General features: G+C 46.9%; 1 long non-coding RNA gene across 1 annotated transcript; it reads right to left on the reverse strand.

The window, feature by feature from the left end:
* Positions 1–27,939: 27,939 nt before the first annotated feature.
* LOC149437900 (uncharacterized) lies at positions 27,940–95,098 on the reverse strand. The gene is made up of 3 exons (XR_016307987.1): positions 94,963–95,098; positions 37,581–37,697; positions 27,940–32,300 (listed from the first exon to the last, which is right to left on the reverse strand). It is a non-coding gene; the product is annotated as an uncharacterized LOC149437900 (long non-coding RNA).
* Positions 95,099–104,871: the final 9,773 nt, after the last annotated feature.

Genomic DNA, 104,871 nt, shown 5'->3' on the forward strand with positions numbered 1-104,871 from the left:
CACAGTTGGATGTCATGGTATCACACGTACTGGTAGATGGATGTATGAACACAGATACGTCTTGTATATTATAATTCTCTGTAATAAATAATAGAATAGAGAGTTGTACCCTATTTCCAGCCTCCTACAATCCATCCATTACCGAGACAGCGCTGGAGTTTGACGTTGTACCTCAAGGCAGCCTGCAGGCTTTAAGTACCCCCGGGGTGGCGGCTCCCCGAGGAAAAACATCTCTCCAGATGTATGGGGAGAAAATTTGCTGCAGAGGCAAATTTTTTGTCCAATAAATGATATATCTCCGCCTCACTCTTCGCTCTAGGGAAAAAAACCCTGAATGATTTATAGAGGTCTTGTTTTCTTTAAATTATGATCCAGTCCTATATTAATATATTGCTTCCAGTCTTATCTGGGTCACAGTTTAAGGGCTGATTTGCGCCCCCAACCAGCCCCGCGGTGAGACAAGCCTGGAGGTGTCACCATGGCCTCGTGTTTATTAATGAACTGCAATGACATCATCGCAGGAGCGTTCACCTGTGGCCCCATGTCAGGCTGGTTGTATCAATAAAACGTTTTTACATAGAAGCTGGTTTGGGGACCCGGGAACAATGACACCATCACAAATGCGTGCAAAAACGGTCAGGGTGACCAATTCTCCGAGTTGTATGCAAAAATATACTGTCGGTTCCCATGGGATTTTAAAGGCAATGTGAACAATAATCAACCACAGGATAATAAAAACAAGAGATCACTTTATTACTATGGTCTGTATAAAAAGCACGTGGACGGCTATAAATCATAAAATGACATCGTTTTCTCTGGTAAGCTACAAATATACAGGACGCTCATATGACAGTCCATAGCTGGGGAACTTATCGAAATCCAAAGCATAGCAGTTGTCATGATCATCCTCAAGCGCTGGACCTATCCGACGCATTTCGGCTGAATTCCTTCTAAGATGGGTATGGATGTATTATATGTAATATGACCTGCAACCCACCGGAGTATACACCGCCGTCTGCCACAGACCACCCAGGCCCAACCCAAAGGAAGCCACGTGAACCCACTGAGGCCAGGGGATCCTCTAATGGTGCATCAATGTGTCCAAAGGAGCGCCATGTCAGAACTCCATAGTGCCCATAACAGCACCCTAAGGCATGTACACAGGCAGAGAGGGGAGAGAATTCTGAGAGTTGAGTCACTACACCATTCTTCTTTGTGCAAAATTGCAAATACTATATAATACTTAGGGCTCATGTACACTGCGGCTGATAAACTCACGTTTAGGAGCTGTTCAGTGTTTTTTCAGCAGCCCCTGAACTCCCCCTAATGTTCTCCTATGTGTCCGTGTACACATCGTCGTTTACAGGCATTTACAGGCAGTTGAGTTTACAGTCGTTTTTATGAATGCAGAAAACTTGCGTTCAGCAGTTGATTTTATCAGCGTTTCAAACTCAAAACACTTGTAAACGCTGCAAAACGCATTTATAAGCGTTTGCACATTTTTTGTAACTCTTCCAGTTCCCGAGACAGGGACCTGGTGAGGAGGCTACACGCTGCTAGAGGGTGCAGGGATGGCCGACCGCTTCTTGTGTAGGTTAGTTCCTTTAACTAGTTTCCGACCGCAGATAGCCGAATGACGGCTGCACTGCGGCCGGCCAGTTCTGGGTGGACGTCATATGACGTCCTCCCAGAACGCGCTCTCTGGGGCGCGCGCACCCGGCGATCTCCGTGATCGCTGTGTCCTACGGACACAGCTGATCACGTGATGTGGTAAAAGGCCAAACACAGCGGCCTTTTACCACGTGATCAGCGGTGTCCAATGACACACTGATCACAGGGAATGCAAGTGCCGGTTCTCGGCTGCACTTTCCTCACGCTGTCAGATCGTGAGGAAAGTACTGCCCGAGAACCGGCAGTTGTCAGAGCGAGGATCGGCACCGATCGTCAGTGCCCTGATGATCAGTGCCCTGATGATCGGTGCCCTGATGATCGGTGCCCAGCAGTGCCACCCACAAGTTCCGCCCACCTGTGCCCAGCAGTGCGCCCACTAGCTCCGCCCACCTGTGCCCAGCAGATCACCCACCTGTGCCCAGCAATGCACCCACCTGTGCCACTCTGCAGTGCCACCTACCTGTGCCCAGAAGTGCCACCCACCTGTGCCCACCCACCTGTGCCCACCAGTGCCACCCATCTGTGCCCACCCACCAGTGCAGCCCAGCAGTGCTGCCAGTCAGTGCCACCAGTCAGTGCCCAGCGGTTGTGCCAGTCAGTGCCGCCAGTCAGTGCCCAGCAGTGATGCCAGTCAGTGCCGTCTATCAGTACCCATCATCAGTGTCACCTATCAGTGCCGCCTACCAGTGCTGCATATTAGTGCCGCCTATCCGTGACACCTCATTAGTACTGCCTATCAGTGCCCATCAGTGCTGCCTATCAGTGCCCATCAGTGCTGCCTCATCAACGCACATCAGTGAAGGAGAAAAATTACCTGTTTGAAAAATTTTATAATAGAAACAAAGAAACTTTTTTTTTTTTCAAATTTTTTGCACTTTTTTTATTTATAGCGCAAAAAGTAAAGTGCCCAGTGACGATTAAATACCACCAAAAGAAAGCTCTATTTGTGAGAAAAAAATGATCAAAATTTCATATGGGTACAATGTTGCATGACCGCGCAATTGTCAAAGTGCGGCAGCGCTGAAAGCTGAAAATTGGCCTGGAAAATAAGGGGGTGTAAGTGCCTGGTAGGCAAGTGGTTAATCGGGTGATTAGGTGTTGGCGGTGTTGGCAGTGGTGGCGGCGATGGGGTGGGAGTGGCGGGTGATCAGGTATGGTGATGGGGGAGGAGGTGGTGTTGGTGGCAACAGGGGGCGCTGCTGGTGGGGTTGCCTAGGGAAGCACAAGAGATGAATCTACCACTGCATGTAAGGACGGGTATGCTGCAATATATTATATTTTTGAAGGGTTTTGGTGTATTTTATTCGCATCCGTGTTTTGTTTTTTGCGTGAAATGCCTAGAATGGTAAATGCGAGAAGCCTGAGTTGCAGCAAACAGGGAAATATATAGGTCAGAGAAATATTATGTTATAGCGGGTGAAATGGGGATATGAGAGCCGACACACAGATGAACAGTTACTGTGTTAGGAGGAGAGGAAGCATTTCATCTTCCCTTCAGCAAGTCATCAACCTTGTCAATCTGTGTTCTGTAGCCCATCAGAGAGCTGCCTGGGGAACCTCGCTAATGGGCTTGGCAGCTGTTGGCTGGGGATCAATAATTCTGATAAATGCGGCATGTGCGGCGCGCCGGTCAATGCCAAGTATTGGTCACACCGCCACAGTATAGTTCATCCTGCAGACTTCAAGAGAACGGAGGCCAGCAGGGCTCACTCTTTGTAACTTGACATTGCCAAACAACAAAAAGATTCAATCCAGATCACAAGATTACTAAACCAATTCAGGAACCATCTAGGGGGAAGAGTCAGAGGTGTAGCCAAGGCTGGCTATGGGGAGCCCAATAAAAGCCAACGACGCTGTAGGATTCGGCATCTCTTACCCAAGTTGTGCTGTGTAAGACCATAATGTGTCAACTAGACTCCCTCAAGAGTTGGGTGTGGCCAGCTCAGTGGATTGCTGTAGGAAAGTCCTGGATTCTTTCTTGGATACACAGAATATAACTGGATACTAACCAGGGGTGGACTGGTAACTCATGGGGCCCCCGGGCAATAGGGGATCATGGGGCCCCTGTGTGCTTGCCCACACTCAAAGCACACCCAAAAAAGCCTATAAAAAGGTACCAGGGGCATTTCATGGGGCCCCCTACTGACCCCGGGCCCTTGGGCAGTGCCCCAGTGCTCGAATGGTCAGCCCGCCCCTGGTGTCAAGTCAACTAGACTCCCTCAAGAGTTGGTTGTGGCCAGCTCAGTGGATTGCTGTAGGAAAGTCCTGGATTCTTTCTTGGATACACAGAATATAACTGGATACTAACCAGGGGTTGACTGGCAACTCATGGGGCCCCTGGGCAATAGGGGATCATGGGGCCCCTGTGTCCTTGCCCACACTCAAAGCACACCCAAAAAAGCCTATAAAAGGTACCAGGGGCATTTCATGGGGCATCCTACTGACCCCGGGCCCTTGGGCAGGGCCCGAGTGCTCGAATGGTCAGTCTGCCCCTGGTGTCAACTCAACTAGACTCCCTCAAGAGTTGGTTGTGGCCAGCTCAGTGGATTGCTGTAGGAAAGTCCTGGATTCTTTCTTGGATACACAGAATATAACTGGATATAACATTTATAGGGAAAGTTGATCCAAGGAACAGGGGCAGGCTGACCATTTGGAAACTCAGGCACTGTCCGAGGGCCCAGGGTCAGTAGGGGGCCCCATGAGATGCACTTAGTACCTTTTTCATAGGCTTTTTTGAGTTTGGGCAAGGATACAGGGGCCCCATGAACCCCTACTGCCAGGGGGCCCCATGAGTTGTCAGTCCGCCCCTGCCAGGGAATATCCGATTGCCTCTCGGGGGATCAGGAAGGAATTTTTTTCCCTGCAGGAGCAGATTGGATCGTGCTTTGCTGGGTTTTTTTTGCCTTCCTCTGGATCAACTGTGGGTGTAGGAGTATAACTATTTTTTAATGGTTGAAATGGATGGATTTTTGTCTTTTTTCAGCCAGACTTATACCCGAACACACGATAAGAAAATCGTCTGAAAACCGGAAACCACTGATCAAACGATTTTCTCTTTGTTGATGAGCGGGATGTTTTAACCGATAACGATATTGAGACTGAAAAATTCCTGTTGAACAACAGTGAAAAATGTTGTCGTTTCTCATTCAAACGACCGATTTTCTATGCGGCGGTATGACGGTCGTACGAAAAAAAAAATCTGTCAAGCGCTGTCACGCATGAGCAGGGGCGGAGTGACCAGTTGGAAACTCGGGCACTGCCTGAGGGCCCGGGGTCAATAGGGGGCCCCATGAGATGCCCCTGGTACCTTGTATAGGTTTTTTTGGGTGTGCTCAAATGGTCAGTCCGCCCCTGATTGGGATTTAAGGCATTAACATCAGAGGTAGTCTTGGATTTGTGTTGAACTTTGGTAAGGTGTATGAGATGATGAGGGGGTAATGAACAGGGGGGGACAGGGAGGAGGGTAGGGAGGGGGAGGGGTAAGTGTAACGGGGGGGCAAAAGGAGTACCAGTCTAAAGAGACCCGGAGGTTTATGTCCAAGGAATCTTCGGAAACACGAACGAAAAATCCAAATGTTAAAAGTAAATTGGCCTAATGAGATCATGAAGCCAGAATTCTGCAGATTATATTTTTATGTATCACTATTTATGTATATAGTTCATGTAATAAACAATATTATATTCATTGCTGGTAATTGTTGTGTAGATCGCTTGTTCTGGCCGGAAGGGCGTGGCTACAAGGTCACACGCACACCGCATCACTTCCACTTGTACGGAAGACATCAACACTACGTATTGCCCAATAAATGATTTTTTTTAGATTGGTTAATGTGGGCCACGATTTCGACCAACGAACGAACGCCTCTCGGTCTTCAGATGACCAATCGGTCGATTTGCTAATCGTTTATTCCCACCGTAACCCCCCTAGCGGTCTGATTATGTCAGTATTTCTGTGCTCAAAGCGGTACATTTTTTTGCATGGACATATGTCGTTTTTTTATTGTAGGCCTGTAATTTTTAGGAATAACTCACTGCAATCTGTCCGAACAAGAGTCTAGTAAACATCCCGGGGAGGATAAAATTTGAAACCCGAAATCATAAATTATAATATAATAAATAATCATAAAAAATAATAATATAATAATAATAAATGTAATTCAATAATATAATCAAACCAAAAACACTGAAATGTGAAATAGAGCGCCAAGTTCGCACATCGCTGAGCTCAGTCGCAGAATCGTTTTCAGTGTCTGATGAGGAATTTCCCCCACCAATCATTATCACTCAATTCTGCAAGTGGTTCTGATTTACTATCGCTGTTCTCTAGCCGGTCTAAAACCGCGTCTGACCTAAAGGGACGCTTTTTGGACGCCATGGACGTTTCTCAGTTTCCAGGCAGAAAGAACAGTAAAAATGCAGGCAGGGCGCCGGACAAAGCACTCGGGACACAATGTATGTGAAATGGTTTGATACAGGAATGTTATACTATGTGATTTTAGTGGATTTAGTGAATGTCACTTTTAAAATTTCCCGCCAGTTCCGTCCCCGTATGTCCCAACGTCGCAGGGAACGCAACCCGGAAGACAGATGCCGGCATCCGCTGGAGGACATTACAGGGGACACTGCAGGAGGGACATCGCGGGAGCGCAGGACAAGGTAAGTGCTGGAGGGATCCCGGAGCAACGCTGCAGTGTATTCCCGAGTGTAGCTCGGGAGGGGTTACGGCTTGTGGTGCTGAAACTTTACCCCGAACTACACTCAGGAATACCGCCAGGGGGGTTACCTGTGTAACTATGTAACACACACTCACCGGTCACTTTATTAGGTACATCTGTTCAATTGCTTGAAAACACAAACTGCTAATCAGCCAATCACATGGCAGCAATTCAATGCATTTAGGCATCTAGACGTGGAGAAGACGACTTGCTGGAGTTCAAACTGAGCATCAGAATGGGGAAGAAAGGTGACTTAAGTGACTTTGAACGTGGCATGGTTGTTGGTGCCAGACGGGCTGGTCTGAGTATTTCAAAACCTGCTGATCTACTGAGATTTTCACGCACAACCATCTCTAGGATTTACAGAGAATGGTCCGAAAAAGAGAAAATATCCAGTTGTGTGGAGGAAAATGTCTTGTTGATGTCAGAGGAGAATGGGCAGACTGGTTGCTGCGACAGTCAGATGGTGGGGTCAGAATTTGGCGTAAACAACATGAAAGCATGGATCCATCATGCCTTGCATCAACGGTTTGGTGTGGGGGAGATTTTCTTGGCACTAGCAAGATGTACCTAATAAAGTGACCAGTGAGTGTCCTTTTAAAACACAGTCATGGTGGTTGACCAGGATCATTTGGATAACAGAAATGGGAAGAGAAATCTACGACTAAAGCCAGCCATAGAGTCCAAAACTGAAGGAAAATCCGTGTTGGTTGTGGAATTGTTCATTTTTCACATCATCAGTGTGCCAGCTGCGACACGTCATTTTCATGCCAGAATCGAAAGTGCCCGATCCAACATGCTGTTTTTTTGTTTTTTTTTCAAAAATCAAACAAATGATGGCACAATCATATGACTTAATTTTGTTTTTTCAACAGGACTTTCAGTTTTCCATTCATCTATGGTCGGCTTAAGGCAGTCTCCAGAAACAATTGCGGACCAGACTGTGACGGGAGTCACTTTGGGTGGGGGGCCTATGGAACCCAGCTCACTGTAGAGAGGTGGGGAGACCCCTGTCTCAGCTCCCCATATCCCTCTTATGTGTAAGTCACCCTGTGCCTGTTAGGGTAAAGGCTGATCTGTCCTAATATTGGGGTGGGGGGTTGTGGATTGTTTAATGCCATGTGGCTACATCCCATTGTTCTATTGTGTGTCTTGCTTGGGAGCAAACTATTATGGGATGTACAGTTAGATTCATATGTATTTGGACACAGACACAATTTTAGGTTTTTTTTCAGGTATTTTTTTCAGGTTATATAATGTATATGGGTGGACAGTGCGCGCTCTCAGGTGTAATTTGAGGTTATGTACATCCAAATTGGAGGAAGGGTTTAGGAATTACAGCTCTTAAGAGTAGCCACCCCCCTTTTTCAAAGGACCAAAAGTAATTGGACAAATCCTTTACTGGCAATGACTGCCTGAAGTCTGGAACCCATGGACAGTACCAAAGACTGGGTTTCCTCCTTTCTGATGCTTTACCTGAAGTCTAGAACCCATGGACATGACCAAAGATTGGGTTTCCTCCTGTCTGATACTTTGCCAGGCTCTAACTGCAGCAATCTTCAGTTGTTCTTTGTTTGTGGGTTTTTCTGCCTTTAGTTTTGCCTTCAGCAAGTGAAATGCATGCTCAATTGGGTTGAGATCAGGTGATTGACTCGGCCATCGCAGAATATTCCACTTCTTTTCCTTCAAAAGCTCCTGGGTTGCGTTTGCAGTGTGTTTTGGATCATTGTCCATCTATGCTGTGAAGCGCCGTCCAATCAACTTTGCTGCATTTGGCTGAATCTGGGCTGACAGTATATCTGTAAACACGGCAGAATTCATCCGGCTGCTTCTGTCTTCTGTCACATCAATAAACACCAATGACCCAGTGCCACTGGAAGCCATACATGCCCATGTCATCACATTGCCTCCGCCCATGCCATCACACCACCTCCACCCATGCCATCACACTGCCTCCACCATGTTTTACAGATGACGTTGTGTGCTTTGGATCATGAGCTGTTCCAAGCCTACTCCACACTTTTCTCTTCCCGTCATTCTGGCACAGATTCATCTTAGTTTCTTCCGTCCAAAGAATGCTTTTCCAGAACTGGTCCGACTTTTTAGATGTTTTTTGGCAAAGTCTTATCTGGCTTTTCTATTCTTCAGACTTATGAATGGTTTGCACCTTGTGGTGAACCCTCTGTATTTGCTCTCGTGAAGTCTTCTCTTGATTGTAGACTTTGACAATGATACGCCCACCTCCTGGAGAGTGTCCTTCACTTGTCTGGATGTTGTGAATGGGTTGTTCTTTACCATAGAGAGGATCCTGCGATCATCCACCACTGTTGTCTTCCATGGACGTCCATGCCTTTTTATGTTGCTGAGCTCACCAGTGCGTTCTTCTTTTCTCAGAATGTGCCAAACTGTTGATTAGGCCGTATGAGCCCAGATAAAAGGACAGACTGGTACGGTTCACGGCTGAGGACCATGAAGTAGTATGAGTCCAGATAAAAGGACAGACTGGTACAGTTCACAGCTGAGGACCGTGAAGTAGTATGAGTCCAGATAAAAGGGCAGACTGGTACAGTTCACGGCTGAGGACCATGAGCCCAGATAAAAGGGCAGACTGGTACAGTTCACGGCTGAGGACCATGAGCCCAGATAAAAGGGCAGACTGGTACAGTTCACGGTTGAGGACCATGAAGTAGTATGAGCCCATATACAGGGGTAGACCGGTACAGTACACAAAAATTGGCAACTGTCCCAACCTATAACCAGCCTTAGCAGTAAGGTGCTTTGTTTGTTTGCGATAGACTGGTACAGTCCATGGTTCACGGCTGAGGACCATAAGGCAGCTTTTGCACATCACAAACAAAGGATTTCCCAGCAACACTTACCAGCCAGCCTGCAAAACAACCAATTTGGCCCGGTCTAACAGTTTGCATTAAAAACAGAGGGTTTTGTTTGCACACATTTGCAAATACATGCGTAAGCCGCAGTCCTACGTCAAGGATCCTCTATATACTGTGGACCTAACTAAAATTTCCAAAGCCTCCATAGTGGGAGCACATGTATCAATGGATAGATTAAGGGCAGGTGTGCCTGGAGGAGCCCATCCCTCCTTAAAGGTACAGAGACGCACATGACGCCCAGCTATACCAAAATGACAGCAAAGACGTCCAGTGTGTCCCTGCGTCCACATTAGCCAACTACACAAAAAATGCCAACCGTCCCAACCTATACCCAGCCTTGGCAGTAAGGTGCTTTGCTTGCTTGCGATAGACTGGTACAGTCCATGGTTCACGGCTGAGGACCACAAAGCAGCTTTAGCACAGGTAAAGAGGCTCTACTCACAGCATCTGGCACTCAATCAATCTATAGGTGTAGCCTCCAAAAAAGTAGTCAAGCCTCCAGTCCAGAAGTGTTCCAGGGGCAAGGAACCCCCTAAAGCTCACAGATCCATTCCCACAGAGAGAAAGATCATCTCCACAGGGCTCTAGACTATTTACCAGCAGCCCAGCCACCATCTGGGCACACCATTCCAGAGATTGCCAAGGGCCTGCTGAATATTCAAGCTGGATATCTGAATTCTCCCTCCCTAAACTCTGGAAGCTTCTTCTAGAAACAGAGGGAAGCAATCAAACTGTCAGCCTGTGAAGCTCTGAGCAGACCAAACCAAACCATCATTGCTGCCCTGATTACAGAAGAAGCCAAAAACAAAGTTTACCTCGCAAGCTACCTAGGAGGGCACCACCCTACGTTACCTCAGGCTTTATGTGCACCTTTTTGAATAAACAGCAGTTCCAGGAACCCAGTGAAAATATTCCGTGAGCTGTCCAGCAGATCTTGTAGCTTTACTAAAACTTGAAAATTCGCTGACCAAACCACCTAGTCAGAATCCTCAGGCTTAGACCACAGGACAAGCAACGTTGCTGGGACCCAAGGAGGGCTGAAACAAGGAGGCAGATTTTCCTTGTAACATATTGGTTTCTAAAGCGAGCAAAATCCTCTCTTGTATTAGGAGAGGTATAGACTCCAGAGAGAGAGATATCATCCCCCCCTCCTCCCCCCCGGGTACAAATCATTAGTAATACCTCATCTGGAATATGCAGTTCAGTTTTTGGCACCAATTCACAAAAAGAACATTGGGGAACTGGAGGAAGTACAGAGAAGGGAAACCAAACTGATACGAGGCATGGAGGAGATCAGCTATGAGGAAAGATTAGAGGAACTGAATGTATTCTCTACTGAGAAGAGGAGATTAAGGGGGGATATGATCTCCATGTATAATACATAAGGGGGGGATATGATCTCCATGTATAATACATAAGGGGGGATATGATCTCCATGTATAATACATAAGGGGGGATATGATCTCCATGTATAATACATAAGGGGGGATATGATCACCATGTATAATACATAAGGGGGGATATGATCACCATGTATAATACATAAGGGGGGATATGATCTCCATGTATAATACATAAGGGGGGATATGATCTCCATGTATAATACATAAGGGGGGATATGATCTTTATGTATAATACATAAGGGGGGATACGATCACCATGTATAATACGTAAGGGGGGGATACGATCTCCATGTATAATACATAAGGGGGATAAGATCTCTATGTATAATACATAAGGGGGGATATGATCTCCATGTATAATACATAAGGGGGGATATGATCTCCATGTATAATACATAAGGGGGGATATGATCTCCATGTATAATACATAAGGGGGGATATGCTCTCCATGTATAATACATAAGGGGGGGATATGATCACCATGTATAATACATAAGGGGGGGATACGATCTCCATGTATAATACATAAGGGGGGATACGATCTCCATCTATAATACATAAGGGGGGGATACGATCTCCATGTATAATACATAAGGGGGGGATATGATCACCATGTATAATACATAAGGGGGATATGATCTCCATGTATAATACATAAGGGGGGATATGATCTCCATCTATAATACATAAGGGGGGGATATGATCTCCATGTATAATACATAAGGGGGGATATGATCTCCATGTATATTATATAAGGGGGGATATGATCTCCATGTATAATACATAAGGGGGGATATGATCTCCATGTATAATACATAAGGGGGGATATGATCTCCATGTATAATACATAAGGGGGGATATGATCTCCATGTATAATACATAAGGGGGGGGATATGATCTCCATGTATAATACATAAGGGGGATATGATCTCCATGTATAATACATAAGGGGGATATGATCTCCATGTATAATACATAAGGGGGGGATATGATCTCCATGTATAATACATAAGGGGGGATATGATCTCCATGTATAATACATAAGGAGGGTATGATCTCCATGTATAATACATAAGGGGGGGGGATATAATCTCCATGTATAATACATAAGGGGGATATGATCTCCATGTATAATACATAAGGGGGATATGATCTCCATGTATAATACATAAGGGGGATATGATCTCCATGTATAATACATAAGGGGGATATGATCTCCATGTATAATACATAAGGGGGATATGATCTCCATGTATAATACATAAGGGGGGATATGATCTCCATGTATAATACATAAGGGGGGGGATATGATCTCCATGTATAATACATAAGGGGGATATGATCTCCATGTATAATACATAAGGGGGGGATATGATCTCCATGTATAATACATAAGGAGGATATGATCTCCATGTATAATACATAAGGGGGGATATGATCTCCATGTATAATACATAAGGGGGGATATGATCACCATGTATAATACATAAGGGGGGATATGATCACCATGTATAATACATAAGGGGGGATATGATCTCCATGTATAATACATAAGGGGGGATATGATCTCCATGTATAATACATAAGGGGGGATATGATCTTTATGTATAATACATAAGGGGGGATACGATCACCATGTATAATACATAAGGGGGGGGATACGATCTCCATGTATAATACATAAGGGGGGGATATGATCACCATGTATAATACATAAGGGGGATATGATCACCATGTATAATACATAAGGGGGGGATATGATCACCATGTATAATACATAAGGGGGGATATGATCTCCATGTATAATACATAAGGGGGATATGATCTCCATGTATAATACATAAGGGGGGATATGATCTCCATCTATAATACATAAGGGGGGGATATGATCTCCATGTATAATACATAAGGGGGGATATGATCTCCATGTATAATATATAAGGGGGGATATGATCTCCATGTATAATACATAAGGGGGGATATGATCTCCATGTATAATACATAAGGGGGGATATGATCTCCATGTATAATACATAAGGGGGGATATGATCTCCATGTATAATACATAAGGGGGGGGATATGATCTCCATGTATAATACATAAGGGGGGATATGATCTCCATGTATAATACATAAGGGGGATATGATCTCCATGTATAATACATAAGGGGGATATGATCTCCATGTATAATACATAAGGGGGGGATATGATCTCCATGTATAATACATAAGGGGGGATATGATCTCCATGTATAATACATAAGGGGGGTATGATCTCCATGTATAATACATAAGGGGGGGGATATGATCTCCATGTATAATACATAAGGGGGATATGATCTCCATGTATAATACATAAGGGGGATATGATCTCCATGTATAATACATAAGGGGGATATGATCTCCATGTATAATACATAAGGGGGGATATGATCTCCATGTATAATACATAAGGGGGGATATGATCTCCATGTATAATACATAAGGGGGATATGATCTCCATCTATAATACATAAGGGGGGATATGATCTCCATGTATAATACATAAGGGGGGATATGATCTCCATGTATAATACATAAGGGGGGATATGATCTCCATGTATAATACATAAGGGGGATATAATCTCCATGTATAATACATAAGGGGGATATGATCTCCATGTATAATACATAAGGGGGGGATATGATCTCCATGTATAATACATAAGGGGGACATGATCTCCATGTATAATACATAAGGGGGGGATATGATCTCCATGTATAATACATAAGGGGGGGATATGATCTCCATGTATAATACATAAGGGGGGGATATGATCTCCATGTATAATACATAAGGGGGGGGGGATATGATCTCCATGTATAAATACATTAGTGGTTCATATAGTGAACTCGGTGTAGTTATTCCCCCTGAGGTCATCACAGAGGACAAGGGGGCGCTCTATACATCTGGGAGGAAAATAAATGTAATCTCTAAACACGGAAAGGTTTCTTCACAGTAAGAGCTGTGAGAATGTGGAATAGACTCCCTCAAGAGTTGGTTGTGGCCAGCTCAGTGGATTGCTGTAGGAAAGTCCTGGATTCTTTCTTGGATACACAGAATATAACTGGATATAACATTTATAGGGAAAGTTGATCCAGGGAATATCCGATTGCCTCTCGGGGGATCAGGAAGGAATCTTTTTCCTGCAGGAGCAAATTGGATAGTGCTTTGCTGGGTTTTTTGCCTTCCTCTGAATTAACTGTGGGTGTCGGATTATAACATTTTGTTTTTTTTACTGGTTACACTGGATGGACTTTTGTTTTTTTTTCAGCCAGACTAACTATGTAGCTATACATTATTTAAGGGAGAAAATTATTAAATGAACATATGAAAAATATAATAAAAATGTGAGCACTCGTGGAATTTACTATACATATTGGACATGTAGGCCATTGTATGGCTGCAAAGATCTGTGGTCAGTGGGTAGCATCGTATACGTGGATTGGGAGGCACATAATTGACAGCCAGCTCTGCATGACACTGAAAAATGAACATCGAGTGAATATGAAGACTAATGCACCTCACACCTCTGTCTTCGCCTTACAGAATAAACCCGAATGAGTAATGAATGACATTAAGCCAGGGGGACAAAGAAAAAGGAATATTTAGGCAAAGCAGACAAGATCAGGACTCGGTGACAGAAAATCATTATCATCTTCCAGCAGTGCAATGACAGAGGATATTCTGTCCTCACACCTGCATTCCAATTACGTTTAGTGACCTCTGCCGTGTCAGCCGCAGCCGAAACCGTTTTTGGGAGAACAAAATATTCCACGTCTTTGGCTGTGTATCTTCTGTCTCCCTGATAGGAGTAGAAAGTTGTGCTGATGGAGCATTCTTCTTTCTGGAGAATATGGTTTCCTGTAGCAGACAATCCATTTGTACCGGGGCCTGAGGTAGACAGGGAACGCAGCAGCTTGCCTTGGGTGAAATGCAATGTACGGCCTCGTTCCAGCTGTCATATTTGCAGCGAATTGGAATCATGTTAAATAAACCTGATTGGTTCCTTGTAGACGTGACTCCTTATTTCTTGCAGTTCCCCAGAGGAGGAGGCTTCGAGTTGGAGTTATCACGTCGCTTCAAGTTGGGAGTTATCACGTTGCTTCGAGTTGGGAGTTATCACGTTGCTTCAAGTTGGAGTTATCAGGTCACTTCCAGTTGGAGTTATCACGTCGCTTCCAGTTGGAGTTATCACATTGCTTCGAGTTGGACTTATCACGTTGCTTCGAGTTGGAGTTATCACGTTGCTTCGAGTTGGAGTTATCACGTTGCTTCGAGTTGGAGTTATCACGTTGCTTCGAGTTGGACTTATCACGTTGCTTCGAGTTGGACTTATCACGTTGCTTCGAGTTGGAGTTATCACGTTGCTTCGAGTTGGACTTATCACGTTGCTTCGAGTTGGACTTATCACGTTGCTTCGAGTTGGAGTTATCACGTCGCTTCGAGTTGGGAGTTATTATGTTGCTTCGAGTTGGAGTTATCACGTGTGTCAGAGGATCTAAGTGTCACAGCCTGAGGTTTTTGTCCCTTACTTCGAGCTGTATACCCTTCACCTTGTTTCAGCTTCATTCCCTGATGGTTGGAGCACAAGGGAGAGCTAGGGACCCCCTCTTGTGTCTGCAAACTACCTGAAGGCCAGCCAACCAGGGGTGTATTTACCACAAGGCATTTGCCTAAGGCGGCATTTTTTAGAGGGGCAGCGCTGCCCCCTGGAAGAAGGGACATATGTGGCATGGGGACTAGGTAGGATCTAAGAGAGGCTGTGGGCTGCTTGATGGTGTATGCAGAGCCCATCCATCATTCCCAGGGATGTACAGAGCTGTAAAGGCGAATGTCTCTCTCTCTTTCACAAGGGGGTGTTAGTGGAAGGTTCAATCGAGTGAGGGGGGGATGGGGCAGGGGTGTTGTAGGTCACTGTCAGACTGTTGGGGGGGGGGGCAGTCTGGTGTTGGCATCAGGCTCTCTCTCTGCCGGGGAGAGGGAGGCGTCCAATTTTTGTGTTGCCTAGGGCAGCACGCAGGGGCGGACTGACCATTTGGAAACTCAGGCACTCCCCGAGGGCCCGGGGTCAGTAGGGGGCCCCATGAGATGCCCCTGGTACCTTTTTCATAGGCTTTTTTGTTTGGGCAAGGACACAGGGGCCCCATGAGTTGTCAGTCCGCCCCTGGCAGCACGAGCCCTAAAAACACCACTGCAGCCAACAGGTTCTTACAGACACAGAGATGGACTGGTGCTTGGTGAGCAGAACTGTCTGAATGCTGATATTAGGACTGGAAGCAGAACAGTACTGGAAACTGGACTAGCAGCATGCTGTACTGGTGGTAGTGCGCTGAACACAGAGCTGTAGCTAGACTGGACTGGTGGAAGACCATACTGGTGGAAGACTTGAATGATGGTAGACTAGGCTGGAGCAGCCTGTACTGTAATAGACTAGACTGGTGGGGTTTTTTTGGAAGTTAATTTGCTATTAGAACCTTGCGAGGGGATTTGGAGTGATGTGGGGTACTTCTAAATGGAATTGTTTTGCTAACAGTTCTTCCTTAGCAGTAGTAGCACTAATGCAGATAGACTAGAATAGTACACAGCCCACAGCTGAGGTTCATGTAGTAGTATGAGCCCAGATAACAGGGCAGACTGGTACAATTCATATCTGAGGACCATGCAGTAGTATGAGCCCAGATAAAAGGGCAGACTGGTACGGTTCACGGCTGAGGACCATGAAGTAGTATGATCCCAGATAAAAGGGCAGACTGGTACGGTTCACGGCTGAGGACCATGAAGTAATATGAGCCCAGATAAAAGGGCAGACTGGTACAGTTCACGGCTGAGGACCATGAAGTAATATGAGCCCAGATAAAAGGGTAGACCGGTACAGTCTATGGTTCACGCCTGAGGACCATAAGGCAGTTTTAGCAAAGGTAAAGAGGCTCTACTCACAGTATCTGACAAGCAATCAGTCTATAGGTGTAGTCTCCAACAAAGTAGTCAAGCCTCCAGTCCAGAAGTACTCCAGGGGCAAGGAACCCCCTAAAGTTCACAGATCCACTCCCACACAGAGAAAGATCATCTCCACAGGGCTCCATACTCTTTACCAACAGCCAAGCCACCGTAAGGGAGAGCTAGGGACCCTCTCCCGTGTTTGCAAATTACCTCAAGGCCAGCCAACAGGTTCTTACAGACACAGTGGTGGACTGGTGTTTGGTGAGCAGAAGAGCTGGCTGAAAGCTGATATCAGAACTAGCAGCAGAACAGAACTGGAAACTGGACTAGCAGCATGCTGTACTGGTGGTAGTGTACTGAACACAGATCTGTAGCTAGACTGGACTGGTGGAAGACCATACTGGTAGAAGACTTGAATGATGGTAGACTAGGCTGGAGCAGCTTGTACTGTAACAGACAAGACTGGTGTTGGGCTAGACCGTGGTAGACTGAACTATAGCAGTGTGGACTGTAGGAGACTGGACATGTAGAAGATTGGACTATTTCAGACAAGTGCTAAGAAACAGAAGGCTTGGTAGCACAGGTAGTAGATAGTACCGAGGCAGACTGAAATGATGGCGAACTAGAGTGGAGCAGACTATACTGTAATGGACTGGAAGCCGGCTGAACTGTAGTGTTGTGAGCTGTAGCAGGCTTTACAGTAATGGACTAGGCCGGGGTGTTAAACTCAGTTTTATTGCAGGCCACATCAGCATTATGGTTGCCCTCAAAGGGCCGGTTTTATGTGTAAGACTAAATGTCCAGAGCACCCACCCCTCCCTTACATCAGATGTCAAGAGCCCCCACCCTCCCTTGGATCAGAGTGCACCCCCCTTTACCTTGTGCTGCTCCCAGGAAGAAGCAGGGGGTGAAGTTGGGATATAGAAAGTGCAGGATCTGGAAGAGGATCAGAGGAGAGCTGGAATCAGCTTCCAGAGCCTGTTGAATGCTAAGACCAGGGGAGGTGAAGAAGGTGCACAGAGAGGTGCAGGATCTGTAGGAGGAGTTCTGTCTTCATCTCTGCTGCCGACTCCTGAGAACGGGGTGAAGAGTTATTCAGAGTTGCACAGAGAAGTACAGGATCTGTAGGAGGAGTTCTGTCCTCCTTTCTGCTGCCGACTCCTGAGACAGGATGAGGGCAAAGATGAAGGGGATTCCGCAGCTGCAGGAGAGATGCATGGGCTACATGAAATGGCCTGGAAGGTTGGATCAGGCCTGCAGGCTTTGTGTTTAGCACATATGGACTTGACTGATGACTGACTAGACTGTAGCAGACTGGAGGTGCAGTAGACTTGACCGTTTCAGAGAAATACCAAGAAATAGGGAGCGTGTTAGCACTGGTTGCAGACGCTAGGGTCATTTGATGCAGCTGGGACATTGCAGGTAAAACCTCTAAGTGCCCACAGCCACTAGAGAAGGACTTGGTGCCCGAATGAGGCAGATAAGTGACTAACACTGAGGATTTCTCAATGGCTTTTTAATTAATGAGATCTCACATAGAAGATCCATGTCAGGACCAGGCTTTGAACCTGCAACCTGTGTGTCTGGTGATGTCTTTCTTGCTGACCCAGGAGGGATGCTGGACAGCTCCTTGGACAATTCCTTGAATGATCCTGCCTTGAACTTTGTCTTGAACCCTTTTGATCCTCCAGTGAACTTCCTATTAAAGCAATGCCTTTGCACTTCCTGTTTGCAAGATTATTGTACTCTCTCCAGCCAATATCTCTCTCTTGTCTCTCCTGCCGCAATCGATATCCTATCTATCACTCATTACCGACCTTTGGCTTGTTCCTTGACTACGCTTCTGCTTAATCCCGACCTACAACCGCTTGTTACGGACTTGTTCACTAAATACGCTTCTGCTCGATCCCCACCTACAACCGCTTGTTACGGACTTGTTCACTAAATACGCTTCTGCTTGATCCCGACCGACAACCGCTTGTTACGGACTTGTTCACTAAATACGCTTCTGCTTGATCCCGACCTACAACCGCTTGTTACGGACTTGTTCACTAAATACGCTTCTGCTTGATCCTGACCGACAACCGCTTGTTACGGACTTGTTCACTAAATACGCTTCTGCTTGATCCCTACCTACAACCGCTTGTTACGGACTTGTTCACTAAATACGCTTCTGCTTGATCCCGACCGACAACCGCTTGATACGGACTTGTTCACTAAATACGCTTCTGCTTGATCCCGACCGACAACCGCTTGTTACGGACTTGTTCACTAAATACGCTTCTGCTTGATCCCGACCTACAACCGCTTGTTACGGACTTGTTCACTAAATACGCTTCTGCTTGATCCCTAATGCTACATCTGCTACTGGGCCCCAACTTGCTCACCACCTGGTGGGGCAATCCAGGGCCACGACCTGGTAGTCACACGCAGCAAAACCCATCTTGACCAACAGAAGCTCTGGTGAATACCGGTTATTTCTTAAATCCGCACCTTGGGCCGCAATCGATATCCTATCACTCATTACCGACCTTTGGCTTGTTCCTTGACTACGCTTCTGCTTGATCCCGACCTACAACCGCTTGTTACGGACCTGTTCACTAAATACGCTTCTGCTTGATCCCGACCTACAACCGCTTGTTACGGACCTGTTCACTAAATACGCTTCTGCTTGATCCCGACCTACAACCGCTTGTTACGGACTTGTTCACTAAGTACGCTTCTGCTTGATCCCGACCTACAACCGCTTGTTACGGACTTGTTCACTAAATACGCTTCTGCTTGATCCCGACCGACAACCGCTTGTTACGGACTTGTTCACTAAATACGCTTCTGCTTGATCCCGACCGACAACCGCTTGTTACGGACTTGTTCACTAAATACGCTTCTGCTTGATCCCGACCTACAACCGCTTGTTACGGACTTGTTCACTAAATACGCTTCTGCTTGATCCCGACCGACAACCGCTTGTTACGGACTTGTTCACTAAATACGCTTCTGCTTGATCCCGACCGACAACCGCTTGTTACGGACTTGTTCACTAAATACGCTTTTGCTTGATTGCTTGATCCCGACCTACAACCGCTTGTTACGGACTTGTTCACTAAATACGCTTCTGCTTGATCCCGACCTACAACCGCTTGTTACGGACTTGTTCACTAAATACGCTTCTGCTTGATCCCTACCTACAACCGCTTGTTACGGACTTGTTCACTAAATACGCTTCTGCTTGATCCCGACCGACAACCGCTTGTTACGGACTTGTTCACTAAATACGCTTCTGCTTGATCCCGACCGACAACCGCTTGATACGGACTTGTTCACTAAATACGCTTCTGCTTGATCCCGACCGACAACCGCTTGTTACGGACTTGTTCACTAAATACGCTTCTGCTTGATCCCCACCTACAACCGCTTGTTACGGACTTGTTCACTAAATACGCTTCTGCTTGATCCCGACCTGCAACCGCTTGTTACGGACTTGTTCACTAAATACGCTTCTGCTTGATCCCTAATGCTACATCTGCTACTGGGCCCCAACTTGCTCACCACCTGGTGGGGCAATCCAGGGCCACGACCTGGTAGTCACACGCAGCAAAACCCATCTTGACCAACAGAAGCTCTGGTGAATACCGGTTATTTCTTAAATCCGCACCTTGGGCCGCAATCGATATCCTATCACTCATTACCGACCTTAGGCTTGTTCCTTGACTACGCTTATGCTTGATCCCGACCTACAACCGCTTGTTACGGACCTGTTCACTAAATACGCTTCTGCTTGATCCCGACCTACAACCGCTTGTTACGGACTTGTTCACTAAGTACGCTTCTGCTTGATCCCGACCTACAACCGCTTGTTACGGACCTGTTCACTAAGTACGCTTCTGCTTGATCCCGACCGACAACCGCTTGTTACGGACTTGTTCACTAAGTACGCTTCTGCTTGATCCCGACCTACAACCGCTTGTTACGGACTTGTTCACTAAATACGCTTCTGCTTGATCCCGACCGACAACCGCTTGTTACGGACTTGTTCACTAAATACGCTTCTGCTTGATCCCGACCTACAACCGCTTGTTACGGACTTGTTCACTAAATACGCTTCTGCTTGATCCCGACCTACAACCGCTTGTTACGGACTTGTTCACTAAATACGCTTCTGCTTGATCCCGATCGACAACCGCTTGTTACGGACTTGTTCACTAAATACGCTTCTGCTTGATCCCGACCTACAACCGCTTGTTACGGACTTGTTCACTAAATACGCTTCTGCTTGATCCCGACCTACAACCACTTGTTACGGACTTGTTCACTAAATACGCTTCTGCTTGATCCCTACCTACAACCGCTTGTTACGGACTTGTTCACTAAATACGCTTCTGCTTGATCCCGACCTACAACCGCTTGTTACGGACTTGTTCACTAAATACGCTTCTGCTTGATCCCGATCCTACAACCGCTTGTTACGGACTTGTTCACTAAATACGCTTCTGCTTGATCCCGACCGACAACCGCTTGTTACGGACTTGTTCACTAAATACGCTTCTGCTTGATCCCGACCAACAACCGCTTGATACGGACTTGTTCACTAAATATGCTTCTGCTTGATCCCGACCTACAACCGCTTGTTACGGACTTGTTCACTAAATACGCTTCTGCTTGATCCCCACCTACAACCGCTTGTTAAGGACTTGTTCACTAAATACGCTTCTGCTTGATCCCGACCTGCAACCGCTTGTTACGGACTTGTTCACTAAATACGCTTCTGCTTCATCCCTAATGCTACATCTGCTACTGGGCCCCAACTTGCTCACCACCTGGTGGGGCAATCCAGGGCCACGACCTGGTACTCACACGCAGCAAAACCCATCTTGACCAACAGAAGCCCTGGTGAATACCGGTTATTTCTTAAATCCGCACCTTGGGTGAGCCCGTGACCTGCTTGTATATCTATCTTGCTGGTTGGTGGGGGTCACTCTACTGCTATAGCTACTGGCCTTCAAGCCTGACCCCAAGCCATCTAGGGATCTTTCAGGGGTTTATGACTCCATGGAATCTGACAATGGCAAAGAAAATACAGTACAATTTTTGGACAAGACTCCGGATGTGCTTCTGGATCACACATTTTACTAGTTCCAGATGAATTCTTACCTTATAGGAGATCCAAATGTGGCAAAATTCTGATGACCTTCCAGCGACCCACCTTTGCAGCCCCTTAATAAGCTTCCTGGCTGGAAGGATAATTCATTTTGCATTTAAATTTCTGTTTTGCAAGTAGTATGAACAGAATATTCTCTGACCTCCAAACCTCCTGATGAAGTAGACCTTTGGTCCAAGGACGCGAAGAGGACTGGACACCCCATCAGTTGTACTGTGGATGGATTGTGTGCGGCATTATGTATCTTGGAGTCGAGATCAAAAAAAATCTTAACACATTTTCTGATCTTTAATTGGGTCCATTGGGAAGATTTTTCCAATAGTATGGAGTACATAACTTTCTTATTTTTTTTAATGAAAATATGAAATAAAATGTATCGATTTTTTGTTATTGAAAAACTAGTTGACTGAATCAAAACCCATAAATACCTGAAGAGTCCAACTTTTTTTCATATATAGCAAGACATGTAACTCTGTAAGTTCCATATCGACAATTTACTAGTTTTTATTGATGGGGTCTTCAGTAGCTCCATCTTCGGTTTCATTTCCTTCATTTTGTGTTAAAGCTCAATGTCAGTTGAACGAAAAACAGCACAACATACTTCAAAATAATTAAAAAAGCAGTTTTCACCGCAGTATTCCCCTTTGCACCCGTTGCTATCCTCTGCAGACTCACCAGCTCCATGGTTTAGGGCTGTTCCTCTACCGGGATGAAAGACTACCAAAGTCTTTCAACTCACTTCCTTTGATCCCAGGTCATCATCATGTTGCCCCAGGGTACAACGCTGCAAGAGAAGGGTGCTGATGTGGTTTACATCAATGCTGCTCTCTAAATCCCTGAGGAGATCCTCTCGCTGAAGAAGAGGGATGTGACATGACCAGACGGGACAGCTGGTGTATATTTACAACATCTTTAAATATTACATACAGGAGGGGGGCAAGGGGAACTGGGAGCTCGGGGGTGGGGAGAGCTGGGGTTGGGCTTTAAAGGGGAACTTGCAGACTAGCTATACATCAATAGCATACTTAAAGTGGAGTTCCAACCAAAAATGGAAGCTCTGCTTATCTGCCTCCTCCCCCTCCCTGCTGCCACATTCGGCACCTTTTGGGGGGGGGGGGGGGGAGTGGGTTTGCTGGAATTGATTATTGAGGGAGGGGACTATTGCTGTTGGCTGCTGGGAGATCTACTGTTACTGCTGGGAGATTATTGTTGCTGAGGTAGTATTTTATTAAGGGATCCATTGTTGCTGGCGGATTTATTGTTGCAGAGGAATCCATTGTTGTTGGGGGGTCTATTGCTGCTGGCTTCAGGGAATTTATTTTACTGCTTTTCTTGTTATGAACAAATTCCATATCCAAATGATTTGGCACCACAAAATGATACTTGGCTCTGTATTCTCTAAGAGGAGAGATACTGGGGGGCAGGTAGGGGATGGAACCAAGTGACGGTGCTCGAAGGTGGGTGGAGAGGGGGGGGGTGAGGACAAGGGGTGACTTAGAAGAAGGGAACTATTGCCGCTGGCTTCAGGGGATTTATTTTATGGCTTTTTTTTGTTATTAACAAATTCTATACAAATTACTGAGCACCACAGAATGATACTTGGCTCTGTATTCTCTAAAGGAGCGGTAGTTGGAGGTGGGTAGGGGCTGGAACCAAGGGACGGTGCTCAGAGGTGGGTAGGGGGTGGAACCAAGGGACGGTGCTCGGAGGTGGGTAGGGGGTGGAACCAAGGGACGTTGCTCGGAGGTGGGTAGGGATTGGAAGCAAGGGACGGTGCTCGGAGGTGGGTAGGGGGTGGAACCAAGGGACGGTGCTCGAAGGTGGGTAGGAGTTGGAACCAAGGGACAGTGCTCAGAGATGGGTGGACAAGGGATGGTGCTCAGAGGTGGAACCAAGGGACGGTGCTCGGAGGTGGGTAGGGGGTGGAACCAAGGGACGTTGCTCGGAGGTGGGTAGGGATTGGAAGCAAGGGACGGTGCTCGGAGGTGGGTAGGGGGTGGAACCAAGGGACGGTGCTCGAAGGTGGGTAGGAGTTGGAACCAAGGGACAGTGCTCAGAGATGGGTGGACAAGGGATGGTGCTCAGAGGTGGAACCAAGGGACGGTGCTCGGAGGTGGGTAGGGGGTGGAACCAAGGGACGGTGCTCGGAGATGGGTGGACAAGGGACGGTGCTCAGAGGTGGAACCAAGGGACGGTGCTCGGAGGTGGGTAGGGGTGGAACCAAGGGATGGTGCTCAGAGGTGGGTAGGGGGTGGAACCAAGGGACGGTGCTGAGAGGTGGGTAGGGGGTGGAACCAAGGGACGGTGCTCGGAGGTGAGTAGGGGGTGGAACCAAGGGACGGTGCTTGGAGGTGGGCAGAAACAAGGGGTGACTTAGAAGAGGAGAGTTCCTGCACCCATTCTATGAGGGGAAAAAAAAGCCCTGGACTTTTTTATTGCGGTCTCTGCTTTCTGAAGAAAACAAACTGTGAAAATGTACACACCTTTTGCTTTGATGTACCTGACATGTATTAAGTCGATTTAAACCGACAGGTCAGTTGGCCTTACAAACAAGTTAGCGACAGCAGCTTCCGGATTTCTGTCCTGAGCAGGTGCCCTTAAAGAAACCAAATATACCAAAAATGTTTTGATTGCTCTGGTGTACATACATTGACAATATATGCTTTGATTGTTTACAGATAACGTGTTCTTTCCAGATTGGATTTCCCAGTATTTAAACCAGTTTGTGATACAGAGCAGATCCTGAGGAAGTCTTATGAAATGCGTCGATCCTATGCGCCAATTTCAACCATCTGGATTTTCACTGTATTTGTGATATTTTTTATTTTTATTTTTTTTAAGATGGAACATGTTTTTTGTTCTATCTAGTGCATTTAAAGTCCCATTGGATCGTGCTTTGCTGGGTTTTTTTTTCCTTCCTCTGGATCAACTGTGGGTGTAGAATAACTTTTTTTTTTTTTTTTGTAATGGTTGAACTGGATGGACTTTTGTCTTTTTTCAGCCAGACTAACTAAATTATTAAATAAATTATTGTAAATTATTTTTTTCATAATCCATTGAGACATAAAAAAAGATCCATCCAGTGAGATTCACGCATTTCAGCCCCACGATCTTTGGGCCTTAGTCATAATCGGAATACAATAATTGGATTATGACTAAGGTCCAAAGGTTGTGGGGCTGAAACGCGTAAAGCATCTCACTGGATGGATCTTTATGTCTCGATGGATGAATAAAGAACTGTCACTTTATTTCTCACCACGTCGGTGCTGGATATTCACTTGTTATGGTTTTCTATGGTATGTACAACGTTGTCCTGGCATAGACTCCTCACTTATCTCTTCATCCCGTAGCTAACAAAATTTAGGGTTTGCAGCACCGTAACTTTTTCTAATGGGATGGGGGTCCTCTGTTTGCTGGGGCCATGGGAGGCAATGACTCATCTTTGGGGCCCTAGTAAAAACCGCAGATTTACATTCCGCTTGGAAATGATCATTTACTGGACATCTGTGTCGGGAAATATGTAGGTTACCACTTCTGACTGCTGACCTAAAAATGTGAAACGCCTGGCTATCTTTACCTTCAATACTCTTTGAATACAAGGCATTCTCTGAATGGATGAGGTGAAGATTGCGATGTCACCACTTCGCCTCTTCACCTCGTCCAGTCATAGAACGCTTCGTATTCATTGAAGAAAAAAAATACAAGGGGTTCTTTGAATGGCAACAGTGCTGAGCAAGCAGTGTGGTTACTACACAGAAGGGCAGCTGCTCGGCACTGGACCCAGAAGATTGCTGTTCTCAGTGTAGTAGCGATGACTACTACAGTGAATTTCAGCTCCAACAGCAGTCGGTCAGGTATATTCACATTGGCCCAAGCAGTAGGAGGGGTCAGCCAACCAATTCGCTACTAAGTCATTAACTTAGAAATAGGCAGTAAAGTCTACTTCTGATTTGCATGTTTGTCTCAAGACTTTTACTCAGCACAGAGGTCCCCAACTCGTGGGGGCACAGACCGGTGCCAGTCTGTGGCCTGCTGGGGGCCGGGCCTTGCGGTGGAGAATGGGTGGTGGGCGAGCAAACCAGCACTGTCATCCTCCAACCACCAGAGGGCGCCCACTCTCCTTCTCCTGACACCGCTACCCTCTTCTCTCTCTGTGGTCACGTTGGCGACACAACGTGGAGAAGAACGCTGGAGAAGAAGGGGTGGGAGAAGAGCCAGGCCGGAGATATCTCTACAGTCTATAGGACAGATAGATCAACATGTCCTGGGTGGGGTCTTCATACTGAGCTGACTTCGGTGGACAGGCTGCATCCCCCCTCCCTGAAAGTGACAGGCTGCACCCCCAACACCCCACTCCCAGTACATGGAGGGGTTGACTTCTGGGAGCCCGGTAGCTGGTGCTGGCGAGGTTGGGGACAGGTTAAAGCAGAACCAGCAGGCTCCACCCACTACAGAAAAGTACCGGAGGGGTGGAGACAAGACCAGTCACCCAGCACAAGAAGACAGAGCAGAACTGTGGGAGGGAATCAGCAGCCACACCCAGTGCCTGCAGAAAACGACAGGAAGGGGCAGAGACAAGACCAGCCACCATGTAGAAGGAGAGAGCAGAGCTGTGGGAGGGAACACAGCAGGCCCCACCCACCACAGGCTGCCTGCAGAAAACTACAGGAGTGGGCGGAGCCAAGACCAGTCCCCCTGCACCAGGAGAGAGAGCAGCAGTGAGAGGTCTTTAGTACAGGAAGTTCCACCCTTGGATACTGCATAGATCTGGGAGAAATACACCAAGGTCCAAGAAGAAGACACGCGATGAATGGATTTAGACAAGATCTACTTCAGCTTTAACATGATAGCCAGGCAACTTGTATGTTCAGAAAAGAGAACCTCCATATTTCTCTCAGCACTGGCTTCCATTAAACCCAAGATTCTTGCAACGGGACAAGGAAACTGTGGTGGGGCCAACGACTAACGCAAAGCCCAGGAAAAGCAGTGGAGACAACAGTGCCAGAAGCCGATCTCCAGATTGGAAGCCCTTTGATCTATCAGGGGTCTCCAAACTATGGCCCTCCAGGTGTTGAGGAACAGCAAGTCCCATGAGGCCTTGCAAGACTCTGACAGCCACAGGCAAGACTCCCAGAGGCATGATGGGACTTGTACTTCAACAGCCGGAGGGCCATAGTTCGGAGACCCCGATCTAGATAACTCACTTACATCTTCCCAACACACCATCTATAGGCCTACATGTCCTCCGTCTTGCAACGTTGGGCAGCGAGTGTTATCCAGAATATAGATAAGTCAATCATAATCAGCATGTTGCCGTAGGGGCACTAAAGAGCCATGATCCCGAGGGCCCATAAAAGATGACTGGCGTCCTTGGAATGCTGACGGTAGTGGCTGCCTTCCTATAGAGTGTTACCAACTCTAAACAGTAGAAAAGAGAAGGGGCGCTGACTAAGTGCAGTAGATAAGTATGTGATTTAATGACCCAGGATAAAAAAACACTCACAAGAGTAAATATAAAACAGGGCTCATCTGTAAATCCATTGGTCGCTCTTTTCCATCCTGCAGGAGGAAACGCCAGCAAGGATCCTAGGGGGTCCTTGCGGTGGATATGGGCACAGGAATGCTGGCAGGTCCAGGAAACTCCACGCCAACCAGCATGGAACGAAGTGACGTCACTGGAAATGTGGGAGGACCGGATCACAGAGACCACACAAGCTAGGCGCTTGGAGCCTCTAGCCAACCAGCACAGCCTGTAGAAGGAACTAGGGGTTCCGAGCGTGTAGCCTGCGTGTCTCTGTGATCCGGTCCTCCCACATTTCGGTGACGCCACTTCCGCCAGCGCGGAGTTTCCTGGACCTGCCAGCATTCCTGTGCCCATATCCACCTCCACCCCCCCCCCCCCCCCTAAGATCGTGGCTGGAGTTCCTCCTGCGGGACAAAAAGGAGCGACCCATGGATTCACAGATGAGCCCTGTTTTATATTTACTCTTGTGAGCGTTTTTTTATCCTGGGTCATTAAATCGCATACTTATCTACTACACTTAGTCGGCGCCTCCTTCTTCTCTTTGGCACTCTATGGCATTATTCACAGGAAAAAAACAAAATCATTCAGTAGGTAGACCTACTCAAAAAATAATAATTTATTATCTGTAAAGTGACAATCGGGATTACATGTCATTTATCACAATACAAGGAGAAAAAAACAAAACAAAACAAAAAAAAAAAAAAAACAACTCCAACAGCTATTTAAAAATTTTCACGGATTTGCCGAACCTGCTGGAAAACATCGCCCGCCGGCTCCGGAGACGGGCACTTCAGGCGGCGGCCGGCAGCCGTTTTCATCTTTCACGCGTAAACAGAAAACTAGACGGCCTCCGTCTAAATATTCAACAGTCTTAGAGTCGTCTGATTGAGAATATAGCGTGGAATCACGGCTCGGGGGTTGTGCTTTAATGGCAGGTAAGCTTTAAAGTGGTTGTAAACCTGTGAAAGGAAAAATGAACAAAGCATTTCCCTCTATAGTGTGATCTTCAATCCAATTAAAAGCACAGAGTGTGGTTCCCCTCTGATCTCTCCTCCCCCTGTTATCTGTAGGAGCCACGTCTGACAGTCTATGCTGACATCAAGCAATCCCGGGAGCCCACCTCCTCTCCAGCACACAGAAGGGGATTGACAGCCTCGGCTGTGCATATTTCCCTACAAGATTGTGTGTGGGTGGGGGATGTCCTTTCCTTCCACTCAGGTCTCAGACTACACTCAGCTCCCTGCCCTATGCTCTGCAGTGTGACATCAGATCACCACCCCGACTTCTGGAGCTGAGAAACGCTGTATAAAATCTGGAATTTGAACGGCTGTAGAGGATAGGGGGCTGAAAGTCTATGCCAACATCAAGCAATCCTGGGAGCCCCCTTCCCCTCCACTCAGGTCTCAGACTACACTCAGCTCCCTGCCCTATGCTCTGCAGAGTGACATCAGATCACCACCCCGACTTCTGGAGCTGAAAAAATGCTGTATAAAATCTGAGATTTGAACAGCTGTAGAGGAGAGAGGGCTAAAAGTCTATGCAGACATCAAGCCCACCTCCTCTCCAGCACACAGAAGGGGATTGACAGCCTCAGCTGTGCATGTTTTCCTACAAGACTGTGTGTGGGTAGGGGATGTCCTTTCCTTCCACTCAGGTCTCAGACTACACTCCGCTCTCTGCCCTATGCTCTGTAGTGTGACATCAGATCACCACCCCCTGACTTCTGGAGCTGAGAAACGCTGTATAAAATATGGGATTTGAACGGCTGTAGAGGAGAGGGGGCTGAAAGTCTATGCCGACATCAAGCAATCCTGGGAGCCCCCTTCCCCTCCAGCACGCAGAACGTGATTGACAGCCTCAGCTATGCATGTTTCCCTATGAGATTATGTAGAGGTGGGTGTGTCCTTTCCCTCCACTCAGGTCTCATATTACACTCAGCTCCCTGCTCTGTGCTTTGTAGTGTGTGACATCAGATCACCACCCCCTGCCTTCTGGAGAAAAGAAATGCTGTGTAAATTCTGGACTTTGAACAGCTGTAGAGAATAGAGGTCTACAGATAAACAGGTACAACTGGTGGAGGATTTGTATCATCTCACCTGAGGCCAGTCACTTCACTGGGTATATGTGAGGGTTTACAACCACTTTAGAAAACAAGTTAGATATATAAAGATAAATTATATGTTCAGTCATAACCCACATTTACCCCTATACCCCCCGCCCCCCTCCCCCCCAGACCATATCCCATCATTATATTATTCTTTTACCTTGATCATGTAGCAATAGAAGGCTTTCATTACTCAGGGTTACTTCCTATAGACATGCCACCATAACTACATCTCCCAAGAGCCCTTTACCAATACACAGTGTGGGGTGCAGGCTCTTGGAAGTTAAAGAATCATCAGGTTTGTAAACTTCCTTGCAGGGGCAGCTGCTGCAGGGTCATTTCACAATGACATAGATCTGCCCCCATAACTACATCTCCAAAGAGCCTTTTACTAATTCATAGTGCGAGCGGAAGAGTCTTGGAAGTCAGGGCATCATCAGGTTTATAAAATTCTTTACAGGGTCAGCTACTGCAGGGTCAGTACCAATTGACATAGACATCCCCCACATACATTATCACCAGGTTTGCAAAACCCCTTGCAGAAGCAGCTACTGCAGGGTCAGTTCCCATTGACAAAGACACGCCCCAATAACTACATCTCCCAAGAGCCCTTTACTAATACACAGTGTGAGGTTCAGGCTCTTGGAAGTCAGGACATCATCAGGTTTGCAAACATCTTTGCAGAGGCAACCACTTCAGGGTCAGTTCTTATTGATATAGACATGCCCCCATAACTACATCTCCCAAGAGCCTTTTACCAATACACAGTATGAGAGGCAGGCTCTTGGAAGTCAAGGCGTCATCAGGTTTGTAAAATTCCTTATAGGAACAGCTTCTGCAGGTTCAGTTCCTACCGACATAGGCATACCCCCCATAGACATTATCACCAGGTTTGCAAACACCCTTGCAGGAACAATTGCTGTAGGTTCAGTTCCTATGGACAAAGACTCTCCCCCATAATTACATCTCCCAGGAGCCTTTTACCAATACACAGTGTGAGGTGCAAGCTCTTGGAAGTCAGGGCATCATCGGGGCAGCTGCTGCATGGTCAGTTCCTATTGACATAGTCTCACCCCCATAACTACATCTCCCAGGAACCTTTTACCAATACACAGTGTGAGGTGCAGGCTCTTGGAAGTCAGGGCATCATCAGAGGCAACTGCTGCAGGGTCAGCTTCTATTGACATAGACTTGCCCCCATAACTACATCTCCCAGGAGCCTTTAACCAATGCACAGTGTGAGCTGCAGGCTCTTGGAAGTCAGGGCATCATCAGGGGCAGCTGCTGCAGGGTCAGTTCCTATTGACATACCCCCATAGACATTATCACCAGGTTTGCAAAAGCCCTTGCAGGACATTTTTCTGCACGGACAGTTCTTTTTGACATAGACCCCATAGCTACATCTTCCAAGAGCCTTTTACCAATACACAGTGTGAAGGGCGGGCATCATCAGGTTTGTAATATTCCTTTTCAGGGGCAGCTGCTGCAGGGTCAGTTCCTAATAACATAGACGTGCCCCATAACTACATCTCCCAAGAGCCTTTAACCAATACACAGTGAGAAGGGCAGGCTCTTGGAAGTCAAAGCATCATCAGCTTTGTAAAAATTCCTTGCAGGAACAACTGCTGCAGGGTCAGTTCCTATTAATATAGGCATGCCTCCATAACTACATCTACCAAGAGCCTTTTACCAATACACAGTACGAGAGACATGCTCTTGGAAGTCAAGGCGTCATCAGGTTTGTAAAATCCCTTACAGGATTAGATGCTGCAGGTGCAGTTCCTACTGATGTAGACATACCTCCAAAACTACATCTCCCAAGAGCCTTTTTCCAATGCACAGTGTGAGGTGCAGTCTCTTGGAAGTCAGAGTATCATCAGGTTTGAAACCTTCATTTTAGGGGCAGCTGCTGTAGGGTGAGTTCTTTTTGGCACAGACATGTCACCATAACTACATCTCCCAAGGGCCTTTTACCAATACACAGTGCTAGGGGCAGGTTCTTGGAAGTCTACGCAGCAGCATTGTTTTGCTGAGAAAGATATCAATGCATGCATGTGGCGAGGGGTTGGAGAAAGGCTGGGTTCTCTAGCCTGCAGCCAGGACTGACAACGCTGATTGAGATGTCAGTGCAGCAAAGGCACTGTGTTGTCAACTCAAACAGGAAGTTGGGAGCTCACTGGATTTCTGGTAGATCAACAGGTATCTTCCTGTACTTATAACATTTTAAAAGTAGGTAAAATATGGGGAAAGGTGCATGTATACAAGAGATGTACTACATCTGTTTTTTTTTATGTTGCCCTGACAAACATTTTATTAAGAAATATATTACACTAGGACTGATTTAGAAAAAGCGGGGCCAATATAGACCCGTTACATGGGACAATCAAACTCCATTTCCCGATGGTGGAAACCCAACTGGCTCCCATGGGCAACGGGACCAATGTAGCTCACGGTATTCTGTACACCACTTTTCCTGAATCAGATCTATTTTTATAACGGCTGTGTTTCAAGTGAAAAACAATCTTATGACCCACGTCACCCGTTGCTTCTCTAAAACCTCCAGCCGCTGTGGACTGGCAGTTGAAAGCTTGGGGGTGTGGTGGGGTAAATTCCAGTGGGATGACAATACTGCTTGATCATATCATTCTTTAAGATACACTTAAATGAGCAGACATGGCTCCAGACACACGGCGAGCTGGGCCAGAGTTTGGGAGGGTCTCTTTAATGGTAGGCAGTGTTGCGTCACCAGGCTGGTCTCAGGAGATGGTGGAAAACTCTTTCAGTAGCGTTTCTTGGCTCAGCGTGTTGAAGGCAAGGTTTTTTCGTACGTTGATACTTATTGATCGCACCTAAAAAGAGAAATGGACAACTGAGCACTAAGTAGAGCTTTGGACCAACTCAAGGAAAACATTACAATTCGCTACCTAAAATACTTACCTGTCTGGCAAAAAAAAAAAAAAAAAAGCTTCAGGCTTCCATGGGGACCAGTCATGTGACCAAATACCAGGGCATTGGTCATATGATTTCTGGTTAAGGATTTTAGGTCTGGACACAACTAGACAGTGGTCCTTTTCCTTCATCAGAGGTCGTCTAACTGGTGTTTTGCCAATTGGTCACATGACTGGCCACCATGGGAGCACCAAGCAACATTTTCTGAATGCCATGTAATTCACAGCTTCTTTTATCCTCTATGAGAGCAGAGACTATAGGAATTCTGCATATTACATTGTTTAAGGGTGACTTTAAAATTAAGCCTTGTTTCAACTTATTTGTGTAGCATCCTCCTAGTTGGGTTGCTGTTGGGTTTAAGCAAATTTAGTTTTGACTCTTCTGAAGCCAGAAGAGAAGGTTTTGATTGCTTTTGGTAGTTCTGCTGGCTACAGGTTCAACTACTCCCCGTTGTACGTAGGGTAAGTTCTAAAATATAGTGGGTTGGGATGAGGACCCTGAGAAAAATATTCATGCAGCCTCAGCCAATCCCTGGTCAAGAGGGTGACCTCGCAGGGTGCTTAGGTGTGCATAATTAGTCTGGGGCCTAGAAACAGCAGGGTCCTCATCCTGGTGGAGAGAGACCCAGCCTGGGTTATCTAGTTAAAGACTGCAGGAGGTTCATTGTGGTCCCAGCTCAGGGAGAGCTGGGGGGGTGATAACTAAAGTTGAGAGAACAGTGTGGAGGAAAGCTGGCTAAGGATCTGGCCTGGGGGCTCACAGTAGAGGATCCGGCTGATACTGGAAGGAGGCCTCCATGTACACAGGGACTCAGTGAATAAAGGCCTGAGAGAGTGCTAAATCCTGGAGAGACTGTTGCTTTTTGACCTCTTTTTGTAGGAGACTGTCCCAGACTTACTGGCTCATGGCTGTTTCCAGTGTGGGACCCCCCTGAGCTGTATGTCCACATCCTCTTTCACTAAAGGCTTACTTTGAAGGGGCTAGATTCTACCAGAGAGTGTCCTCAGTTAAAGTTGCACTAGTTCCCAAGGCTCACCCTATTCCTCATCCAAGTTCTTCAAACAATAAACCCAAAATAAGAAACTTCTGCCTGGTTATTGTGTAGAGAGACTGAAAATGCTGTGTGCTTGGCTGCTGTGCGCCCAATAGGGAACAGAACCTTGGGCAAACAGCGGGACCAGCTTAAGGCCTGTGCTACATTTGAAAACTATTTCTCTCCTACTTGTAATGAAAAAGCCTATACTCTACAATCCAAGGCATAGCACTTTAAAAATAAAGCATCAGGGCCCACATGTCCCCTTGAAATAAATTCGTAAGGTCAGGGCAGGCAAAGTGAGAGATTCTCTTGACAAAACACCATCCTGTTGCCGATACTTTCACCGTGCTTTCCTGCTGCTCGGTTTGCCTGCTGAAGCCTTGAAAAATAATTGGCTCTTGAGAGTATGAGGGCTGGGGAAAGTGATCTTCTCCTTTTTATCCCGTAATGCAGTGCTTGGCACCTGAGCAGCCAACTGCTTTGCACGGTCACAAGGAGATCCTTGAACTCTGGCATGACGCTTACTATTCAGGGCTCCAATAGGCCAACAGGACACCGAGGGAAAGCAAAGTATAAGTGGGAAGGAAAGGGTGGACTATCATGGGAATCTGCTAATCACACTACAATATGTTGACTTACCTAGAACAGAACAGAGGATGCTCCTTATTACCTTTAAGAAAACGAAGAGGGGAGAGCGCCTTCTAAATGTAGTATAAGAACATGTTTATTAGTTACAATTGTCAACAATTGCACTTAGAAGGCGCTCTCCCCTTTCTTTCTCTTACAGTTCCAGAGTGTGCTTCTACTCTTGGATCAGCGGCCATGAGTGTGATGGAGTGTGCTTCTACTCTTGGATCAGCGGCCATGAGTGCAATGGAGTGTGCTTCTACTCTTGGGTCAGCGGCCATGAGTGCGATGGAGTGCACTTCTACTCTTGGGTCAGCGGCCATGAGTGCGATGGAGTGTGCTTCTACTCTTGGGTCAGCGGCCATGAGTGCAATGGAGTGCGCTTCTACTCTTGGATCAGCGGCTATGAGTGTGCTTCTACTCTTGGGTCAGCGGCCATGAGTGCAATGGAGTGCGCTTCTATTCTTGGATCAGCGGCCATGAGTGTGATTCTACTCTTGGGTCAGCGGCCATGAGTGTGCTTCTACTCTTGGGTCAGCGGCCATGAGTGCGATGGAGTGCACTTCTACTCTTGGATCAGTGGCCATGGGTGTGCTTCTACTCTTGGGTCAGCGGCCATGAGTGCGATGGAGTGCCCTTCTACTCTTGGATCAGCGGCCATGAGTGCGCTTCTACTCTTGGGTCAGCGGCCAGGAGTGTGCTTCTACTCTTGGGTCAGCGGCCATGAGTGCGATGGAGTGCACTTCTACTCTTGGATCAGTGGCCATGGGTGTGCTTCTACTCTTGGGTCAGCGGCCATGAGTGCGATGGAGTGCCCTTCTACTCTTGGATCAGCGGCCATGAGTGCGCTTCTACTCTTGGATCAGCGGCCATGAGTGTGCTTCTACTCTTGGGTCAGCGGCCAGGAGTGTGCTTCTACTCTTGGGTCAGCGGCCATGAGTGCGATGGAGTGCGCTTCTACTCTTGGATCAGCGGCCATGAGTGTGCTTCTACTCTTGGGTCAGCGGCCATGAGTGCGATGGAGTGCCCTTCTACTCTTGGATCAGCGGCCATGAGTGCGCTTCTACTCTTGGATCAGCGGCCATGAGTGCGCTTCTACTCTTGGGTCAGCGGCCATGAGTGCGATGGAGTGTGCTTCCACTCTTGGATCAGCCGCCATGAGAGCGATGGAGTGCGCTTCTACTCTTGGATCAGCGGCCATGAGTGTGCTTCTACTCTTGGGTCAGCGGCCATGAGTGTGCTTCTACTCTTGGGTCAGCGGCCATGAGTGTGCTTCTACTCTTGGATCAGTGGCCATGAGTGCGATGGAGTGCGCTTCTACTCTTGGATCAGCGGCCATGGGTGTGCTTCTACTCTTGGGTCAGCGGCCATGAGTGCGATGGAGTGCCCTTCTACTCTTGGATCAGCGGCCATGAGTGCGCTTCTACTCTTGGATCAGCGGCCATGAGTGTGCTTCTACTCTTGGGTCAGCGGCCATGAGTGCGATGGAGTGTGCTTCCACTCTTGGATCAGCCGCCATGAGAGCAATGGAGTGCGCTTCTACTCTTGGATCAGCGGCCATGAGTGTGCTTCTACTCTTGGGTCAGCGGCCATGAGTGTGCTTCTACTCTTGGGTCAGTGGTCATGAGTGAGATGGAGTGCGCTTCTACTCTTGGGTCAGCGGCCATGAGTGCAATGGAGTGCGCTTCTACTCTTGAATCAGCGGCCATGAGTGTGCTTCTACTCTTGGATCAGTGGCCCTGAGTGTGCTTCTACTCTTGGGTCAGCGGCCATGAGTGCGATGGAGTGCCCTTCTACTCTTGGATCAGCGGCCATGAGTGCGCTTCTACTCTTGGATCAGCGGCTATGAGTGTGCTTCTACTCTTGGGTCAGCGGCCATGAGTGCGATGGAGTGCGCTTCTACTCTTGGATCAGCGGCCATGAATGTGCTTCTACTCTTGGGTCAGCGGCCATGAGTGTGATGGAGTGTGCTTCTACTCTTGGATCAGCGGCCATGCGTGTGATGGAGTGTGCTTCTACTCTTGGGTCAGCGGCCATGAGTGTGATGGACATTTTGTACTTATTTTAGAGATTTTATGCTGAACTTTATACAATCATTTTATACAACATGAATATCAAATGTCAGCGCACCAGAGTGACGTCTCACAGTCCCTTAGCAGCTGAGAACCTCCAACACCCCAGCAGAGTACAAGTTCAAGAATATATAATTTTATTCAACACTCTTTATACTATTGTTACACAATATCCCCTTGGTGGTGCCCCTTTACCTGTGTGCGCCACTCACCTTTCCCTTTTCCAGTTTCTTTCCTTGCATAGCTCAGAATAGCCCAGCTACCGACATGCTGGGGAAGTGGAGGAGTCACACATAGGAGCAAATATTTAATTTATTGCTACACAGTCCAAGCAGTCAGATGCATATGAACACTATACAAGGGGATGTGGTTTCATGGAAAAGCTCCTCTAAAAGGGTTATTTCACATGGTCACAAATAGTGTTGGTGGATGTCTTCTTTAAAAGGCACCTTGACCCAGATAACTGCCACTCATTTGTTTTGGGGTCTTTACTTAGATAGTCGAAGATGCCGGGTGGCTGGGTGCTGCCAAAACCTTGAAATAAATAGAATTCCTATTGTATTTTCTCGTAGCTGTAGACCTTTCACAGCCGGTGCCCTCTAAAATGGCTAAACAATGGGGTGTATCCTCCCTGGCTTAGGGTCTGCTACAAGGAGGTCTCTCACTTTCTTGATATTAAAGTGGAGCTCAAACCAAAAGGGGAAGTTCCACTTTAAGCCTTTGTCCCCTGCTCCCCATTAACCTCTTCATGCCAGCCGCACACAAATGTGCGGCCTCCCGGTGTCTGGGCCTAGGTGCAATTAAGAAAAACATATGTGCTGAGAGCACGCGCCCTGCGCACTCCCAGCACATATCTGGTACTCATGGAAAGGTCCCAATCTCCTCTTTCGATTGGGACCTTTCCCGATCATGTGACTGCCGTGACGGCAAATCACGGTGGTCACATGACCCTAAAACCCCGCCCCGCCTCCCGGGCTTTTCAAACCCTTAAAGGGCCGGGAGGCGCCGGCACCAAGGGGTTAAGGATTGGCACGTTTGGGGAGCGGGTACCCGAATTTGACAGGTACCCACTTCCGCTGCGATCGCCTAGGCGATCGGAAGCGGAAGTTATCCTCCCCCCTCCCCGTAGTCTTCTGGGACACGTGACAGGTCCAAGAAGACTACGGGGCCATTCACAATGCGCAGCGCTTCTTGCGCATGCGCAGTGGGCACCCGGCTGTGAAGCCGCAAGCTGTCACAACCGGGTGCCCACACTGAAGGTGCCGGCACCAGGGAGAGAAGACGGCCAGCGAAACCAGCGGTAGTGAGGACACCGATGGACCGAGGGACAAGTAAGTATCTGCATTTTAAAAGTCAGCAGCTACAGTTTTTGAAGCTGCTGACTTTAATTTTTTTTTATTTTCATGTGGAACTCCGCTTTAAGAAGCACCCTTTAAATGGCTTACCAGCTCCTTGAAAAAGGTGGCTTCCTTGTGTTGCTCAGAGTATCTCTCATACTGGTCAAGGCCATCCTGCAGTTTCAGCGTCAGTGTATCGTAGTTGGATCGTACAACTTCCATTACCTGGTAAAAAGAAAACACAAAGATATGGTTCCTTCAATCAGATACATTAATGAGTATTAATTTTGTACTGCAGAGAGAGTGGCGGTGCAGTAATGAGGGTGGACTTTCACATATTTAAGGGCTACTCTAGTGTTACAACAGCAGTAGAAGGGTAGGTAAGTTAGTAATTTGTTTTCTTTTTTTGAGCCGATGAGCAAAAACAAACCACATAAAAAGAACAAAAAATTACACAAACACTAAAAAATGCATTTAGGATGTGTCAAATGGTCCCCTCCCGAAGAGAAAGGTTTCTTCTCTGATCCTCTGGGGCACAAGCCTCCTGGCAGGGGCAAGGCACACTCAGGTCCACCCAACACAGTAGAGCCGGAAGCTGGGTGGAATCCATAAACGTAAATCTTTGTTGAATACATGGTAAAAACCAGTGAAAAACAGGCTTACGCGTTTTGGTTATACAGCCTTAGTCATGGCTATGTTTCCCATTCATAGCCTGTTCTTCACTGGATTTTATCATGTAGTCAATAAAGTTTTAGGTTTATGGATGCCACCGAGTTGCTGGCTCTACTCTGTTGGATGGGTCATTTGGAAGAGTGTGGAGGGACTCGTGCCTGCGCACCAATGATTCCAGCCTCTTTTGTACTTGCTGACACTCAGGTCCACTTGGCCAAAAAGGTCCAGCTGATCTACTGCTCGTGGACAGGCGTAGCTGACCAAAGAGTAAAGGGTGAGGCGCTCTCCCAAAGAGAGATCTTAAGGGCAGGGGAGGAAGGAACCTAAGGGCCATGCATCCTCCTCCTAAAGGTAGGCCCAGAGACCCACACCCTACTGTCCATGAGTGAATAGAAAACACACATACTGTATGAGTGCAAGTGACACACATGGAGAAAAAGCATTTAAAAAAAGGTGCTGGATAGTGCAATGGCTAGACCTAGGGGCCCGGTAAGAAAAATTGACCCATTCTCAGGCCAAAAGGCCATGTTCATGAGGTAATTTGCAGCAAAAAGCTATGGTGTTGAGGCCAGAATGCTTTTTCTCACAATGGAGTCCCAAACCCATGGTGGTACTCAGAGCATCCCCAAGGTGCCACTCCCAGGGGCTCTCTGTTTTCTCAGTACTGGCCAGACAAGGTAGCAATGCTTAAATCAGGAGGCACTGGGCCTCTTGGAACTCTCCACACCAGCAAAATACTCCCACCCCTCACCCTACCCAGCGGGCGCTTAATTAACCACTTGAGCTCCAGAGGATTTACCCCCCTTAATGACCACGCCTCTTTTTGCTACTCGGCGCTGCACTAATTCAACTGATAATTGCACGGTCATGCAATGCTGCACCCAAACGAAATTTACGTCCTTTTTTTCACACAAATTGAGCTTTCTTTCGGTGGTATTTGATCACCTGTGCGCTTTTTATTTTTCACGCTATAAACAAAAAAAGGCCCAAAATTTTTAAGAAAAACAATATTTTTTACTTTCAGCTATAAAAAATATATAGTAAACTCAAAGTTGGTTATAAATTTAGGCCAAAATGTATTCTGCTCCATGTTTTTGGTAAAAAAAATCCCAATAAGTGTATATTGATTGCTTTGTGTGGAAGTTATAGCGTCTACAAACTATGGTATAGATACTGCAATTTACGCCATTTTTCTGCTATACAGCGCTGCGCTAGTTTAACGGACAATTGCGCGGTCATGCAATACGGTACATAAATGAAATTTACATCCTTTTTGTCCCCACAAATTGAGCTTTCTTTTGGTGGTATTTGATCGCCTGTGCGGTTTTTATTTTTTGCGCTATAAAAAAAAAAAGGCTGACAGTTTTGAGGAAAAAAAAACAATATTTTGGACTTTTTGCTATAAAACATGTCCAGTAAAAAAAAAATGCAAAAATCAAATTTAGTCATAAATTTCTGCCAAAATGCATTCTGCGACATGTCTTTGCTAAATAAAAACCCAAAACGTGTAAATTAATTGGTTTACGTGAAAGTTATAGAGTTTACAAATGGCGGGAAAGATACTGGGATTTTTAGTTTTTTTTTTATACGAATAATGGCGGCGATCAGCGAATTATGGCGGGACTGCGGCGGACATTCTGACATTGGGGGGGAACTGACTTGGGGTCATTGACATCCCCAAAAACACTAATACAGTGATCAGTGCAAAAATAAAAAAAACTGACACTGTACTAATGGCACTGGGGAGGAAGGGATTAACTTTATTTAGCTGGGAAGGGTTATAGGAGTGAAGGGAGTGTTTTCCTAGGGGGCGGGGGGTGTACTGGGCGGGACAAGGCTGATCGAGAAAGTGAAACTGTTCTTTCTCGATCAGCTCATCCTCGAGCTGACAGGGAAGTGACAGACAGCACAGCTACTGCAGCTGTGCTCTCTGTCACTGTTTGCCGCCGATCGCCGGGACATAGCCGCTAAGGAGCGGCTGTGACCCGGCGACTGACATCTGCGGCGGTGATCCGCGGGACAGATAGGGCGGCGGCGCGCCTCATGCGCGCCCCCTATTTGTTTACAAAACACGTTTTAAAACGTGGTTTTGCCTGCGAGTGCCGCCCTGCCGCCGTATATGTACAGTGGCTGGGCGGCAAGTGGTTAAGTTTCTTTAAATGAGAAGGGCCCTCAGAACCCCCATCATCCCAGCGGATATACTATACAGTCAGCCATCCAAGCCAGAATGGCAGAATGATGGCGGAGCACCCCTAATGGACACTGGTAAGTACAGATATTACACTTGATTGTAGCAAATGGCAGAGAAGTGTAGGCCATGGGAAGGTTAGGTGAGACATGCTATATTATTCAACACCTCAGAACGTCACTATAAGTGAAACCAAATCCTCCTCCAATTGAACCCCTCTTACAGCTATCAGATAGAATACGCAGCCACCATATCTAATGATTGGTAACCTGCAATATAATGTTTGCTTTTGGGTTTTAATACCGCTTATTGTAGACTGGTTGCAGAATATCCCACCATACTTTCACAAGGAGCCATCCATACTCTTGAAGTATTTACCCCTTCCTGACCAGAAGTCACTGATGCATTGTCAACTTCTATCAATACGATTGACAAACTGTAGAACAGATGTACCGTATTTTTCGCTCCATAAGACGCACTTTTTTCCCCCCAAAAAAGGGGGGAAAATGTCAGTGCGTCTTATGGAGCGAATATGGAGCGGCCGGTCCGGTATTTCCACCGCCGCCGTGTCAGAATACCGGGCCGGCCGCTCAGCTCTGCAGCGGGACCTTATGGAGATGACTGCTGACCTTTGGGGAGGTGGGGAGCGGGTACCTGAATTTGACAGATACCCGCTCTTACTTCCACGGAGTTGTTCTTTGATCTTCTTTGATCTTACCTGTTCCTCTATCCAGCCGCGCGCTGTCTTCCCGGCTTCTGTAGTGTGGGCTTGACAGCCGGGTGCCAAGTGCGCATGCGCAAGAAGCGGTGCTTTTTGTGAATGGTAAGGCGGTACCTGGGACACATGACAGATCCCAGAAGCCGCCGGACCAATCACAAAGCGCAAGTGCTTCTCGCTCATGCGCACTGGGCACCCGGCTGAGATGCCGAGCGCCGACACTACAGAAGCCGGGAAGACAGCGCGCGGCTGGATAGAGGAACAGGTAAGATCAAAGAACAACTCCGCGCAAGTAAGAGCGGGTACCTGTCGAATTCAGGTACCCGCTCCCCCCCCTCCCCAAAGGTCAGCAGTCATCTCCTGTGCTGTCCGCAGTCTCTGGTCATCCCTGTGCTGTCCGCAGTCTCTGGTCATCTCCTGTACTGTCCGCAGTCTCTGGTCATCTCCTGTACTGTCCGCAGTCTCTGGTCATCTCCTGTACTGTGTCCGCAGTCTCTGGTCATCTCCTGTACTGTCCACAGTCTCTGGTCATCTCCTGTACTGTGTCCGCAGTCTCTGGTCATCTCCTGTACTGTGTCCGCAGTCTCTGGTCATCTCCTGTACTGTGTCCGCAGTCTCTGGTCATCTCCTGTACTGTGTCCGCAGTCTCTGGTCATCTCCTGTACTGTGTCCGCAGTCTCTGGTCATCTCCTGTACTGTGTCCGCAGTCTCTGGTCATCTCCTGTACTGTGTCTGCAGTCTCTGGTCATCCCCTGTACTGTGTCCGCAGTCTCTGGTCATCTCCTGTACTGTGTCCGCAGTCTCTGGTCATCCCCTGTACTGTGTCCGCAGTCTCTGGTCATCTCCTGTACTGTGTCCGCAGTCTCTGGTCATCCCCTGTACTGTGTCCGCAGTCTCTGGTCATCTCCTGTACCGTGTCCGCAGTCTCTGGTCATCTCCTGTACTATGTCCGCAGTCTCTGGTTATCCCCTGTACTGTGTCCGCAGTCTCTGGTCATCTCCTGTACTATGTCCGCAGTCTCTGGTCATCTCCTGTACTGTGTCCACAGTCTCTGGTCATCTCCTGTACTGTGTCTGCAGTCTCTGGTCATCTCCTGTACTGTGTCTGCAGTCTCTGGTCATCTCCTGTACTATGTCTGCAGTCCATTAGTTCAGAATTTTTTTCCCCCTGTTTTCTGCCTCTAAAACCTAGGTGCGTCTTATGGAGTGAAAAATACGGTAATTTTCGATTTCCCTATAGTTAAACTTTAATTGATACAAGTTGGCAATGCTAAATTTGGTGTGGGCACTCCGGCATTAATGACCTCTGGTCAGGAAGGGGTAACTACTTCAAGAGCATGGATGGCTCCTTGTGAAAGTATGGCGAGACATTCTGCAACCAATCTTCAATACGGCGCAGCCTAGAAAGGCTGCAGTGTAAATAATATGTTTAGAGGATTCCCATTACCCTGCTGATAGAAAATACATTAAACCCGAGTCATCCATCTGCACAGAGGACTTCTATATAGAGCAGACTGCAATAATTACTTGTTCCAAACATGGTCAGAACAGATAACGAGTAAAGAACTGCCTACACAAAGTAACTGGTATATCTTTTATGTCCCAAACAACCAACGGCCAAAAGTTTTTTCTTTTTGGACTCAAACTATCCTCTTTTTTTTTTTTTTTTGAGAAACGCCATCAAGATACAAATGACCATCAAATCGACAAATTGTTAGGTTTTGCGCATTTATTGTTTCTACAGTGAGCTACAGCATTGTGACAATGACAAAGCCGTCGTGATGTTGGAAGTCGTTTGAAGAGCGGTCAGTGGCCGATTGTCCCTTTCTCAATAGAAAAAACCATAGGGGCTCCATACGAAAGACCTGATCATTGGAGCCTTGGAAGATACAGTCATGGCCAAAATACTTGTCACCCCCCTGTATTTCTGTCCGATAACGCACCACTTCAACCGCAAAATTGCTGCAATTACAAATGTTTAGGCATTCTCATATTTATTTCTTTTGTTTGTATTGGTGACACAAAAAAGAGGAGAAGCAAAAAGCCAAATCTGACACATTCCACGCAGAACCCCAAAAATAGACTGGACAAAATTATTGGCACCTTCTCAAAATTGTAAGAAATAATTGCATTCCAAGTTTGTGATGCTCCAGTAATTTGTAATTAACCTCACCTTAACCACACAGAGCCTGTACTCAGTCCTCACAATAAGGCACCTGCCCAGCTTGCACATCATGAATCCTAGATTGTAAGCTCGAAAGAGCAGGGCCCTCGCACCCCTCGTGTATTGTATTGTTACTGTCTTGTCTCATGTTCTGTCCCCCTTGCTACTGTACAGCGCTGAGCATACCCTTTGGCGCTATATAAATACTGTATAATAATAATGCTGCTGCCAGGCTCATCCACCTTACCAACCGTTCAGTGTCCTCCACCCCTCTTTGCCAATCCCTCCACTGGCCTCCACTCAGTGTCCTCCATCCCTCTCTGCCAATCCCTCCACTGACCTCCACTCAGTGTCCTCCACCCCTCTCTGCCAATCCCTCCACTCAGTGTCCTCCACCCCTCTCTGCCAATCCCTCCACTGGCCTCCACCCCTCTTTGCCAATCCCTCCACTGGCCTCCACTCAGTGTTCTCCACCCCTCTTTGCCAATCCCTCCACTGGCCTCCACCCCTCTCTGCCAATCCCTCCACTGGCCTCCACCCCTCTTTGCCAATCCCTCCAATGGCCTCCACTCAGTGTCCTCCATCCCTCTCTGCCAATCCCGCCACTGACCTCCACTCAGTGTCCTCCACCCCTCTCTGCCAATCCCTCCACTCAGTGTCCTCCACCCCTCTTTGCCAATCCCTCCACTGGCCCCCACTCAGTGTCCTCCACCCCTCTCTGCCAATCCCTCCACTGGCCCCCACTCAGTGTCCTCCACCCCTCTCTGCCAATCCCTCCACTGGCCCCCACTCAGTGTCCTCCACCCCTCTCTGCCAATCCCTCCACTGGCCTCCACTCAGTGTCCTCCACCCCTCTCTGCCAATCCCTCCACTGGTCTCCCACTCAGTGGTCTCCTCCGGCTGTCACTTCCTGATGACTCACAGCTGGCTCCCTACTGGGCACGTGCGAGATAGCGGACTACCATGAGATTGGGTCTGCAGTCCCTCTTTGAAGTGTAACTTTATCCCTGGAGGCTGTGACTATAGGATGGAGAGAGGAAAACATCATTCTTGCCTAAACGAGAAAGAGGGGGCAGGTACATCTGCTCCCCCCCCAATTTTTTTTATAAACAGGGAGTACAGATTCAAGGAATAGAAGTGTAGAAGTATGAGGCCAACTGAAATGGTAAGACATCCACATCGAGAATCTGTATAAAAACTCAGGTTCCAGTAGTGACAAGTAAAATTGCAAGAAGCGTTGCAGCCTCTGATCATCTAGATAGGAGCTACAAAGGCAACAACCCAACTAAATTAGCGGAATGCTTCCTTCTCTGGGTAACACAGTGACAAGTAACACAATTCAACTGACAGACTTGTCTACTAGTATGAAGAGAATGCGTGAGCCTATGAGAAGAGTGGCTAGTATCGAGGGGGGAGGGGAAAGATCAGGCCTGAAAGAAAGGGGCGGCTAGTGGAGTGGAAGGAAGAAAAGATGAGAAGTCGGGGCACTGCATCACGGCTGGTGGAAAGATGGAGGAGTGACTTCCTTGGTCTGTTGCCCCTGTAACTACTGCATTGAGGTAGTCAGGGTACCGCTAGAATGGCTAGCCATTGTTAATGATGGGTCGAGTAGAAGAGGAGTTCAGTTCCATTTTAATCTGGAGCATTGTCGTATTGAAAAGGTAGAGTATCTGTAAGAGCTCCTATTCCAATCTGCCCCCCCCCCTTCCCTTTTAAACTAGTTAAAGAATACACGCAACTACAACAGTAATCCCTTTGAAGGACACTGCCGTTGGTTCGCCTCCAAATAGGAATGGCTATTGGCAAACTATTACACAATAATGCCAAAACACGGCGAAAGGACAAGTGCACTTTTGGAATACATTAAAGTCAGCCTTTTTTATGCCCATACGAGGCAGAATAACAGATTCAATAACTCCAACCTACTGGTAGAGCCACTTTGTGAGCGGGTTTAGACTTCCTGAAAGTAGAACTAGGCGTGGGACCAAGGGCTGCATTGCAGGAAGCAAGGCCAGATGCCATACGTGTCCCAAACCAGTTTGGAGACCCAAACCAGCTGCATCTGGAATGGGAAGACCAGGGGCGGACTGACCATTCGGAAACTCGGGCACTGCCCGAGGGCCCGGGGTCAGTAGGGGGCCCCATGAGATGCCCCTGGCACCTTTCATAGGCTTTTTTGGGTGTGGTTTAAGTGTGGAAAAGGACACAGGGGCCCCATGATCCCCTATTGCCCAGAGGCCTCATGAGTTGTCAGTCCACCCCTGGGAAAGACCTTTATCACTTCCATCAGGAGGACCTGTGGTATGTACTCTTCATTGGAAGTAGAACTGCATCGGGGGGGATTTTCTGAAAATCTTCCTGAAAAGCCGTGCTTACACTTGACAGTGGACCTACACCCGAAAAGTAAACTTACCGTTTTTTGCTTCCTCTCTTCCAGTCTGCTTAAAAATAGAATATATTTTTTGGGGGGAGGAGCAGATGTACCTGCCCCCTCTCTCTTGTTTAGGTGAGAATGATGTTTTCCTCTCTTCTTCCTATAGTCACAGCCTCCAAGAATAAAAGGTACACTTCAAAGAGGGGCAGCAGATCCAATCTCATGGCAGTCAGCTATCTCGCACATGCCCAGTAGGGAGCCAGCTGTGAGTCCTCAGGAAGTGACAGCCGGCTCCTAAAACCAAGATGGTGGTGTGGAGGAACACTGACCATGCAAAAGACAGTCCTGGACTGCATGGACTGGTAAATATCAGTTTCCTGAACAAAGACAGTCCTTGATCCTGTGATAATGGGGGTGAGCATTCACCAGCTGGATCATCCAGGCATTTGGACAGAAGAGAGCTATGCAGAAAAAGGGAGGGTTTTTTGGGAAGGCTACAGTGGGGGTGCAAATGGGCTACAGATAAATTAATGATTATTATTTAAAGCAAATTTCTATTTATTGTTACCTACTGGAGCTTATTGACTGCATAAGTTATTTTTTACAATGGTGAACTAACCCTTTAAAGTGTATCTAAACCCCAAAACAAAATAAATATTTAAATATAATACACCGATCAGCCATAAGATGACCACGCATCTAATATTGAGTAGGTCCCACTTTTGCCAGCAAAACAGCCATAACCTGTTGAGGCATGGACTCCACTAGACCTCTGAAGGTATGCCGTAGTATCTGGCACCAAGCCTCCATTCCATCACACTGCCTCTGCCGGCTTGCCTTCTTCCCATACTGCATTCTGGTGCCATCTTTACCCCAGGTAAGCGACACACACACACCCGGCCATCCATATGATGTAAAAGAAAACCGTATATCTCTGTGGTGAAAACATGATTCATCAGAACAGGCCACCTTCTTTCATTGCTCAGTGGTCCATTTCCTGTTCTCATGTGCTCATTGTAGAAACCTTTGGCTGTGAACACGGGTCAGCATGGGCACCCTGACCGGTCTGTGGCTACACAGCCCCATACACAACAAACTGCGATGCTCTGTGTGTTCTGACACCTTTCTATCAGAACCAGCAACTTTTCAGCAATTTGAGCTCCAGGAGCTCTTCTTTTGGATCAGACTACGTAGGCCAGTCTTTGCTCCCCACCTCCATCAATGATCCTTCCCGCCCCAACCTCCATCAAGAAGCCTTCCCTCCCCAGCTCTATCAATGAGCCCTCCACTCCCCACCCCCATCAATGAGCCTTCTCCTCCCCAGCTCTATCAATGACCTTCTCCTCCCCACCTCCATCAAGAAGCCTTCCTTCCCCAGCTCTATCAATGATCCTTCCCGCCCCCACCTCCATCAATGAGCCTTCTCCTCCCCAGCTCTATCAATGAGCCTTCTCTTCCCCACCTCCATCAAGAAGCCTTCCCTGCCCAGCTCTATCAATGAGCCTTCTCCTCCCCACCTCCATCAAGAAGCCTTCCTTCCCCAGCTCTATCAATGATCCTTCCCGCCCCCACCTCCATCAATGAGCCTTCTCCTCCCCAGCTCTATCAATGAGCCTTCTCTTCCCCACCTCCATCAAGAAGCCTTCCCTCCCCAGCTCTATCAATGATCCTTCCCGCCCCCACCTCCATCAATTAGCCTTCTCCTCCCCAGCTCTATCAATGAGCCTTCTCCTCCCCACCTCCATCAAGAAGCCTTCCTTCCCCAGCTCTATCAATGATCCTTCTCCTCCCCACCTCCATCAATAAGCCTTCCCTCCCCAGCTCTATCAATGATCTTTCCCGCCCCCACCTCTATCAATGATCCTTCCCATTCCCACCTCCATCAATGAGCCTTCTCCTCCCCACCTCTATCAATGAGCCTTGGCTGCCCATAAACCTGTTGCTGGTTGGCTGGCTTTCCTTCCTTGGCCCACTTTTGGTTGGTCCTGACCACTGCAGACTGGAAACAGCCCACAAGACCTGCAGTTTTGGGTTTGCTCTGATCCACTTGTTTAGTTAGTACATATGGCTCTTGTCAAAGTCCCTCAAATCTTTATGCTTGCCCATTTTTTTCTGCTTTCAACATATCAACTTCAGGGACCATGTTTACTTGTTGCCAGATCTATCCCACCCACTTTAGGGTGTCAATAGAACAAGTTAATTAATGTTATTCATTTTACCCGTCAGTGGTCATAGCTGATCGGTGTGTAGTGTAGAAGCATTTGTAGTGGTGGCTGCATTTGTTTTATTTTTTTCCAGGCTTTTTTTCCCCCCTTTATTTTCTCTCCTGTCCTTGGGTGGCTAAGCTAACTCTTCCATTGCATATATGCAGGTAGCCATGGTTGACACCCAGGCTGGACTCAGGGGCGTATTTACCGCAAGGCAAACAAGGTGTTTGCCTTGGGTGGCATTTTGCAGGGGGGCGGCACAGCCCCAAGGCAAAATGGACACACATGGCAGGTGACATAGGAAGGAGAAGCAGGTGAGGCACCGCAGGAGCTCCTGAGGATGATGTAGAGGAGTGGAGTCATCTCCGGAGACACCTCTGCTGGGATTCACAAGAGGCTGAGGGCTGCTGGAAGGTGTCAGACTCTCCCTCCCGGTCCTGATCATGGCTTCAGGGATGCTCGACGGATGTCATTCTGTGAGCTGTGCCAGTGAATGCTGGAACAACTCTCCCTCTCCCCCCCCCCCCCATTCCATCATTGTGCCATCACTGATGCCAATTTGGATTGGGGGGGTGGGCGCCAAATTTTACTCTTGGCTAGGGCACCGCAAAACCAAAATACACCACTGTCTAGACTTCAAACATGTCCAACTTTGTGTGGAATGTGTCAGACTTGTTTTTTTTGTTTCTCCACTTTTTTGTGTCATACCAATACCAAAAAAAGGAAAACACGAGAATGACAAACATTTCTAATTGCAACAATTTTCTGGGTGAAGTGGTGCGTTATCTGACATACAGGTGAAACTCGAAAAATTAGAATATCGTGCAAAAGTTGATTTATTTCAGTAATGAAACCTAAAAAGGTGAAACTAATATATGAGACTCATTACATGCAAAGCAAGATAGTTCAAGCCGTGATTTGTCATCATTGTGATGATTATGGCTTACAGCTCATGAAAACCCCAAATCCACAATCTCAGAAAATGAGAATATTACATGCAATCAATAAAACACGGATTGTACATAGAACAATATCGCACCTCTGAAAAGTAGAAGCTGCATATGTACTCAGTACTTGGTTTGGGCCCCTTTTGCAGCAATTACTGCCTCAATGCGGCGTGGCATGGAAGCTATCAGCCTGTGGCACTGCTGAGGTGTTATGGAAGACCAGGATGCTTCAATAGCGGCCTTCAGCTCTTCTGCATTGTTTGGTCTCATGTCTCTCATCTTTCTCTTGGCAATGCCCCATAGATTCTCTATGGGGTTTAGGTCAGGTGAGTTTGCTGGCCAATCAAGCACAGTAATCCCACGGTCATTGAACCAGGTTTTGGTGCTTTTGGCAGTGTGGGAGGTGCCAAGTCCTGCTGGAAAATGAAGTCAGCATCCCCATAAAACTCGTCTGCGGAAGGAAGCATGAAGTGCTCCAAAATCTCCTGGTAGACGGCTGCGGTGACCCTGGACTTAATGAAGCACAGTGGACCAACACCAGCAGATGACATGGCTCCCCAAATCAACAGAGACTGTGGAAACTTCACACTGGACTTCAAGCATCTTGCAGTGTGTGCCTCTCCATTCTTCCTCCATACTCGGGGTCCTTGGGCCTCTCCATTCTTCCTCCATACTCGGGGTCCTTGGGCCTCTCCATTCTTCCTCCATACTCGGGGTCCTTGGGCCTCTCCATTCTTCCTCCATACTCGGGGTCCTTGGGCCTCTCCATTCTTCCTCCATACTCGGGGTCCTTGGGCCTCTCCATTCTTCCTCCATACTCGGGGTCCTTGGGCCTCTCCATTCTTCCTCCATATTCGGGGCCCTTGGGCCTCTCCATTCTTCCTCCATATTCGGGGCCCTTGGGCCTCTCCATTCTTCCTCCATACTCGGGGTCCTTGGGCCTCTCCATTCTTCCTCCATACTCGGGGTCCTTGGGCCTCTCCATTCTTCCTCCATACTCGGGGTCCTTGGTTTCCCAATGACATGCAAAAGTTGCTCTCATCATGAAAGAGGACTTTGAACCACTAAGCAACAGACCAGGTCTGTTTTTCTTTAGCCCAGCTAAGACGCTTCTGATGTTTGTTGTTCAGGAGTGACTTGACAAGAGGAATACGACATTTGAAGCCCATGTCCAGGATCCGTCTGTGTGTGATGGCTCTTGATGCACTGACTCCAGCCTCAGTCCACTCCTTGTGAAGGTCCCCAACACTTTTGAATGGCCTATTCCTGACAATCCTCTCCAGGCTGCGGTCATCCCTGCTGCTTGTGCACCTTTTTCTTCCACACTTTTCCCTTCCACATAACTTTCTATTAATGTGCTTTGATACAGCACTTTGGGAACATCCAACTTCTTCTGCAATTCCCTTTTGAGGCTTTCCCTCCTTATGGAGGGTGTCAGTGATGGTGTCAGGTCAGCAGTCTTTCCCATGATTGTGATTCCCACTGAACCAGACTGAGAGACCATTTAAAGGCTCAGGAACCTTTTGCAGGTGTTATGGCTGAATGAGCTGATTAGAGTGGGACACTTTGAGCCGAGAATATTCCACCTTTTCACAATATTCTCATTTTCTGAGATTGTGGATTTGGGGTTTTCATGAGCTGTAAGCCATAATCATCACAATGATGACAAATCACAGCTTGAACTATCTTGCTTTGCATGTAATGAGTCTCATATATTAGTTTCACCTTTTAAGTTGCTGCACTGAAATAAATGAACTCTTGCACCATATTCTCATTTTTTGTGTTTCACCTGTAAATGCAGTGGGGGGCAATATTTGTGGCCAAGACTGTATGTCTGTTAGAGCCAGATTGCCCGCCACACTATCACAGTCCCACTGTGGGTCGATGATCACCGCCATTACCAGTATAGGGTCTAAAGCTGCATAAATCCCAGTATACATCCCATAGTTTATAGTCTCTATTACTTGCACAAAAAACAATTATTATACACTTATTTGGATTTTGTTAATCAAAGACATGTAGCAGAATACATGTTGGTCTAAATTTCTGAAGATTTTTTTTTCTTATTGGATATGTTTTATGACAGAAAGTAGAAAAAATGTTTGGTCTTTTTTTTTGTTGTTTCTGTAATAAAACATAAAAAAACCTAGTGGTGGTCAAATACCACCAAAAGTGAACTCTATTTGTGTGTAAAAAAAAAAAAAAAATAAATTTCAATGTGTACAGTGTTGCATGACCAAGTTAAAGTAGCACATTACCAGTTAAAGTAGCGCAGTTCCAAAGAGAAATCGAAATAAAAAAAAAACCGCTCTGGTCATGAAGGAGGTAAAACCTTCCGGAGGTCAAGTGGTTAATACCCCTTATATAAAAATTGTGTTTAGGATTTAGTGGCTCTCCACAGGGACCAATCATCAGCCGTCATTTTCAGTGGAATTTAAGAGGCTACGTACAGCACTTGAGTCATTCAAAACGATCTCGGCTGCAAAAATAATGACCGTCATCTTTACTAAATGTTTCCTGTGTCCATTAACGGATAAATGTAATTATCTGAGATGGATCCATTCCAGGACATAGAGAGGACCCTCTACATCACACCGCCATGTCTTCCTCCACTCACTGACATATTATTTTCCAAAAAGGTGATTGCAGGTTAATCTAGTGATGGAACACCAGTGAATCGGTCACGGCTCCGTGCTACTACACAGAGAAGGCGGTGGAAGGCTGGATTTATCGCACGCCGTGTAATTGGTGTAATGGTTTTCAACTTTCACACCAGTAATGGGAGAAATACAGGCAGTGTGTTTGAACTGCATAAAAAAAAAAAAACGAAGCTTAAAAGAAATAAAAAGAGGGAGGCTGGAGACCAGAGAGATAAAGAGATGGAGGCTGGGGACCAGAGAGATAAAGAGATGGAGGCTGGGGACCAGAGAGATAAAGAGATGGAGGCTGGGGACCAGAGAGATAAAGAGATGGAGGCTGGGGACCAGAGAGATAAACAGATAGAGGCTGGGGACCAGAGAGATATACAGATAGAGGCTGGGGACCAGAGAGATAAACAGATAGAGGCTGGGGACCAGAGAGATAAAGAGATGGAGGCTGGTGACCAGAGAGATAAACAGATAGAGGCTGGGGACCAGAGAGATAGACAGAGGCTGGGGACCAGGGAGATAAACAGATAGAGGCTGGAGACCAGAGAGATAAACAGATAGAGGCTGGAGACCAGAGAGATAAAGAGATAGAGGCTGGGGACCAGAGAGATAAAGAGATAGAGGCTGGGGACCAGAGAGATAAACAGATAGAGGCTGGAGACCAGAGAGATAAAGAGATGGAGGCTGGGGACCAGAGAGATAAAGAGATGGAGGCTGCGGACCAGAGAGATAAAGAGATGGAGGTTGAAGACCAGAGAGATAAAGAGATGGAGGTTGGAGACCAGAGAGATAAACAGATAGAGGCTGGGGACCAGAGAGATAAACAGATAGAGGCTGGAGACCAGAGAGATAAAGAGATGGAGGCTGGAGACCAGAGAGATAAAGAGATGGAGGTTGGAGACCAGAGAGATAAAGAGATGGAGGTTGGAGACCAGAGAGATAAAGAGATGGCTGCTGGGGTGCAGAGTGACAAAAAAAAAAAAAAAAAGAGAGGCTGGGGTCCAGAGGCATAAAGAGAAGGAGGCTGGGATGTAGAGGTGTAAAGAAAAGGAGGCTGGGATGTGGAGGCATAAAGAGATGGTCTGGGGTCTAGAGGAATAAAAAGAGGGAGCCTGGGATCTAGAGGAATAAAAAGAGGGAGCCTGGGATCTAGAGGAATAAAAAGAGGGAGCCTAGGATCCAAAAGGATACAAAAAGAGGGAGGTTAGGGTCCACAGGGATAAAAAGGTGAAGGCTGGGGTCCAGAGACATAAAGAGAAGGAGGCTGGGATGTAGAGGCATAAAGAGAAGGAGGCTGGGATGTAGACGCATAAAGAGATTGTCTGGGGTATAGAGGAATAAAAAGAGGGAGGCTGGGACTAGAGTAATAAAAAGAGGGAGCCTGGGGTCCAAAGGGATAAAAAAAAGAGGGAGGTTAGGGTCTAGAGGCATAAAAAGGTGACGGCTGGGGTCCAGAGGGATAAAAAGGTGAAGGCTGGGGTCCAGAGGGATAAAAAGGTGAAGGCTGGGGTCCAGAGGGATAAAAAGGTGAAGGCTGGGGTCCAGAGGGATAAAAAGGTGAAGGCTGGGGTCCACAGGGATAAAAAGGTGAAGGCTGGGGTCCACAGGGATAAAAAGGTGAAGGCTGGGGTCCAGAGGGATAAAAAAGGAGAAGGCTGGGGTCCAGAGGGATAAAAAAGGAGAAGGCTGGGGTCCAGTTGGATAAAAAGGAGAAGGCTGGGGTCCAGAGGGATAAAAAAGGAAGGCTGATATCCAAAGGGATAAAGAGATGTAGGCTGAGGTCCAGAGGGACAAACAAGCAGAACCTGGGGTGCAAAAGAATAAAAAGACAAATAAAGGGATCCAGAGAGATAAATAAAGGAAGGCTGGGGTCCAGAGGGATAAAAAGACTACAAATCGGAGGGTGAGGACTAGAGGTGATAAGATGGCTAGGGTCCAGAGTCATAAAGAAATGGAGGACGGGGTCCAGTAGGATTGAGGAATGGAGACTAACAAGCTGAGGGTGAGGAGCAGTGGGATGAAGAGATGAACAATGTGATCTAGAGGGATAAAGAAAGGGAGAATGGGGTATAGAGGCATAAAGAGACAGAGGCTGTGCTCCAGGGGAGATAAAAAGACTGAGACTGACTCTGAGGACTAGAGGGATAAAGAGATGAAGGCTGTTGTCCAGAGTCACAGAGGCTGGGGTCCAGAGAAATAAAAAAAAGAGAGACTGGGGTCCAGAGGGATAAAAAAAAGGGAGGCTGGGGTCCAGAGGGATAAAAAAAGGGAGGGATAAAGAAATGGAGGCTGGGGTCCAGAGGGATAAAAAGATGGAGTCTGGGGTCCAAAGCAATAAAAAGATGGAGTCTGGGGTCCATAGGGATAAAAAGATGAAGGCTGGGGTCCAGAGGGATAAAAAGATGAAGGTTGAAGTCCAGAGGGATAAAGAGATGGAGTCTGGGGTCCAAAGCAATAAAAAGATGGAGTCTGGGGTCCATAGGGATAAAGAGATGGAGGCTGGGGTCCAGAGGGATACAAAAAGGGAGGAAGGGGTCCAGAGGGATTAAAAAAAGGGAAGGCTGGAGTCCAGAGGGATAAAGTTGTGGAGGCTGGGGTCCAGAGGGGTAAAGAAATAAAGGCTGGGATCCAGAGGGATAAAAAGATAAATATTCTACTTGAACTAGATGTTTTCACAGTTTCCTAAGGAATTAGCCTCTTTGCTGCCTCCCCGAGGTGTCACCGTCCACACCTGCCCACTCAAACCAACATACATGGAGGACTGAATAACACATCCAATTCCCATTAAGCTCTGTGACATCTTCGCTTGGGGTGGGGGGGTGGGGGGTGTTGGCCATTCAGGCAGAAGAGGATCAATAATAAAATGAAAGGTTTGTGAGATGGCCGGCTCGGTCTACTTCGTTCGGCAGATAATGAAGAAAAACAAAACATGAAGGAAATCGGATTGCTAATAAGGATTTGTGCGACGCCCGGTGAATTCCAAGCGCCTCCGAACCAGCAAAAGGCAAATAAATGTTTTTCAAGTCAGGATGCACAAAACGATGATTGCTCGTTAGTCGGGCCCGGTGTTGTGTTACACAGAGTCCGGGGAGCGATTTCAGTCCGGGCTTTATGGGGTGAAACGTATCGCTCTCATTCTCCAGATCCTCCTAACCAGGCAAGGCGAAGGCGGTGATCTGCATCCTAATGAGCAAAGTGCCAAAAAGAAGGACCATCTTAGAACGATCTCAGTGCTTCGAGACAACTCTACAAGGCCAAGGGGTACATAATACGACCCAGCATTACCAGTCTTGTAAGGGGACGAAAAGATCGGCCCCATTTATCAACCGTACTAAATAAGAACGATTCCGTGTTGTACTACAGCCACCAATCAGAATCAGAGTTCCTATTCTCAGGTTGTCACTTTCCAGGACAGATTTACACAGCGGCTAAATGGTTAGCACTTCCCCCTGGCAGTACTCGGGGTCGTTTGTTCGAATCCAAACCACGGCACCACCTGCCTGGAGTTTGCATGTTCTCCCTGTGCCTGCGTGGGTTTCCTCCAGGTACTCCAGTTTACTCCCACACTCCAAAGAGGTTCAGGGGACATGCCCACTTCTTCAGAGCTAAGCTGCCCCAGATGCCTAGTGCTCCAGTTTTAGGAAATCTATGGGCAGCTCAATGGTTAGTACTTCCACCTGGCAGTACTAGGGGTCGTTGGTTCGAATCCCAACCACGGCACCACCTGCCTGGAGTTTACATGTTTTCCCTGTGCCTGCATGGGTTTCCTCCCACACTCCAAAGAGGTTCAAGGGACATGCCCTCTTCTCCAGAGCTAAGCTGCCCCAGATGCCTAGTGCTCCAGTTTTAGGAAATCTATGGGCAGCACAATGGTTAGCACTTCCACCTGGCAGTACTAGGGTCGTTGGTTCGAATCCCAACCACGGCACCACCTGCCTGGAGTTTACATGTTCTCCCTGTGCCTGCGTGGGTTTCCTCCGGGTACTTTGGTTTCCTTTCACACTCCAAAGACATGCCAGTAGGCTAATTGGCTCCTGTGTAAATTGGCCCTGTATGTATGAATGTGAGTTAGGGACCTTAGATTGTACGCTCCTCGGGGGCGGGGACTGATGGGAATGTACAATATATATGTAAGGCGCTGCGTAAAATTGACAGCGCTATATAAGTACCTGAAATAAATAAGACTTCCCACAGCCAGATGCTACCACCTCTGGTCTCAATGAGGAGCAGGAGCTTAGCTGCAGCAGGGAAAATAATTATTTGATCCCCGGCAGATTTTGTAAGTTTGCCCACAGACCAAGAAATGGCCTATCATTTTTATCATAGGTCTATGAGGCAGAATATCAACCAAAAATCCAGAAAAAACACACGATACAAATGTTATAAATTGAGTGGCAGTTGAGTGAGTAAAATAAGTGTTTGATCCCCTACCAACCAACAATGATTCTGACTCCCACAGACTGGCGATGTGCTTATGTGGCACGCAGATTAGTCCTGTCAGTTTAAGAAGGTGCTCCTAACTCGTTATGTGTATAAAATACACCCGTCCACAGAATCTCTTTCTTCCATTTAAACCTCACCACCACCATGGGCAAGAGCTGTCAGAGGACGTCAGGGACAAAATTGTAGACCTGCGCAAGGTTGGAATGGGCTACAAGACCATCAGCAAGAAGCTTGGTGAGAAGGAGACAACTGTTGGAGTGATTATTCGCAAATAGAAGAAATACAAAATCACCATCGATCGTCCTCGGTCTGGAGCTCCATGCAAGGTTTCACCTCATGGGGTGAGGGTGATCATGATAAAAGTGAGGGATCAGCCCAGAACTACACGGGAGGATCTTCTGAATGATCTCAAGGCAGTTGGGACCACAGTCACCAAACCAACCATTGGTAACACAAAACTCACCATGGATTGAAATTCTGCAGCGCCTGCAAGGTCCCCCTCCTCAAGAAGGCACATGTCCAGGTCCATCTGAGGTTTGCCAATGAACATCTAAATGATTCAGAGAAGGATTGAGAGAAAGCACTGTGGTCAGATGAGACCAAAATTGAGCTCTTTGGCATTAACTCGACTCGCCGTGTTTGGAGGAAGAAAAATGCTGACTATGACCCTAAGAACACCGCCCCTACAGCCAAGCACGGAGGTGGAAACATTATTATATGGGGCTGTTTCTCTACTAATGGTACAGGCCGACTTTGCCTCACTGAGTGGCCAATGGGAGGAGCTTGTGAATGATCTCCGGGCAGTTGGGACCAGAGTCACCAAAGTGGACGCAGAGCATCGCCATCCCACCAATGGTGGTCCCAATCCAGGGGATTCCTGTGCAAAGCGCAAAATATCTTCCGTCACTGGGCCCAAAGCCCCGGAGGGTGGACAGAAGTGGGCAAATCCCTGCAGGACTCCCTGAAGAGATGTCCATGGAGACTGGCCTCCTGCGTACGTTCACACTGACTCTTCCTAGATTGTCAACCTAAAGGGGCCCTCTGCCTTCAGCTATGCTTAGCCTGATGACTTGTACAAACCTTCGTGTTACTTTTATTAAATTTGTGCTTCTTCTTCTTCAAAAAAAGTTAGTTTAGTTGCAATAATGCGGTAAAAACACATATGCGTTTCTGGTTGACTGATATCAGCCTTCACCTGTGGAAAAAAAAAAGGACATAGGACTCAAAAAATGCACCAAAAACATAACAGCGAATGTGTTTTGCCACATTTTTGGCTCCAATGGCTCCCGCTGCTGCCTTAGCCAATCAGGAGTCAGAGTCCCTGGAGAGCCGAGGCTCTTGTGGACAGCGCTTGATTAGGATGGGGCTCAGGTAAGTGTTGGGGGGGGGCTACTACACACAGGAGGTTTTGTACCTTCATGCATAGAATGAGCACTTTAATGTGGTGTAAAGTCGCTTTGCAAAAAATAGTAGGGAAAAAAAATATTTTTGCTTGCACACGATTGGATGACAGAAGTCAATGGACCTCATTCACTAACCTATGGAGAAAATTCCCTTACAAAGTGAACCTTCTAATTGCCTTTTAGTAAGTGAACCTCATTTTTCCCCCCACTGTATCTGTGGAAAGAGTCATGGTTGTGGTTGACATGGTTGTCCCTCCAGGCTGCACTTCTGATTTAGCTTTCAACAACGTCTTCCATTGTGCCCCGTTCTTTCCTGACCGACTTAAAGTAGAACTACTACTTTCTCCATTTTGGATAGAGATAGGGAGGGTTAGGAACCCGATTAGATTTTCGCCATCTGCATCTCACTGCGGAGATTTCCCTTCACTTCCTGTCTCAAAGCGAAACAGGAAGCGGGAGGACATCTCTTGGGGCTTCGTAGGTCACCAGAACTAGTGTCCTCAATGGAAGATTTCCCTTCTATTACTTTTATGGGGACAACTCAAAATTTGGGATTTTCTTTTACTTCACTGATAATGGTAAACAGGCCATATAGAAAGGGGGAATCTCCCTAACGGGGACACAGACCACAACTGAAACTGACAGGGGTTCTAATCTTTCTCTTGGGGCTCCGTAGGTCACCAGAACTAGTGTCTCCATTGGAAGATTTCTCCTCTATTACTTTTCTGGGGACAACTCAAAATTTGGGATTTTCTTTTACTTTCAATGCTAATGGTAAACAGGCCATATAGAAAGGGGGAATCTCCCTAACGGGGACAAAGACCGTAATAAAAACTGACAGGGGTTCTAATCTTTCTCTTGGGGCTCCCTAGGTCACCAGATCTAGTGTCCCGACTGGAATATTTCCCCCTCTATTACTTTTCTGGGGACAACCCAAAATATTGGATTTTCTTTTACTTTCAATGATAATGGTAAACAGGACATATAGAAAGGGGGAATCTCACTAACGGGGACACAGACCGCAATAAAAACTGACAGGGGTTCTAATCTTTCTCCACTCCACCGAAAACTAAAAAAAAAGGTTTGCCTTTAGTTGTACTTTAAGTCATGAATTCCACTGTATCTGTGAAAAGAGTCATAGTTGTGGTTGCCATGGTTGTCCCTCCAGTAGAACTTCTACTTTTTCCATTTTGGATAGAGTAAGGGAGGGTTAGGACCCCCGTCAGATTTTATTTTCGCCATCTGCGTCCCATTGCAGAGATTTCCCTTCACGTGCTGTCCCAAAGCGAAACAGAAAGTGATAGGAAATCTCTTGAGACTCCGTAGGTCACCAGAACTAGTGTCCCCATTGGAGGTTTTCCCCTCTATTACTTTTCTGGGGACAACCCAAAATTTGGGATTTTCTTTAACTTTCAATGATAATGGTAAACAGGACATATAGAAAGGGGGAATCTCACCAATGGGGACACAGACCGCAATAAAAACTGACAGGGGTTCTAATCTTTCTCTTGGGGCTTCCTAGGTAACCAGACCTAGTGTCTCCATTGGAAGATTTCCCCTCTATTACTTTTCTGGGGACAACCCAAAATTTGGGATTTTCTTTTACTTTCCATGATAATGGTAAACAGGCCATATAGAAAGGGGGAATCTCACTAACAGGGACACAGACCGCAATAAAAACTGACAGGGGTTCTAATCTTTCTCTTGGGGCTCCCTAGGTAACCAGACCTAGTGTCCCCACTGGAAGATTACCCCTCTATTACTTTTCTGGGGACAACCCAAAATTTGGGATTTTCTTTTACTTTCAATGATAATGGTAAACAGGCCATATAGAAAGGGGGAATCTCACTAACGGGGACACAGACCGCAATAAAAACTGACAGGGGTTCTAATCTTTCTCCACTCCACCGAAACCTAAAAAAAAAAAAAATGTTTGCCTTTAGTTGTACTTTAAGTCATGAATGTTTTATAGGCGGTGCTCCAACACGAAGGCTCCGCGCCATGCCCAGCCAAAGTGTCGCCTGTAAGATGTATGTGAAGTTCACCAAAATGATTTTATTAGCGGAACACTCGGCTAATCCGAGCCGAATAAAATTTGAATGACAATAATTGCGGGTTAAATGGCAGGCATAACAATGAGCGCGCATGAAAGAGCAATCGGGGAGATTGAATTATGAATCACAGCGGTGAATATGCAGATTGATCCGAAAATTCCAGCCCGACCGCGATAAAATGAAAGTGAAATCTTCAGGCGCATCGCGTCGCTCTTGATTGCTTTTTAAAATACAATGAGGCCGTTTTATTCCATCGTCTTTTTTTTTTTTCTTGTTAAGAGTTCGGCAGAAAGCGGCGAGAGATAAAAGATGAAAGAGCTCTGTAAAGGCATCAGTCAACAGATCACCGACCGGTAATGGCGGTCATTATCTGAAAGCAACTCAAAGCTTTGTACGCACGATCAGAAAATCGTACGAAAAGTGCAGCTTTTGAATCGATCGTACGATAATCTGATCGTTAGTACACAGATTTTGTCCGAAATTATTGGAAAGGACAAGCACGAACATTTTTCTTGTATGATACTGGATCGTACATATTTCCATTAGCCACTCGCCTACCGCGCTATAGCTGAGAGACGGCTACAGAGCTGTCATCCAGTTCTGGGAGGGTGTCTATTGACATCCTGGAACCGCTCGCCCGCTGTGGCGCGCACCCGGCACGCTCTGTGATTGCTGGGTCCTTCGGACGCAGCTGATCACAAATCACGGTAAAGGGCCAGTCACAGCTGATCACAAAGTAAAACACACTTGCCGGTTATCAGCAGTACTTTCCTCACGCTTTCCCATACATGGATTGAAATTTGGCCAGTCTCTACTGAACCAACAAAATTTTGGTTCATTTATGGCCAGCTTCAGACAATTTATGTCAGGGTATTCCTGTGGGACGTCTGGTATGCACATGACTGATCCAGAAGAGTGGTGACAAGGTCCACAGTGCCTGTTGGCGTCAGACGGCCTATATAAGATGCTGTTACCTATGATCAAGTGCTGACTAGTCTTTTGGGTGTTCCTTGTGTTCTGCTCGCATCCTGCTGACCTCACTTTGGATCCCGCTACTCTTCTGACGCCTGTTCCTGACCTCAGCTCTGTTCCAGACTACAACTCTGTACCTCGTTGCCCTCAGCTATCCTTGAGATCACGTTTCTGTGTCTGATTTGCCTACACATCTCCTCTGAGTGCCTGCTCAAGTGGTCATCTATGCCGGCCTTGCTCACAGCAGTGTGTTCCGGTCTCAAGACTCTTGGGAGTTCTGACAAGCCACTCGGCCAGAACCTGCAATGTATGCGGAGTGCTTCCTTGACCTTGGCTGCATCACTGTACTCTGCTCCTAACCCAACGTTGTACCAGTCCGTCTGGGCCTGCATCTCTAGCTACAAGTTCAACACCTGACGGCACTCCTGTTCCTCCTGGCCCCCCGGTACCCTCTGTTATACCAGTCCGTCTGGGCTCGCATCTCCAGCTACAAGTTCAACACCTGCCAGCACTCCTGTTCCTCCTGGCCCCTCGGTACCCTCTGTTGTACCAGTCCATCTGGATCTGCATCTCCAGCTACAAGTTCAACACCTGCCGGCACTCCTGTTCCTCCTGACCCTCAGTACCCTCTGTTGTACCAGTCCGTCTGGGTCCACATCTAAAGATACAAGTTCAACACCTGCCGGCACTCCTGTTCCTCCTGACCCCTCGGTACCCTCTGTTGTACCAGTCCGCCTGGGCCCGCATCTCCAGCTACAAGTTCAACACCTGCCGGCACTCCTGTTCCTCCTGGCCCCTCGGTACCCTCTGTTGTACCAGTCCGCCTGGGCCCGCATCTCCAGCTACAAGTTCAACACCTGCCGGCACTCCTGTTCCTCCTGGCCCCTCGGTACCCTCTGTTGTACCAGTCCATCTGGGCCCGCATCTCCAGCTACAAGTCCAACACCTGCCGGCACTCCTGTTCCTCCTGGCCCCTCGGTACGCTCTGTTGTACCAGTCCATCTGGATCCGCATCTCCAGCTACAAGATCAACACCTGCCGGCACTCCTGTTCCTCCTGGCCCCTCGGTACGCTCTGTTGTACCAGTCCATCTGGATCCGCATCTCCAGCTAGAAGTCCAACACCTGCCGGCGCTCCTGTTCCTCCTGACCCTCAGTACCCTCTGTTGTACCAGTCCGCCTGGGCCCGCATCTCCAGCTACAAGTTCAACACCTGCCGGCACTCCTGTTCCTCCTGGCCCCTCGGTACCCTCTGTTGTACCAGTCCATCTGGGCTCGCATCTCCAGCTACAAGTCCAACACCTGCCGGCACTCCTGTTCCTCCTGTTCCTCCTGGCCCCTCGGTACCCTCTGTTGTACCAGTCCATCTTGATCCGCATCTCCAGCTACAAGATCAACACCTGCCGGCACTCCTGTTCCTCCTGGCCCCTCGGTACCCTCTGTTGTACCAGTCCATCTGGATCCGCATCTCCAGCTACAAGTCCAACACCTGCCGGCACTCCTGTTCCTCCTGGCCCCTCGGTACCCTCTGTTGCAGTAGTCTGTCTAGGCCCGCATCTCCAGCTACAAGTCCAACACCTGCCGCCACTCCTGTTCCTCCTGGCCCTTGGTACCCTCTGTTGTACCAGTCCGCCTGGGTCCGCATCTCCAGCTACAAGATCAACACCTGCCGGCGCTCCTGTTTCTCCTGACCCTCAGTACCCTCTGTTGTACCAGTCCATCTGGGCCCGCATCTGCAGGTACAAGTCCAACACCTGCCGGCACTCCTGTTCCTCCTGGCCCCTCGGTACCCTCTGTTGTACCAGTCCATCTGGATCCGCATCCCCCTATCAGGAATGTGACAATTTATTTGTTGAATTTAGGGAAAAAAAAGCATAACAGCAGAAAAACAGGAAGAGACCTCATGGCCACCATTGGCGTAAAGTGACACTTTAAAACAAGGGTGTCAAACTCAATCTCATCGCAGGTCGCATTAGCATTATGGTTGCCCTCAAAGGGCCGGTCGTGTCTGTAAACTAGATGTCCAGAGCACCCCCTCCCCCCCCCTTACATCAGGTATCAAGAGCCCCCATCCTCCCTTACATCAAACGCTGCTGAACAATCAACATTTTGGCGCAATTTTTTTTTTTTACTTTTTGTCAGCGGAATTGAAAGTCTAATCTATATCTGAAAGGTTTACTAAATATTTACTGATTTTTTTTTTTTTTTTGGTTCCCTGGGTTCATGTAGAAGGATGGAGGAGTACGATTCACACATTCTGCCATTTCCCGCAACAATGAGACGCTCACAATTCATTCTGCTCGGCACAAAAGGATTTAAATCTGCACGGGTTTGCGGTTTTCATATTTTTGTTGGAAGATTTTCCAGCAGAAATTGTCAGAAGCAAATATACGGCTAGAAGCAGGTATGAGATACACAGGTTTGTCTATTACCAGGGTGTGAACAGCAGAGAGAGGAAACACAGAACATCCGATGCGGGGACTACAGCCAGGGGCGGAGTGACAACTCATGGGGCCCCAGGGCAACAGGGGATCATGGGGCCCATGTGTCCTTGCCCACACTCAAACCACACCCAAAAAAAGCCTATAAAAAGGTACCAGGGGCATTTCATGGGGCCCCCTACTGACCCCAGGCCCTCGGGCAGTGCCCGAGTGCTCGAATGGTCAGTCCGCCCCTGCACTCAGCTCTCGTACACCCCTTATGGACCAGAACAATTTGTACATCTCCACTATGGGCTGGTTTATTTAGCATCAACTTTGTCATTACGCTCCGGAAGATTTGAACCCCTCTTCATGACCAGGCCATTTTTTGCTATTCAGCACTGCACTCTAACTGGCAATTGCTCGGTCATGCAACCCAAATAAATCGTATCTAATTTTTTTTTTCACACAAATAGAGCTTTCTTTTGGTGGTATTTGACCTTTTTTTGCGATATACAAGAAAAAATCCGAATATTTTGAAAGAAAAAAATGCCTACTTTCTGTTTTAAAACAAACATCCAATAAAAAAAAAAAAAAAAAAAAAAAAAGTAAAATTTCTTCATAAATTTAGGACAAAATTTATTACACAGTTAGACTGGTTGAACAAATATTTTTCACTTATTTTGGAGTGGGACTATTATTATTATATAATTATATATATATACTTTTTTGTATTTGGATTTGGTATATGTGAATTATTTGCGCTGTTTGTGATGTTTACTTATTTTTTGGTGTCTAGACACTTATGTACAGCAGCATTTAATTTTTTTACTTTTTAATTTTTAAATTTGCATATTCATTTCTTTGGCACTGGTGATTTGGAGGTATATGGTTGAACAGAAGACACACGTCCATCTAGTTCAACCATTTAGCCCGGGTTTACACTGATGAGGTCTGGAATTCGCAGCGTTTTCTGTGCGAATTCCAGAATCGAATCCCGTTCATGCAAACCGCTGTGGGTTTGTATGTTAACCTCTTGGCGCTGGTCGCAATCAAATGTGTGGCCTCCCGGCATCTGGGCCTTGATGCTGAGCGGCCGCACATTTGCGCGTAAATTAAGAAAAACATATGTGCTGAGAGCGCGCGCCCTGCGCACTCCCGGCACATGTCCGGTGCTTACGGAAAGGTCCTGATCTCCTCTTTCGATTGGGACCTTTCCCGATCATGTGACCGCCGTGAAGGCACGTCACAGCGGTCACATGACCCTAAACCCGGCCCCACCTCCCGGCTTCTGAAATCCTTAAAGGGTCGGGAGGCGCCGGCGTCAAGGGGTGGGGTTAACAACACCCTGAAATTGGTCCGCATAACGCAGTGCGATGTGCAGAATCGGATCGCATAGGTCTGAATACCCATGCAATCCGATTCTAGTGCGCACCAAATAAAAGGGTCCTGCACCTTTTTGGTGCGGGTGCGGTGCGATTAGAGCCATACAAAATGTACGGCTTCAATCACATCACACACAAATCGCATGTGATTTGCACAGGAATGTGGTGCATATATGTGGACTCGGCTTAAAGAGAAAAAAAAATTATACAATCCTATCTACACAATCCTATACCCACAGTTGATCCAGAGGAAGGCAAAAAAACCCCAGCAAAGCACGATCCAATTTGCACCTGCAGGGGAAAAAAATTCCTTCCTGATCCCCCGAGAGGCAATCGGAAATTCCCTGGATCAACCTTATCTATAATTATTAGTATCCAGTTATATGTTGATTACCTAGGAAAGAATCCAGGCCCTTTTGAAACAATCTACTGAGCTGGCCAGAACCAACTCTTGGAGAGTCTATTCCACATTTTCACAGCTCTTACTGTGAAGAAGCCTTTCCGTAGTATTGACACTATGCTGGTAATGGTGGTGATCAGCGACTTATAGTGTGACTGTGATAGTGTGGTGGGCAATCTGGCACTAGCTGATGCTGACTGAAAGCTGCACTGACACTGACATCAATAGTGACACTAATACAGTGATCAGCGCTAATACTATATACTGTCACTGTACTAATGACACTGGCTGGGAAGGGGTTAACATCTAGGAGCAATCAAAGGGTTAACTGTGTGCTTAACTGTGTAATTTGTGCTGCTTGTATTGTATGGCTGTTTATTCTGTAGTTTAATCTATTGACCAATCAAACTATGATGTGAAAGAAGTTAAAAGAGCTGCAAGCACACTATATAACCAAAAGGCAACCCTTCAAATTAGTGAATTCAAGAGTTCCCATTAAAGGGTAGTATTAATACTACTGTTCCAGCAGGACTGTGCCAGTGTACAAAGCCAGCTCCATATAGACATGTTTTGACAAGTCTGGTGTGGAAGAACTCGAGTGCCCTGACCTCAACCCTGCTGAACAGCTTTGAGATGAGCTTTCACGGAGCCGTGACCTCAACCCTACTGAGCACCTTTGAGATGAGCTTTCACGGAGCCGTGACCTCAACTCTACTGAACATCTTTAAGGTGAGCTTTCACAGAGCCCTGACCAGAACAATACTGAACACCTTTGAGATGAGCTTTCATGAAGCCCTGACCACAACCCTAATGAGCATCTTTGAGATGAGCTTTCACGGAGCCCTGACCTCAACCCTACTGAGCACCCTTGAGGTGAACTTTCATGAAGACCTGACCTCAACCCTACTGAGCACCTTTGAGATGAGCTTTCACGGAGCCCTGACCAGAACAATACTGAACACCTTTGAGATGAGCTTTCACAGAGCCCTGACTTCAACCCTACTGAGCACCTTTGATATGAGCTTTCATAAAGCCCCAACCTCAACCCTACTGAACACCTTTGAGATGAGCTTTCATGGAGCCCTGACCTCAACCCTACTGAGCACCTTTGAGATGAGCTTCCATGAAGCCCTGACCTCAACCATACTGAACAGCTTTGAGGTGAGCTTTCACAGAGCCCTGACCAGAACAATACTGAACACCTTTGAACTGAGCTTTCACAGAGCCCTGACCTCAACCCTACTGAAAACCTTTGAGATGAGCTTTCACAGAGCCCTGACCTTCCCTACTGAACACCTTTGAGATGAGCATTCACAGAGCCCTGACCTCAACCCTATTGAACACCTTTGAGTGTTGAGGACATCAGTAAGCTTGGAACACTGATTCTGAGCCAGATCTACACATCCAACATCAGTATCTGACCTCAATAATGTTCTTTTGGCTGAACGGACACCAATTCCAAAGAACAAACTCTACAATCTTGTGATAAGTCTCCCGTGGAGAGTGGAGGCTTTTATAGGCACAAAGAAGAGCCTACATCATATTAATGGACATGGTTTTGGAATGGAATGTCTAACAAGCTCATAGAGGTGTCATGGTCAGATGTTCACAAATGTTTGGTCATATAGTGTACCTTCCAACTTTACTATTTTTTTTTTTACTTTCTAGTAATTAATTTAAAGCAGGGTTCCAGTGAAAAAAAAAAAAATTAAAAGTCAGCAGCTAAAAAAGCTGTAGCAGATATTAAAAAATGGACACTTGCCTGTCCCATGACCCTGTCGTGTCCCTTCCCCCGCAGCCCATTTCACCGTCCATCTTCTCTTCCCGGCATCTTCAGTGTGGGCACCAGGCTGTGACAGCTTGTAACTTCACAGCCGGGTGCTCACTGTGAATGGTCCTGTTGCCTTCTGGGACCGGTCATGTGTCCCAGAAGACTATAGGGAGGGAAGGGAGGAGGACAACTTCCGCTTCCAATCACCTAGGTCAGTGGTTCTCAACCTTCCTAATGCCGTGAACCTTTAATACAGTTCCTCATGTTGTGGTGACCCCCAACCATAAAATTATTTACCCAGTAATTATAATTCATGAGTGTCGTTTTACCTCCAATACTGCTGCTTTCAGCACAGTAGCTGCTTTTAACACAGTAGCTGCTTTCAACACAGTAGCTGCTTTTAACAGAGTAGCTGCTTTCAACACAGTAGCTGCTCTTTACAAATCGGAAATATGTGTTTTCTGATGGTCTTAGGGGACCCCTGTGAAAGGGTCGTTCGACCCCCAAAGGGGTCGCGACCCACAGGTTGAGAACCACTGACCTAGGTGATCACAGCGTAAGTGGGCACCTGACAATTTTGGGCAGCCCCCCCCCCAAAGGTGCCGATCCTCAATGGGGAGCAGGGGACCAGTTCTTAAAGCGGAACTTCCCCTTTTGGGTGGAGCTCTGCTTTAAGAATTAAAAAGAACACAAATCATTCAAGAACTCAAAACCCCCCCGGGCAATAAGTGACTGCTTGAGCACAGGCAATTACCGTAGTCTTCATAATTTGTGTATCGCCTTGGATCTGTAGAACATCCACTATTTATACATTTGCAGCTATTTTTTAATTTTTTTTTATCTGGCTGCAGACATAAGCACTGCTGAACAATCAACAATCTGAGTAGAAGAATTTTTGTGTTAAAGGAAATGAAAGTCTAATCCATATTTGAAGGGTGTACTAAATATTTACTGATCTGTTTTCCGGTTCCTTGGGTTTATGTAGATGGATGAGGAGCACGATTCGCATATTTTGCAATTTCCCGCAACAATGAGATGCAAACAGTTCATTCTGCTTGGCACAAAAGGATTTAAATCTGCATCTTTTTGCTACTTTTACATTTTTTTTTTTTTTTTGAAGCTTTGCCAGCAGAAATTTGGTTGGAAGGAAATACACAGATACAAGAAGGTATGAGATACGTGAGGCTTGTTTATGAACAGAAGACAGGAGCCGAAACATGGAGCAAAACATCCAATTTAGGGTTTAGGTCAGGATAAACAAAAACAAACGGCTGTTTGTAATGGTGGAGGAAGGATCTCGTATTGCTAACATTTCCTCAGTCACGCATTAGCTCTGCTGAGAATCTCCAGTAGTGATCCGTGATTGTGGCCTTTGCAATAAATAACAGCACTTGACATGCCGAGGTTGATTCTCCTAGAAAGTTGTGATGGATGAAAACAACTGTGCAGTGTAGTAGTTGTTTGTTATCATCATGGATCCCTGCCACCAATACAGTGAGCTGCTGCTGGCATCGAAATTGGATTTTTGCTCCCCTTTTCCGGAGATTAATGGAGTAAGTACATAAAAGGGGAGTGAAGTTATTTTTCAAGGAAGTATCTGTCTCACTTGAAATAGACAAAGCCACTATACCCGATTTTTGTTTGGCAACGTGTCAGTCCCAAGTGAAGCTGTGTGACCCTCAAACAAGCTAAACTGGCACCGCAGATCTACAGCAGGCCTCATACAGGATGGAGGCGGCGTATCATATGGAAGAGGAAAAACTGGAAAAATTTAGAGACGTGTGGAGTAGATGGCATGGCTTTTTTCCCATATTGGGAAATGTATTTATGTGCATGGAGTTTGCTTTAACCCAGTGGTTTTCAACCTTCCTAATGCCGCGACCCTTTAATACAGTTCCTCATGTTGTGGTGACCCCCAACCATAAAATGATTTACCCAGTAATTATAATTCATGAAGTGTTGTTTTACCTCCAATACTGCTGCTTTCAAGACAGTAGCTGCTTTCAACACGGTAGCTGCTTTCAACACGGTAGCTGCTTTCAACACGGTAGCTGCTTTCTACACGGTAGCTGCTTTCAACACGGTAGCTGCTTTCAACACGGTAGCTGCTTTCAACACGGTAGCTGCTTTCAACACGGTAGCTGCTTTCAACACGGTAGCTGCTTTCAACACGGTAGCTGCTTTCAACACGGTAGCTGCTTTCTACACGGTAGATGCTTTCTACACGGTAGATGCTTTCTACACAGTAGCTGCTTATTACACATCGAAAACGTGTGTTTTCCCGATGGTCTTAGGCGACCCCTGTGAAAGGGTCATTCGACCCCCAAAGGGGTTGCGACCCACAGGTTGAGAACCACTGCTTTAACCCATCTCTTTAAGGCCCCCCCAACCTCTCCAGCACCAGGTACCGGGCTCACAAAAGAAAGCCCCTCCATGTGCTGGAAGTGGGGTTGTTGGGGGTCCAGCCTTTCACCTCAGGGAGGAGGGGTGCAGTCTGTCCACCAAAGTCAGCTCAGTATGAAGACCCCCTAGGACAGAGGTGTCAAACTGACAGCCCTCCAGCTGTTGCGAAACTGCAAGTCCCGTCATGCCTTTACCTTTAGGGAGTCATGCTTGTAACTGTCAGTCTTGCAATGCCTCATGGGTCTTGTAGTTTGGCAACAGCTGGAGGGCTGCCAGTTTGACACCCGTGATCTAAAAGATACCGGGAAGTGGTTGGAGCTTTAAGTAGTAAGAGTTGGGAGAGTTTTAAAGTTTAACAGATCAGTTATAGGGTGCTATAGGAAGGAAAGAGAGAGGAAGTGGAAGAAATGGGATCTGGACATAGATGGTAACATATAGGAGGATGTAGAAGGAGTATGGACTCTGGACGGGGGGGTATGGGGGGGGGTGACACAAGGGTGGGAGGCGGAGGGTATGGGCTTAATTTATTTGGAATGTATGTATGTATGTACGATTTGTAGACACACTGTGGATTTTCATATGAGAAAAAAAAAAAAAAAGAAAATCTAATAAAAGATTTAAAAAAAAAAGTAGATGCCTTCTCATACCTTGCTCCCCTTTGACCCCAATCCACCACCAGAACCCCTGCAGAACTGAGTGTGGGCCAAACAGGGGCATTCTCTGAACCCAACCTCAATACTGAGCTGGATGCTGGAGCAATCTGTCATGATGCCCAATTTTATTGCCATGCCAAATGCATGTCCAATTCTGGGTGTTGGCCACACAGGGACATTCTCTGAACCCAACCTCAATACTAAGCTGGTTGCTAGAGAAATTCATCACCATGCCCAATTCTATCGCCATGCCTAATGCATGTTCAACTCTGGGTAAGGGCTACACATGGACATTCTCTAAACCCAACCTCATTACTGTGCTGGATGCTGGAGCAATCTATCGTCATGCCCAATTCTATCGCCATGCCGAATGCATGTCCTACTCTGGGTGTGGACCACACATGGACATTCTCTAAACCCAACCTCATTACTGTGCCAAATGCGGGAGCAATCTATCACCATGCCCGATTCTATCGCAATGCCAAATGCATGTCTATTCGGAGTGTGGGCCACACATGGACATACTTTGAACCCAACCTCAATACTGTGCTGGATGCTTGAGCAATCTATCACAATGTCCAATTCTATCGCCATGCAAATGGATGCCCAATTCTGGGTGTGGGCCACACATGGATATTCTCTGAATCCCTGTCAATGCTGTGCTGGCTGCTGGAGCAATCAATTGCCATGTCCAAGCATTGCCAATAGGAGGACATGAATTACCCTATGTCAATACAGACTCTGAAATAGTTGCGTCTAGATAACATATTCCTGGAATTCCAGTAACAGATGGGGGGTTGCTTGGGCTGAAGGTGGGGAGCCCTATGAAAATAAGAGCAAGCTGTTCTATGGCACAACTAGACATAGCCCCTAATAATATTCTTAGGCAGTTTAGGGCTACACTAGAAGATGGAGGCACTCGTTATAAGTCCAACTTCTTAATTTAGACCTGAACTCAAAATGTACAGATTTTTTTTCTTAAAAATATTAATTGTACCTAAGCGCCACCCTGGAAAGTCTGTCCTGATAGGCACCTAAAAATAGCAGTGCAATATCTGACATGTGGCTGTGCCTATGCACTTCTGTTCTGGAGATTAACAGCTGTATATCTGCAGTGCAAGATCATCAAAGGCACTGTTACTTTTGACTGCTAGTGTCACAATATTTAGAAGAAAATTTAGTAATGCTCACTGCTTTCCAAGCTGGACAGGAAGCTGAGAATCCGCAATGCAAGGATCTCCCTGCTTCATTCATTCTGTGGATCTCTGCTAACTTCTCCTTTCCTTCTGTTTTTGGCCATTTCCCCAACCAGTTATCAGATACTCAGCCATTAGGGGCATGAGAAAGCAAAGCCCTGCAAGATGGCTGCTTCAATACAGATAAATAGTGTAGAACAAGGCATGGTCAATCAATAATGGGGAAAAGATCATTCTATCCCATCTGACTAGGTCTGCTCTGATTCCCACCTGGTACCTTACCTTGGCTTGAACCGACTACCCAGTAAACATCCAAATCCTGGAAGGGCTTGCATACCACGCACAGGCGCCTCCTGTCTGCAGACCTATCTCCGTGCACCAGCTGTGCTTCTGAGTGGACCACCAACCAGCACTCCTACAGGTGACCTGTGCAACTTTGGGACTGACTCCCGCTGTCCCACTCTCACGGGAGTCCGAAACGTAGCCTCAAGGGAAGCCCTCTCTCCATTGGCCCCCATCACCAGCTCCATGATACATCCACACCCTATATCTATAATTTATTAGAACAATAGTAGAGAACATACAGTTGCATCATTTTTCAACATAGTCCCCATGCTTTTCAATGTGCCTGCTTCAGTGTTCCACAAGCCTGTATATACCCTCAAAACCAAAAAGTTTTGGTTCGTCCCTCAGCCATGTACAACCCTGGCCAAAATTTTTGTGAATGACACAAATATAACATTTTCACAAAGTCTGCTGCTTCAGTGTTTTTAGATCTTTCTGTCAGATGTTACTCTGGTATACTGAAGTGTAATTACAAGCATTTCATAAGTGTCAAAGGCTTTTATTGACAATTACATGATGTTTATGTAGAGTCAATATTTGCAGTGCTGACCCTTCTTTTTCAAGATCTCTGCAATTCCCCCTGGCATGCTGTCAATCAACTTCTGGGCCACATCCTGACCGATGGCCGCCCATTCTTGTATACTCAATGCTTGGAGTTTGTCAGAACTTGTGGGGTTTTTTTGTTCACCCGCCTCTTGAGGATTGACCACAAGTTCTCAATGGGATTCAGGTCTGCGGAGCTTCCTGGCCGTATACCCAAAATGTCGATGTTTTGTTTCCAAGCCACTTAGTTATTGCAAGGTGCTCCATCATGCTGGAGAAGGCATTGTTCCTCTCCAAACTGTTCTTGGATGGTTGGGAGAACTTGCTCTCGGAGGATGTTTCTGCACGATTCTTTATTCATGGCTGTGTTCTTAGGCAAAATTGTGAGTGAGCCCACTCCCTTGGCTGAGAAGCAACCCCACATATAAATGGTCTTAGGACCCTTTATTGTTGGCATGACACAGGACTGATGGTAGTGCTCACCTTTTCTTCTCCAGACAAGGTTTTTTTATGGATGCCCCAAACAATCAGAGAGGGGATTCATCAGAGAAAATGACTTTATCCTAGTCCTCAGCAGTCCAATCCCTGTACCTTTTGCAGAATATCAGTCTGTCCCTGATGTTTTTCCTGGAAGAAGTGGCTTCTTTGTTGCCCTTCTTGACACCAGGCCATCCTCCAAAAATCTTTACCTTACTGTGCGTGCTGATGCATCACACCTGTCTGCTGCCATCCTTGAGCAAGCTCTGCAGTGGTGGTGCCCCAGCCCCGCAGCTGAATCAACTTTAGGAGATGGTCCTGGCGCTTGCTGGACTTTCTTGGACGTCCTGAAGCCTTCTTCACAACAGTTGAACCTCTTGATGATCTGATAAATGGTTGATTTAGGTGCAATCTTAGTAGCAGCAATATCCTTACCTGTGAATCCCTTTTTGTGCAAAGCAATGATGACCGCATGTGTTTCCTTGTAGATAAATTAATATTTGTGTCATTCTCAAGACTTTTGGCCAGGGCTGTATGCACCGCTTCTTGCACGTGTTGGTCTGTGGCAAATCCACAACCTTCTAAGGTATGTTTTAGTGGCCCAAACAGATGATCAGAGTTTTGAAAATTCTTCTTGGCTGGCAATTTCAGGTGTTTCCATACTCTATCATTTGCTTTCAGGTTCAAAGTAATGGAATGGTGTTTCATCTCCAGTACTTATTCTTTTCAAAAAGTTTCACCTTTGTTAGTATGGTGGTCCAGTAAGTATTGACATATGGCCAGACCATTGTGTTTGTGCTCTTCAGTGAGCTGTTTTGGGACCCATCTAACGAACACAAACTAATCCTGTTACAATCTCATATGCAGAAACATGACTAATTTGCACATGATCTGACACTTTCTTGATAGCCAGTTGATAGTCAACCAAACTTTTTTGGTTTGTCAAAATCATGACACGGACTTGCTCAATGCGGTCATCAGTAGTGGATGTGGATGGGTCTCCTGCTCCTCCTGCGCACTTAACCTTTGTCTGACCATTTTTGATCTTCTCAATCCATTCGTGTACACTCTACTGTAGTAAAAGACTGTCCCCATTGGGATATGAGGGTTGGTCAGCTCATCTAGTAGATGTGTTTGTGAGTCCATGTCAGTCCGAACTTGTAGTTTAAGGGCACAGCTGCTCACTTTTATTAAATGGAAAGGAAAGTAACTTGCCCGCAAAAAATACCAAGCAACCTGGATCTCACTTCAGCAGTATCGCTGCTCTTTACACTGGTTCCCCAGACCATAGGCTCACTTAGCCTTTACTCACAGCACCTCATTGTACCAGCCCACTCCTGGCCTCCAAAAAGAGTTCTCCAGTCCCCCCCAAGTTTGCTCACTCGCCCAGAGACTTCCAGATTCCCTCCAGCCAGCTGGACCTGCTAGCTGCCTCAGATTTCTCAGTCTCCCAGACCCTCTCTTGGTGTCCATGACCTTCCCAGCCATTAGGTAAGGAATCCCTCTCACAAGGGATGCAGTCTCCAGCAGGAACACCCAGCTCTCCAAAGGGGGGGCAGCTGCCCTGAGCGATCCTCAAGTCTGGTTTATAACAAGTGTGTGTACCTGGACACATGCACAACCTGCAGAACTTTAGGAAAACGTGGACAAAGGATTGAAGGTTCCATCCCACCCAGGACTCTTTGGAACCTTCAAACTCTAGGTCCCGAACCGGGAATACAAACCCAGAGGAAGCTCAAAGCAGAGCTGTCTCCACTCATAACAAATACTCTTCAGCCCCAATGTGAATCCTGTGTCATTTTGGCCTTCACTACCTACATTCACATAGCAGCAGGGCCTCACACTGTCACACCATTTTGCAATGAATGCCATCAATGGATTTAGACTCCCGGTACACCTTCAGACCACCCAAAAAAAATGGATTGCGGTTTATTGGTGCAAATGGAGAGCGGCACAGCCATATTTACTGTGCAACAGTGGCAAAGGAAACTGAGCGACGAAGGTCAAATTTTCGATAAAGTGACAACAAAGGCACCATCTCATATATCATACCTGCACAGAAATGAGCACAGCCTACCTAAACATTAACCACTTGAGCTCTGGAAGGTTTTACCCCCCTTCATGACCAGGCCATGTTTTGCTACAGTATTTAGCACTGTGCTGCTTTAACTGGTAATTGTGCAGTTATGCAATACTGTACCATCATAAAATTTATATAATTTTTTCATACAAATAGAGATTTATTTGGTGGTATTTAATCACCACAGTTTTTTTTTAATTGTAAAGAATATAAATGAAAAAAACCCCGGAAATTTAAAAAAAAAATTATATATATACATTTTTATTGGGTGTATTATAGCAGAAAGTAAAAAAAATAAATAAATAAATGTGTGTGTGTATATATATATGTGTGTGTGTGTGTGTATATATATATATATATATATATATATATATATATATATATATACCGTATTTTCCGGCGTATAAGACGACTTTTCAACCCCTGAAAATCTTCTGAAAAGTCGGGGGTCGTCTTATACGCCGGTGCGGCACTTTTTCGAGGGGCCTCCTCCAACGGACACTAAGTACAGGGGTGGGCAGAGGGGCTGCTGTACCTTACCTGGCTCCGGTCCCACGACGATCCGGTCCAGGAAGCGCGGCTGCTCCTTCTTTCAGTTCGGCAGCTCGATGGTCACGCGGCCGTTCGGCTCCGCCTCCTCACCGGTGATTGGGCGCCAGCACTGGAAAGGCACACAGGCGACCAATCACCGGCGAGGAGGCGAAGCCGAGCGGCCCGGCGAAAATCGAGCGGCCGAACTGGAAGAAGGAGCAGCCGCTCCTCTCCCCCACTGACACCAACGATGGGGCACTATTCCTCCCACTGACACCAACGATGAGGCACTATTCCTCCCACTGATACCAATGATGGGACACTATTCTCCCCACTGATACCAATGATGGGGCACTATTCCTCCCACTGACACCAATGATGGGGCACTATTCCTCCTCCCCACTGACACCAATGATGGGGCACTATTCTCCCCACTGATACCAATGATGGGGCACTATTCCTCCCCCACTGACACCAATGATGGGGCACTATTCCTCCCACTGACACCAACGATGAGGCACTATTCCTTCCACTGATACCAATGATGGGGACACTATTCTCCCCACTGATACCAATGATGGGGCACTATTCCTCCCACTGACACCAATGATGGGGCACTATTCCTCCTCCCCACTGACACCAATGATGGGGCACTATTCTCCCCACTGATACCAATGATGGGGCACTATTCCTCCCCCACTGACACCAATGATGGGGCACTATTCCTCCCACTGACACCAATGATGGGGCACTATTCCTCCCCCACTGACACCAATGATGGGGCACTATTCCTCCCACTGACACCAATGATAGGGCACTATTCCTCCCACTGACACCAATGATGGGGCACTATTCCTCCCACTGATACCAATGATGGGACACTATTCCTCCCACTGACACCAATGATGGGACACTATTCCTCCCACTGACACCAATGATGGGGCACTATTCCTCCCACTGATACCAATGATGGGGCACCATTCCTCCCACTGACACCAATGATGGGGCACTATTCCTCCCACTGATACCAATGATGGAGCACTACTTCTCCTCCCCACTGACACCAACGATGGGGCACTATTCTCCCCACTGATACCAATGATGGGGCGCAATTCCTCCCACTGACACCAATGATGGGGCGCAATTCCTCCCACTGACACCAATGATGGGGCGCAATTCCTACCACTGATACGAATGAAGGGGCGCTATTCCTCCCACTGACACCAATGATGGGGCACTATTCCTCCTCCCCACTGACACCAATGATGGGGCACTATTCTCCCCACTGATACCAATGATGGGGCGCAATTCCTCCCACTGACGCCAATGATGGGGCGCAATTCCTCCCACTGACACCAATGATGGGGCGTAATTCCTGCCACTGATACCAATGATGGGGCGCTATTCCTCCCACTGACACCAATGATGGGGTGCAATTCCTGCCACTGATACCAATGATGGGGTGCTATTCCTCCCACTGACACCAATGATGGAACACTATTCCTCCCACTGACACCAATGATGGGGTGCTATTCCTCCCACTGATACCAATGATGGGGTGCTATTCCTCCCACTATACCAATGATGGGCCGCTATTCCTCCCACTGACACCAATGATGGAACACTATTCCTCCCACTGACACCAATGATGGGGCACTATTCCTCCCACTGACACCAATGATGGGGCACTATTCCTCCCACTGATACCAATGATGGGGTGCTATTCCTCCCACTATACCAATGATGGGCCGCTATTCCTCCCACTGACACCAATGATGGGGCACTATTCCTCCCACTGATACCAATGATGGGGCACTATTCCTCCCACTGATACCAATGATGGGGCACTATTCCTCCCACTGATACCAATGATGGAACACTATTCCTCCCACTGACACCAACGATGGAACACTATTCCTCCCACTGACACCAATGATGGGGCACTATTCCTCCCACTGACTAATGATGGGGCACTATTCCTCACACACTGACACTAATGATGGGGCACCATCATTGGTGTCAATGGGAGGAATAGTGCCCCATCATTGGTATCAGTGGGAGGAATAGTGCCCCATCATTGGAATACCATACCATATTGAAATCAAATCTGATGTTTTTTCATTTTTATTTGGTGTGCATTGGAAGAGGGGTAGTCTTATACGGCGAGTATAGCTCAAACCCTATATTTTAACAGGAAAAGTAGGGGGTCGTCTTATATGCCGGAAAATACGGTATATAAAAATAAATGTGTGTGTGTGTGTATAATATATATATATATACACATATACATACACACACACACACACACACACACATATATATATACACACACACACACGCACATTTATTTTTTTATTTTTTTATACTTTCTGCTATAATACACCCAATAAAAATTTAGGCCGAAATGTATTCTGCTACGTCTTTGGTATAAAAAAAAAAAAAAATCCCAATCAGTGTATATGGATTTGTTTGTTTGAATGTTACAGGATCTACAAACTACGGCATAGATACTGGAATTTTATTTATTTTTTATACTAGTTTATACGGTGATCAGCGACTTATAGTGGGACTGTGCAACGGGCAATCTGACACTAACGGACGCTGGATGGGAGGTACACTAATTGACACCGACGTCACCAGTGTCACTAATACAGTGATCAGTGATACTATACACTGTACTAATGGCGCTGACTAGGAAGGGGTTAACATCTCAGGGTAATCAAGGGGTTAAGTGTGTGCCTAACAAGTTTAATGTGTGGAATGTGTGCCGCCTTTTACTATATAACAGTTTATTTCTTCTCTCTACTTTGCAGGGAGAAGAAACAAACAGATTGCCCCCTCTGTGTGTTTGTCAACACAGGGCTCTGGGCTGTGATTGGACGCAGCCAATCAACATGTATCTTGGCTGAAACCTGCAGACAAAATCCTCCTGTACGGTGCCCAGGCCAGCAGGGGGTTCAGGCAGCTGGGTGAATGGGATGTGGCCAAGCAGGGTGATCAGCACGGCGGGAGGTAGTTATTGGAACCGATCCCCTGTATGGCGCTCTCTGCAGCAGCTGAAAGCTGGCGCCGGATTCTTCTTCCTCCTGCTGACTTTCAGCTGCTGCAGAGAGAGCTACACAGGGGACCAGTTCCAGTAATCCCCCCCGCCGCACCCATCTCTCTCCCTGCGCACCATATATTTTCCCCTGCTGTCCAGGCTCCCCCCCCCCCCCCCCCCGTTCCCCCACCCCCACAGTGCTGCCTCCTTTCCTATCCCACCAGCAGCTGCAAGCACACAGAAGGATGAAAAGTGGAGAAAAGATCTGGTGACTAAGTCACATTTACCAGCCACCTCCTTTCCTAAATGAGCACAATGAGTGACTGGTACTCATCATTCACTGTGTTCATTCATGAATGAAGCATCGTTAACATTGTTTTTTGTAGGGGGGGGGGGGCCTGTCAGGTTGGCTGTATGGGTCCCCGTGGTTTCTAACAGCAGCCTTGCGTCCAATCACAGTGGAAACCGGCTGAGTAAGTGGGATGGGGTGGGGGAGGGGTGTGCGCGTGTGTGTGACCTGAACCTGCTGATGTACAGGTACGTCATTGCGCATGTACAATTACTGTGGGCGGTCGGCAAATAGTTATTTTAGCAAAAGGGCGGCTGGCTCACCCCTCGTACATATATTTACGTTGGCTTGTATATATTATTGTTGTCACTGCGACGAATTCTGGAGCCCAATTAGCTTTTAGCTTACAAATGAAACTATTGTTCTGACGGCATAGAAATAAGACGGTAACAAAACATCCGGATCGTCGGTGCTTGGAGGGCAACAAATCGGTTTGGAAGATGGAGAAAAGGCGACTTTGGCGAAAACGCACACCACCTACCATCTATAGGATGGCAGAAAGCCCTCTGCGCCACTCTTCTAGGGGCAATGTCACCGCATCAGGACATAGAACGACAAATGTCATCGCGTCAGGACATAGAGCGACAATGGTCATCGCGTCGGGACATAGAGCGACAATGGTCATCGCGTCAGGACATAGAGCGACAATGGTCACCGCGTCGGGACATAGAGCGACAATGGTCACCGCGTCGGGACATAGAGCGACAATGGTCACCGCGTCGGGACATAGAGCGACAATGGTCACCGCGTCAGGACATAGAGCGACAATGGTCATCGTGTCAGGACATAGAGCGACAATGGTCATCACCTCAGGACATAGAACGACAAATGTCATCGCGTCAGGACATAGAACGACAAATGTCATCGCGTCAGGACATAGAACGACAAATGTCATCGCGTCAGGACATAGAACGACAAATGTCATCGCGTCAGGACATAGAACGACAAATGTCATCGCATCAGGACATAGAACGACAATGGTCATCACCTCAGGACATAGAACGACAAATGTCATCGCGTCAGGACATAGAACGACAAATGTCATCGCGTCAGGACATAGAACGACAAATGTCATCGCATCAGGACATAGAACGACAAATGTCATCGCGTCAGGACATAGAACGACAATGGTCACCGCGTCAGGACATAAAACGACAAATGTCACCGCATCAGGACATAGAACGACAAATGTCACCGTGTCAGGACATAGAACGACAAATGTCATCGCGTCAGGACATAGAACGACAAATGTCATCGCGTCAGGACATAGAACGACAAATGTCATCGCGTCAGGACATAGAACGACAAATGTCATCGCGTCAGGACATAGAACGACAAATGTCATCGCGTCAGGACACAGAACCAGAAATATCATCGCGTCAGGACATAGAGCGACAATGGTCATCGCGTCAGGACATAGAACGACAAATGTCATCGCGTCGGGACACAGAACGACAAATGTCACCGCGTCAGGACACAGAACGACAAATGTCACCGCGTCAGGACAGAGAACGACAAATGTCACCGCGTCAGGACAGAGAACGACAAATGTCACCGCGTCAGGACATAGAACGACAAATGTCACCGCGTCAGGACATAGAACGACAAATGTCACCGCGTCAGGACATAGAACGACAAATGTCATCGCGTCAGGACATAGAACGACAAATGTCATCGCGTCAGGACATAGAACGACAAATGTCACCGCGTCAGGACATAGAACGACAAATGTCATCGCGTCAGGACATAGAACGACAATGGTCATCGCGTCAGGACATAGAACGACAAATGTCATCACGTCAGGACATAGAACGACAATGGTCATCGCGTCAGGACATAGAACGACAATAGTCATCGCGTCAGGACATAGAACGACAATGGTCATCGCGTCAGGACATAGAATGACAAATATCATCGCGTCAGGACATAGAACGACAAATGTCATCGCGTCAGGACATAGAACGACAATGGTCATCGCATCAGGACATAGAACGACAAATGTCATCGCGTCAGGACATAGAACAACAAATGTCACCGCGTCAGGACATAGAACGACAATGGTCATCGCGTCAGGACATAGAATGACAAATATCATCGCGTCAGGACATAGAACGACAAATGTCATCGCGTCAGGACATAGAACGACAATGGTCATCGCATCAGGACATAGAACGACAAATGTCATCGCGTCAGGACATAGAACAACAAATGTCATCGCGTCAGGACATAGAACAACAAATGTCATCGCGTCAGGACATAGAACGACATGTTCCGGTCTGAAGTGTCAGGTATCAGACACCATTCCATGTTCTCAGGGTGACATGACAACATCTGGCTGACACGGGTGTCTGAGCGCCGGGAAGGTCACACACGGCAGAACGATCGCACGGTCCCCACCAATTATAAGTAATGGCCATTTCTGCAATAAAAGAGCAAAAATTCTCCAAAAATGTTCCTGGGGGTTAAAGAAGGCATTAAAATGTATCACCCCCGGAAGAGGGACATCTGGCCAGCTTGTCAGGTTCAAATGCCAATACTCAAAATCCTGCCCAGCCACAAACGCAGAAGGACGGCGCACCTGTCTGTGATAAAGATGGCGGCCAGGCTAATTAGAGGTCATTATGCGCTCAGAGGAGAGGGATTTCTGTAGGTCAATGTTCCATGACGAATGACCAACTGTCTCCGGTTCCAGGAACAATCACGGCTCGGGGCGTATGGATCGGGGATTCTAGGACAAGGCTGACCCCCACTTATAAAAGAAGAAAGTCTATCTTCATACAACTTGTGTCTATGGGGGGCGTGATGTAAAGGGGGAGGGGGGGTGGAGATGTAAAGGGGGGCTGTGAGTTAAGGAGGTGGCCGGGATGTAAAGGATGGGGCTGTGATGTAAAGGGGGGGGGGGGTTGAGATGTAAAGGAGGTGGCTGGGATGTAAAGGGGGGGGGCTGGGGTGTAAAGGGGGGCAGGCTGTGATATAAAGGGGAGTTGTGATTTAAAGGAGGTGGCTGGGATGTAAAGGAGGTGGCTGGGATGTATAGGGGCGGGGGGGGGGGGGGGTTGAGATGTAAAGGAGGTGGCTGGGATGTAAAGGGGGGGGGGCTGGGGTGTAAGGAGGGGCATGCTGTGATGTAAAGGGGAGCTGTGATTTAAAGGAGGTGGCTGGGATGTAAAGGATGGGGCTGTGATGTAAAGGGGGGGCTGTGATGTAAAGGGGGGGCTGTAATGTAAAGCAGGGGGCTATGAGGTAAATGGGAGGGCTGAGATGTAAAGGGGGGGCTGTGATGTAAAGGGGGGCTGTGATGTAAAGTAGGGGGCTGTGATGTAAAGGGGGGGTGGGCTGTGATGTAAAGGATGGGGCTGGGATGTAAATGGGGGGGGGCTGGGGTGTAAAGGGGGGGCAGGCTGTGTTGTTAAGGGGAGCTGTGATTTAAAGGAGGTGGCTGGGATGTAAAGGATGGGGCTGTGTCGTAAAAGGGGGGGAGGGGACTGTGATGTGAAGGATAGGTCTGTGATGTAAAGGGGGGGGGGGGACTGAGATGCAAAGGGGGGCTGTGATTTAAAGGAGGTGGCTGGAAAGTAAAGAGGGGGCTGTGATGTAAAGTAGGGGGCTATGATGTAAATGTGGGGGCCGGGATGTAAAGGGAGGCGGTGATCTAAAGGAGGGGGCTGTGATGTAATGGGGGGGGCTGTGATGTAAAAGGGAAAAGGGGGGGCTGTGATGTAAAGAGGGGGGCTGTTATGTAAAGGAGGGGCTGTGATGTAAAAGCGGGGGGGTTTGATACAAAGGGAGGGCTATGATTTAAATGGGGGTACTGTGACATGAAGAGGGGTGGGATGCAATGTGAAGGGGGCACAGAGGACACTGATGTAATGGGGGGGGGGGGGCTGTGATGCAAGGGGGGGCGCTGTGATGTAAAAGGGATGAATTGTCATGTGACCGGGGCTATGATGCGATGGGGGAAATGCGGACATGTAAAGGTAGGAATGTGATGTAAAAGGGGGCGTCTGTGATGTCACGGATCTGGGTCGCATGCGCTGTAGCCCCCTGCTGGAAGAACATTGTACTGACCGCACCTCTGGGAATTTCTCATATATGACCGCGGAGGTACAGGGGGAGTTTAAAACGCAACTCCAATATCACATTTTTTTTCCCCACATTTATAGCAAATCCTCTTCTGTGTTGGATCAGATTACTCCCCTTTCCTGGACAGTCGGCTCCAAATGGTATTTTGCGGTAAAATCCCTCGTAGCGTTTTTTTTGGCGTTCACAAAAGAACACTAAAATACGGAGCGAGTTACTTTATGGAATCCTGCGGTACCTTAGTAGTGAATTACAGTAACAATTGACCACCCAGCAACATAAGACCCCCCCCACACCAATAATAAAACCACCCACAACAATAGATCCCCGACAGTGACAATAGACCCCAAGCAGCCAACATGAATAAACCCCCCAGCACCCCTTGCCACTACATTCATTCAGTATTGGAGTTGCTGGAACTGCGTTCTCCCGTGTTCCCGGATCTATCCATGCAGTTTAGAATGTATCCTTCACCCCGGGTTCACATACATGCGGTGCGGTACATTGCATGTGATTCACACAGGAACCGAACCGCATTCCTGTGCAAATCACATGCAATTTGTGTACGGTGCGATCGGAGTCGTACATCTCGCATGGTTCAAATCGCACCGCACCGAAAAGGTGCAGGACCCTTTTTGGGTCCGCACTAGAATCAGATCGCACGGGTATTCACACCTTTCTGCACATCGCACCGATTTAGGGGTGTTAACATACCCCCCCGCAACGGTTCGCATGAACGGGGTGCGACTGTGACGCGGTGCGGAATTTGCACAGAACCCGCTGTGAATTCCGCACCGCACTAGAATCGGATGGCATGGGTATTCACACCTATGCGATCCCAGTCTGCACATCGCACCGAGTTTTGCGCACCACTTTCGGGGTGTTGTTAACTTAATGTACACCCCCGCAGCGGTTCGCATGAACGGGGTGCGATTGTGACGCAGTGCAGAATTCGCACAGAAAACGGTATGAATTCTGCACCGCACTAGAATCGGATCGCATGGGTATTCACACCTTTCTGTACATCGGACCGATTTTGGGATGCTGTTAACTTAACATACACCCCCGCAGCGCTTCGCATGAACGGGGCGCGACTGTGACGCAGTGCAGAATTTGCAAGGAAACCGCTGCGAATTCTGCACCGCACTAGAATCGGATCACACGGGTATTCACACCCATGCGATCCGATTCTGCACATCGCACTACCTTTTGCGGACCGATTTCCGTGTGTCATTAACATACACCCCTCGCAGCGGTTCTCATGAATGGGGTGCGATTGTGACACGGTGTGGAATTCACACAGAAACCGCTGCGAATTCTGCACCGCACTAGAATCAGATCGCACAGAAACCGCTGCGAATTCCGCACCGCACTAGAATCAGATCGCACAGAAACCGCTGCGAATTCCGCACCGCACTAGAATCGAATCGCATGTGTATTCACACCTTTCTGTACATTGGACCGATTTCGGGGTGCTGTTAACATACACCCCCGCAGCGCTTCTCATGAATGGGGTGCGATTGTGACACAGTGCAGAATTCACACAGAAACCGGTGCGAATTCCACACCACACTAGAATCAGATCACATGGGTATTCACACCTATGCGATCCGATTCTGCACATCGCACCGCATTTTGCAGACCAATCTCAGTGTGCCGTTAACATAACATACACCCCCGCAGCAGTTCGCAAGAACGGGGTGCAACTGTGACGCGGTGCGGAATTTGCACAGAAAGCACTGCGAATTTTGCACCGCACTAGAATCGGATCACACGGGTATTCACACCTATGTGATCCGATTCTGCACGTCGCACTGTGTTTTGCGGACTGATTTCGGGGTGTTGTCAATGTAACATACACCCCCGCAGCGCTTCGCATGAACGGGGTGCGACTGTGACGCGGTGCAGAATTTGCACAGAAAGCACTGCGAATTCCGCACTGCACTAGAATCGGATGGCACGGGTATCCACACCTTTCTGTACATCGGACCGATTTTGGGGTGCTGTTAACTTAACACACCCCCGCAGCGCTTCGCATGAATGGGGTGCGACTGTGACACAGTGCGGAATTCACACAGAAACCGCTGTGAATTCCGCACCGCACTAGAATCGAATCGCACGGGTATTCACACCTATGTGATCCAATTCTGCACATCGCACTGCCTATTGCGGACTGATTTCGGGGTGCTTTTAACCTAACATACCCCCCCCCCGCAGCGGTTTGCATGAATGGGGTGCAATTATGACGCGGTGCGGAAATCACAAAGAAAACGCTTCAAAATCCACACCACGCTAGAATCGAATTGCACGGGTATTCACACCTATGCGATCTGATTCTGCACATCGCACTGCCTATCGCGGACCAATTTCGGGGTGCTGTTAACCTAACATACCCCCCCCCCCCCGCAGCGCTTCGCATGAACGGGGTGCGATTGTGACACGGTGCGGAAATCACACAGGAAACGCTGCGAATTCCGCACCGAGGAACCAGCTCTCCCCATCCGCTGTTACACAACATCCATACCTGGCTAAATCGGTGACACGAAAGGATCCGGTGCGATTAATAAACCGAACGAGTGAGAAGCGCTCTTGGATTCTCAGGCTGACAATGTTTCCTCCTCGGGGCCCGGCTATAGATCCCAATATGCTGGGTAAGATGAATAGATCCGGTAATAACATCGTTTCCCGTTTTGTTTCACCTTTTAATTGCCATCTTGTTGTTACGTGTTAATTGCACGTTTATTGTGCGCGTCCGTAACTCAGACGGGCCCCGGCGTAATTAACTGCCGCGTACTTCATCCGGGGCCAAGATGAATGGCTGGTGCGCCCTATAAAGAGCTACAGCCAAACCGGCCGACCTGTGTGCCGCTCGGCGCGGGATGACGTTTTCTAGGCTCGTTTCCCGAGTCTCATCAGAATAGCTGGGATTTTGGGGATCAAAGAGGAAGGGAGGACAGTGAGAGGAACATGTTTGTAAGCTCATTGGACTTGCCTGGATATAGGATTTGCAGGAAGAGGTGTGCAGACGGGTTATTTTTTTAGTTATCAGGAAGCCCAGGGATTTTTTGTCAGCGAGAACGCGTGGGGGGGGGGGGGGGAACGCAGTTCCGGCACCTCCAGCACTGAATGCATGTAATGGCAAGGGGTGGTGGGGTGTACTGCAGGTCCATTGATGTTGGCTGCTGGGGGGTCTATTGTTGCTGGAGGGGATCTATTTTTGTGTGTGTGGGGGAGGGGTATCTATTGATGCTGGGGCGGTCTACTGTTGATAGTGGGTGATCTATTGTTGCTGGAGGGGAACTATTTTTGTGGGGGGGAGAGGGGTATCTATTGATGCTGGAGAGGTCTGCTGTTGCTAGTGGGAGATCTCTTGTTGCTGGGGGGGGGACATATTTTTGTGTGTGTGGGGGGAGGGGTATCTATTGATGATGGAGAGGTCTACTGTTGATAGTGGGAGTTCTATTGTTGCTGGAGGGGATCTATTTTTGTATGTGTGTGTGGGGGGGGGTATCTATTGATGCTGGGGAGGTCTACTGTTGATAGTGGGGGATCTATTGTTACTAAAGGGGATCCATTTTTGTGTGGGGGGGCATCTATTGATGCTGGGGAGGTCTACTGTTGATAGTGGGTGATCTATTGTTGCTGGAGGGAATCTATTTTTGTGTGGGGGGAGGGGTGTCTATTGATGCTGGAGAGGTCTGCTGTTGATAGTGGGAGATCTATTGTTGCTGGAGGGGATATATTTTTGTGTGTGCGGGGGGGGGGGGCATCTATTGATGCTGGGGAGGTCTACTGTTGATAGTGGGAGATCTATTGTTGCTGGAGGAAATCTATTTTTGTGCGTGTGTTGGGGTATCTATTGATGCTGGGGAGGTCTACTGTTGATAGTGGGAGTTCTATTGTTGCTGGAGGGGATCTATTTTTGTATGTGTGTGTGTGGGGGGGGGTATCTATTGATGCTGGGGAGGTCTACTGTTGATAGTGGGTGATCTATTGTTGCTGAAGGGGATCTATTTTTGTGGGGGGGGCATCTATTGATGCTGGGGAAGTCTATTGTTGATAATGGGGGATCTATTGTTGCTGGAGGGAATCTATTTTTGTATGTGTGTGTGGGGGGTATCTATTGATGCTGGGGAGGTCTAATGTTGACTGCAGGAGATCTATTGTTGCTGGAGGGGATCTATTTTTGTATGTGTGTGTGGGGGTATCTATTGATGCTGGGGAGGTCTACTGTTGATAGTGGGAGATCTATTGTAGCTAAAAGGGGATCTCTTTTTGTGTGTGTGGGGGGGGCACCTATTGATGCTAGGGAGGTCTACTGTTGATAGTGGGAGATCTATTGTAGCTAAAGGGGATCTCTTTTTATGTGTGTGGGGGGGGCACCTATTGATGCTGGGGAGGTCTGCTATTGATAGTTGGAGATCTATTGTTGCTGAAGGGGATCTATTTCTGTATGTGGGGGTATCTATTGATGCTGGGGCGGTCTACTTTTGATAGTGGGAGATCTATTGTTGCTGGAGAAGATCTATTTGTGTGTGTGTGAGAACTACTGTTGAGGGAGGGGTCAACTGATGCTAGCTGCTGGAGGATCTATTGATGCTGGCTGTGGGGAGATCTGTTGATGCTGTCGGGGAACTATTGTTCCTGGTGGAGGGTTGTTGCAGGTGGCCCACTGTTGATGGAACAGGCAGGGGTGTACTTACTACAAGGCAAACAAGGCATTTGCCTAGGGCGGCATTTTTCAGGGGGGGGGGGGCAGCACCGCTCCCCCAAAGAAGGGACACACGCAGCTATGGGACCAGGAGGGATCCGAGAGAGGCTGCGGGCTGCTTGTCTGGATGTCTGGAGCTGTGAAGGTGAGTGTATTTCTCCTTGTCACTGGGGGTGGTGGTGTCGGTTGGTGTCAGGCTTTCTCCATGGGGGGGGGGTTGCCTAGGGCAGCACAAAACCTAAATACACCACTGGGAAGGGGGGGGGTCTATTGTTGCTGGTTGTAGGGGATCCAATTTACTGCTCTTCTTTCTTCGTATTACAAATTCCATACAAATTTTTGTTTATTTATTTATTTCAGGTCCCTATATAGCGCTGTCACGTTACGCCGCGCTTTACATACATATTGTACATTCACATCAGTCCCCGCCCCCGAGGAACGTACAATCTACATTCATACATACACATACTAGGGACCAATTTAGACAGGAGCCAATTCACCTTCCAGCATGTCTTTGGAGTGTGGGAGGAAACCGGAGTACCCAGAGGAAACCCACGCAGGCACAGGGAGAACATGCAAACTCCAGGCAGGTGGTACCGTAGTTGGGATCTGAACCAACGACCCGAGTACTGCCAGGCGGAAGGAAGTGCTAACCATTTAGCCAGTGCCCTGCCCCAAATTGGTACTTGGTCCTGTAGTCTCAAAAAGGACGGTACTGGGAGGCAGGTAGGGGGGGGGGGGGTTCGCAGGGACAGTGCGGTACAGAGACAGGAGGGGACTTGGAAAGGTAGAGTTCCTGCACCTACTCCATGAGAGTAAGCCAACATCCCTCGGATCAGTTCAGTATTTCTGGCACCAACAGTTGGGCAAACAGCTGCCAGCAGGGAGGGCTGGGCCGGGGTGATGACGGTGGTGGCGCTTGGCGTTCCCGTCACACATCTGGACGGTGGAAGATCTGCTTTCTCTGAATATATCGGGACTTTGAGTTCATAGAGACTGCAGTCCGGCACATTGAACGCGGTTTGTTTATATGGGGGGGGGGGGGGATGTTTTCGGAATAATTTGGTCCTCTCGCTAGCGCTGCATCATTTCACGATACTAGGATTTCATACGAACCTGCTTTGTGCACAGAACATCCCCGATCCTCCTTTTCTGGGGTTCAGGTATGGTATGTATTCAGATATAGAAGACCTTCCAGCAGATCCTTGTAGCATGGCAGAAACATCAAGTGCCACTACCTTCATCAAATGGACACTCCACCCCAACGTGTTTCGTCTTTGTACATAGGGGGAATGTGTATATATATATGGTAAAGAAGTTCAGGTATGATATATATTCAGATAAAGAAGACCTTCCACCCTCCAGCAGATCTTTGTAGCGTGGCAGAAACAGCAAGTGCCACTACCTTCATCAAGTGCACACTCCACCCCAATGTGTTTCGTCTTTGTACATAGGGGAAATGTATATATATATATGGTAAAGAAGTTCAGGTATGATATATATTCAGATAAAGAAGACCTTCCACCCTCCAACAGATCTTTGTAGTGTGGCAGAAACATCAAGTGCCACCACCTTCATCAAATGCACACTCCGCCCCAACGTGTTTCGTTTTTGTACATAGGGGGTATGTATATACATCAATATATATATGGTAAAGAATTTCAGGTATGGTATATATTCAGATAAAGAACATCTTCCACCCTCCAGTAGATCCTTTACACAGAATGGCCCCGGTCCTCCTCTTCTGGGGTTCCCCACGGGTGCTCCTGGCTCCTCCTCTTCCACGTGTGCCACCACAGGAAGCCACTAAATATAGAGGCACACATGCGGACTCGATCCCTCGAATTTCAGGTATGATATATATTCAGATAAAGAAGACCTTCCACCCTCCAACAGATCCTTGTAGCGTGGCAGAAACATCAAGTGCCACCACCTTCATCAAATGCACACTCCGCCCAAACGTGTTTCGTCTTTGTACATAGGGGGTATGTATATATATATATGGTAAAGAAGTTCAGGTATGATATATATATTCAGATAAAGAACACCTTCCACCCTCCAAAAGATCCTTGTAGTGTGACAAAACATCAAGTGCCATCACCTTCATCAAATGCACACCCTGCCCCAACGTGTTTCGTCTTTGTACATAGGGGGAATATACGGTAAAGAATATCAGGTATGGTATAGGTTTTAGTTACATTGGAACAGCTAAAGAAAATTCAACATTTAGCAAATTCATGTATCCTTTCACAATACATTTTCAACAAAACCAGCATAATCACCGAAACTGGCACAAGGTGCTCGGTAGCAGAGAAGTGGCGGTATTAAAAAAAAAAAAAAAAAAAAAAAAGCTCAGGTTTGTGATGTTAGAAATCCAAAAAGGTAGAAGGCGGGGAAGTGACACCAAGTTTACAGAACAGCATCTTTACAATTAAAAAGAACAAAGCACACTGCAAATGGTCAGGTTGGAGAAAAAACACTAGATCAGGGGTCTTCAAGCTTTCGAAACAGAAGGTCAGTTTACTGTCCCTCAGAACTTCGGGGGGCGGGGATCCGGACTGTGGTCAGTGGGAGTAGGAAATGCCACAGCATTAGTGGGAGTAAACAGAGCCTCAGGTTAGGTGGATAGTGGAAGGAATAGTGCCCCATCGTAGGTGTCAGTGGGAGGAATAGTGTCCCATCGTTGGTATCAGTGGGAGGAATAGTGTCTCATCGTTGGTATCAGTGGGAGGAATAGTGTCTCATCGTTGGTGTCAGTGGGAGGAATAGTGCCCCATCATTGGTGTCAGTGGGAGGAATATTGCCCCATCATTGGTGTCAGTGGGAGGAATAGTGCTCCATCATTGGTGTCAGTGGGAGGAATAGTGCCCCATCATTGGTGTCAGTGGGAGGAATAGCGCCCCATCATTGGTGTCAGTGGGAGGAATAGTGCCCCATCATTGGTGTCAGTGGGAGGAATAGTGCCCCATCATTGGTATCAGTGGGAGGAATAGTGTCCCATCATTGGTGTCAGTGGGAGGAATAGTGTCCCATCATTGGTGTCAGTGGGAGGAATAGTGCCCCATCATTGGTGTCAGTGGGGGGAATAGTGCCCATCATTGGTGTCAATGGAAGGAATAGTGCCCCATCATTGGTATCAGTGGGAGGAATAGTGCCCCATCATTGGTATCAGTGGGAGGAATAGCGCCCCATCATTAGTGTCAGTGGGAGGAATAGTGCCCCATCATTGGTGTCAGTGGGAGGAATAGTGCCCCATCATTGGTGTCAGTGGAAGGAATAGTGCCCCATCATTGGTGTCAGTGGGAGGAATAGTGCCCCATCATTGGTGTCAGTGGGAGCTGTTACAACTGTGCCGGAGTTCTGCTTTAAATCTCATCTGTCCATACGGCACAAACAACACAAAATGTAAATTCTGAATTTGCTTTCCTCAGGAATGAGGAGCGGAATAATCTACGCACGGTTCTGACTACACAGAGAGACAGTCAGAGGCATTGTGCTGAGGGGGCGGAGCTCCAGAACATAACAGCACATCACCCAAACATAATAACATCAAAGGCAAAAAGCAGTGAGCCTAGAAGAGCGCTCCCGCCATTCATGCGGAGAAATAAAACACAGCGCTGCAGGTTATGCAGGAGAAAACCCCGCTGCTTCAAAAGAATAACCTATTAATCATGCATCTGGAGAAAAAAAAAAAAAAAAAAGCTGTTCTGGGCCGGCTTCAGTCACCAGAAAAATGAGTTTTCAGAAATTACAGAGCCGGGGATGTGGGTGGACGTCTCTTTAAGATCCCTTTTAAATATCAAGCCACAAAAAAGAAAAAGAAAAAAAAATTTATAAAAATATTCACAAACCAAAAGGAATAAAGATTTCTTGTATTACTTCAGGAAATTAGGCCAATGAATTGTACGAACAATTACTAATAATAATAATAATTAAAATAATACATTTAAATAATATGATCATATTAAATAATAATATGAAATATAAAATGTACTATTAATATTTTTTATTATTTGATATTATAAAGAAAATCATATTTTAGTATTATATAATAATATATTGTAATAATTATATTATAAAATTAAGATCCCTAGTAAATTTCAAGTGCAAAGTAAAAAAAAAAAAAAAAAGAAAAGTTTCACAAACAAAAAGCAGCAACGATCCTTTTGTATGCATTAATTCAATGCATATGAAATTAGGGCAAAATATAATTATAATAATTAATATTAAATAATCAAAATACATTAGTATTTTAGTAATATCAAATATTAATAATTATAATATAGTATTATATAATAATATATTGTAATAATTATGTTATAATATAAGGAACCCTTGTAAATTTCAAATGCACAATTCTAAAAAAAAAAAAAAAAAAAAAAAAAAACAAACAAACCAAAAGGAGCAAAGATTTCTTGTATTACTTCAGGAAATTAGGCCAATGAATTGTACGAACAATTACAAATAATAATTCAAATAATACATTTAAATAATAATATGAAATAATATAAAATATACTATTAATATTTTTTATTATTTGATATTATAAAGAAAATCATATTTTAGTATTATATAATAATATATTGTAATAATTATATTATAAAATTAAGATCCCTAGTAAATTTCAAGTGCAAAGTAAAAAAAAAAAAAAAAAAAAAAGAAAAGTTTCACAAACCAAAAGCAGCAACGATCCTTTTATATGCATTAATTCAATGCATATGAAATTAGGGCAAAATATAATAATAATAATTAATATTAAATAATCAAAATACATTAGTATTTTAGTAATATTAATAATTATAATATAGTATTATATAATAATATATTGTAATAATTATGATATAATATTAGGAACCCTTGTAAATTTCAAATGCACAATTCTAAAAAACAAAAAAACAAAAAAAAAAACAAACCAAAAGGAGCAAAGATTTCTTGTATTACTTCAGGAAATTAGGCCAATGAATTGTACGAACAATTACAAATAATAATTCAAATAATACATTTAAATAATAATATGAAATAATATAAAATATACTATTAATATTTTTAATTATTTGATATTATAAAGAAAATCATATTTTAGTATTATATAATAATATATTGTAATCATTATATTATAAAATTAAGATCCCTAGTAAATTTCAAGTGCAAAGTAAAAAAAAAACAAAACAAAAAAGAAAAGTTTCACAAACCAAAAGCAGCCACGATCCTTTTGTATGCATTAATTCAATGCATATGAAATGAGGGCAAAATATATTAATAATAATTAATATTAAATAATCAAAATACATTAGTATTTTAGTAATATTAATAATTATAATATAGTATTATATAATAATATATTGTAATAATTATGTTATAATATTAGGAACCCATGTAAATTTCAAATGCACATTTCTAAAAAACAAAAAAAAAACAATTTCACAAACCTAAAGGAGCAAAGATTCCTTGTATTACTTCAGGAAATTAGGCCAATGAATTGTACGAACAATTACAAATAATAATAATTAAAATACATTTAAATAATAATATGAAATGATAATATAAAATATACTATTAATATTTTTTATTATTTGATATTATAAAGAAAATCATATTTTAGTATTATATAATAATATATTGTAATAATATTATAAAATTAAGATCCCTAGTAAATTTCAAGTGCAAAGTAAAAAAAAAAAAAAAAAAAAAAAAGAAAAGTTTCACAAACCAAAAGGAGCAACGATCCTTTTGTATGCATTAATTCAATGCATATGAAATTAGGGCAAAATATAATAATTAATATTAAATAATCAAAATACATTAGTATTTTAGTAATATTAAATATTAATAATTATAATATAGTATTATATAATAATATATTGTAATAATTATGATATAATATTAGGAACCCTTGTAAATTTCGAATGCACAATTCTAAAAAAAAAAAAAAAACAAATTTCACAAACCTAAAGGAGCAAAGATTTCTTGCATTACTTCAACGCATAAGAAATTAGGGCAATGAACTGACATTATTATTTTTATTATTTGTAATTTATTCTGTCAGTTCATTGCCCTAATTTCTTATGCGTTGAAGTAATGCAAGGAATCTTTGCTCCTTTAGGTTTGTGAAAATTTTTTTTTTTTTTTTTTTTTAGAATTGTGCATTCGAAATTTACAAGGGTTCCTAATATTATAACTATTGCTATTTAATATTATTATTATTCTTTTATTTGTTATTTAATAATAATATATTATAAATATTTTTATTATTTGTAATTTATTCTAATATATTAATATTATTAAATAACAAATAAAATAATTATAATGATATTAAATAGCAATAGTTATATTAGGAACCCTTGTAAATTTCAAATGCACAATTCTAAAAAAAAAAAAAAAAAGAAAAAAAAAAAAAAATTTCACAAACCTAAAGGAGCAAAGATTCCTTGCATTACTTCAACGCATAAGAAATTAGGGCAATAAATTGAAAGAATAAATTACAAATAATAATAATATTATATTAATATAATATTATTAAATAATAAATAAAATAATAATACTGATAATAAATTGCAATAATTAAAATAAAATAATATTATATACTATAATAAATGATATGACAATATCCTTTTTACTTCACATATCTATTCCTTCTGTTCTTCGAAGTCACGCAACCGGGGGCAGACTGACACCTCATGGGGCCCCCGGGCAATAGGGGATCATGGGGCCCCTGTGTCCTTGCCCAAACTCAAAAAAGCTTATGAAAAAGGTACCAGGGGCATCTCATGGGGCCCCCTACTGACCCCGGGCCCTCGGGCAGTGCCCGAGTTTCCAAATGGTCAGTCCGCCCCTGGATGCAACTATTACTATGATTTTTGTTTGAACCTCCTGTATGTATAATGGCTTGAAATCTGATTTTATAATGAGTTCACACACCGCTGATGTAAAACAGGCTTTCATATTCCCTTCCCTGGTTCCCTCCCCCCCTCCCATTCCCCTCCCCCTCTCTCCCCTTCCCTTCCCCCTCTCTCCCCCATTAACATGCTTTTAAATAAAACCTTTCCATTTTATTATTTCAGGTACTTATATAGCGCCATCAATTTACGCAGCTCATTACATATATATTGTACGTTCACATCAGTCCCCGCCCCCCGAGGAGCGTACAATCTAAGGTCCCTAACTCACATTCATACATACACATACTAGGGACAATTTAGACAGGAGCCAATTAACCTCCCAGCATGTCATTGAAGGGTGGGAGGAAACCGGAGGAAACACACGCAGGCACAGGGAGAACACGCAAACTCCAGGCAGGTGATGCCGTGGTTGGGAGGGATTCTAACCAGCGACCCCGAGAACTGCCAAGCGGAAGTGCTAACCACTTAGCCCCTGTGTTGCCCATTTTCATTCCATACATTGTTTTATGATCACTGGGTCTCTATGTTTCATCATGGAATGCAGTCAGATCATGGCTGGTGGGAGGGCCAGACTGAAACCCACTCACCAAGGCACTTTGATGTTTCCACAACTCCTTCCAAGAGCCAGCCCGCTGCCTGTTATCAGAGCTGAGGGATCTTGAGAAGGGAGGGTACTGTGATGCTTTCAGGAAGCAATGTACAGCACCCTTCCAGCCCCCCGCCTCCATCAGCCATGCATTGTGTAGAGAAGCACAGAGACCCAGTGATGATGTCACTGGCTCTAAAAAAAAAGAAAAAAAAAAGAGGGTATGTAATAAAACAAACGGCTTATCTGAAAATGTGATTAGGAGGGAAAGGCAAAATATAAGCAGCTTTAATGCCACCACAGACCTGCAGCTAACAAAGGCAGGAGCTTTAGAAATACGCCACCGCCGCCGCCTGAACGCACTGTGGTCTTTTGTCAATAACCACGGGGATCGGAGCTTAATAGTGCTTCAACTAAAAGCTTCACTAGAAATCACATTACAAGACGCCTGAAATTCCGGGAAAAAAAAAAATGGAAAGCAAAAAAATAAATAAATAAAAATAAAAAAAATGGAAAGCAAAAAAAAAAAAAAAAAAAGGAAAGCAAAAAAAAAAATAAATAAAAATAAAAAAAATGGAAAGCAAAAAAAAAAAAATTAAAAATAAAAAAAATTTAAAGCAAAAAAAAAATGAAAACTAAAAAATGTAAAGCAAAAAATAAATAAATAAATGGAAAGCAAAAAAAAAAATGGAAGCAAAAAGAAATAAAAATAAAAAAATGTAAAGCAAAAAAAAAAAATAAAAACTAAAAGAATGGAAAGAAAAAAAAAAAAAGGATTTATTTTATTTTATTTTTTTATTACTCTTTATTATAATTTTTTTCCCCCCCCTTACCTGCTCCTCGGATAATTGCGAGATGTGATTCACGGCGGCGTAGGATTCGATCTTGGGATTAAAGTGGTTTATAATGGCCCTAGAAGAAAATAAAAAAAAGAGAAATACAGCAATTTGTATTAATACGCATGTCTATCTCCGTGTGAGATTAGGGGGTGTCGCGCCCCCCCGCGGTTTGTGATACTTGCGGGAGATTCGGCGCTAAGTATATATGGCTGTCTGTCCCAGAGGCTTCCGATCCCGGTTCAAAAAATAATTGGCTGTACCGAGAGAGAGAGCAGCGAGGGGGGGATGTGTAATGGCGCTGCGTCTCGAGTGCGAAAAGGACAGCGCGGATCTCGAGGAGACCTGAGTGACATTAAACCTGGTTAAGGATTTTGGTGAGAGAAAAGCAAAAATAAAAAAAAAAAATTTTGCTAAAGCAATCAGACTTTAAGAAGAAAATGTGTTTTTTTACCATTGTTAATATTTTATACTTTTTTAAAAAAACAAAAAAAACTAAAAGTGTTACTAAACCCCCAACAGTGACATCAGTCTGTAGATGCAGGAAAGTGTGCTGGTTATACTCACTGCGGGACCGAAGGGGCTAATCCTCCGCATTGTGTAAAAAGACTGTTTGATCCTGACGGATATAGTGAATGCGGGGTCCGGGGAGAGCGGATATAGTGGATGCGGGGTCCGGGGAGAGCGGATATAGTGGATGCGGGGTCCGGGGAGAGCGGATATAGTGGATGCGGGGTCCGGGGAGAGCGGATATAGGGAATGCGGGGTCCGGGAGAGCGGATATAGGGAATGCAGGGTCCGGGGAGAGCGGATATAGTGAATGCGGGGTCTGGGGAGAGCGGATATAGTGAACGCCGGGTCCCGGGAGAGCGGATATAGTGAATGCAGTGTCTGGGGAGAGCGGATATAGTGAATGCGGGGTCCGGGAGAGAGGATATAGGGAATGCGGGGTCCGGGGAGAGCGGATATAGTGAATGCGGGGTCCGGGGAGAGCGGATATAGTGAATGCGGGGTCCGGGGAGAGCGGATATAGTGAATGCGGGGTCCGGGGAGAGCGGATATAGTGAATGCGGGGTCCGGGAGAGCGGATATAGGGAATGCGGGGTCCGGGGAGAGCGGATATAGTGAATGCGGGGTCCGGGGAGAGCGGATATAGTGAATGCGGGGTCCGGGGAGAGCGGATATAGTGAATGCGGGGTCCGGGGAGAGCGGATATAGTGAATGCGGGGTCCGGGGAGAGCGGATATAGTGAATGCGGGGTCCGGGGAGAGCGGATATAGTGGATGCGGGGTCCGGGGAGAGCGGATATAGTGAATGCGGGGTCTGGGGAGAGCGGATATAGTGGATGCGGGGTCCGGGGAGAGCGGATATAGTGAATGCGGGGTCCGGGGAGAGCGGATATAGTGAATGCGGGGTCCGGGGAGAGCGGATATAGTGAATGCGGGGTCCGGGGAGAGCGGATATAGTGAATGCGGGGTCCGGGGAGAGCGGATATAGTGGATGCGGGGTCCGGGGAGAGCGGATATAGTGAATGCGGGGTCTGGGGAGAGCGGATATAGTGGATGCGGGGTCCGGGGAGAGCGGATATAGTGAATGCGGGGTCCGGGGAGAGCGGATATAGTGAATGCGGGGTCCGGGGAGAGCGGATATAGTGAATGCGGGGTCCGGGGAGAGCGGATATAGTGAATGCGGGGTCCGGGGAGAGCGGATATAGTGAATGCGGGGTCCGGGGAGAGCGGATATAGTGAATGCGGGGTCCGGGGAGAGCGGATATAGTGGATGCGGGGTCCGGGGAGAGCGGATATAGTGGATGCGGGGTCCGGGGAGAGCGGATATAGGGAATGCGGGGTCCGGGAGAGCGGATATAGGGAATGCGGGGTCCGGGGAGAGCGGATATAGTGAATGCGGGGTCTGGGGAGAGCGGATATAGTGAACGCCGGGTCCCGGGAGAGCGGATATAGTGAATGCAGTGTCTGGGGAGAGCGGATATAGTGAATGCGGGGTCCGGGAGAGAGGATATAGGGAATGCGGGGTCCGGGGAGAGCGGATATAGTGAATGCGGGGTCCGGGGAGAGCGGATATAGTGAATGCGGGGTCCGGGGAGAGCGGATATAGTGAATGCGGGGTCCGGGGAGAGCGGATATAGTGAATGCGGGGTCCGGGAGAGCGGATATAGGGAATGCGGGGTCCGGGGAGAGCGGATATAGTGAATGCGGGGTCCGGGGAGAGCGGATATAGTGAATGCGGGGTCCGGGGAGAGCGGATATAGTGAATGCGGGGTCCGGGGAGAGCGGATATAGTGAATGCGGGGTCCGGGGAGAGCGGATATAGTGAATGCAGGGTCCGGGGAGAGCGGATATAGTGGATGCGGGGTCCGGGGAGAGCGGATATAGTGGATGCGGGGTCCGGGGAGAGCGGATATAGGGAATGCGGGGTCCGGGAGAGCGGATATAGGGAATGCGGGGTCCGGGGAGAGCGGATATAGTGAATGCGGGGTCTGGGGAGAGCGGATATAGTGAACGCCGGGTCCCGGGAGAGCGGATATAGTGAATGCAGTGTCTGGGGAGAGCGGATATAGTGAATGCGGGGTCCGGGAGAGAGGATATAGGGAATGCGGGGTCCGGGGAGAGCGGATATAGTGAATGCGGGGTCCGGGGAGAGCGGATATAGTGAATGCGGGGTCCGGGGAGAGCGGATATAGTGAATGCGGGGTCCGGGGAGAGCGGATATAGTGAATGCGGGGTCCGGGAGAGCGGATATAGGGAATGCGGGGTCCGGGGAGAGCGGATATAGTGAATGCGGGGTCCGGGGAGAGCGGATATAGTGAATGCGGGGTCCGGGGAGAGCGGATATAGTGAATGCGGGGTCCGGGGAGAGCGGATATAGTGAATGCGGGGTCCGGGGAGAGCGGATATAGTGGATGCGGGGTCCGGGGAGAGCGGATATAGTGAATGCGGGGTCTGGGGAGAGCGGATATAGTGGATGCGGGGTCCGGGGAGAGCGGATATAGTGAATGCGGGGTCCGGGGAGAGCGGATATAGTGAATGCGGGGTCCGGGGAGAGCGGATATAGTGGATGCGGGGTCCGGGGAGAGCGGATATAGTGGATGCGGGGTCCGGGGAGAGCGGATATAGTGAATGCGGGGTCTGGGGAGAGCGGATATAGTGGATGCGGGGTCCGGGGAGAGCGGATATAGTGAATGCGGGGTCCGGGGAGAGCGGATATAGTGAATGCGGGGTCCGGGAGAGCGGATATAGTGAATGCAGGGTCCGGGGAGAGCGGATATAGTGAATGCAGGGTCCGGGGAGAGCGGATATAGTGAATGCTGGGTCCGGGGAGAGCGGATATAGTGAATGCAGGGTCCGGGGAGAGCGGATATAGTGAATGCAGGGTCCGGGGAGAGCGGATATAGTGAATGCAGGGTCCGGGGAGAGCGGATATAGTGAATGCAGGGTGCGGGGAGAGCGGATATAGTGAATGCAGGGTGCGGGGAGAGCGGATATAGTGAATGCGGGGTCAGGGGAGAGCGGATATAGTGAATGCAGGGTCTGGGGAGAGCGGATATAGTGAATGCAGGGACCGGGGAGATCGGATATAGTGAATGCAGGGTGCGGGGAGAGCGGATATAGTGAATGCGGGGTCAGGGGAGAGCGGATATAGTGAATGCAGGGTGCGGGGAGAGCGGATATAGTGAATGCGGGGTCAGGGGAGAGCGGATATAGTGAATGCAGGGTCTGGGGAGAGCGGATATAGTGAATGCAGGGACCGGGGAGATCGGATATAGTGAATGCAGGGTGCGGGGAGAGCGGATATAGTGAATGCGGGGAGACCGGATATAGTGAATGCAGGGTCCGGGGAGAGCGGATATAGTGAATGCAGGGTCCGGGGAGAGCGGATATAGTGAATGCAGGGTGCGGGGAGAGCGGATATAGTGAATGCAAGGTCCGGGGAGAGCGGATATAGTGAATGCAAGGTCCGGGGAGAGCGGATATAGTGAATGCAGGGTGCGGGGAGAGCGGATATAGTGAATGCGGGGTCCGGGGAGATCGGATATAGTGAATGCAGGGTGCGGGGAGAGCGGATATAGTGAATGCAGGGTGCGGGGAGAGCGGATATAGTGAATGCGGGGTCCGGGGAGAGCGGATATAGTGAATGCGGGGTCCAGGGAGAGCGGATATAGTGAATGCGGGGTCCAGGGAGAGCGGATATAGTGAATGCGGGGTCCGGGGAGAGCGGATATAGTGAATGCAGGGTCCGGGGAGAGCGGATATAGTGAATGCGGGGTCCAGGGAGAGCGGATATAGTGAATGCAGGGTCCGGGGAGAGTGGATATAGTGAATGCAGGGTCCGGGGAGACCGGATATAGTGAATGCGGGGTCAGGGGAGAGCGGATATAGTGGATGCGGGGTCCGGGGAGAGCGGATATAGGGAATGCGGGGTCCGGGGAGAGCGGATATATAGTGAATGCGGGGTCCGGGGAGAGCGGATATAGTGAATGCGGGGTCCGGGGAGAGCGGATATAGTGAATGCGGGGTCCGGGGAGACCGGATATAGTGAATGCAGGGTCCGGGGAGAGCGGATATAGTGAATGCGGGGAGACCGGATATAGTGAATGCAGGGTCCGGGGAGAGCGGATATAGTGAATGCAGGGTCCGGGGAGAGCGGATATAGTGAATGCAGGGTTCGGGGAGAGCGGATATAGTGAATGCAGGGTCCGGGGAGAGCGGATATAGTGAATGCAGGGTGCGGGGAGAGCGGATATAGTGAATGCAAGGTCCGGGGAGAGCGGATATAGTGAATGCAGGGTGCGGGGAGAGCGGATATAGTGAATGCGGGGTCCGGGGAGAGCGGATATAGTGAATGCAGGGTGCGGGGAGAGCGGATATAGTGAATGCGGGGTCAGGGGAGAGCAGATATAGTGAATGCGGGGTCCGGGGAGAGCGGATATAGTGAATGCGGGGTCCGGGGAGAGCGGATATAGTGAATGCGGGGTCCGGGGAGAGCGGATATAGTGAATGCGGGGTCCGGGGAGAGCGGATATAGTGAATGCGGGGTCCGGGGAGAGCGGATATAGTGAATGCGGGGTCCGGGGAGAGCGGATATAGTGAATGCGGGGTCCGGGGAGAGCGGATATAGTGAATGCGGGGTCCGGGGAGAGAGGATATAGTGAATGCGGGGTCCGGGGAGAGCGGATATAGTGAATGCGGGGTCTGGGGAGAGCAGATATAGAGAATGCGGGGTCCGGGCAGAGCGGATAAAGTGAATGCGGGGTCCTGGGTTTAGTAACACTAAGTGTTTTGGGTCAGTTTTGTTTTTGATTTTTTTAATAATTTTAAAAACAATAATTTGTAATATATTTATATACAATTACCTGAAGTAAATAAACTTAAATATCTATTTTTATACCAAATATATTATATACAAAAACTATGTACATGAATACGTTATTTTTTTTTACATATATTTAATGCATGACAAAGGATTCCCAAAGCACTGTGAGTATATACACCAAACAGTCGTACCTTTATGACCACCCACCTGATATTGAGCAAATCCCCCTTTTTGCCACCAAAACAGCCCTGACCTGTCGAGACATGGACTCCACTAGACCCCTGAAGGTATGCTGTGGTATCTGGCACCAAGCTGTCAGTAGCAGAACCTTTAAGTTCTGTAAGTTGGGGGTGGGGCCTCCATGGATCAGACTTGTTTTTCCAGCACATCTCACAGACGCTCAGTTGGATTGAGATCTGGAGAATCTGGAAGCCAAGTCAACACCTCAGACCCATTGCGGTGAACCTCAAACTATTATTAAACCGGTTTTGCACAGAAAAGCACCAAACAGCCATCATTTTATGACTACCTACCTAATATTGAGTAAATCCCCCTTTTCCCACCAAAACAGCCCTGACCTGTCAAGACATATATGATATCTGGTAACAAGCTGTCAGTAGAAGATCCTTTAAGTCGCGAGAATTGACCTCTATGGGGTTGGACTTGTTTTTCCAGCACATCCCACAGATACTCGATTGGATTGAGATCTGGAAAATTTGGAGGCCAAGTCAACATCTCAATCTCGCGATGTTCCTCAAACTATTCTTGAGCCATTTTGCACCGAGCATCCATAACTTCTAGACCACCCACCTAATATTAAGTAGGCTGCCTTTGAGTCCTGTAATTCCTGCGGTGGGGCCTCCATGGATCGGACTTGTTTTTCCAGCACATCCCACAGATGCTCAATTGGATTGAGATCTGGAAAATTTGGAAGCCAAGTCAACATCTCAATCTCATGATGTTCCTCAAACTATTCTTGAGCCATTTTTGCACCGAGCAGCCATGACTTCAAGATCACCCATGTAATATTAAGTAGGCTGCCTTTTTGCCAACAAAACAGCCCTGACCCATCGAGGTATGGACCCCGCTAGACCTCTGAAGGTATGCTGTGGTATCCAGCACCAGATGCTCGATTGAGATGTTGACTTGGCTTCCACATTTTCCAGATCTCAATCTAATCGAGTATCTGGTGCTGGATACCACAGCATACCTTCAGAGGTCTAGCGGGGTCCATGCCTTGATGGGTCAGGGCTGTTTTGTTGGCAAAAAGGCAGCCTACTTAATATTAGGTGGGTGGTCTTGAAGTCATGGCTGTTCGGTGCAAAAATGGCTCAAGAATAGTTTGAGGAACATCACAAGATTGAGATGTTGACTTGGCTTACAAATTTTCCAGATCTCAATCCAATCTCGTTATGTTCCTCAAACCATTCTTGGTATCTGGCACCAAGCCGTCAGTAGCAGAACCTTTAGGTCCTGTAATTTCTGCGGTGGGGCCTCCATGGATCGGATTTGTTTTTCCAGCACATCTCACAGCTGCTCGATTGGATTGCGATCTGGGAAATTTGGAAGCCAAGTCAACACCTTAAACATGTTGTTGTGTTCCTCAAACTATTCTTGAGCCAGTTTTGCACCTGTAGGCCGGTGCAGTCTTCTTTCTTCACTGTAAGTGGCGCTCAACTGCAGAGGTACTGCAGCTGGAGAGGAAGTCAAGAAAAACCTGGTTTCTCTATGTTTTCCTTGTCTTCTAAGACAGCGTTCCAGTCGGCTACACTCCAGGTGACCCCTAGCGGCCACTCTTGGGCCAACAGAGTCTTTTTAGGTCCTGCCCCCAGGTTTTGGTGCGCATTTGTGAAGTGGTTAGTGTAGGGGAGCACCTGTTAGGAAAAGTGATAAATGGCAGGGAGTGGTTCCAGACAAGTAGGGACAGGCTTGGGCCTTGCTATGGGACCGGACAGGCCACATTCCGCCCTCTGAGACAGATGCCGTCGGTGCATCAGAACCTGCCGTATTCTCAAGTTGCACGGGACTGCATTTCCCGGCGTGGCGTTCTCCCACTGAACTCTAAAGTTGGGCCTTTCCTATATCAGGGGCGGACTGACAACTCATGGGGCCCCCAGGCATTAGGGGATCATGGGGCCCGTGTCCTTGCCCAAACTCAAAAAAGCCTATGAAAAAGGTACCAGGGTCATCTCATGGGGCCCCCTACTGACCCTGGGCCCTCGGGCGGTGCCCGAGTTTCCAAATGGTCAGTCCGCCCCTGATATACAGTGGGGCAAAAAAGTATTTAGTCCCCACCAATTGTGCAAGTTCTCCCACTTACAAAGATGAGAGAGGCCTGTAATTGGCATCATAGGGAGACCTCAACTATGAGAGACAAAATGAGAAAACAAATCCAGACAATCACATTGGCTGATCTGGAAAGAATTTATTTGCAAATTATGGTGGAAAATAGGTATTTGGTCACCTACAAACAAGGAAGATTTCTGGCTCTCACAGACCTGGACCTTCTTCTTTAAGAGGCTCCTCTGTCCTGCACTCATTACCTGTATCAATGGCACCTGTTTGAACTTGTTATCAGTATAAAAGACACCTGTCCACAACCTCAAACAGTCACACTCCAAACTCCACTATGGTGAAGACCAAAGAGCTGTCGAAGGACACCAGAAACAAAATTGTAGACCTGCACCAGGCTGGGAAGACTGAATCTGCAATAGGCAAGCAGCTTGGTGTGAACAAATCAACTGTGGGAGCAATAATTAGAAAATGGAAGACATACAAGACCACTGATAATCTCCCTCGATCTGGGGCTCCACGCAAGATCTCACCCCGTGGGGTCAAAATGATCACAAGAACGGTGAGCAAAAATCCCAGGACCACACGGGGGGACCTAGTGAATGACCTGCAGAGAGCTGGGACCAACATAACAAAGGCTACCATCAGTAACACACTATGCCCCCAGGGACTCAGATCCTGTAGTGCCAGATGTGTCCCCCTGCTTAAGCCAGTACATGTCCGGGCCCATCTGAAGTTTGATAGAGAGCATTTGGATGATCCAGAAGAGGATTGGGAGAATGTCATATGGTCAGATGAAACCAAAATAGAACTGTTTGGTAGAAACACAACTCATCGTGTTTGGAGGAGAGTGAATGCCGAGTTGCATCCAAAGAACACCATACCTACTGTGAAGCATGGGGGTGGCAACATCATGCTTTGGGGCTGTTTCTCTGCAAAGGGACCAGGACGACTGATCCATGTACAGGACAGAATGAATGGGGCCATGTATCGTGAGATTTTGAGTGCAAACCTCCTTCCATCAGCAAGGGCATTGAAGATGAAACGTGGCTGGGTCTTCCAACATGACAATGATCCCAAACATACCGCCCGGGCAACCAAGGAGTGGCTTCGTAAGAAGCATTTCAAGGTCCTGGAGTGGCCTAGCCAGTCTCCAGATCTCAACCCCATAGAAAACCTTTGGAGGGAGTTGAAAGTCCGTGTTTCCCAGCGACAGCCCCAAAACATCAGTGCTCTAGAGGAGATCTGCATGGAGGAGGAGATCTGCATGGAGGATGGGCCAACATACCAGCAACAGTGTGTGCCAACCTTGTGAAGACTTACAGGAAACATCTGACCTGTCATTGCCAACAAAGGATATACAGTTGCAAGAAAAAGTATGTGAACCCCTTGGGATTACGTGGAGTTTTGCATGAATTGGGCATAAAATGTGCTCTGAACGTCATCTAAGTCACAACAATAGAAGAACGCAGTCTGCTGAACATAATACTACACAAACATTAGATGTTGCCATGGTTTCATTGCACATAACATGTAAACATTCACAGTGCAGGAAGGAAAAAGTATTTGAACCTTTGGACTTAATAACTGGTTGACCCTCCTTTGGCAGCAATAACCTCAACCAAACGTTTCCTGTAGTTGCAGATCAGACCTGCACAACGATCTGGAGTCATTTTGGACCACTCCTCTTCACAAAACTGTTTCAGTGTAGCAATATTCTTGGGATGTCTGGTGTGAATCGCTCTCTTAAGGTCATGCCACAGCATTTCAATCGGGTTGAGGTCAGGACTCTGACTGGGCCACTCCAGAAGGCGTATTCTGTGCTGTTGCAGCCATTGTTTTGTTAAATTACTTGTATGCTTTGGGTCATTGTCCTGTTGCATCACCCATCCTCTGCGGAGCTTCAGTTGGCGGACAGATGGTCGTACGTTTTCCTGCAAAATGTCTTGATAAACTCTGGAATTCATTTTCCCATCAATGACAACAATCCGTCCAGGCCCTGAGGCAGCAAAGCAGCCCCAAACCATGATGCTCCCTCCGCCATGTTTCACAGTGGGGATGAGGTTTTGATGTTGCTGTGCTGTGCCTTTTTTTCTCCACACAGTGTTGTGTGTTCTTCCCAAACAACTCAATCTTGGTTTCATCTGTCCACAGTATATTCTGCCAGTAGTGCTGTGGAACATCCAGGTGCTCTTTTGCAAACTTCAAACGTGCTGCAATCTTCTTTTTGGACAGCAATGGCTTCCTCCGTGGTGTCCTCCCATGTACTCCATTCTTGTTTAA

This window comes from Staurois parvus, unplaced genomic scaffold, assembly GCF_062004578.1.
Source record: "Staurois parvus isolate SC_StPar_1 unplaced genomic scaffold, SC_StPar_1.0 ptg001248l, whole genome shotgun sequence".
Taxonomy (NCBI): Eukaryota; Metazoa; Chordata; class Amphibia; order Anura; family Ranidae; genus Staurois; species Staurois parvus.